Here is a 101,706-nt window from a genome sequence, read left to right on the forward strand (position 1 = left end):
CGTGTTGCGCAGTCCCAACCTTATCAGGAGTCAGGATTATTTAATGAAAGTAGACACAAACCGACGCCATCTTGCTTACCACTTTGCTGCATTGCTAAATTAGTTATTAAATCTACTACACACCATGAGATTCGTGAATAGTTGTTATGCTTTACTTACGGTGCTCTTCGATGCTCCACATTAATCGTTATTCATTAGCACAGTTGGCAGTAACAGGGGCTTACCCCGGTGCAAATCAACTGCTTAGCCATGAGATATAAATCGTACTGCAGGTTAGAAAAACACCCATATCTCACAGTTTCCGCAGAATCGCGCTCTAACAAGGATAATAGTGGGAGTAAAACAGAGTAGGACACTGTTCCGCGTGCCTGTGCCTAGTGAACGAGCCCTGCATACATACCGACATGAACTTATGTACATTCAAGTCTATAAAAAGGATAAACATGTCGCATGAATTCATTTATATATGACGTCCTAAAGTTCCTTGCAGGAATTACAGCGGCGAGGTATTTATCGAGTAAAACACAAAGTTTGGTTCTGCATATGAAAAGACACGGCCGTTCCAAAATTCCTTGTCCATGAATTTCTCTCCCCCAAGCCTTTCATTCTATTTCCAGCTTGTCTCGGCTTCAAAAGAACTGTAAAGCCAGCGCTCGTGTGTTGATATGCCAGGCTCCATGCCCTAAATTTTTGTACCCCTTCGTAGCAACAGGTAAAACGCTTTGACACTTGCACACGAAGAAAGACGTTTAGTGTAGCCGAGACATACCATCGTATAAGCGTGCCGATTCATCGGACGCCAGCTAACCATGAGCAGTGTGCCCGCCTGGTCGCACCCCTACGATTGCGAATGCGCAGCCAGCATCCGGCAAACCGGTATACATCTACGCTGATACGGCACCATCACGCCAAAATTATCGAGTAGGAGACTTTTCACACCATTGCCCATTTTAAGTTCTGCAAAACAGCGACCCTTTCGACTTCATTCCATTGTTAGGTTTAACTACTAAGCTTGTATGTATCATCTACAGCACGGTCTTCAAAGTGAAGCATTGCAGCATGGAGCGCGACTTGATTTTGCGACTTACCGTCGTCGTGAACTGAATTAAACGGATATATTTCATTTCCCTTCTATGTCGGGGCGGATTTATGGGTCACTATTTGAGTGGCGGTGTCATTGATTATGCGAAAGCGTTTGACTGCGTAGATCACAGCAGATTGTGGCAAGCTCTCCAAGAGATGGGAGTTCCAATTCACCTCATCTGTCTCCTCAGGAACCTGTATGAAGGACAAGAGGCCACAGTCAGAACTGGGCATGGTCTTACTGATTGGTTTCCGATTGAGAAAGGAGTGAGGCAAGGCTGCATACTGTCGCCCTGCCTATTTAACCTATATGCTGAGTGGATCACGAGGAAGGCCTACTGGACGAGTCTTCAGCTGGAGTGAAGCAGGGTGGAAAACGTATCAACAACCTTAGATATTCGGATGATACCACTTTAATGGCAGAAAGTGAAGTGGAACTCAAGAGCCTTTTGATGCGCGTACAAGAAGAGAGTGAGAAGTTTGGGCTTAAACTGAACATTAAAAAGACAAAGATCATGGCGTCTTGCCCTATCAAGTCCTGGAGCATCAATGGACAAGAAGTGGAAGCTGTGACAGATTTTCTCTTCTTGGGCTCCAAGATTACCTCGGAAGGAGACTGCAGCCATAAAATTAGGAGACGCCTGCTTCTGGGAAAAAGAGCAATGGTTAGCCTTGACCGCCTAGTAAAGAGCAGAGACATTAGTCTGCCAACCAAGATCCGTATAACTCGTGCTATGGTCTTTCCAGTTGTGATGTATGGATGCGAGAGTTGGACTGTGAAAAAGGCTGACCGCCGAAGAATTGACGAGTTTGAATTGCGGTGCTGGTGAAGACGCTTGAGATTTTCTTGGACTGCCAGAAGATCAAATCAGTCGATATTGTCGACCATAAACCCTGACTGCTCATAGGAAGGTCAAATTTTAAAGTTAAAGCTCAGCTACTTTGGTCATCTGATGAGAAGAGAGGAGTCGCTGGAGAAAGGTTTGACGTTGAGAAAGGTTGAGGGTCGCCGGAGAAGGGGTAGGCAGCGAACGCGATGGTTAGATGGCATCCTCGAGGCACTGCAGATGAAGTTATGTGATGTTAGGAAGATAGTGAGAGACTGGAAAGCGTGGCGTGACATGGTCTATAGGGTCACGAAGAGTCAGATACGACTGAACTGAACTGTCATTTGAATCATGCATTTCTTATGAATTTTTGATCGAGAAATGGGCTTTGAATTTCGTATATAAAATTTCTCGCTTGGGAAAAAGCCCCCCCCCCCCCCCCCCCCCCCTTTTCATTTAGCATCTGCCTCTACTACTATTGCAATTATTATTACTGTTTCTGAAGCATAGGTCTCTTTCGGTATAGCTCTTTGAAGCATGATTTATTAAGTACTTTTTCACTCGCTCTTTTTAGTGTTGCTTTTTCTTGAGGTCCCCGGCCACCTGATCAGTGTACCCTATAGTTTGTATGGCTTTCTATAGATTACTTTTCTCCGTGTTTTGTTAAAGTGACTTCAACACAAATAGCGCAATGTTACCTACGGGTCTAAATAGGACTGGGTCTGTTTGATCATTTCAATGCTGTCTGTTGCCTTCTGCATTTATTTCTAGCGCATCTGCAGATATATTGCAGAGCGCGTCCATGGGCGATCGGAGCTGCAAAGAACTGCCGCTGCAGTACAGATATTTTGTGGCCCGGGGCTGAGTGTATGTTCTCAAAACGAGAGAGGGCGCATCGCTTCTAATAACTCCCACCTTACTTTTTATTTTAGTTTCACTGCACCATTAGAAAAAGAACAAACATATCGATGAAGCGAATTATATTGAAAAATAGAAAAATAAAAATAAGTGATACGTAGGTAAACGATGGACGAATGCTGTTCGTCAGGGTAATGGTGTGCATTCCAAGGAAAGGTAAGCGTAGAAATGGCGTCGAAGAGGGCGTTGAGATGGTGAGATCACGAGTTGTTTTGGGTAGACTTACGTCTGTGGGTGCAGGACAGGATTTTTATGACATCAGGGGGGGGGGCTGCCATGCAGTGGTCGATGATGCTGCTTACTATAATCATGATGACGACGGAAGCGGGGATAAATTCAGTGGTCGTTTTCCTCATGCTCCCTCTAAAATAACGTAATCCAACTTGCCTAACCTTGGGCGCAGGTAAAGTAACGCGAATAAATGCGCGTAGATTACAAAAGCAAAGTAGGAAGCGTGCAGCCCGTCACTCAGGGGCTCTCCTAAATAAAGGAACGTCCTTTATCACTGGGCTCGGATTTCAGCGGCGCAGTCTTTCCGAGCGGAAAGGATGGAGGGGGAACGGAGTCATGCGCGCAACAAACGATCCCGGCTTCCGAGAAACAGCGCGAGGTATGTCACGTTTCTTACGCGGCGGAGCACAGCGGACTCGCGGCTCGACACCGGTCGAGGGTCCTGCGACGAGGGAAGGGAGAGCCCGCACAAAAGCCGCTCAGCGACACGCGGCCGCAAAAGAGGCGCGATTCGCGGGAAGCCTCGTCGTCGCCAGGCGCGTCGCTGAATCAACAGAACGGCGGTCGCGGACGGCAAAGGCAGGTGTTCTTCGGTCTCTGCAGAGACATAGGAGAGACAAAAAAAAAAAAAAAAATAAAAATAAAAGCAAGTGGAGAAGGGAAGGGAGAAGAATCCAAATCACGTGCGGTGGAGTTGCGAAATGCTTTGCGTGCGGCGAGTGATTTCGTCCCTTTTCTTTGCCCTCCACTGCCTCGGCGTCGATTAGAGGCACTAGTGGCTCTAGTTGTTGCTGGGATAGCTATGGCGGCAATCTTGACACTCGATATATATTAATAGTATCGCAATATTGATTCGTCGACCAAGTGATAAAAATAATTTAATGAAAGTAAATATCAATCAGTCACTGAGCCCATTGAGGCGATCGCAAGACGTCTAAGGCTCTAGGCAGGACGTGATTGACGCAAACTCTCAACTGAAGTTTAGTCGAGGGCAGGGACTCCATAACTATCATTGAGGAGGTGGTGGGGGGAAGGGAGAGATATCGAGTTTCTTCATTTACTTTCTTATTTATAAGAATGTTTAGAAAATTCTTTTTATCTTTGTATTTTTCTTAACTTGAATTGTTGAGATGTGTTTTTTTAATGGATACAAAACTTAAATTTCAATGGTCTGCTTTATGTCGATGGAGAAATGTAACATGTATTTTGCATAAATAACGGCCTGGGAGTGAGCGTTAGAAGGAAATCTGAATGCAAGCCTTTGGAGCCCAGGGTTGCGCTGGCATCTCGGGAGAAATGTTGAAGGGATGTATGGCGAACGCTCCTTTCCCCCTCTTCTGGAGTCCCTGGTCAAGGCATATAAAAAACGTACTGAGTTTGCCTGACTGGGGTGGGCGCTATTGGCTAACCAACCTGCCCCGATGCGACCTAATGACCCTTAATTTAGTGCAAAATAAAGTGTTTCTCTCTCTCCGGAGTACACATCCGAGAAGTGGTCTCCCCCCATCTCCCCCCCCCCCCCACACACACACACACGTACACCGATCGATAATATCCACAGAGGAACGCTTGTATACGCGTGGACTCTGTCAACAAAGCATCCTTTTGAGTCACTTAGTTGTCACTAATGTTTCTGACTACGTCGTAGCTCTTCAGCCTATACCACCACCAGCGAGATTAGCACTCAGTGAGATGCCAGTCAGTTAATGTACACGTTTTGTGGAACAAAGCCTTCAACGCTCTGTGAGAGCTCGAATGAACGGTCTTCTACAGACTAGAAAGGCAAATACGGATACTGTTTGGAGCGCGATTGGATGATCCTGGTCAAGGGACTTGGCACGGAAAGAACGGCCGCATCTTGGTTTCAATGTTCCATTCAGAGGCGAAATTACATTCCTGGAGAGATCGGCAAATAAAAAAATGAATTCGCCAATTTGATTACTGTGAGTGGGCTCTCATGAGGCTCCCGCCACTAAAGAAAAAATACATAATAGGCAGTTGTACACTCGATGAGCTGCCAATCCTGCCTGTCCTGTTCTGTCCTGTTCTGCCTGCCTGCCGCGCCCGTGCCGTGCCTACCTGTATGTCCCTGCATGTGCCGCAGGCAGGGAGATTACATGACTCAGAGTCATCTAATTGACGATATCTTCAGGAATGGGATTTCGCCGCATGCAAAGCTTTTCGCAACTCCGCCGCAACTGCCTGCCTCTGCCTACCTGAACCTGCCTGCTTTGATTTCCTGCCTATGCCTGCCTGTGCTTGTGGTTGTCTGCCTGTGCCTGCCTGCATATGCCTGCCTGCCTGTTTCTGAATATGCCTTCCTGTCTATGCTTGCCTGCCTCGGCCTGCCTGTGCCTTCCTTCCCCTGCCTGACTGTGCCACCTGTTTGTGCCTGCCTGTGCCTGCCTGCCTGTGCCTGCCTGCCTGTGCCTGCCTGCCTGTGCCTGTGCCTACCTGTGCCTGCCTGTACCTTCCTGCCTATGCCTGTTTGTGCCTGCCTGCCTGTACCTGGTTGCCTGTGCCTTCTTGCCTATGCCTGCCTATGCCTGACTGTGCCACCTGTCTGTGTCTACCTGCCTGTGCCTACCTGTTCTTACCTGTGCCTGCCTGTCTGTGCCTTGCCTATGCCTGCCTGTGCCTTCCTGCCTGTGCCTACCTGTGCCTGCTTCCTATGCCTTCCTTCCTATGCCTGCCTGCCTGTGCCTACCTGTGCTTACCTGCCCGTTCCTTCCCGCCTATGCTTGCCTGTGCCTTCCTGCGCATGCCTGCCCGCCTATGCCTGCCCGCCTACGCCTGCCCGCCTATACCTGCCCGCCTATACCTGCCCGCCTATACCTGCCCGCCTATACCTGCCCGCCTATACCTGCCCGCCTATGCCTGCCTGCCTGTCTGTGCCTGCCTGTACCTTCCTGCCTATACCTGCCTGTGCCTTCTTGCTATGCTTGCTTTTGCCTACTGCCTGTGCCTGCCTTTGCCTACCTGTGCCTGCTTTATGTGCCTTTCTGCCTATGCCTACCTACCTGTGTCTACCTGCGCCTGTCTGTACCTATCTGCGCCTTCCTACCTATGCCTGCCTGTACCTTACTGCTTATTCCTGCCTGCCTGTGTCTGTCTACCTGTGCCTTCCTGCCTATGCGTGTCTGTGCCTACCTGTGTCTGCGTGTACCTGCTTGAGTCTAACTGTGCCTGCCTACATGTGCCTTCCAGCCTATGCCTGCCTGTGCCTACCCGTGCCTGTCGGTACCTACCTTTGCCTTACTGCCTATGCCTGTCTGTGCCTGTCTGTGCCTGCCCGTGCCTACCTGTACCTACCTGTGCCTGTCTTCCTATGCCTTCCTGCCTGTGCCTGCCTGTGCCTACCTGTACCTGCCTACCTGTACCTTCCTGTTTGTGTCTGCCTGCTTGTGCCTGCTTGAGCCTACCTGTGCCTGCCTAACTGCGCCTTCCTGCCTATGCCTGCCTGCGCCTACCTGTAACTGCCTACTGTGCCTTCCTGCTTGTGCCTGCCTGGGCCTACCTGCCTGTGTCTGTCTCTCTGTCTGTCAAATTGCACAAGACTCCAGGAGAGACGATGTCATGACATAAGCAATGTACGGAGCCACGTGGGAGAATTTACCGCATTAAGAACCGATACTGTCTTGAACCCTTCGACCTGCGAAGGCTCGCTTTCAAGATGCGTTCAATAGCGCTCGCTAAGCGGGCGACTTCCGGCAGATGAATATGACGCGGTTGGCGAGGTAAAAATAAATAAATGATAAATAAATAAAACTCTCACAGAGTTTGCACACGTTGAAATGCAGGGACAACAGTGTCATTTAATCGCACTTTGTTCCTTTACTATTGTCAGGTTTGGCACACAGGTGTTCTGAATTAGTTTTTTTTTTTTTCAGAAATAAAAAGTACTGTAATGTTGCCGAAGCCCAAGAAACTACTGCAGTCATTGTTTTTTCTTGAGGAAGCATATATTTTGGTTATAGATAAAAAGGGCTGGGAAGAAACTGCAGCAGATTTAAAAAAAAATTCAGTTTTCCCATTTTCACATGCAGCTGCACTCTCATCTGGGACAGAACATCGCGACATATTTTCTTTGTTTCCCTTACGAGCTGGAAAACAATCATCACAAAATAGTCTGGAACTGAAATCTAAAACTAAATAAAACACGCTTGTTTGGTCCACATGCTCGATGATGACTGGAATAGTTACTTACTAGCTTGTTTTGGAGGCCCCGGAAACCGTGCCTGTCTTTTGAAATGTTTTTTATCCAACCTAAAGAAATCACTAAAATCTTTTTTTTTTTTTTCAAGCTTTCCACACTACTGTGACTCCACCATCTCAACTCAACACATGACATGTGCGAGTACAGGCTCATTCAGCAGCGGTACTAGAGGAAAAGAAACAAAATTATCGTGAGAAATATTTTTAAAAATGAATTAAGAACGCGAAGACGGCGAGAAAGAACGGATAGCGTGAGCCCAGCGCGAAAAGAGAGTCACGCGACACGCGCTATCACTGGATGGTACGGCTTGATGCGTGGGCTCGTACATGGCCCGCTTGAGGGCGCATCAGTGCGCAAAGCGCTTTTTATACTGCGCCTTTCACGAAACGCGAAACCTGCGCCCAGTGCATAAATCAATCACTTCTTTTGTCCCCGCTTGAAATTCTTCGAAGGAGGCGCGGCGTGACGCTTGTCACGTCATTTCAAAGACCACCCAACCCAGTAAGTTCATCAGTTCATAGGCGAGATGCAGAAGCAGCGACATGGGAGGACACACGACTATCACGAAACCTTTCTTATATTCTCTTACATATGCGCTCATAGCCTGGTGAAAGCAGATTCTATTCTATTCCACTCAACATGGATCTGTAGCCGAACAGTAGGAGTGAGAGAACTATTGCGGTATTTTGCTACAGTACTCGGCCCACCAAATATTCGGATACAATTTCGGATACAGTAGCTGTTCCTAGTGTTCGTTCATCTTGCAAGCCCCTGCTAACTGAACTGCCATCCGCTCCTCGATTACTGGCTCTATACTTTTCCATGATTTTGTTCGGTAGCTTCCTTATTTTTGAAATCTATTTTATTTTAATTCGTATTAACATCTGTGCTGAATATGCTAGTCAGTTTTGTTATCTGACTTTTTTTTTCTTTGCACCACTTCTTCCTGCAATGCTTTTGCCATCGACGTTAAATGAAATGAAATAAGTAGCGCGATTGTCCGCCTTCACATTTCTCTGCATGCTTGCACTGCCGTCTCAATAAGCTTCTAAATGTACCGTCTTTGCCAAAAGTAACCAGGCTGCAGGATCTGCTTTTCAGCCCTGTGGTAGCGGATTCATACTACTTCTAAAGCTCAAAATCTCTGAAATGTAAAGGTGAGCACCTGTCCTCACTTCTTAACTAGTTGCGACAAAGTGGGAATCCTTATCGGCTTTATAATGCAAGTGAGACGCAAAACATGCAGCCTGGTTACTTTTGGCAAAGACGGTACATGTACGTACATCTGCTAGGGCAGCGAAAATGAATAGTATATGACATACCATGAAGGTTTAAGTTACCACAGCGACCTATAGGCTACATGAGGGACGTCGTAGTGACAGACTCCGCGTTAATTTCGACCACCTGGGGCTCTTTAACGTGCACCTACATCACAAAGCACCCGGCAGTCTTGCGTTTCGCCTCTATCGACAAGTGATCGCCTCTCCACCCCATCGAAAACGCTATGTGAAAGCTATGAGATATCAGTAAACTCATACAAGTCTCGTATAATCTCACACAAATATCATTCACCGCATTAGAAACATATGAGATTGTATGACGTCTGTATGAGTTTGGCATGAGGAAACCTGCATGACATTAGTGTGACTAGTAGATTTCTTTTTTTCGCCAAAGCAAGGGTCAAACCCGTGTCCTTAACGTGGTGGGCACCAAATGGAAATCTCAGCTCGACTTAACAATCATCTTCTTGTCGCAGGACTACGATATAGCGTAAATCAGACATGGCAGTAATTGAATTACAGTAATGGAATTACTGTAATTCAATTATTTTTTCGGCAATTTCTAATGTAATGAATTACTTTTTCAGTTTGGTAATTTAGTAATGTAGTGAATTACTTTTTGGTAGTAAAATTTCGCAGCAAAGTAATTAATTCCTCTCGAAATTACTTTTACTAAAGTGCGCCATCACTCCTTCAATAGACAACAAAGTAGAGTGCGCGAAAGCAGGAATGACGTGCTGCAATCCGAAGCCAGCGTAACGGATTGGCAAAAGGAGACAGAATTGAGCAGAACTGTAGTCAACTAGAATATTCTGGAGAACAAGTTGTTGTTTTGTTTAATAGCTTTACTTAGTTTTTGCATTTATCGAAACTAGAAAGTAATTTCAAAGTAATTGAATTACTCAGTAGAAGTAAATGTAATGTAATTTCATTACTTTTAGGGAGCAATAATGAGTAATGCAATTTAATTACTTTTCTGAAATTTTAAACAAAGTAATTAGTAACGTAATTTAATTCATTTTAAAATAATTTTGCCATGTATGGTGTAAATGCTCTCGTCGCCTTCGACGCTGCTACCACACCATCATCGTCAGTTAAGCTTAGCCCCAGGGGACAGCCTGCAGCGGACAGAGCTCCATGTCCTACAGCAACCGCAATATATTCACTTTAAGAACCTATCTGTTATTCGACGAGTACATTGGTAGTTTATTGCAGTTTCCACTAGGGTCCAGCGACGCAAGAAAGTCTGGCGCAGTGCAACTCCATATTCGAGACGCCCTGTGCTTGGCTATGCGGCGGGCCAGTTAATCGTCTACATGAAGGAGTATGGTCCACTCGTATGAAAAATTAAGTGGGGGAGGTCTCGTCGCCTGCATGCAGTCATTAGTCGGAGTTCGCAGCGGAGGCGGCACAGACGCGTCTCGGCGACTACGTGATCGGGTAACGTAATCACTGCTTACCCCCTCCACGGCTTCGTCTGCAGCCGGCAACAGCTGTCAGCCGGACGCCGCTCGTTCTGCCGTCGCGGCAGGCGCGGCCATGAGGCTGACGCCGTACTGGGCGCAAGCGCCGGATTTGTGTTGTTAATTGCAGTGGACGCAGAATCTTGTGGATGGCTAAGTCAGGAGGCGACTCGTTTAGACAGGTCTGTATTTCAGGCACGAGACATCTGCACCGAATCTACAGATCCAAAGACACTGAGTGGCGGTGTCTTTGGGATCAGTGCTCACAAACTCGTACAGTTAACTATGCTTCAATAGTAATCTTCCGAAGCATCCAGCCCGATGTGTGTAATGTCTGCCGTGATACCTTCTGAGTTTACCAAGCTTCTTGAGTTACTTTCTAATTCACCGATATTTTTTTATTTGCTTGCATAGCTGTGTGCGCTTGGAAAATAACGGGCCGCGCCATAACATGGAAGGCTGAGAATTAATCCGAACTGCAAGCAATCATTTCTTTGTTGTCTGACCCTCGGGAACGAATATCAACAGAATCAGTTCGCCGCTCCTCTGCGCTGATTTTCGAGTGCCACATTACAATAAAAAAGGCACAAGAGATGCAGTTTTCTCCACCTGGCGAATGTTCTTAGAAAGCTCTGGGGCTTTCCATCGCCATATGGCTGCACTCGGAGTTATTGCTAAGAAATTGTATCCCTCTAGATATCTATGCGGCACATATTTCAGGGGATTCCCCGAAATGTGTCGGGGCTATCTTCTTATCATCGTGAGACCTGCTTCAGAGGCAAGAAGAAATGGGCGAAAGCGTTCCAACGATAATTCCAGAGAAAAAAAAGAGCAGAAGGTTATTCGGAGACAAGAAAATCCAGTCACGAGTAATGCTCTAACGAACGAATATTACTAGTGACCGGCAATCAATAAAGGAGGGCGCAAATGAATGAAATAAAAGGCAAAAAAAAATGTCTAAATGCAAAATAATGGTCTACGGGCGAAAGGGGCAGCTGAAAGAATACTGGTTAAAGAATGCTGACAGAAAAAAACCCACTTTCCATCTGCCGCTGCCTTGCTAAGCGATTCTGCTTCTGCCGTTTGCATATAGTGGCGAATGCTTCTATTCTAAGCTGCAGCCAGCTAAGGCCATCCACTGATTAGTTCTGGAAGTGTGATAGTGGCCAAGCCTTGAGGATTATCCATCTGGACGTGGTTTTGTACACGCAGATGATATGGTAAAACGAAATAGTTAGGAACATAGCACTTCATTGATCGCTTTTTGCTATATCTACAGTTCAATCCTCCTGTGACAAAGTTCGAACAACTGAGAAGCCATGCTGCGCCGGATATACCGCAACGAAAAAGAACTAAAGATATGCGATCATGCGCTGGCGCTTGGGACCTGCACGTATGGCGGACATACGATTTTCTTTTTTTTTTTTTGCTAAAGCGCCAGGGGTGTTAGCGAATACCGATTGATTTTACAACAGATTAACCCTAAAACACATTGGCTTCCCAAGCACAACGCACTGTGAAATCACTGAATCGTGGCCGCCTTTTTTAAGGATGCACAGCTTTCTCCAAAAACGGAGAGAAGACGCCAGGTCCGCGAAAACTCGTCGGGAATAAATTGTCGCTTTTGCAGCGAAACGACCGCTTCCTTCGACAAGTGTACGACTGTCTTCCTTGTAGCGACAACTTAGCACCTGATACGAATGAAACCGATCGTACCACTTCTTTCTGTCGGCGTGCTGTTTTAGAGGACCTTTAAAGACGGTGCTTTTTCTTTCCCGCGCATTTATTGCGTAATGGGAGCTTGTTAAGTGCTTCAGTACGCCACACACCCACTTCACGGCTCGACCACGGTATAGAAGCGCATTATACACCAGATAGGCTACCACGTGTGCTCTCAGCTGTGTTGCGAATTTTAATACGTCCACACGGACATACAGTGGTGCAATCAATGGATATACGTAGATAAAGAAAATAAGGTAACGCCCCAGGGTTTCCCAACCAGTGGATGCGCACTTGGAAGAGTCACTTGCAGCACTAACGCGGCTCTTAAGGTGTATATAGGTTAACTTCGTTATACTTCTCGTTTAATATTACGAACACCTAAAAAACAAATTAAAACACGTACGTTCGTTTACGTCACTCATCATTTCATCGGATGGGAGTTTCTCGCTTTACGCCCCATACAGCCCCTTCACCCCCCCCCCCCCCCCCCCCTCCTTCCCCGCCCCCTCCGCCTATAGGTTTAGAGGCAATAACGGCTTCCTTGTGTGCACTGTTTCTTTTTATATTGTTTCCGTCGGGCGTCGTTTTGCTAGACGGCCTCGTCTATCAATCTTGTCATTCTTTTTTCGCTTCTTGGGCAGTCCATATGTCTCGCACCAGCGCACGCGTTCTGCCGTGGAAGCAAAGAGAATGCGTTGCATCACCTGCAGCCAAAGACAGCTCTTAAATTTCCTCTCCTCAAGGACGACACAGAAGGACAAGCGAGGGAGAAACAAGACGAATTAAACGAGGCGTTTCCTGCACACTTCGATCTTGCACGATGTTCTTCCCCCTTAGCCTACACTCGGTGCCGCGAGACGTGCGGTGAAAACACAATCCTTCAAGTCCTAATATTGGAGTCATGTAAGTGGTGCTAAATCTCTTACTTAGCGGACCAGCTGCCTTCTGTATACAGCGAGTAGGTTAGAGGATGTGCAAGGAAGCAGAGGGCCAGACGACGGCGGGCAGCTAGAGCATTACTTAGACGGGGCTGTACGCTGACACACAGTCCGAAGAGGGATCGAATTACTTATCCCTCAATCACCTCCTCTCGCAATACTCGATTCAATGTTGCGAAACAATTTGCCGGACAAAACAGAACGTTTCTTTCTTTCTTTCTTTCTTTCTTTCTTTCTTTCTTTCTTTCTTTCTTTCTTTCTTTCTTTCTTTCTTTCTTTCTTTCTTTCTTTCTTTCTTTCTTTCTTTCTTTCTTTCTTTCTTTCTCCATCCGGTGCATGCGCGCACCTAGGACCCTTATAAAAAACTTACACTTGGTGTAAGTTGGTGTAAGGCTCTTGATCTGGCCAGGTCTACCAGGTGACCCAACACTGTCGATGTTCCGAAGCGGTGAAAGTAAAACGAAGCGAAGATGTGGTACGGGAGAAGAGTCTTTCGTTGCGGCGAAAGCTAGCAGCGAGCATAAGGAAGTCTAGAAACAAGCAAAATGCGCTAAGGGTACGTGTCGGGTAGTACACAGTCCAGATACATTATCGCCGTCAGCGGTCGCGAGCAAACGTGGCGCGTGTTTACATCTGGCTTCTTGCGCGCGCGCCTTGTGCAAGGAGGGAGTTAGTGCTGCTCAATTACTGCGTAATCGCTACTGCCTCGCTCTCGGGGAAACATTTCCCCGGCGTTGTAATTTAACCCAAAGCGATTAAGAGTAAGCAAGTTGCTGAGAGTTATGGAAGCGACTCGGTGTAAAAAGGCATCGTTCATTCGTTGATATAGTTATTGTTGTTGTTAGATATTGCTGTTATTGTTGAAAGAAACACGCTCTCATCACGTTTCCCGCAAATGATCGCGCAAATGCGACATAATTACTAACAGAATTATTGGCTTCCCCAGATTCGTTGCTCGTAACCGAAATTACTTATGTGTTTCTGAGGAATTCTAGCAGAGTGAATGCGTAGTCACGAATCTGTCCGCTTTATAAATTATTCGTCGCGTTAATTGCTGTGCTAAGCACTTCGGAATTATATAGCTTCCGCATTTTTTTTATTTTATTTTCAGCGAAAAAGTGTTGACCATAAAACACTTCAGCTCTAAACATCGACGGCCCTGCAGACCCCAGTTCCAGAAAAAAAAAAAAAGAAGTTGGTTTTTATTCGAGTCAATGCGATAATACAAGAAATTGAGGGAAGGGAGCTTAACTTGCGCCGGGTAGTGTAACGGGGAAAAAAAAAAAGTAATGGCAAGACGGTAATATCTTGCACTCTCTTGCGTCAAAAAAAAGTGCAGAGATAATCAAGAAATACCATATTAAAAATAAATAAAATGACATCAGGAGGAGACAGCAGGAATGGGTTTTTGGAATGCTGCTTCGCCAGCGGCGAACCACTTGAGCGACGCACACGTTACTTAATTCGGGTTCTCTCCGATGCGGATGCCTAGGTCGTAAACTCGACTGGCAAGTTCGCGGTGCATTTTCCCCGGCGAGTGACGCCCCAAGATACGGGTTTCAATTTTCTGGTCGTAGTTAGTGCAAGACATCGCCGAGAGCAACTCGTTAACAGGGCGCCACTTCTCCCATGATTGCTATCAATAAACAACAACAAAAAGAAGTGGTAGAAAGAAAGAGTGAGAGAGCTCAGTGAACTGAACTGAACTCACTTATAGCCAGGCGTAGGAGCAAAAGGCTAATGTCAGTTAACACAGCGAAGGGGAAAGCCCGATGAAAGTAATTGCAAAGCGCTACCTGAATGTGCTGCTTCACTGTCAAAGGCTCATCTATCGCGATACCGCGTAACCAAGTGTCCATTTCGGATTGGCGCCAAACTGACGAGATTCTTAGTTAAATGAGTACAGTATGACGTAAATTCTTTTATAAGGTAGAAAACCGGCACTCCAATATGCTGGTATTATATTTTCCCTTCATTTTTCTATTCAGGCGCAGTTTCCACGTGTGCTGCGTTGTCATCAGCAAGCACAGGAGCATGCACTTTTACATACAGGCAACGCTAATTTCGCGTTCAGGTGCACACCGACGATACCATACTCGTTTCTTAGCATTCGTAACGCAATGACCGCCTAAGCATACGGTGTGAATGCGTGTAAGCCTTGTAAATGTGTGCAGGAGTCGAAGGGTACGCCTTAGCCAAACACGGGGGCGCTGCATTAATGCCGCATTCGCTTTATTCGCCATATTCGAGACATTCGTATCGCTTGGAACATGAGCCGAGCACACAGACTGCATGTTCCACCTACGCGCTGTTTGTCGCCTTACTTGACGTGCCTGTAATATATGTTATATACTCCGCTCTTGTGTTTTATGGTGCCATCAATCGAGGCATCGGCTGCAGAGAGGGAAGCCTCAGTTGTTAGGGAGCTTGACAACTGAACCTATAGAGTGTGCAGGGTTCAATCTCGACTAAGGCGGCTCCCTTTCAAAGGAGTCGAAAAGCAAGGCGCCCTTGTACTGCGCGATCCTTAATGCACGTTAAAGAACCCCAGATGGTCGAAATTCTCGGAGCCCTCCACTAAAGCTTTCGTAGATCGCATTGGGACGTTATACACTATGAAATAAGCCAAACCAAGAAAGGAAATGAGGCCAAAATTCATAACACGCGCTTTATAACTGCAAAAAGAACCGAGATAAAACAGTTCCAAGAGTTTCCGCTGTCTGATGAGATCAAGAAGTGACAGTTATTGCATTCTTCTACTAGACCACTATAGTATGCCTATTTAAAGCCCTCCTGCCAGCAATGAATTAGTGCCCGGTACCATTTGCTCCAGGTTCACGTGGCCACAGTTGGCAGGGCATTCTCGAGAACACTAGAGTTCTTTAATACCCACGCCTCTCTGTTTGAGAGCACCCTCTCCCCAGCCCATGGACCGTTTTCTTATTGAGCAGCATATAAAAGGGATATGCTTCACTACGACATACCGCGCCGACAGCTACGGCGATGAAGGGGATATTGCTAGCGCGGTTGTTATTGTAAAACATGCGGCGAACTTAGCTGAGGAAGTTAAATTGTGAAGATTTAAAACAACGAGGTTTCAAAACAACAGTAACAATTTGTGGTCATGAAAAGAAAGGCAGTAATTGTTACATCGAGGATGGTCGCCTGAACCGTGCCGACAGGGAATGGAAATAATCAGCTTACATATTATTTATTTTCTTCAGTAAAAATTGATTTCTTGACTCTTTCTAACTATCTTGATGTTTTTGAGGCCACATCATCTATACAGGCAAACTTCTATCCCTTTGGCATGAACTGTCATATCGCACAGAAACAAGCTGTCTTTTGTATTTCGCCTCCGACGAAATACGGCCGTCGCGGCAAGGATTAGATTCCGTGACCTCGGGAGTATAGCAGCCTATCCGCACAGCAACTGAACCACCATTGCGGGTATATTCTCAGGGTGATTGCTAAAGTGATATTCAAAGGACGTCCCGTAGTCAGCGTCAGCTTGGGGGCCTCTTTCTCCATTCTTTTTTTTCCTACGTCCTCGTATGCCCCTCAACAGCACAAGTTCATGAATAACGAAATGACGCAAGAAACGAGGTCGATGTCCATCGACGCGGCCTCCTCGATCGCCGAGGTCGATAAGGAAGGCCACCGGTGTAACTCAGTCGACTGGGAAACCAGATTAATGGCGACCAATCAGACAGTGTTTGCCAGCATCCAAATCAGTTATGATTCAGTGCAGTGGCAAGCTGCAGGGCCAGGTCGAACAACATTGCTGACTGCGATGAATTGATAACATCTATCTCTATTACCGCTTACATAGCGTCCATGAAAAGCGATCAAAGGGAGCCGGCGAAACTGGTCTTGCGTTCAGGATGTATTACTCTTGAAGGACAAGATAATTAAGGATTAAAAATGCGTTTTTAATGCTTTTATTGCTTTATTGAGCTGGTGATCCTTTATTAATGCTCCGAAACAACCTCTCTCGCACTTGGGCCACATTAGTCAATGACGAACCTGTTTTTCTGCTCAACGATTAATTATTTGTGGACGTTCTTTCAACGTAAACACTGTGATATTGTTGGCATTTCCTCCCTCAATGTTGGATGCTCAATTCTGTAGACGTAGGGTAACCACTAACCAGTGACTGAATTCGAGTGAGGTGTCTTACTGTTTCACCTACCCTCAGTTTATAATAAAATATACTATTTTTTTTTTTTTACTAGAAAGTATTCTCAGAAAAACACAGTCGTCACTTATTTGAGCGTGCCGAAAAACGAATTGCAGGCGTCTGTTTTGGGGAGCTATCTTGGCTGTTTTGTCCCCGAAGGACACAAACGGACAAAAGAAGAAGGGAAAAAGGCGTGCAACACTCGCGTAGGAGCCAAGAACAAAAAAGGACCGATTTCGAAGAACCTACAAGCACATCAGGAATCAGTTAACTGTGACAAGCGCGACACCTCGGCCATGGTGACTCAGATATATAGTGTTCAGGGCGCTCGACTGCTGAATCAATAGACGCGGGTCGTTTTGCAATGGGGGAGAAAAGCAAGGCACTGGTGTACTGTGTGATGCGAATGCACGTCAAATAACTCCAGGTGATCGAAATTCCCGGAGACTTCCACGGTGTACCTCATAGCCTGAGCCGCTTTGGGATGTTAAACACTCTAAACCAAACCGGACCAAACCAAGAGCAATACATTACCTATTAAGACGAAATGCTTTCTTGTCTCATGATTGTGTAGACAAAGAGTGTCCACCGAAAGGGTCAGTAATCGGTGTCAGCTAAAAAATAAGTGCGCGTGAACTTTATGGTCAGACATACGTGCCGATTAAAGGACTAAAAGTAATGATAGATGTTGATTAAGTTATGAAAGTGATATCCATTAAAGTTTGTAATGAAAATAGTGATAACTAAGTACTAGATTAGAGAGTGATACTTACGACGGAGATAGCAAAATAATATAATGGTAGTAATGGTACTTAATAGCATCCCTATAGGTATATATAGTAGGTGTGATACCGGTGACAGCTAGTAATATTGCAGATATAGAACGTAATAGTGATGATGATAGTTAATTATAGGGACAGGCAGCGATACTGATGTCAGTGATGGTAGGTATAGTGATATGGTGACAGCTAGTGATTGTGATGAGGATAGTAGTAGTACATTTAGAGTGATGATAGTGATCGTCAGTCCTAGTGTGATAGAACCAGGAAAGTAGTGATAGGTGATGATATAGTGATAGTAATAGCGATGATGATGACGACCCGCCTCTCATTCAACGCTACATTTAATACCAACAGTTGTACCCGTTAGACGACAAACCAACCAACTTACGAGTATCAACCACAGCCAATCAAAAGAAATAATTCCAAATGTCCGGAAGATGACGAGGACGGAGAAGTCAAAAACATTCATTTCTTAACTGCACATGGATCACCCGAAGAAATGTGTAGAAAAAATAAAGTTTCAGAGTCACCATTGCTCTCACGGCGCATAATAAGAGCACACTGTAATCAATGGAAGGATACAAAAAAAAAAAAAAAGAAAGATAACACAAAGAGAGAGAAAAAAAGAGACAAGAAAAATGGAGAAGAAAAGAAAAGAAAGCGAAAGATAGAAACGTAGAGAAAAAAAAAAAGAGAGAGGAAGAAAAGAGGTCAGTAAAATAAAGCAGTCGTTTGTTTTGTTCATTTGAAAGTTTTCACGGTTTTCCTTTGAAAACCCGATTTTTAATGCTATCGACGCCATGCTGCTTCAGCGTCGCGATCACTTCGAAGGAGAACTCGCTTCGACATACTAGCGCTGCGTGCTTCTGGGGCTGAGTAGCAAGCAACAGAACTTTGGGTTATCGTTCCGGGAGCGTCGTAGAGAAAAGAGAGCTCGGTAGCACTGATTTCTGACCATATGTACGTAAACGAGATGGAAGATACAGGATGTATCGTTTCATTGCTTTCACAACGCCCGCACCCCGAAGGAGGCACTTTTTGATGCAGAAATTGCGGAGTGTCACGCAAGTCACAGCGTTCGATACTATCGCATGTTCACGACATTTTCAGGAAGGCGATCTCTTTCTGCGAGGTAAGAACTCAGAGCTGAAGAGACCAGATAGTCAGCAGCATTTGATAAAGTTGCAGCCGGCGGAGAAGAAAAGAAATAAAACGAAAGAGCAGGTCGAGATAAATCGTGACACGTTCGACCCGGTCGATAAATTTCACTGCACCAGTTTTATGCCTGGGATAAGAAAGAACAGAACAGCTGCGAAAGCTCCTGGCTTACTACCTACTGTCTCACAACTGGATGGCATCCAGTTCACGGAGCAACCGAGAGGCGTGAGCAGGCTCGTCTCGGAGCGCTCGGGCAACCCTGTAGTACAAACGAAGCGAATATTTAGAGCAGGTACTGTGTTTAACGGTCAGTGTTGGCGCTGAAGCAAAGCCGCACAAAAATTAAAGAAAGGAACGAGCACACTGCCTTTAACACAGAAGTTTCAAAGTACGATTTGTTTCGCAGCACACCGCTCCAACGCTGTAATCATTGACAGGGTTCAGCTTCCTGAACAGAAATTCAAGCAGATGACTGCCTGAAGCGAAAACATCGTATACACAGTTTACCCTTTCAGCGTTATGCAATGATTTAGCAAAGCCTCGCTTACATGTAACAAGGCAGCATTAAACCTGAGACGAGTTCACATTTTTCCAAGTTTCCAGCCTTCTTGCAGGAACTCTCAGCACTATGGCGATCTTGACATCGCCAGAGGCTTCTTGGAGAAAGGTGACAATCATTTGCGGTTCCGCGAGCATAACGGAAGTTTACACCCACAGGCCAACGACCTCCGGTTTTCCTTCGGCTTTTCTTTTACACCTACTAAAGCATAGTGTTCATCTAAATCAGGGTGATCCCTTTCAACGGAACAACGCGATCCGTTCATGCGATTGAGGAAAATTGTTATTGTGCGTAAGTAGATCAAAGACGGACCAGAACGGAGTCCTTCTTCCGCTATCTTAGCTGGACTGCTGCTTTTACTCGCTGGTCCAGGACTGTTCAACGCGGCGGTCTAAAGCGTTACGTACTCTATACTTTATGCCCATGCTTTTTCTTTCTCCATCAATAATACGCCCAGCCTCGCTCCCTGCATTGCGTCACACAACACGCCTTATCTCAAGCAACGCCGAAATTTCTCCAATCAAAACATGAAACCTGGACAAATAAAATCTTGCGGCTCATTGGAATTCACAGGTTGTTTCGGGTCATCGTCTGGCCGGGACAAATGGAAAGTGATCGAAAAGTTGTAATCGACTTGCTGCGCGTTATCGTCGTGAACCTGAAGCTATCCGATGACAAACAAGTCTCGCCAATCGCAAAAAAAAAAAAAAAAAAAAAAAAAAACTAAGGAGAACGGAAAAAAAAAAGGGGGGGGGGGGGGCGAATTCGCTCCGGCTTCGTTTTTCTCGGTGGCATAAAATGATTTATGATCGAATGAGAGTTTCTGAAAGCATCGCTCCCGTATACCATTAAACCAGGACCCACCGTCCAGCCTAATTCTTTCAACGTTGCACACGAGACTTCCTTGTACGCTTTAGCAACTGCAATGACCTCAAAGTCTGCTGCTTGCGCCGATTAATTAGCCGATAAAAACGGAACCGATTAAGCGAATAGTATACTGCAAACTGGCCCGTAGTCCTTCCTGTCGTGTTTACAGTCGGGCTCAGCGAGTCTCGTAGGAATGTTGATAAGATTGTTTCGTTTTGTCCACGCCAGCCAACTGGCACCGCTGTTTCTCTTTCGAAACGGGACACGGCGAGCGCAGACTGGCCTCCGAGTTCGTCGAACACATGAATGCGGCGTCGTAAAGATAAATAGACGGTCTCCGCGCGGCCCGAGTGATCGATTACGCCCGATCGTTTCCGGACAATCAAGACGGGAGAAGGAGCGGTTATAAGCTGTCATACGTGTCGGTGCAACTTTATTGTTCACCGCCTTTTTGTTTGTTATTGTTGTTCTTATTTCCAGGCTGGCGTCTCGCTGCTTCCTCAGTGTCCTAATAGCTCTGATTAGATTCAAAATGCGCGCGCTCGACATTTTCGCTCGCCGCCCGCCCGTGTCGTTCGTTAATGCGTGGACTGACCCACTTCGGCGGCCGCCACTGCGGGCCGCCTGGTAATTCAGGCGACCTCGCCACACGAGCAATCGCATACGTACCCGCGATGGCTGTTGCACGCGAACAATCGCATTGTTGGACAATGTAATCTGCCACGCGTCACTGTAATGCGCTAGCCTTTCCATGCAGTGCTCATTTTTACAGCGTGTGTCCAGCAGGCATTCAGTAATTTGCCTTAACGTCCATTGCTCGTGACGCATCTTGCAGCCGATACTTGTCGGCGCCATGTTTTCCCATTGATAACGCATTTTACCTCTCCTGTAGACATGTATAATTATGCACGTGGGGTAACCTCTCCAACGTTTTCTTCACGTTAGTTCACGCGTTAGTTCACGTTAGTTCACGCGTTAGTTCTAGAACGCATTTTTTTTTTTTCGGCGAATATTATTTGCCGTGGCAGAAACGCCGGTTTGTTTCGTTTACATATACGACGTACACAACAGTGCGCTCAAAGGTCACGTATATCTTCCTCCTTATCCTGACACTGACTGACTCGTTTGTTAGCAAGGGCAGTTTTTGTAGAAGTAGATAATGCAAGGACGTACGAATACCATCGCCATGAAAAGAAATAACAGCGTGAAAAGGAAGTGATCGGGTCATAGGAAGAAAAAACAAAAAACAAAACAACAACCAGAAGCTTATTTCTAGAAGCTGAGTTGCGAAGAGACCCGAATAAACGGGAACAAGAAACAAAAGCAACAGGGAGAAATACATACACGCGCATCGCCTTGAACCGGGCCTTTCGGGTAGTCGCCTTTATGTCGATGTAGCTTAAGGTGGTTGTGGATAAATGCAAGTGTGTTTGTTCTCGTATACACCATGGACTTCTTTGGCCACTGAGGCAACCGTGAAAACAGCAAATGTGTCAGAATGACCAAGTTTCTGTTTAAAAAACAGGGAAGAAAAATGTAACAGCGGACTAAAGAGGCAAGCACACAGTGGCCTTCTGAATAGGTAACCACGGTGACAGCGATGGAAGTACTGCTGAACCGTCAGGACTGTGGCGGAAGCCAAAACACGCAATTATTCGTCAAAATTGTGCACATTTTGAAGACAGTCTCATCAACGGTACCAGAACCATGGAAGAACGCAAACGCTATCTTTATTAATAAGAAAGGGGATGCTAAGGACTTGAAAAATTACAGAACAATCAGCTTACTGTCTGTTACGTATAAGGTACGTATTTACCAAGGTAATCGCTAATAGAATCAACACAACTTTAGACTACAATCAAGCAAAAGATCAAGCAGGTTTTCGGAAAGGGTACTCTACTATCGATCATATCTATACCATCAACCAGGTGATAAAAAATTTCTCGGAATATAACCTGCCCTTATACATAGCATTCATTGATTACGAAAAAGCATTTGACTCAGTAGAAACCTCTGCGGTCATGCAGATATTGCGAAATCAGGGTGTAGACCAGCTGTACGTGAAAGTACATGGAAGATATATATAGTGGCTACACAGCAAGCATAGTTCTGCATTAAGTAAATAACAAATTTCATATAATGAAAGGTGTTAGTCAAGGAGGCACGATCTCCCCAGTACTATTCACAGCTTGCTTAGAGGAAGTATGCAGAGACTTGGAATGGGAGCAGTTAGGGATAAGGGTAGATGGAGAATACCTCAGTAATCTGCGATTTGCTGATGACATTGCCTTGCTAAGTAACTCAGGGGATTAACTGCAAATAATGATTGATGACCTAGACAGGAAAAGTATAAGGCAGGCTTGAAAATCAATATGTGGAAGACTAAGGTAATGTTCAACAGCCTAGGGAAGGAACAGCTGTTTACGTTAGGTAGCTAAGCACTGGAAGTAGTAGGCGAACATGTCTATATTTAGGACAGGTAGTAACCGCAGATCCGGACCATGAAAGGGAAATAACAAGGAGAATAAGATTGGGATGGAGTGCATTTGGCATGCACTCGCAGATTATCACTAGCAGCTTACCGGTATCGCTTAAGAGGAAAGTATACAACAGTTGCATCTTACCTGTACTTCCCTAGGGGGCTGAAACGTGGAGGCTAACAAAGAGGGTTCTATATTTAAGCTGGGGACAACGCACAGAGGTATGAAACGCAAAACGATAGGTGTAACGTTAAGAGATGGGAAGCGTGCAGAGTGGATCAGAGAAATAACTCGAGTTAATGACATTCTAGTGGAAATCAAGAAGAAAAAATGGGCATGGGCAAAGTATGTAGTGTGAAGACAGTATAAGCGATGGTCACTTAGGGTAACAAAATGGATTCCAAGAGAAGGAAAGCGTAGCAGGGGCGACAGAAAGTTAGGTGGGCGGATGAGGTTAAAAGTTCACAGGGAGCTAGCACAGGACCGGGTTAATTGGAGGAATATGGTAGAGACTTTCGCCCTGCAGTGGGCATAGTCAGGCTGATGATGATGATGGTAACGAACGTCCCAAAGCGACTCAGTTCATGAGAGACATCGTAGTGTAGGGCTCTGGAAATTTCGACCACCTGGTGTTCTTTGATGTGCCCTGACATCGCGCAGTAGCAGAGCCACTTATAGACTAGTCTAGGTGGTTCTGGCAGTACACAGGCGCGTCGCCTTTCGCCTCTGTGGAAAAGCGGCAGCCGCGGCCGGGATTCGATCCCGCATCCTTGGAAACAAATATCGAGCGCCCTATAACTACTGAGTCACCGCTTCGGGGCCAAGGAGGCTGTCTTTGGCGATTTCGCGAGAATACTCTGAATTTTTAAACGGTACAATTTGCCTTCCGTTTTATCGCGATAACGCATTGAGTTCGTTACACCGAAAATCCAGAGGCCAGTGATCGCGTCCGTCGGAATTAATAATTTAAGAACGCGAAAATGAAGTTATAAATGAGGGTCCAGCTATAGAAGTCAAACTTGGTGAGGAAGGCCCTGTGATAAAGGTAATGCAGAAAACAGAAACAGTTCTATCAAATAAAGTGATGCCTTCTTTGCTGTTGGAGATCGAACCCATGTTACTGCGCGCCATACTGGCGCTCAAAATATAGACCATAAGCGTTTTGTTTTTGTGAACAAATACTTTTATCACCTGTGATATATGAAGTGCAGGGGTAAAAAGACAGAATAGGACGTAAATTTCTAACATTATTGTTTGCACATATAGGCACACAGGGGAAAAGTAAAGGGGAAAGTAGCAGAGCAAGACAACATACAGGTAGTTATGACGGAGTGTAAAAGATCAGAAACTTTGGGAAAGAGGTGGTGCAACTAGGAGGGCGCTAGAGAGGGGCTTAGTGAATGCTTTGTGCTGTGTGATGTAGTAGCATGAGTACAAACATTGTAATGGCGTAGAATGACATGCACTATCGTTCGTGTGTGGGTACTGCAGAAGCGTAGATGACGTGTAGTGTAAGAGGCGTAGATGTAGTGTAATTCGTGTAGGAGTACTGCAGTGGAGTAGTGTTTCGTGTAGTGTACTTCGCGCATGGGTACTGCAGTGAAGTAGCACGCCCAGAATGCAATTCGTCTACGAGTATGCAAGGGCGTAGTCCCGTATGGTAATTTGTGTACGGGGATTGCAGTGGCGTAGTACGCTGTGTAGTGTAATTTGTTGCTTTCTGTAAATGTTTGCTTGAAAGGGCAAATCTGGATTTCGGGGGGGGGGGGGGGGGGGGAGGCGGGGGGAGGGTCATTTGAGTTTTTAAACACATCACATTCCTTAGCACTCGCTCCTTTCAGAATAAAATTTGTTTTTCAAATGATCAAGTTGGCCTATTTGAAAAAAGCAAAAGCTGGAAAACCGAAAATTAAAATTGTTTTCGACCAGTCTGCAACATCCTGGATTTGTCCTAAAAACTTATCGTTTGAGAGTTCATTGGCTAAATCGACAACTATGACGGCTGGTGTAACTGTTTGGATGAAATGAGAAAAGTTAGCTGAACCTTTTATCCTGCAGCAAAAGTCGAGAGAACATATAGCGCCGCGCATACTGTGACGTCACACACACAAGCTTGCTCGTAGAAATCTCCCCGATCGAGGTCACGAATTGGGAAATTTTAAACTTAACTTGTGCTGCAACAAAACATCGAATCGTTGCGAAATTGAAATCACCAGAAAACAGCGAAGGGTCCAGTAGAATCCGAGGATGTCGAAAAAACGCCGGACTTTTCTGTAAAACTTGAGCATGTTTGCATTATCGTTCCCTCCCGTTCTCAGTGCGCGTTCACTAAATCCCCATTTATCCATTTTGAACTAACAATATGGCTTCATGCCCCCCCCCCTTTTCCGTGCCCTCCTTTGTAAAAAATAGAAAGAAAACCTTCGTGGTATGTCGGTAGCGTGTCCGCCTCGCTACTCGGCTTGAGCCCGATTTCTGCCCTGTCCAAATTAACCAATTTTTTTTTTCAGTTACTTGCTTTTAGTTACCTAACTTTCCCGAGAAATTTGGCGTAAATCGAAGCATTGTTTCATCTGTTTTTATTTAGAAGACGCTGGGTTGACTTACTCCTCTCCTCGCGTTGAGGACGGATGAACGGACAAAGCAAGCTAAAAGTGTAGCCGTTAAATGCATCCCCTGCAAAAATTTACATTATTAGTAACTTGCTCATGCAGCAACAGAGCGGATAAATGACCGGTACGTCTAATCTCGACTTACCAAAAGCTACATAGCAGTAGCCCTGCAGTAACTGAAAGCTATGTGAAGATATCTTGAGCGCAGAACGGCACTTTCACTAGTTGTGCAGAAAGGCGCGGTACACCTTCTGCACTGTCCAGTACCCGTAAACAAGCGATGAACGAATTAGGCCGCGCATTTCTCTCTGATCGTCTTATGCGTGCACAAGCACATCTGTCATTGCGGTTATTCAGGTGGTGCTCGCCCTATGCCGCCATCCTTCCGTAATATACAAGTCGTACTAATGTGCGCTGAGTGCAAGTGGGCTCGGTCTTTCGTTTAATGACAAACAAACGGGTGCTCTGTATGCGATACAGGGCCATGTGCGGCTCGCACGCAGGCGCGCGCATGCATGGCGCGATTTCGAACGTTTGCCCGTTCACGCACGCAGGCGGCAATCAAGCGCGATCGAGATGGCCGATACGTGCGTTGGCAGGCGGGGTACACGCGGAAGCCGTCGCTGCAGGCGCCGATGCATGCGGTGACCGCATCGGACAACACGGCGATCGGGAACGAATTAAAGCGCGGCGGTACGACGTGGGGGAGCCGACGGTAGCGCGGCTCGGCTTGGCGGAGGTCTCAACTTTCGCCCTGCGGCCGCTCAGCGCTAATTAGAAGCAACACGCATAACGTCGATTATCGCGCTTCGGAAAGGCGGTCGCGTACAGCGAAGAGGTGGTAAGAGAACGGAGGGAACGTACGAGACAGAAACACTTCTGAGGCTGCTGTGTTCCCTCCTCCAGTTTTTCTTTCGCCATTTCTCGCCTGCCAGCAAAGTATTGAATGCATACCTGTCAATATATCGCCTCGGCTTATGTGCCACAAAGTTATGTGCAGCGCTGTCTACGGCTCTGTTCTAGCATGCGTAATGGAGTCATTTCAACATCCATAATAGAGTGACAAATACGCGAGACACAATTATTGATGGGATATATACAACGTTCTCTTCGCGCTATAGCTGATACGAATTTTTTATGCTTACGCTCAAGACGTATGCGTACGATGAGACATGGAGTCATCTAAATGAAACTGATTTGAGTGCCCTGGATACGGCACCTACTCGTGGTGAGGTTTTTTTCTCGGACGGTCGCTCGCATTAGGCTGTACAGCCATTTTGGCAAATTTAAAGAATGCTGTGTAGTAACGCTACATTAGAGCGCATTCCAGAATTGTTACATATTTATTGCGAACTTCCTGCGGCAGCGCAAGCAATGAAGCGGCACTCTTTGCTTAGCCACTACTTAGGTACATGCTAATGGTACGTTGAAGAATTATAATGAATACCTGAGTCGCTTTGAGACGTTAACCGCCACAAACCAAACCAATAAATACCCATGTCAAAACGGTTTGCGTGGGTGCGATGAAGTACAAACTATTGCAACAGCTTGTTATAGGTCGAGCAGTACGTGATAAATTCTTTCAATTATTTACACAGCTTCAAACGCCCACTGTCAGTGCAAAGGAGCTGATAACGCCTGCGTATTTAACCGGACGAGCGTGCAGTCGCCGCATTAACAAAGCTATTAGTGTGCAACAAGCATCCACCTAGGATGTAAAAGTGGCCCATTGCAGAGGCGGCAACCCCTGCACGCTATCACCGAGACGAAGACAAGACAAGACAGCACAGCGCGCATGGGCGTCCTATGGAAACGTGCCGATATGCGCTGCGTGACAAATTCTCCAAGGACGTCCGACCGCGCCGCCGACGCGTTCGCACAATGCCTGCTAGAAGACCTCCCCTCACTTCCTTCTCACCATCTCTTTCCCTCATTGGGAACCAGCTGCGCTCACGGACGCCAGAGTTAAAAGAAAGAGTCGGAAAGTAAATGAAATAGAAACGGCAAGCGGCGTACGACCGACATTGCGTGCGGCGGACACTGCTGCAATTACGCTTCCGGCGGCCCCCTTTTCTGCAGCTCTCCTGTCTCCCTTTGTGTCTTTTTCACCAGGAGGCGGGGAAGTACATTTGTCTGTGTACCGAGGCTCGAAAGACTCGTTTGTAAATTGAAAATAAAAAGAAAAAAAGGAAGGCGAAAGAAAGATACAAAGGAAACATGCGAGGCAAACCGATCCACTACACGGCACAGGTCGTCGTTGGCGTCGCCGCCGCAGCTTTGGACACAGGAGTGGGAGATAGATATTGTTTCGTGCACCGGAGAGGGTGAACGAGCAGTGAGCGTTGCGACCCATTTCAATTCCATTGTAATTGTTTGCGTGTTCTTCGCCCCTTTCTCGATTCGTTATCACGCGCGGCTTGCACGCCGACAAAAGGCAAACAGCGCCATACATGGGACGCGTAATGGAAGTGCAGGACGGTTGAGGAAGGGAAAAGGTGAGCGAAGAGATTTGTTGATATTTTTTGTTGTATAGTTCCTGCGTAAACCCGTACCAAAGAGGGCGGAGGGGGGAACTTGATAGCTCTGCTCCACCTCCCCGGCCACCGCGCAAACAGACAATTTCGTGCACAACAGAGGAGCGGGCGCACTCGCGCATGTCGTTTGTACGCTTCGCGCATTAAAAGCGAAGAGCACGCCTGAATCAACACGGCTTCCGTGTGGTTTTGATTGCCGTTACTCAATATACGAGCGTTTGTTTTATGCCGTCTCGTTGTCTTCGGCGATTGTTTTCCGATATATAGTTGCGAGGAGTGCAGGAACATGCGTGACGCCGAGACCGTTTATTTCCTCATTTCGTCGCTCTGCGCTGTTTATCGTGACTTTTGCAAGGCCTGCCATGAAGCTGCGCGAGACAAGCGCACGCGTGGCATATGCTTTCGGTTGAAGCCTTTTACGTAACTGCTAAGCTCTTTCAGCGACTTTTGACGGGCGCTCTTCTGGCTTTTGGTTTTCGCCAAGACGCTTAGCAGCCGTTAGCCGGAGTAATACAACACCTGCGTATGATTATCGTAATAATAAGATCGACAGTCAGGAAAGAAAAAGGGCAGGGACTGTCTCGCTCGCGGGAAAATGAAAAACTAGCGAAACATGATGTGATAGTGGCCTGTGCTCTTCTTTAATTACGCACATACACATTAGCATGCACTCGTAAAACGCTTCTTTAAGTGAAAGACCACTCCACATACATATGGACTTTTCCTTGTTCACAAACCCGTAAAAGGTGAGCCTTGCGAGGCTTAGTCGGTAACGTATCTGCCTCGCAACCCAAGAGCCGTACTTTCATATATCCTCTGAAATATGAAATTCTTAAATTTTCACTCCAGCGAAATCAATTTCTCCATAAAGTTAGACTATTGGAGGCACGCGGAAGCCTTTCACTCGCGTGGCATGTGTTTTCATTTCATTCATATCACGCGTGACGTCACTTTTGACTTGAGCGTTTAGGGTGCTTGAAATTCCTGCACTAGGTCGCGTACATGTGACGTCATGACCCTGTCAACCAATCAAGATTTTCACGACACGAAGCCAGGTTTTTTCTCGAATGAGAGCCTTGAAGCTCTAGTTTTGAAAGGGAATGTGATCCAAGGTGAAATGAAGACTGCGTCTGTAGCAGATAAATCTTACCTCTACTGAGTGGCCCCATTGCAACTGCTCCAGTCTTGAAATATGGGGAGAGAACTGCAGCGGCCGGCAACAACGAATGCTTTCCTCCTTATTTTTATCGGGGCGGGGGGGGGGGGGGGGGGGGGTGCAAAGCGTCACAGCCTTATTAAACATGTTGCACCTGTTACATGCCTTTTCGTCAATAAAGGACGATGCACTGCGATTAACGCCGTCGCTGTATTCCGTTGACGGCAGCTCTTTCCGTCGACTGAACGCATGAAGCTAAGTGATCATAGGGACATGTAAACACATCATCATCATAGTCTCTCGCCTTCCTCAAACCAGTACGAAATGAAGCTCACGCATAGAGCACTATTAAGGAGAAAGCCTTTATTGGCTCATGCTGTCGTGGAGAAAATGTGTCCCGCTTTTGCGGCGCGTTCTGAATGGACGAGGTGGGATGACGTCATAGAGGTCTCGACCAATCACAGAACAGCACCACAGTATGCGCGAATGCGTGCTTTATTGGCCATATGTCAATCAATGGTCAATTACTAATAATAACTAATTATCAATTGATTAACGCTTGAGTAATTCATTATTCACTAATCAATGATTAATTAATTGCTTAATTAATTAATTACTGTTTAGTGCCAGTTGCTAAGCAGAATGCCACACTCAGGCTTTCGCCTTTCACTACTTTAGTCGCTAAAGTCCCTCATAATTTATCGCTAGCGAGTGCATAGCAACCGGACGATGTTATGAGCTAGCAACCTTGGGACCAAAGTGCTGCATGCATCGAACACTAAAGTTGCGAGTGGCAGTGGCCCTCTGTGCCTTCTTTTTGTTCAGAAAATTTCCTCGCTCATTTTTCCTTCAGTACGAGAGAGAGAGGAGGCTGACCGAACGTAGGGCGCTCGCAGTGCCGCCTCATTGCGGCGTATCTATGACAGTAATTGCGCCCTTCGGTCTGTTGCACATTGTTTGTCCACGGTGCACAATTAGTCGCTGTGATTGCTGCTTGTGAGCCAGACCCTACTGCACGCTCCTTGGATAAGGACGTGGGCTCGAACAGCATCAATTACCAGCTGTATGGTTGCTGGCCGAATGGGCACTTGACCTCTCGTAACTCTTTTCCGGACGCTGTGATGCTTATAAGTATGCATATTCAGATCGCTGAATGGGCCGCTATAAGCAGTTACCAATATATAAAATTAGCTGCGGTTAGTTTCTCGGAGCAGGTAGCAATTTGTACGGTGGTGTCGGGGAAGGAAATGTACAGGTGCGCACCATGTTTCATGCCATGGCCACACACGCTTGCGGGGTGCGATGTACATTTTCTTCTTAATTTTCGAACCTAAGTGTGGAACCTTGGACTGAAGTTAATAACCCACGCCGAGGAAATTACGCAAGCAAGTATACGACGACACGATAGCACCGCTGTTTTCAAGTGAATATGACTTAGTAAATAAGATTATTAAGGTAAATGCGCTATTATCTTTCTAACCAAGCTCCCTTTTCCCTTTTATAAGTGTTCTAACTCTTCCCATTGTCATCATCGTCATCATTAATTATCCCTTAATGGCTCCTATGTGTTCAGTTGCATAATGAAGGAGAGAGTAATAAAATAAGTGCACAATCAATATGAACATATGGAATATACAGAAAGGATGGCGCACATAAGCTTGAACAAGGCTTTCTTCGTAATACCAGGAAAAGAAAAACGGGCACACTGTATCAGATCTGGGTTTTTCGGGACGGATATTCTACTACGACAGTCCAAAAACCCCAGTTTCTATCCATGCAAACTGTGCTTTGTATTTTCTTGGTAATTCTAACTAATTTTAGGATTTTCGGACTTGGTGACCTGTTTGGCGAGAAAATGTCGTATGTGCTAGTGTCCCGTCTGTAGCCTCAATGTATAGCTCTTCAGCCGTCTTTGAAGTGGCGGCTGTCCCAAACCTCGGTAGAAGAGGTTCTCAATACTTAGGTTTAGTTTAAAACTCAAAACAAGCAAATAACGCTCCGCGAGTTGGCTCTATCTTTTTTCAAGTGGCTCTAGCACATTCGAGTATCTGTAATCGAGCGAAAGTTTGCGAGTGGAAAAAAAGAAAGAAAGAAAAAAAAAAGCGTTGTGCACTGGCCTAAGAATTGTTTCTTTAAAGGTCGACGTTTCTCCTAGAGCTTAGCTCCTTTGGTTTGTATACACAAATGAGATCTTAACGCTAACTTTCTGGGTTTCTTTCACCTCTTATACCTGAAACCAGAAACACCATGACGAAAGAAAATCCTAAACCGGTATGGAAACATTTAAGCAAGCTTTGCATTTCGTAAGGCTTGACTTACAACTCGCATCTACCTTTCTATTCTTTTGTGTGTTTGTTTCGTTTCACACAACAGCAACACGCTACATATCAGTTCCAAATCTAGCCTCTGTGCCGTTGCTCAGTCTCAAACGTTCACTCGCACGGCGGCTGCAAAGTTTACCAAGAATGGCAACGACACGCGGGGACGGCCGGTCGGTCGACGGCCGGATATATAACGCGTTTGCGGAATAGCTTTGCAAAACATGGCTAATTACACGAGGGTAAGCGGGAAAGCGTCTCTCCCCGTACCCAGCAGGGCTGCACAAGCAGCGCACATTGTATGCAAAGAAGCAACAACGCCTGCCCGCCCTTGCCAAGAGCCCGGGTGCCGCTTGAGAGCGGGGAAGGCAGCTCGCAAAACACGCGGAACGAGAAGAGGGGGAGCGGAGTGCGGAAAGAGTAAGAGCGAAGGTTGTCGGAACGAGAGTGAGCGGCACGATCAAATTAGCAAACAGGAACAGGCAGCGTGAGCAATGGCAGGAAGGCTGGAGGAAAGAGCCATCGGCCGGAGCCCTCCGAGAACTCCCGAGGGTCCAGAATAAAGTCGCTGCCCGGTTCGGGCAACGGTCCAAGAGTCACTGAGGTGCAGACCAAGATGCTGTCCTCCCTGCTTCAAGAAACGGCTAGGGGTTCTGCTCAGTGCGCCGCCCTCTTTTTCCTGAGCTGACGACGGCAGAACAACGCCTGCGTACGCTAGGGGCGCTTCCCTTGTCCGGGCCGGGACTACATGTGTCTGAGTGCCGATTGGCTGAGAGCAATTACACGGGCTCAGAAACGGTGCAGGTGCGTTGCAGAAAATCCTGACTGCGCTATGACTTGAAATTTTTATTAGGAGATGCAACGATTATATTTTGTGTTTGATTTAGGATCAGGAAAGCACAGACTGATTTACTCACTAAAAAAATCGAAAGCGAATGTTGGTTTTGGTTAAACTGACTTCATACTAAACGTTAGCAGAGTAATCATGAGACTCCTATCAAGGAGCACATTTACCATAACAGAATAATATACGGACAAACAGAAATAAAAAGGAAAGAACCCGAAGAGCTGTCCTCACTGATGACCACAGCTGTCAAATCCAGAAAAGCGACAGCGCCGTAATGACGTGGGTAAAGTGATCGAACATTGCCGATGTTCGAGCGAACAGGACAGACCTGATGGCTAAGTTGGGAGAAATGAAATCACTGGGCATTGGTTATTGTTGCTCATTACACGTTGCTCATTACAAACGACGGATGGCTTGTATCGCTTCTCAGGTTGCGTATATAATACTGCGTGCTGTGTACACTATGCGCCAGGCGTGCAGGAAGCACCTTTGCGCATACAGGAAATTGCTGGGCCGAACGTGATGAACTACATGATTAGTTTTCCTAACACCTACCCACATCGCAGCAGAGTAATTGTCGGAATCGCTTTACGCGTTGCATTAGATATTCCATTAGTGTAAATAATCAATGTGGCGATGCATAATTAAAGGCAGCAGCGGCATCGAATTTAACGTAGCCGAGTATAAAAGAAAACCTAGGCACTTTCAGACTTTTCCTCTCCCTGGTGTCATATTTGTATTTAACTTTTCCTGCTTAATCCATCCCTTTAACTGCAAAAAGAAGAAAACAAAGACTATTAGCCCCTTAAACAAGAATATATCGCTAAGGCCAAGCTCTGTATGCTTCTCATTCGTATACACTGTACCACCTAAGAATGTTTAATTGTCATCTTTCAACGTGAGAAATTAACTACTCGTCCGTAGTCATCACTAAAACATGCCGAAGGAGACGAGCTTCTCTGCAAGGCATTGGACCAAAAACAGCGGCTCGTGCCGAGGTCTGCTCGCACTGCCGTGTTTCTGCTGCGTTGGCGGTGTGATTCCAAACCACGGCTTTCTCTCCTCCTCCTTCTCACCTCTCCTACTCCATCACCCTCGCGCGCTTACGCACACAAGCGGCTGCCGGTTGAGACAGACAGGGCAGAATGCCGCGCATTCTTAGGCAGATGCGACGGGCGTTCCAAAATACGACACACGTCTCGGGTACGTGTTTCGACAGCGAGCGGCAACTGCTTCTCTCTGAGACTCCCACTCACACATGTCTTGGCTCTTCGTGAAACCGCCGCGGCCGCCGTCTCTTTTCTTAGCATCTGAACGAGGCGCGTTGAGCTGCGGGTGTCGAACGGGGGAAACAGGGGGAAAAGTGATGGCTCCAACGAATGAGTCGACGACACACCACACTTCCCAGAAGATGACACAAAGCGGAGCAAGACGAAGACAGAGGAAAGGCTCTCTCACGAAATAGTGGGAAGAAAAAAGTATAGCGAGTACACGAAACTGCCGCGCTCGAGACAACTAAAGATTTTCGTTTTTGCGTTTTGTCCGAACGGCGGTTGAGGAATTTGCAGGTCTAGTTTGGGATGCGAGCAGACGAAAGCCGTAAAACCGGAATTGCTGAAAACAGGTTAAAAAAAAAAAAAAAAAGCTCAGCATTGTGACACATTTTCTAACGAACTTCTCGGTGTAACGCAACATGTCTTCACAGGCGGTTTTGCAGCTCAGACAGTGTAATAATTTACCTTCCGGTTGTTTCATTGTTGCGAATTTGGTTGCGCTTTGCTCACAGTTACAACGATCCCACTACTGTCAAAACCACGTACTATGAATCTTTGTTTCTGTTCTGTTTAATGCGGAGCAAAGCAAAGGGATTGTACGGCATAACAGAGAACGTAGGGAGGAAGGGGAAGGTAGCAAGTTTCTTACTCACAGTTTTCCGTAACAAACAGACATCAAAGCAAAAGGAGGACTAAATATACCCTACATTGTATTCCTGTGACAGATGCGTTTCTATATTCATGCCTGTCCCGCAGCGGCGGCCCAGTGGTTACGGCGCTCGACGGTACTGAGAACGCGGAATTGAATCCTGGCTGCGGCGGCCCTTTTTGCGAAACAGAGAGGCACCCGTGTACTGTGCGATGTAAGTGCACTTTAAACCCCACGCAATTGAAATTTCCGGAGCCTTCCACTACGGAGTCCCTATAGCCTGAATGGCTTCGGGACGAATAAACCCTCTAAACCAAAGCATCTGTTCATGACTATCAGCCTAAGCTCACTTCGGCACCCCATATCCCTCTAGTTAACCGTGTCCTGTGCCAGCTGCATCCAACCTCCCAACGCCATCTGCTCATCTCTTTCTGTACTAACACATTGCAACGTTTAATTTCTTCGAAATCTACTCAGTCAGCGTAAATGACTCTACAAAATTTCTCCATCTCATTACACGTCCTGCCAACACCCATTTTTTTTTACTGATTCCAAGCACTCCTTCATTAACTCGTTTTTTGCCCCACTCCGACTCATGCTTTCTTTCTCTGATGTGAAACGCATCTGCGGAGCAACCAGTATCTTTCGTTCGGGATTTTCATTGTCGCAACCGTGTCTCGAAAACAGCGGTGTGATAGCAAATACAAAAGCCGGCTCCCTATACCCAGGAGCCTCCTAAATTTCTTAGTTTCTGCTTATCACCACAAAATTCATGTCAACATTCATGCCGTGCCTGTTAGAGAACTAAATGACCTCCTTACAGGCGGGCCAATGATTGAGGTGCTTGTTTGTGATACAGCTCCTTTTCATAATGCTATTTTTTTTCCTCGTCATTGCTTGGAAGAGGGTGAAAAACACAAGCGTACATATTCAACTGATTTTATTTTAGAAACGGCTGCACCTGAAATGCTGCCACCTCAGCAGGCTCTGAACCGCATTATTGCAAATAAGAAAACCAAAGGACCAAAAAAAAGAAAGTCTGCTAAAAACCACTCGTACACACGCGCGCGCGGAACCAGAACGTGTGAATAAAATTACCGCCTTACACGAATAAGTCGTCTAACTTAACGACCACGACCTGCCCACATATATATTCGCCCAAACCTGCACGCGCTTTATTTTTTTGTTCTCCATTCATTTTACAACATTCCAAAAAATCATTAAATTTCTCCGACGTTTAAGCATGTAAACACGCCATTGGATTTATTTGCGAAAGACTCGTTTGAGATACAAAAAGCATAAGATAACTTTCAATACCTTTCGGCCTTTGGTGTTGGACTGCTTCTAAGATTTCACAACACGGCTTAAAAGCAAACGCAGTGGTCGGAAGACTTCCGACCAAGGGTGCGCCTGTCATTAATATTATAAAACAACCACCAACAAAATAAGATCCACAGCAGCAGTTGTGACAGTTTGTTATTAGTGAATTGTTTCGGTTACATCGGGTCCCCTTTCAAAACAGAAATGAGTACATAAATCTTCTCTTGCGAGGTCATGACTTGAGAAGAAATCCTTCATAGTCCTCTGCAACTCAGTGGGAACGTCGATCAGAAAAGGCGCACGCACAATAAAAGCAAGTTTGCTAAACAGAGGTAAAACTGAAAATTGGAATCGACGTAAACAAGTCTACTCACGAGACAGTGCCCCTGTGTTTCCGTTGTCCTGACGGGGTCTTCGGGCCGGATGACAGAAAAGACCCTTTTTCTGCTTGCAGTCGACTTTGGTCCTTTGAAAAGAAAGTCGGATGATCCAACAGGAACCTCTAATGCCGAAAGTCCTGAATGCCTGACAAGATGGAATGATTTTAACCATGGGGCATCCAGTTAGGGTGGACTGGGTGTTGAGTGCAGTTTTTATTTCCCATGCTACAGTACGGATAGGTTGTACCAAAACAGCTGCATCCGACAGGACTGCGGCTACTTCCGCTTTCAGGATTGTGAGGAGTCCATCACCAACTTAGTAGGAAACGAATAAAAGGACCTGATTTGCGGTCCCAGTGGTTCTAGTTGACAGATCGTTCGCTCAGTAACCATCCGCGTGACTAATTAGTCACCCATATATGTGGCCAACCAGAAAACGCACAGGAGTACGCAACACACCCACGGTTCTACACTCTTGCCTTTCACAGCTGTTACATTTTCAACTAGGACTAGACTGGTGGTAACAGCTAAAAGGAGCTAAAAGTAGGTTCGCACTATCTGAGCAGGCACCAAAACGGAACTGGACAGTTAAACAACAAAACATTCTCACTTGTGCCTCTGGTGTGCCTCTTGAAGAGTAGGCACACCATTTAAACTTGGCTCCACGACATCGAGACCCTCATTGAGCCAACATCACTAGTCATAAGGGGCGTTGATTGTAGACGGGGCTCAATTCCAGGCAACTAAGCATTTGAACACTTGGCACGTATAGTTTGCTGACTGCAGACCGCAGCGGGACCGACGGCTCAGACGTCTAGCACGTGGTTGAGGTATGAGATGTAGCAGATGGCCAGGCGCAGGATCTCGATCTTGGACAGCTTCTTGTCGGGCGGCAGCGTGGGTAGCAATCTTCGCAACTGGGCGAACGCCACGTTGAAGGCCTCGACGCGGATGCGCTCGCGGGTGGCGTGCGCCAGCCGATACTTCTGGGTGGCCCTGCGTCTGCGGCGTCGGTCCTCGCGACTCAGCGATGCCAGTGGCTGGTGGCCCTCTGGGCAGCCGGGGCTGGCCGAGCCGCAGCACCGCCGGTTGGGACACGGCTGCTGGGCGCACACGAACATGGCCCCCGCCAGCCGGCGGAGCAGCCGCGGCTCCGGCCCGCCTCGCTGCGAAAGCGGAAATGGACACATTAAAGAGCTGCCTTTCACGCGACATCACGGGCGCGGTGATGGTGAATAAAATAGATTTTACTCTGTAGGTCAGAGGTGGTGAGAACAAATGGATGCTTGGCTGTGCACAGCTTGAGAACGGCCTATCTGAGAAAAAAAAAAAAAAAAAAAAAAAAGAAAAAAGAAAAAAAAAAGGACACACAAAAGAATCAAAGCAAGGCATGCACGTTCCTGTAATCAGTTGCTCATTAAGATCGAAGTCTCCTTCTTCAGTGCGCAAACAGGCTCTCTCTCTCTCTTTCTCATCTACACAACATGATGCTTCACCCTGGCTTAATAACGTTGGTGTAGCCCGCTGAAGACATTTTCAGTGCATATCACTGCAGAAGTTGGTGGTGGTGAAAGATTTATTATACCAAGGTGTTCAGCCTTAAACATCCTGGGAGCCGGCAGGCCCCACTCGTGATCAATCGTTGATGCGATCGTTTCATGATATTAATTGTCCTGCCGGTGGTGAACTTCTGCCCAGCAGGGTTCTGAAGGTCTTCCCCATCTATTGTTCTGTGTGCCTTTTTTGTCTTGTTGGCCCCTCTGTGGAAGGGTATGGTATGGTATGTAGATAGATAGATGGATTTATTGAAAGGAAAAGGCAGAGAGGTTGGCCGGAATAATTTAAATCTGGCCTGCTACTCTGCATGCACTGGGGAAGGGATATGGTATGGTATGGTATGGTATGGTATGGTATGGTATGGTATGGTATGGTATGGTATGGTATGGTTTAGTGTCGTACGGTATGGGTATACGGTGTGGTGTATTATGGTATAGTATGTTATGATATATTAAATTGAAATATTAAACTCCATGGTATGAATATGGAGTTTAATATCTCAAAGCGACTTCAGCTATGAGGGAGGCCCTATAGTGGCGGTTATCGGTAGTTTTGACTACGTGGGATACTTTAACGTAAGCTGATGTCACAAAGCACACGGGCGCCTTACTTCGCCTCCATCGAAATGCGGCCTCTGCTGTCGGAAATGAACCCGCGTCCTCTGACAGGAAAGTCGAGCGCCCTAACAATTGAGCCACCTTGGCGTGGTTTAGGTCATTTTGTGACGTATCGAGTTTTCTGTGTGTTTTTTTTTTTATATACCGAAAGCAGCATGATCCTCAGTACACCACTTCTACATCTCTCACGACCGCTGAAGTTTCTGAAACAGCCCGAGGACGAGGAACTCAAAAGTGGTACACAGAGAGGAAGCGGTCTTCGAGCTTATTTTCACTTCCGCGTCTTTGCTTTATTCCAGTGATGTCAGAATAGCTTGCCCAAGCCTAAACTTTGTCGTTTGCAAAATGCGTTTTGCCAATGCCTGATAGCCCTTCAGACTACCCCACAATGTGCGTTGTTATTTGCTTCTCACACCTTGCCTGTGCTTAACTGGCTCTCACTTTGTTGTTGCATGCTACCGTTCACTGTAATATAACCGGATACACTTAATAAACGTGCGAATGCTCTACCTATCTGGTTTCTTAATTACGATTATACGATTGTTTAATGGGTGATTAAAAAGATGTTATTAAGGCTAAATCCTTGCTAGGCTATACTGTGCCCGCAAAACCTTCCTCAAAATATCTGTCACCAAAATGTGTCGCCAGATGTGACGCCATCATCTGGTGATGTCATATCGAGTCATTGGTCATTAATAGTAGTGATGAATAATATAAATACGATAAGCTTATGATTTCTAGTGATGACAATTAATGATCAAGATAATTAATGATAAGCAGTTAGTGATAAGATAATTAGTGATATGTAGTTAGTAAAAATGTCGCAGCAGTGCTAATGCTTTAGCATTCTCCAAATAACGTTTCTGCAGTGACTTCTAAGTTTTTTTTTCTTTTTTTTTTTTTTTTTTAAGTGGCTACGCTGGCCCTTCGTTTTCAGGTAAAATACGGTTTACTCGATTCTCCCACCACGAATATATTTGATAAAACTCAGGTTAAGCCCTATTTATACCCAAATATGTGCTTTCTACGGAACGTGGTTCGAGGTGTACGCACAAAACTGAAGACGTTGCATGAACACTATCCACTGCATTGTGCTTACTTCCCTGAGGAGTTTTCACTTAACTCGCATTTCAAAGCTCGTTATTCATGACGCGGCTTAATTTGAGGACAATTTTGATAATTTGTTCCGGAAGCGAGAGATCAGAACTCTGGTATTGACTAGATGTCTTATTGCAATCAATCTATCAACTAGCAAGCGCTTTTACACTAACGACGTCTTAAAGGAACTTATGGTCGGTGTGATGTTAAAACGTTTTCCGAGCGTACAGATACAAGTAGGCCTGACACTTGCACGCTCGTGCTACGGAAGACAGGTGAATGTGCGCGAGAAAGGATATTTATAAATATAAGTAAGTATTTATTTTATTTACAGTACTTTCTGTTTCCGAATTCTTTGCAAAATACATTTGAACAAACTCAAAGCAACTGTATACAACGCCTTATTTTTTACCAGAACTTCATTATTGCCATCTTGATTGGGCTACCACGTCTCAAGCAAACCTTCATAAACTACCAGTTTGTCAAAAACGCGCCGTTAGAGCTATTGCGAATATTTCGTATCGAATCATACTTCCGACCACTTTTCATCTTGTGGCAGGCTTCCGATAGTATCGATGTATTGCCAATACAAGGCTTCAGTTCGCACCCGGAATGCTTATTTTATTACACTGTTCATCCATGTAGCTCGACGTCGCATCCATAACACTAGGCGAAATTCTTCTTGGACCGAGCTTTCGTGCCGTGCAACATACGGAAATCAATCTTTATCATTTTCGCATCGCCGCCCCCCTGAACGCTCATGTCCGGGTGGATGCCGACGCACAATCTGCACGATCACTTTTCAGTGAATTCTATTGTTATGCATCAATTTCCCGGTAGTTTCCGAAGCAATGCCTCAATTTTTCGTTCTCTATCTTTGTATAATCATGCAGGCCATATCATTCTCCGTTTTTATGCTTTCCATGTGTTTTTATTTCTTCTGTATATATAGTTTGTAGTGATAGCGTGTTGCCTCTTGTATACCTTATATTGTTGCCCACTAGTTGTGTCCCCTGTGTAAACTTTGGCATTGCAGTTGTATGAAATGTTTTTGTACAAACGTGACCTCAATGTGTGTTTTCATATATTTTTTTAAAGCTGCTGAACTGCACAAGGGGGGCGGGCTTCGTCAAGCTGCTTTTTGCAGAATTTTCTCGTTGCCCCCTTTCTTCTTTTTCAGAAGATACATGAAATTTTAATGATTGATTTCAAAGATATGCATTCCTCCAAGAAGAATCCAAATATTATTTTTAACTCGAGTTTTGCGGACCGGCACATGGTGGTTATTCAGTCACTTAACATGGTCAACGAAACATAATATTTTGCGGGTGTGTGCTGTACTCCCCGAGGGGAGTTATAGACAGCAGTCGGCCGAGTTGGACCAACTGATTCGCGGGAAGAAGAGGCAAGACTTTAAAATTTCGTGAAATAGTTTATTCTTGGTACGAATTGTTTCCTAGTTTTATAGTGTCCACAACCTAAACATTTACTGAGTACATAAGGGTCCGGTAACCGTATGCAGGAGCCTAGACCCGCATAATTGGGCGCTGATAAAGAACAAACACGAGCAACCGTTGCGAACAAAACTTATGCACGCATCAGAGACGAGCGGCAAGCAGTGCCTGCTGCGAGGCACAATCACACGCACGCGCGAGCGGCTTCCAATGGACGTTTTGTCTCTTCACGCACGACTTACACGAGTAGCGGAACACGTGACCCAAGCAACCGGCATGCGCGCAAAACAGCGGGAGCAGAACAGCAGAAAACAAAAAAAGAAATTTCGAAACCTGTCACGCCTGGCTCTGAAGCACGCGCCGGCGGCGGCGTCGCTTTAGCGCCTCGCAGATGCGTATAAGCTGTCTAAAGCCGAGCCAGGCGACACACTGCATTCAACCCATCTACTCCTCCCTCCCATACTCCTCCTCCCTGCACGGCTTATTTGAAGCCAACCTCTCCTCTTTTCCTCCTCCGTGCCACTGTCGACGAGGCGGAAAAAACCAGCAGGCCGCCAAAGCAGCTAAAGCCGTCCTCAAAGCGGGCGACATTAAGTGAATAGCGACGCTACTTCAGAAACACGTCATGCGGTGGTAACAAGCCACCAGGCGCTTCTCCGCTTTCATTGCTTCTTTTCGTCTGTCGGGCCGCATCGCATGCTGTCGCGCATGCTCGGACGGAGGGTACGAGACAGACAAGAAAGAGATCACCCTGCTACTGCTGTTGGAACAAGTGCCAGCGAAGGCGTGGGCGACGTCGAACGAACCGAGAAGCAAAAGGATGAGAGAGGGAAAATGAGGCGGAGGAGGTGGGTCGAACTTAAGCCTAAACGTAAACGTTTGCCGGGCGCCCCATAAAAAGCCCATTTATATCCTCGAGGTCGTGGCGGTCTTGCGCATGCCAGCCAGAGCAAGCAACCGAGAGCTGGCCCGCCAGAAGCGTGCTAGCGGCGCCACCCCTCGGACAACACAGCAAGCGCCGCTTCGTCAGGGCGGTAAAACAAAAGCATGGAGGGGCATTCCCCAACCCCGGTTTGTCCCTAGGGTCTTCGGCGCCCGCCAGACAACCGCTCATGGCGAGCCGATCCGGGATAAAGAAGGGAAGGATCCGGGAAAAGCCGACGGCGCTCGCGCGGAACCACTCCATCTTCAATGGGGATTAGGGCTGTTGAACCTGATTTCCCGCGGCTACGCCTGAGAACGGGAGGAGCCCACTCTTCTTTCCTTTTCTGGCACCTAGTTTCCCTCGTTCGCCGAGCCTCTTTCTCTCTGTCGTTGCCTACATAGGCCTCGTGCCTTCCCTTCTTCCCTGCAGCATTGTCGGTGCGGCTGTTGCGGCTCTTCCGATCAATTTGACCAAATTGAATCACGCGGCTTTGGCGGGGAAAACTTTCTCTATCCCTGCGCTGGTGGCGGGGTAGTACACAGATGACCCCAGGGGGACAGCGAGGTGGCAGCGGGGATGCTTCTTTCCCCATCTGCCTGCACGTGTGAGCGACGGTGATCCCTTTTCTTCGGACCTCCGCTTGGCCACCTACAGTCATTCTGTCCCTTGTCTCCCGGGTACTGTTATATCTTGTCCGTTCTTTTCTAATTTTCCTTTTGTTCTAACGTGCTTTGTTCAGGATAAAAACAAAGTAAAACAGGGAGAAAGCAGTTTGAAAATACGAAATTTACCTCTTTCTCTGGCCGTCGCGCCCGATTCATTTAACGCTCCACTGAACTTTCCACGCTGGCACCTTAATCACACAGGTGTGAATAGAAAAAGGAGGAGATTCATGGGGTCAGAGGTAACATTTGTGTTTTCTAGAAATTATAGTAAACAACCAAGGACTGACACAAAAATAGAAGGGAACAAACAGCTAGATTGCATTATAAGAGTAAAGCAAGAGCTCGAAGCCGACTCCACTGCCCTTCGCGACATGACAGCCTTGTCTCTCTCCATAGAATTTATTGCCACAAGCCGGATGTGTCCTAGAACAAACAATGCTTGTCCAAGACAGGCCTAGCCGCCCGCAACCATCAAACACTCGTGCCAGCCTGTTTTCGTTTCACTTTCTTAGTTCGTTCTGGGCCAGCTCTTATTTTAGTTTTCAGTCGACGCGGTACTTAACAAATAGCGACAGCCGACTGTCAAGCGTTGGAAGTGTGGCATAATGGATGGTGTTGGTGAAGCCCCTGACAAGTGGAAGGCAACAGTAACGAAGAATCGACGAAGCTTTGTGGCGTAACGTATGCTAATCGTAATGACAGCATGCATTTACGGATTAATTGTGTTTCGGATGACATGAACGAAAAAAGACAAGTATAGTAAACGGATGAGTTGGAAAATAACCACTCTGCATTCAGTGCACGGTCAATGCGTTCACAATGGGCACACTAGTGAAAATTGGGGCTGTAAAGGGAAAAAAACGTCTAGGCCGATCCGATCGTTACGGCTCTTTTTGGGTCAGTTTCGGACTTAAACGCAGACAGTTCGCCGATTAAGGCATATGAGCCCATCTGTGCGCTCATGTGCAGTTAGGGGAAGCAAATACGGTTGACGGGAATTGCAAGGAGTGTTCATCCCTAAAGGAAACGTAGACTTCGGAGCGAAAAAAAAAATGGAGGTGATGAGTGGCACGCATAGCATGAAGAGGATGAATAGATAAAAGGAATGAAAGTAGGGAGAAAGAGCGAGATAGTCGGTACATATTGCTCAGGATTAATTTGGGCTCCTCATGGTTCCTCAACGTGCACTGATACCGCACAATGTGGTCACTGTTCTAGCAATATACGTTTCACGATTATTTTTAACGACTTATCTTTGGGCTTGGTGATAGGCTTGAGGTGCTAACCCCGAGGTGAAAGCGGCCCAGCAGGCAGTGCGGAGGTTTCCTGGGCGCCCTTTGCAAATGTCTGTAGATGTAAGTTGCGTTTTAATTTCGGCGCGCAGAAGTAGCATTTACGATCTTTAACGAAGCACTAGATCGGTCACAAATTCTTGGCCCGAGATGTCTTGTCATTGGATGCGAGTCAAGGCATATGCAACTGGCCTGCAAGGCCATTTACACGTAGTATCTTTCTTATGTATATAGTCCCTTAGGGCAAAGAAGCAGATTCCACGAGGAGCCGCAACCATTGCAGAGGGTAGCAGAGTTAGAAAGTTCGCATGGGCATGGCAACACAGCGCATGGAGAAGGGACAAGAAAGAGATGTCACTCAGGGTATTGGTATCCCCAATTTTCACAGGAGAGGGTTAATTGGTGGGATATGGGATGATGAAGTCTTTTTAACCTGCAGGGGACATAATTAGGGCGATGATGACGACAGTGACTAAAATGAGTTTCAAAATTTTGACTTCAGCAGTTTTACGCAGTTTCAGCACATTTTCCATCAAGTTCTCAAAAATAAGGAAGCGCTTCTGGTACTGTGCCTTAAAGAATAGTATAACTTTCTATTTTTTTTTATTTCACGAACAGGTTCAAGAAGGGAAAGAAGAGGGCAGGGTGTGTGTGAGGAGGGGGGGGGGGGGGGGGGGGAGTGAGCGTTAGACGAAAGATAAAGTGTGTGTGCGTGTGTGAGAGAGAGAGAGAGAGAAATAAAGAGAGATTTGATGGCAACAGGACTCAAATAGTCCTCTTTGATCTCGGTTCTAATTTTCTTCTACACATGTACACAGGCTGTTCAGAGCCCGCCCCACGTATACCTGCGCAGAGCAGACACGTGAGTATGGATTTCCGAGAAGAGACGAAGCAGTAGTAAGAATCCATACAGCTGCTGCTGCGAAAGCTGCGATGCAAGCGGCTCCTACAAAGGGAGATCCGTACACGCCGATAGCATTATTTCTCGGGCAGTGCCAAAAGGAATCGAGAAACAGAGAAGCAAACATGAATGCAAGAATATCGAGCATGATTGGGCAGCAGGAGAAAAAAAGAAGAAAAATAAGGGACAAGAAGTGGGCGAAATGGGAGCTCAAAGAAGCATCTGTCCGTTCCGGGGCGTGAACGAGTCTGCCTGAGTCAACTCGACGGGGCGAGAAAGGAGCCAAATTGGATCTGCGTTACGCGGTGAATACATTAGCGTGGCGGTACTGGAGGCGGCTCGACAGAAAGCGAGCCAGGAGGCGGACGCCTAGGGTGAACAGAGGAGTGTGCTTAACAGTGGCGCGGGTCGTTCCAAATGAGTGGGCGCTGAGTGCGTCGATTGCGGAATGGGACTTCAAATTTGCTAGATCCGCTCGGTGTGTGCCCCCATTCGTGAACTGTGGAAGGCTGTACCCGGCCGCTCTCGTATTTCAAATGCAACCGTTAAAGTTTTCTAGTGCGGGATAACGCGTAAGGGTTTGTTCTAACCCCCCTCCCCTCTTCCGTCGTTTCACGTTTCTTTCAGGCAACTTGCCGACAGCGTCCATAGCAGTACGTAAGTTTCATTTATTCTGAGTGCTGCGCTTCTTCCTCAAATATAATTCACGAAAGGGGAGGTCTGGGTAAGTCGACACTTTTTTCAAGCTCAGAAGAAAAAAAAAAATCGGTGCCACATATTTTCACATCCTGGTCGTGCGAAGGCTGCGGGAGCATTACGTGCGTACCGAACACCTTTCGAAAACGTCTACTGCGAAAGCCAAGCCTCCTATCGCATGACCACATATGGTGAAGCCTTTGCCAAAAGCTCAAAGGGTTTGCTTCCGAGATGTCGCCATGAAATGCTCACCATTCAAAACAACCAACGCAGCGAGTCTCAGGTGGAAATTCGGTGACATATATTTTTTCAACAGAGGTTGCAAACCCAAAGGAAAGCCCTCACGCCCACCCCAGTCCACATGTGTCTTGTGGCCGAGGCTCACTAAGAAACAATCGTATTTCCGAGCAGCCAGTAAGCGACAACGCGCGGTTACAAAATGTAAAGCTACGAAGTTTAATATTATTGTAGAAGGATAACAAGATCTCTCAGACAAAACGAGTTAGGTAATATGTGAGGAGAGAGGGAAGTTAGTGCAATATTTTTCCCTTTCTTGCCCGTTTTGTCCTCTCAGTCTCTTCACGTTAGACCTTAGCGTTGAATGTGTAGGACATTCATGCTCTGATGTGCTGGGTCCCTTAAAGAGAGAGGGTATTTGGGAGGCCAGTGGGCGACCAGCTCGGAGGGACCAAACGCATCCGCCGTGTCAGCTCGTGCTTACTACTCGCGCCAAGATCAGATACGTGGAGCAGTGCCAGAGCGTCGACGAATTATTATCATTCGGCAGCAGAGGTAGGCCGTACGCATAGGATACAGTGGTGAAAAGAGATAGTTAAGTATTTACTAGGGCCTGATTTACACTCTGCTTCATAGAACAGTAACGATGAAGTAGTTAGTACTTAGTAAATTCCCCGAATAAATTATAGGGGGATCTTCATACATGGAAAACGGCAACGTCCACATGCATTAAAATGGTATTTGTGTTTTATCTGTGCCGAACTAAGCACTAAGGAAATATTTTCTTCCCAAAGGGAAAGCTCGAGGCGATAGGTTGGAGACCAGTTTGATTGGCTGCTGAATGCGTGCGAAAAATTTCCTTTCGTTTCGTCTCAAGAAAGCACCGAAACATTACTATGCTGCTTCTTTGCTTCGGTCAAAAGATGACTTAATGCTCTTAACCCATTATGATGATGATGATGATGATGATGATGATGATGACAGTTTACTTATGCACTTCCATCAAGCTGGGCTTTCCATCTGTTAACTTGTGTGCCAATTCGTATATGTAAGTGAATGGCGCAGTCTAATCTAGAAACATGAATTGCGAATATTGCACGCAGCGCCACGATGATAGCCGAGTGAACTTTGGTACTTTCATAAATGTATCATTCGGATCCAGAAGAGAGGGTCTAATCGCCGCCCATTCGAATGCTGCGGAGCCTAAACATAATGCGGACGGGCCGCTATAAGGTGAGGATACTAGTGTATTGACAGCAGTAACCGCAGTATTTAGCAATAGCGGTGACAGCAGTGGTAATGTCAGCAAACATAGTAGTGGCTGTATTAACAGTTGTAGAAAATAAAGCTGAACTGAGTGACGACAGTGATACGGTATGTGGGATTTAACGTACCGAAGCGATGTATGGGCTAATATAGGCACCGTAGCAGAGGGCTCTGGATCGATTTAGATCATCTTCAACGTATACCTGCGTTTACGTCGTCCAGTACACAAGTGCTCTTCATTCGCCTGCTTCGAAATAGCACCGGGATTCGATTCCGCGACTTTGGGGATAGCAGACAAACGCAGAGCCACCACGCTCGATCTGGTGACGGTGATGATCCAAAAGCAGCGCTTTAATTAGGAAAACGCTGCTCCGCAATTGGCCACTGAAAACTTCATATTGTCACGGACAACAGGGCTAGACGTGACTAAGACGACGGGACGAAGCTGAACCAGCAGGCAAAGTTCCGCGCACAGCACGCGAGACAACTTCGGCGTCCTTTTCTTCCAGGTGCCACCTAAGAACATCAGGGACACCAGGTGGCAATATTGTAAACTTGGACAATACATCGTGTAGCTTAATTCGAGCGATCATATATTTTTCACCACCACTATGAGACCGGAGTAGACTTCCAACCCATGTATCTAACTTTTGGATGGACCTACACTTTATTAGGTCAAGGTCATTTCACCTTCTCAGTCCACATTTTTTGTTTAACATCCTGTGCTTGTTGTTTTTTGAGAAGATAATTCAGGGACCTAGCGAGGTGAAATCCAACCCTGAAAGAGCTTACGCTATACAATCCTGAGGTGTGGTGCATGAGTTTCTCTGACAAGCCCGATTCTACCGCAAACAACCAGATGTACGACTGCATGAAGAAGCACCACCGGACTGAGCTAAACGCCATCTTCACGAATACCTTCGTCTATAGCTGACCAGACAACCGAGCTCATTTGGCAGAAGAAACTCAAACACGTCCGATCTCGACTGCGCACAAGGCCTCCAGCTCGAAGAGAACAAGTCCCGAAATAAATCGTCTTGCCCGAGAACAGAGCGGACGTCCTAACTAACGCTCGGTACAGGGTTCGTCGTGGAGGCAAGGGAGTCGAACCGGAAGCTGCTGACCCTGGTAAGGGATGTGTCCCGGCTCACACCTGCACAAATAGCGGCCGGCTTCGTAGCGGGTAGGAATAGAAATCCTGACCCGTTGTAAGCAGCCAACAAGGAAGATTTCTGCGCATAAGGTTGCTAGTTAGAGAAAGCGTTGTTCACTTTTGTCCCTATCATTGAAGCGTTGCATTATCCATCAAGTAAATACTTTTTGTTAAGCTGCTGCAGTATTTCTAGTTCCTAGTGTTTAATGACGATACTTTGCCTGCAACAGCACACATGAAGTCAGTACGCGCAGCTCTGTATTAGTATTGTTGTTGCTCACTGTGTCCACCCCTGCTTTGATCAAAGTTAACGTGAATAGTGTTTACAAGCAAACGAAGAAAAAACCAAAACCACGAAATTACGAACTAGCCAGCGAATAATCGGACAAACAATGAAATGAACCAATAAAAAAAAAAAAAACTAGCATGCGAGATGAAACTAAAAAGAGCAGCAAACAAACAAACAAACAAACAAACAAACAAACAAACAAAACAAACAAACAAACAAACAAACAAACAAACAAACAAACAAACGGAAGTTATAAACGTTCGCGACACTCAGATGCACACCTATAAACTCTGCGCTGTGTCTTCCAAGCAAGTTCGAGAAAAAAATGAATGCCGAAGAGGTAGAGGGGAAAGGGATTAATGCGCTTTCCGAACACAAACAGCCAGCTGTACGCGAAAAATTAATAAACAAAGAAACTATGAGCCGACACCGGTGGCGCATCGGCGGGTCTTCCGGTTGAGTGACCCCGACCCGCACGCGTGCAGCCCGCCAGTCAGCACGACGGGAACCACAACGCGTACGTACGTACGCGCTCGTGCGCGCGTGCGAGGGCGAGCTGCGTGAGTTCCGCATGACGCGGCAGAGACAGCAAGCAGCCAGAAGCAGCAGCGGCCGCTATTTTGAATACACGGCGGTGTGTGCGAGGGGTGGATGCGCACTATGCCATATAAGGGCGCGAAAAACAACGTTCGGCGGCAGGCGGCGATCCACTCGTGCCGAGTCCGGCGCGACACCCGGTTCGGAGCGGCTGGTCACGATCGGGCACGCGACAATCGGTCCATCTGCCTCCGCGAACCGCCTCTTTCTTTCCGCTCGTTCTTCATTCTCTCTGAGCTGCTTCGGAAGGAGTGCCGCTAGCCGCCGCTGCTGCTGCGCACCTCACGACCACCGGGCGGCTGCTCTTGATTCTTCACCTTTTTAGCTCTTTTGTGCTTTATTTAATGCACTACTCGGGGCGGGGGGGGGGGGGGGGGGGGGGGGGGATGGTTGGAAGCTGCACGTTTCCGGCAGCAACGGCCCCGCCTCACAGCCCGTGTTGTTCTGTGCGAGTTTCGGATTACTTCACTGACCTGCTGGGTGAGCGTGTTCGGAAGAAAAAAAGAAAAAAAAATATGATGACTAAGAAAGAGGTATTGCAGGGCAGAATACGCGATGGTATGGTCATTTCTCACAGCATGGTCACGTTTGAGGATGGGTGAGACGTGCGCTAAGAGGGAGAAATAGAAAGAAGTGGAAGAAAGGGCAGGAAGGTTAAGCAGTCGCAATCCGGTTGCCTGCTTTGCACCGGGGGAAAAGGATAAGAAAAAAAAAAAACAGATGCAAAATATGGAGAAAAAGAGATTATAGGTATGCGGGGCTCTAGCCAGCGCACTGGCTACGAGGAACGCTGAGCGGAAGCTTACAAATTCAACCCCCCCGCCCACACCCCCATTACCATCACCACCACAAAGTTATATAACGCGCACTAGAAGCTTGGGAAGGAGGGAGAGGGGCGAGTGATTCCCCAGTAGAATTGAAGACAGGTACGCATATTTTCTCTCATATTTTTCACAGCTACTCAGGAGACATGGATGGGTTACTCAGGTACTTAGAAGACAGGAACCTACATGAACATGTAGTTAAAAACGCAGAATGATAAAAACTCAGAAGAGCAGACGATGCAGAAAAACACATAGAGACAAGGACGATGTGCGCGCGAGTGTTCTCTCGTGTGTCGTTGTCAGCTCTCTGCATTTTTGTCATGCTTGACGAACTTGCTCAACGATTCACTGTATTAGCTTGCCTCCACTGCCTTATCCTTATAAAGAGACGTGCGCACGCCTATGCCGCGCACTGAGTTACATCACGATGCTAAGTCACCCGGAAATGCTGCTCCTGCGGCGACCGGTGAGCTTATATGTCTGTCGGACTAAAGCAGACGAGGAGGAGACGAGGAGACTGAAATGATCGGGGAAAGGGAGGCTGGGTGGTTGTGGCTCTGGGTGGCAGTCCCTATAGTGAGACACGATTGGCTGCCGCCGCTGCCCGAGCTTTCGGGACCAAGGCCCGCCGGGCGTACAGGTTCTAGCTGGACAGGGCCGCCACCCAGCCCTCCCTAGTTGGTTGACTTATAATTTGTATATTTGTGTTATGGCAGTAGGCCCACACCATGTGGTATGGGTTAGCATATTGCCCGCAGAATTCGCACCCACCTGTGAATGTTGGGTAGGTAAGTGATTTAATTAGCTGATGGCGCTTACTGCTGTCCATGCATGTTTTGTGTCGCCTTCTTCGTGCATTGTGTTATCGCGTTGCAGTTTATTTGTATCCTGCCATGCCAACTAGGAACCACAGTCATTCACCTCGATGGATGCTTTCGCAGCGTCGGTTTAGCAACAGTTACCTCAGCGTGTGCTTTTTAGGTTTGTGCATCTGGTGTAAGTAAACGTTCCACGCATTCTGTGTTTTTTCTTGACTTGTCCGACTTCAAAAGCTATAACCTCGCGCCTGCAGAGCGTCCTATCAGTCGTTATTTCGTGCAGCCCACGCCAGCCCCGCTCGTCCAATGAGCGCGACATCTTCGCGCGCCTGTTCTCGGACCCAAGAGGACCGTTACCGTACGGCTGGTTTATAAGAACCGCCACGCACTAGTTGCTTGACTCTATGCATGGTGACCGGGTACTTTTTACGACGTAAAAGCTATGGCAACCGTGTAAACATCGACCCTACATTTCCGTCTAAACTTCGACCTTGCAAACAAGACACCCTCATTAGAACGTGTAGTTATGCCACGTATTTGCAGAGTTAAAGAGTATTAGTGTTTTCATGAAAAAGATTGACAAAACTATCACGTGATGAAAAGTGGGCTTGTGGTGCCCTCATGACCGGAAAAGTAAATAACAATAAAAGTCACGAAGCACACAAATGAAAACAAGACGACTGTACTGTTATGTTGAGTGCATCTGTATCTGCTCAGTGTCTTTTTTTTTTTTTTTTTTTTTTTTTTTTTTTTGCAGAATACCCGCGATACCCTATTTTTGCTGTACATACCAAACTATACATGTCGTCTTCTCGACTGCAGATCGAGGAAACAGCAAAGAAACAAAAGGCAGGTAGGAACTTCGACGGCGCTGCAGAACTGGCCGTGATCCAGAGAGGTAAAGATAGTATAGACGCAATCGGGAGAAGAAATACCCATGCACCTCCTCTCCACCGGCGTGTATACGCTGGCACTGGCGCACTACATATCTAAATGCCATGGTGACTTCGGCCCATTCTCTCTCCTCTTCACATCCTGAATGGGCTCTAGGCTCTCCTTAGTAACATTTTCACTGACCACTATGCTCACGCTCGAATTTTCGGCACGATATACCACGATGTACCATATATCCATAGAAAGCCCAGCTGTAACTCAACAAAAGCTTCATGCGGTGAGCGTGGGGACCAAGCTAACCGCTGCGGCTAGCCATCCAATATACACTCTTTGTTTGCAACACCAAGAGGCGCACAGAAAGGTTTTCCTTTGTGCTGCTTCACGTAGCCTTTGAGTAAGAAGGTGAGGAAAGCCGGCAAAACAAACAGGTTCCACACCGCGCTGGCACGAAACGGGACACGGCATCTTGTGAAGGCCGCCGCCGTTGCCGCACAGGTGCCACGACTCCCCACGACGCTAAACGGTTGCCGCCGACGCCGCCGACGCTACTGCTGCTGCTGCTGCTGCTCATTATACGCTTGCGGTGATTCGCATGCTGTCGATGCCGACGGCGTAGACAGGGTGCGAGCAGTGTGGCTTGGCTGCCGCTGGCGTGCATGGCGCAACCAGGCTCCCTTTCATTACACCCACTGAAGGAAACCGCCAGATAAAGCGCTCGTCTTCCTTGTGAGATAAGTTAACTGTCTGGTCGTTAGCGGAGAAAGTATCGCCGCCGTTTTATTCATACGCAGCGATCAAACGCACGTATGCTTGCGCCGCATTTTTTTCTTATTTGATGTGCCTTCATTACTCGATCTTTTGATCGCTGTTAAAGAACTGCACACGGCAGGGCGAACTGTCATCTTTTGCGGTTATGTCAGGCACATGGTATAGGTTGAATTGCGTTTTTCTTTTCTGCGACCGAAAGCAATCGGCCGTACGCATAGGCTGCTGCGCGAGTCCTCGGAGTAGTTACCCGAGATATGTAACTTCGTATTTTTGTCTTGCGGGCATCTTGAGCTGGCGTAAGTTTTATGTTCTCAGTGAGGGTACATGAAATGTTAACGTAACCCAAAGGCCGGGTTTTTTACTTTATTTTTTCTTTTGCATTGCGAAACTACAGAGTTGCCCGCCTCCGATCTACTGCGGGGTATCGGAGCTCGCTGCCGTTGAGAAGTTATTCCCAGTGTCCACTTCCGTAAGTCTCGATCAGTCGCTGGCCCCTCCGGTCGGGCTCCTACAGCCCTTCTCGCGCCCGAAGGCTTTAACTACGCGGTTCATTGGGCGTGTGCTTGCGTTGCGGTGGTGGCGGTAACGATTCGATTTCTAGGTTAGCTGAAAGGCCGATCGGTCGAAAAGCCTTCGCCGTACCCCAGCTTCGGCTCGGGAGTTGTCGCAAGTGTTTGGAATATGGCGGGAAAAATGGAGGCATGCTGTTGATCGACAAGTACTAGGTAATAGATGGCAAGTGTGGTGAGTGATTGCCAGTTAATGCTAAAGCCATAACTGCATGATTGATTTATCGTCAATGATTAAAAACAGATAAATATTTAAATAAACAAATACAGTTGAAATTAAAACTAAAAAGTGCTGAGTCATTGCGTCGTAGATGAAAAGCGGTACGCCAGTTACTCTCAAGGCGAAGCATGAGCGTCCCCTCGATTTCTGAGGGATTTCGCCTCAGAGAGCCGAGCACCAGGCCGGGGTTTACATGAGTATCAGTCCTGATGGAGAGGTGATATGTCGCCTTTGTAAAGAGAGGCTGATACTAGCGCCTAAATGTCGATCAGCAGATATGCGCTTCATCCTTCGATATAACTAATCAATCGATAGTGAATTTTGAGCAGTAGGCATAGCCGCACAAATGTTTTTTTTCTTTATAGCAATTTCACCTCTTCACCGACAGGAATCCCCCAGTTGTCGCTTTTGTGCAGCTACGGACTTGTCCTTCACTGCAGACCGGATTCCACGGCTTCGATCGCTCTCTCACTCACTCCTTGACCCCACTGCCTGCGCAAACTGTTTTGCGTGCGAGGCACACGTCGTATATGTACAGCCCTTAGCCATTAAAGACCCTTACTTTGCTTGGCAAGGTTAAGTCATGTTATACGACCACCGCGCGTAATCATGAATGCTTAGAAGAGTAAGGTTTCGTAACTGCGACTACTTAACACTCGCTTCGCTTTCCTGAGTCCGAGCCGATGATCATGAGCGCCCGTGCAACGCGGAAGCGCCTTATCACCTTCGTGGCCTGTGCTTGGCTCAGCCCTCTGCAGAGGTGGGCAGCAATTAGCTACATTAAGTTACGTATGCTGCGCCCTTGGCACCGTCTGCACGGAGTGCAAGTTGCTCTTTTTCTGTATCCTCGTTTGGCGCGAGCGTCGCTCGAGTCACTCGATCATGAAGTTATCTCGCTCGATGCGCGCAGTGAGTGAGGAGTTAAGCGCTCTTTTTACTTTATTATTATAGCTGGTGCGAAATGGGGGCATAGTGGCGTCGTCCGCGTGTATGCACAGACGTATATGCCGAATGGAAGCCCCACATTCTGGATCACTGCCGAAACCGTGACCTGCTTTGTCAACGCGGCCGCAGCTCGTAAGTGGGTCGTGCGCGGGAGCCACCCGCGGTGCGAGCGGCGGGCTATTTTAAGGGTCCATTGCACACACGCCTTATCCTCGTGGTGCCGCCCTGAAACGTCAAGAACATTACACGCCCGCGTTTTTCTGTTTTTACGACGGCAGCTGAAAATCCATTGTAGCATACACAGAGCGAAGCACTCACATATATCGTCACCATCGTTATTGTGCATACCCTTAGTCACCAAAGGATAATTCTTAAGGAATTATGTACAACACTAAATATGGATATCACAAGTCACATAAAAGCTTTAACACGTTAATATAACAAAAAAGGCAGTGTAAGCGCCGAGCTGAAAGTGTCTATTGGCGTCTCACTATATTACACAGTGAGATGCTTCACAGACACATTACATATATGTATATATTGAGAAGCCCGTTTTATGTAGTGACTGAGCTGAGGCAGAAACTATTTCCTTCTTTGAGGCTCCTCAAGAGAATAGCGTACTTCACTGTTATAATTACGCCCTATGTATTGTATACAGACCTCTAATCACGTATAGTGGTACTTCACAGGCATTTACGCTTGTCTGTATATAAAAAGACTCGAATCGACGAGAAAATAATTTCGTTGCCTGTTTACGGTCTCCAAATATGGTATATAAATTCAGAACAATATAAAAGTTTGCTCATTTTCTCTTGTCGACGCAAATTAAGAGGATATTTTATTTTAAGCCTCCGATAAAGGACTTCCCGGATATCGCCATATTGCTCGATGCGTTGTTGTGTGCACTTTGAGCTAGCACAGTGCAAGAGGCAGAACTGCTTCGCACCAGCACTAAGAGTAGGCGTTTCGGCACCTCGATCCCTCGCCCGATGGGAGCGTTTGTACCCTCGTAGATGGATTAGCTCGGGGGAATGTTTTCATAGTATACACATATTCCAGAGATAAAAGTGTACTAAAATGCGCGGTCATATATCCACAGATTGTCTGCAGACAGTAACAACTATAGACACGGCTTACAAATGGTTTGTAAACTGCAAAGAGAAATTCGACGGACAGCCAAGAAAAGTTTAGGCAGTAATCGTCCAGCCAAGGAGCAAAAGCGAAAGGGCAAGATGCAAGCGCGAGATTCATGGTCACTCTTTTCAAATGGGCGCGAGATGTGTACGACCGTTCATATACAGGGTGTCCAAGGGTTAAATAGTTTAAGGTAAGCCAGAGAAATCACTTGTATACTGATCTCAAATCTTTCATTTTTTAACCTTTGGCAAAATTTAGCTTGGACACCCGGTAGAAAGTCCTCAAAACGCGTAGTCTATTACATTCTAAGGACATCACTATCACGCCTACCCCGAAATCACATTGAAGTCGTTATCTTTGCCTTGCTTCGGTTATAGCCAGTGATCTCAATCCTGTGTATCATTTTTTTTTTTTAATTTCCGAGTTACTATGGCTGTTTCTTGACTCCTGAACCCTTTCAAAAACATTCTACGAAGGAAACAGCGACAACGCGCAAGGCAGCAAAGAAGACGTGAGTTCTTTTGTGGGGTTTTTGTGTAGCGAGAGCACCGGTGCTCTTCATACTGCACCTGCTTTCATTTGCAAAGGTCGGCATGAGAGGGGTTTTAGGAGTTCCCCGCAAGGGGTCAAGATCCCCGAAGGGCCCGCGCAGGTCGAGCGGCGCCTGAGAAAGGGGCGTGCCGTTCCTTGCTGAGACAGCCGCATCGCTCTACGAAGATGGGGGAATGGGCACTCAATAAAGACGTCACGTCTCGGCAGAACCTGTCGGGCAGGCGACAGAAAGGGTGGACAGAATTTCCTCAGGTTTTTATGCCTGTTTTTTTTTTTTTTCGTTTTATTTTTCCTTCTTTTTTTTTTTTTTTTTTTTTTTTTTGCGACGCGACAAAAATAGTGCCGCCAAAAGGCCATTTCACGCTCTATACACGGAGAAAAGCAGATAGGCTCACCGATACAACTTGTTTATGGCCTTCTGAACTTGTTCCCGGAGCTAAATGTCGAGGAAAACTAATAAATATCTGAGTAGGATGAAGAAAAGCGCGTGCAAGTGAGCGTCCGAGAAAGTATGTTCTGCGGGTGCTCCCAACTGTTCACTCTACAAGGGGATACGTATCTTGCGTTGCCCACGCATAAACGCAAGTATACATGAACGAATGCTGAAATGAGTGTAGCAGCATTAGATAACACGCTACTTGCTACCGAAAACGAAAAAACAAAAACAAAACGAAACGCATTATCAAAGGTTGGTCTTTGGAGAAAACTCTCGGATATTTTGCCTTGCTTAGCCGAGCACTTTGTGATATCGCCCACTCGAAGGTAGGGGCGCAATAGTGGGAAACTCTTTGAACGAACGACGGAAAGTGGTGTCATATGCACTATGTATCTTATCTAGAGTTTTATTAAACACAAAAAAATTGTATCCACCCTTCCCACCACTCCTGCTTTCTGGCCGACGTAGACCAGCATGCGCCTTGGTCGCACATACATACATACATACATACATACATACATACATACATACATACATACATACATACATACATACATACATACATACATACATACATACATACATACATACATACATACATACATACATACATACATACATACATACATACATACATACATACATACATACAGTGCCCACCTGAATATTGTTCTCGTTAGCGAGATGAACGCCAGAGCTTTTATTCTCGACGCATTATCACACTATTCCCTCCGCGGAGTTCTTTTATTCAGATCTATCTGCAAAACGAGCCCATATAAGCGGCGGCGCTCGTGCAAGACGTCAATATAGAAACTAGGCGTATGCCATTAATTTACAATGAAAGCACGGCATCGGAAGGAAACATTGATTTCCATATGCTCATTTCATACAGTGACAAGAAAAATATAAGTGACCATAACGTCAGAAAAATATATCTTAGCGCCTTCCTAGCAAAAAAAAAAAAAAAGAAAAAAAAAAGAAAGTAAAAAAAATTCAGCAGCCGATCTTAATGCAGTATTCGATATCAGACAACTTTAGCATAGCGTTCAACGTATACCGTTACCTCTTATCGCAACAGTCAGTAGCCAACGTGCATGATGGGAACATGGGAACCATCTGTACATGAGCATTGGTGGCAGGAGACCAGCGGGATCTGAACCTATGTGGCGAAATTCCGAGGTCGTGGGGAGTGAAATAAGGAGTACACAAAGAAGAAAAAACTTGCAGCACACGTAAGTCATCAGCTGCGACAATGCGATAGCGTAAGAACATAGTTGCGAGAAGCCATACGCACGATTAAGCATATACCACGCAGTACCGCACACACATAACATGACTGCACACATAATGCATCAACATACAAGCCTTATAAATTGATTAGAATCTTGCCCGCGGCATCCACCTTCAGACCTCTTTTCTCTCTCCCCTAAAATAACAACGGCTGATTTTTATCTGAAATCGTCCATCTTCCAACCGTGCCAGGCCGCAGCTGACTCTTGTAATAACTGCGGAAGGTGACAGGTCCATGTACCGTTGGCTCTTCGTGTCCAAATATAGGGCTTTATAAAAGAGAAATGGGTGTCGTAATGCGGTGACATTGGACAGAACACGGGTATCTTCGCATTTCGGCTCTGTCGAAACGTGACCACCGCCGCCGGGACTTGATGCCGCCTTCTCTCGCTCAGGAGTCGAGCGCCGAACCGTATGTGCATTCTGTGCAAATGCTCGCGCCATTTCCTCCTCTTCGGCATGTTGTGCGTGCTGGCCACTCTGGTCGCCATGTGAAAAAAAAAAAGAGAAAAAAAAAGTGACGAAGGTAGCCTACAGCGCCATGACTCGTAAAGAAAGAAAACAAAAAAAGTGACCGATGCCGGAGACATGAGCCATCCTGCATACGGCGCGCCTTTCCTGCACACTACCATTGATTTCATGCTTGCATCTGTTCTTGAGAACGCTATACTGGGTTTTTGTTTTCTTGTTTTAAAAAAGAGCAGAGTGGGCACAAACGCAAAACACGATGGGAATTCGACAGGGCAAGATGATGAGGTAACCGTGCAATTATTATTATAATAACATCGGCCTCGCATTGTAGAGGTGTTAGGATCGATTTCCAGTGTCACCGGGCACTGACCGTTTTTTTTTTTTTTTTATATAGGTGCAAGAGTTCCCCGGCCTTGATATTGGCTCTTCTTGGGAGAAATGTTAGAGAAATGTTGGAGAAATCTTGTAGAATGCTTGAAAAGCTTGCGGGGTGATCGTCTTAACTTCTGCTCTTCAAGTATTTTCATTTTATAGGGCTAGTTATTATACTTGCTGTGAACCTCTGTAAGTTACGAGAACGTCACCAGGTGCCGCAGAACACAGAGAGTGAAGCGTTTCAAAGGGAACTGCACTTTGACGCATGACATCTCTCTGTCAACCCTGAAATAAGAGGTTCTCGCGGCAAGGTGGCAGCCATTACGAGCACGGAGAGGCGCACGCATGCGCACCTGCCCGCTGCACGAAGTTACGTTCGTCTCACGCCGCGCTAAATCAAGGGCGCCTCCCGCTTCGCCGTCTCCTCCCGTTTTCGATGCCTCTGCGTCCAGCTCGTAATTCCCCACAGACCAGCCACGCTCCATCAGTTTAACGGCCTGTCTCCTGTACGTGGGTTTCTTTCGGCGGCAGTTGGAGTCGTAGCCAGTCAGCGCTGAGATGATTATCGAACAAATGCATGCTATGAGGACTTGCTACTGAGTTTGTTGATGCCAGCATAGGAAAAAGAACATGAGTAAAGACAACGTGATGGACAAACACGCACGACTATTTTTATAGTATATACAAGATGACGCGAATATGTAATGTGGGGGTCATAAGTCTCGAATATGCACTAAAAGCGACATTAACACATCATAGATGACACTTATCAGGGCATTGTTTGCGATATATTAAAGCACGAATGTCCAAATGAGTTTCGCCTCCACAAGTATAATATCGAGCTGCAGGCCAATAATAGATACCGGGCTCAGATTTTGCTCAAGTGTCCTGGAAACCTTTGTCTACGCCACGGAGAGCAATAGATCAGGATGGCGAGCAATCATTCGTACTATTATGGCAATGCTCGGCAGAAGTAGATCACGAAATCCTTGGTGCTAGTGGGATGTTTATTTGTAAAAAAAATAAAAAAAAATAAGGTAGTTTGTGAGTGAATTTTCACGCAGTGTGAATGCATAATGCAACCGAGAACGAGAAGACATTACTGAAGAAGCAAGTCTAATGGTACCCTGCTAAAACGCCACTCTGGTCGCCGAATGCCCCCGCAGCGGCAGCGCCAGCCAACTCCCTACCACACAAAGCCCAGACTCGTCTTTCGTCCCTTCGTCTTCGAGTTTTGCAAGCGACTGGCGCCAGTAATTAACTACACATCTGAAGCCTTCTTGGAGTCGTATGCTTTAATTAAAGCGCAAATGCGTTCGCTGCTTGGCTCCTGCGAAAGTGTGTGCCAACTGCAGCGCTCAAAATGCGGCTCATTCTGGTGTGCACCCTTCGCTAATTCTGCATGCTCAAGTTAAGAGTTCATCTCTCTCTCTCTCTCTCTCTCTCTCTCTCTCTCTCTCTCTCTCTCTCTCTCTCTCTCTCTCTCTCTCTCTCTCTCTCTCTCTCTCTCTCTCTCTCTCTCTCTCTCTCTCTCTTTTTTTTTTTACACCAGGGACAAACTTTCGTCTGCGCACGATCAATATTGAAGGCTGCGCCAGCATGTATTACATTCGTTGTCAAAAGTTTTTAGTTCTTGAAGGGAAATGCTTCAGCACTCCGACGACATCTAGCACTACGTCGTCATTAATACTTCACGTAGACTCCACATCGCAATTTCGAATAATAGTGCCTTAAATGCATCCTACTCGTTCAATTTACAGGCGCACCTCGAGTACGAATAACGACACGCTGTATGAACACGGCTTCGGAATTCTTATTTCACGGCAGCTGTCGAAGTTTATTGTCAACTTAAGATCCTGGAACGCGCACCGATCCCTGAAGACAAATGGATGCAGCGACCCCGCGCAGCACGGAAAGGCCACTCCGAGGGTTCAAGGACACAGAGTCCGGGCGCCTTCTGACGACTACAGCACTTTGTGGGTCGCCGCCGCCCCGGCCAAGTGTCCGACGAGACAAAGGAACCGGTCCGTGATCCTGGACAGAAAAAAAAAAAAAAAAAACGGCCAGCTATCAAAAGGCGTCGCCGATGCCGCAGAACAACGCCAGATCCTGAGCGTCGTCGCCGGATCCAGCCGTACCGTTGCTGCTGCTGTTGTTGCTTGCTGCTTTGGGACGAGGGACGCGCCGTAAATCACGCCACGCGCGTGAAAGCGAAACGTGCCAGCCAGCCGCGGTGCGCGAAAGAGTAGAAGTGGAGGGGCAACGTTCGATAAACATGCCAACAGCTGCCACAAGCCGCGCAGAACTGCGCGGTCTGTTTCAGAGCATCATAAGATGCCGCCTCTGCCGCTCACAGCTCGTGCACGAGCGGAATGCGAGGAATCTCCACCAGGGAATGGACTCGGAGGAGCAAAGCGGTGGTCTGGTCAGGCCCACTTAGGTTAGCTTTAGACCATGGATCCTTGGGTACGGACATTTTGCATGCTATTTCTTGATCGACCCATAATACGCTCATTACTAATGAACCTAATCATGTCCCCGGTCTTAAGAGGTAATTTGCCACTAGCTTCCTTTTCTTCTAAGTACCTCGCCAATATATACACATTAGTTCCCCCGCTGCGGTGACTCAGATTGTTCGACTAGTGATTCAGGGGACTTGGGTTCATCACCGGCTGAAGCGTTTCGGTGAAGGCGAAATGCAAGGCGTCCATGTGCGATATTGGTGTGTTTTAAGGAACCCCATGCGATATAAGTCATCCGCGGCCATCCATTGCGACATCCCTCATAGCCTGCGCAGCTTTGACGCGTTAAATACCATAACCAAACCAAACGACAAACTATTAAATAGTTCATCCAAACCCGGAAACGTTTACGCATTGCAGGACTTCCACATTTCTTATTTTATAAAGCACTAGAATCATGATGTACGAAGTTCTGAAGTTATATTTATCTACTGATATTATTATTGTCCAAGTGTCGCATCTATAAACCTATGGTGGATAACATTCCTGACCTACACGCAACCTGAGCTGAAGTTTGCGGTGTCGTCCACATCACCGCAACACACAGCCTAGCGCGAAAAAGCAAGAAGTGTTTGATGCACCTGCGATGCTGATTTATCCCTCCACCGGCCTCCGCCTATAGCTTGAGCCTGCTCGCCATGTCTAAGCAACAGGTGGTGTTCGTCAACTAAATGGGCTACCTCGAGAACAGTTTTCTAAGAACTTTGTCAGTCAAACGTTTCCCTGGTTAAGGATGTGACAGTCGCATTTGTGGCTGCCCAAGCTGCTGACGGGAACTATTTTTAGTTGCTCAGAACAGTTCAACGCTGCCTCGGCCGCGCAGGATGCCTCTTTCGCAAATTTTATCACTCATCCTTGCAGGCACGAATGAATGAATAAAGCCTTTCTGGGATGGGCGTGATGATTGTCGGCCGCTGTTTAGGGAATTGGGGATGTAGGAGGGATGGGATGGAACTTCTCGGTTCTTCAGACCTGTTTTTTTTTTTTTTTTTTTTTTACGATTGTTGTTGGTTCTGCACATCCTGTTGACCAGCGCGTTATTAGTCGAGCACCACTCTCACTGCCATATGGCTCAATGGCGTGTTGTGTTACAGAGTTTGATCATGTCTGGTGCGCTAGGGGGGACATGTAATGTGAAATAGCTGAATTCTCTGTCTTCCTCGTGGAAAAGCTCACTCGACTATATAAGGGCTTCCTAAACAAAGTAATGGCGAACACGGCCTACACACTGCACATACCTTGTAAGTGATTTCTCGGCAGACACGACACACTCAAACAAAGCAGATGCACGTACTGTCAGGAAGAGTGTACATTAGATCTACGACGTGCTTTGCGGCACTGCTTGCAGGTATAAAACCGGCTCATCGTGTTCCCCATCGCACCAGTCAGATTAAAGCATTTGCCTTTTTGTGAATGTGCTGCACATTTGCATTTCTCATATTTTTTGTCCAGAGAGCAGTCGATGGAATGGGCTGCATGCCAATGTCGTTACTGCTAAAGAAGCTGAAATGCATCGAATATATTGGAACGGGTCATATGGCAACTCGCAAAGGTGACTCTGAAGACCTCTGGCGCTGCATAGACACACACACACACACACACACACACACACACACACACACACACACACACACACACACACACACACACACACACACACACACACACACACACACACACACACACACACACACACACACACACACACACACACACACACACACACACACACACACACACACACACACACACACACACACACACACACACACACACACACACACACACACGCACGCACGCACGCACGCACACACACACACACACACACACACACACACACACACACACACACACACACACACACACACACACACACACACACACACACACACACACACACACACACACACACACACACACACACACACACACACGAGATTAAAGCAAGACGTTCACACCGATGATGCGCTCACTACCAACTGGCTGTTATTTGTGATACGAAGAAGAAGAAAGCATCACAAAAAACGTAAGGGTACAATAAGAAGAAGAAAACTGAATATTCAAAAAAAAAATGCGAAGAAAAATTTTGAAGGAAAAATAAAGTAGAAATAATGGCAAATTGCGTCTATCTTCTTGTCATATTGTCCGAAAGAAGCAATATCCCTTCCTTCCTGCTGAGCGCCACAGACGGAACACTTACGCATTCCCCTACTTCACCCGAAATCATCTTGAATGCTTCGATAATCTGTCTTTTCAAACTGTCTTTTGCGCCAGCCAGCACCTTAGTTTCGGATAACCTTGCTACACAATGGTTACCCCTCGAGTCCTGTACAGCGTTTTCCGTTCTACAACGAGAGCAATGGGTCGCCAGGTTTCCTGGAGCCGACAATGCGGCATACGAATTTCTGCGTTTCCTTAGCCTCTCATTGAGGCATCGGCATGTCTGCCCCACATAGGCCTTTCCACATGTCAGGGGAATCTTGTTCACAACACCTTTGCGGCAGTTGACAAAGCGTTCCCTGTGCAGCAAGCCGCATCCTTCCTTGCTCTCACTGGTTCCGTTCAACTTCCTGCACATACTTTTTAATTTGTTCGGTGCAGACAGCACGACCCTAATTTCAAATCGGCTCGCGATCTTCTTAAGACAATGTGAGATGCCATGTACGTAGAGCAGGACAACAACCTATCTCCTCTTTTCACTCTCTTTACGCTCTCTTGTTTGGGGTCGCACATTCCAGCCGAAGATATCAGTATGCTCCTCGGATATCCACTTCGTTTCATCCTCTCAATCTGTAGGTAGACACTGTTGCCCATCAAGTGCGGACAGGATTTGATCAATGCCTGCCGTAAACACGAGACAGCTAGCCCCCTCTTGATCAACTTTGTATGACCGGAGTCGTAAGAAAGAAGGCCTTTTGCCCCTCGTTTCCCAAAAAATCAACACGTATGGTCTTCGCGATGCACAAGTCTGATATCCAAGTGCTGGATCTGTGCATTCTCTGGTTGCTCAAACGTGAACTGAAGCCCTGGATGTGCTTTAGGGAATAGTGCCACAATGCTCTCAACTTTGCTCTCTAACCAACTAGCCCGCACGCAAGTACTACTGCGCAAAGGTGAGTGGTCTGTATCCAGTGACGTCACGTCTGACAGCGTAATTTGTCTCCTTCGTAACTTCTACAATTGCTTTGAAGCCCTCACGACACATATGCACAGACATGGTCTTTCAGAATCAAGCATGGATTAAAAACCTTTGTTATATTCAAGGACTAGCTGGGAGATAAGTTCTGCTTGAAGAACGAGTGAACGTACCTGAAAAATATATCGGCTGGTATATATAACTGTATCTATATGCATGTCGCTCTTAAGTTCTTTACGTCGAAACATCGTGAAGTGATAACGCTGACACTTACCGCTGTGTATCGCATTACACAGTGGTAACTGCCATGCGAGTTTGTCTTACGGTCACATTGAAAAGAATCATCCAACCAAATATTTTTGTTCATACACTATTAAAAAATACTTTCAGCGAATCATCACTGCTTAAACTATATTTTCTGCTCTTCGCAATTTAGCGTTGTTTTCCGGGTTTCATTGAATTGTCTTTCTTATCTGTATTGTGAACATGTGACTCTTCCTTATTGAAACCTACACCCCCTATACGTAATGCTATTTGTACCCCCTAGGGCATCTAAACAAAGGAAATATTATTTCAGTCGAGTGTGATCGATTGAACTTTATATAGAGCATCTCCTCTCGTGCATTACACGTAATAGGGGCATAAAACAAACAAAGAAAGGAAAACGCGGAACCGATGGGTTGGGTATCATGGCACATGCAGTTCCGAGCAGGTTGTTTCTGCGATGGGACACTGCAGCCAATAAAAGAAGCTGATGCCAGTATGCATTGTGCATATATCTACGTCGTCCATGTCCATCTGCTCAAACTGACCTACCCATTGACTTTGTTTAAGAGCTACAGGCGTAATGCGCACACAAAAGTTCCTTATGCACTTTTATGTCCTCATACTGAAACAACAGAATGTATCGTGGACTTTCTTCAGAGGAAGCATCATTATTATATGTCGTGAGAAAAAATTACTCATAGCCATCTGCTACTCAAGAAGAGTGCCGCCTCATAACTATAGGTTGTCCTAAGCCGAGATGGGGAGACGTGAGGGCGGGTAAATAAATATGTGACCCAGATGGAGACCTTGAAGTGGGGTGGGGATGTTGAGGCAAAGTTACAGTTGTCGCTTTTTCACTTCGAAGGCACAGTAAGACTGCCCGCGAGAGCATGCAACTCAAATCCTCCTTTAGCTGCATGCTTAGTGTCGAATCCCAATCAGCATGCATCTACAGATGCTGTAATCAGTATAGCAGCCGTGTGGGCTGCTATAATGCACGAGCGTTGGACAGGAATAACTAGAGGAGGATCCAGAAGGATTTCGCTATAAAATGGTTGGGTACCGTTTCTCTGAAGAGTCTTTTTTTATTGCGAAAGCAATACTACGACAGCCAAAGCGAGACTTCGGGTGGCCGCAGCTACGCCGTGAAGAGGCGCCGTGAAGAGGCGCATTGAAGAGGCGCCGTGAAGAGGAGCCTTGAAGAGCGCCGTAAGAGGCGTGAAGAGGCGTAGCTATGGTCTCTTCATAAAAAAAATCAGCCTGCCATGACATTTGAATTCACGTTACCCCTATGCCACGGGCAGGAGCTGCCAACTCGGGTCGCTCCTTTCATATGGGAGGGTGATATCAGAATCAGCCTGCCAAAACCGTTTGCATTCTCGTTACCTCTACGACTCGCAGGCACGTCGATAAGGCTTGGTTGAAGCGTGGCTTCATATGTGGGCTGGTAGCTTACGCTCTCGCGTCATACCCTTAAATGATGAGCTTAAGTGTCCTGTCGTGACGCTGGGGCTATGTCGACCCGGCCTTCACTTGGTAGCGTGCAGAGACTCGGGGTTGAAGTAGGATTGAATCTTCGAAGTTGGTGAAATATGTACAAGCAGGTTTAATGGCACTTTGAGAAACTTATTTACAAGATTATTTACACGAAAAAGAAGGGTACATCAGCAAAATGGCAAGCGTTAAGAGTTCATAGCGAGAAGCGACTGGATGAGCCGTTTACCCAGGGCCCAGAGCGACATTTCGTGCTCTGCAGCGTCCTTAAAACCCCCTATGTCCAGCCCCTCTCTGAAGATGCTGACCAACCAAATCCAGGGCACACCCCTCAGGTATCGGCATCCAATCGAACACATCACTGCACTGATGGTCTGAAGCACTGACTGGTCCGGCATTCATTCGTTGGGCGTGATCACTTGTTGGCGGGAAAAGCTTGGGAACGGCGAGGAGAGGAGGTACATTTCTATTCTTCAGCAAAGAAACCACAGGCTGGTTCTGACAAGTGGTTTTACTTCTCAGAAACCCGAGTGCACGTGGCGCCGCATCCGCTCCCAGCATTGTCCGTTTTCGACAATTGCAAATCTTTCCTGCATTCCTGGGAAATCACTTAATGGCTGTATGCGTCATGCTCCTTTCTTGTCCTGCACGTCAGCGGACATGTCACTCTGTCGTCTCCTTTGGAAAGTAGGCATTCCTCACTGGACGATAGGGCTTATCGACTGGAAGGGTGAACAAAAGAAAGAAAGCACTTCCTGCATTTCCCGCAGGGGGACGTTTCTTTGTGTTTTTCCAGACGTTCTCTTGGCAGGGTCAATTTGGCATTTGCAGAGTGTCCACAAAGCAAAACAGGCTTACAAAACAGGATTCCTGGAAACAGGCTCACTTAGAGCCATTGGACCATCACCACATATTCACAGCACTTATCCATGCCCACAGGCGAACAATAGAGCGCGCAAATGCGGATGCTTGGTCGTAACAGCCTCCTCCCCCGCCAGAAGAGTCTCGGAGGGCAGCAGTCCCAGCTGCTGCATGAAGAGACGACTTAATGGCCTGCACGTGAACGCTTGAAGCTCGCTGTTGCTTGTCGCGTTGTCTTGATTGTTGTAGGCCAAATTGCTCGAGCTGTCTGAAACTCAACCACATGTCGAAGCAAGCACTCGGCTCCCGTCTGAAGAGACCAGGTTAAAAGAAAACTGCCATTGTTGTTCGAGAAAAGCCCACTCTCAAGACGTTCAGGACCCACGTATTCCTAGAAAACCAAACGTGCTGCTTTACATAGCCACACATATTCAAGCGCACGAAAAAAAAAAAAAAAGAACCTGATTATCAATTTGGATACATGGTGAGGAACACCTCGGACCGCTTAGAAACAGCGGCTAAGCGCGTCCGCATTCCCATTTAATTTCCCCTTTTTGTATCTTATTTCAAAATTGTACTGCTGTAAAATCAAGCTCCACCTAAGAAGGCGTCTGTTCTTCGATGTCGCAGTTTGCAGCCAAGCCAGGGGACAATGGTCCGTCTCTACGGTGAATTTGGCCCCTCCAAGATAGCACTGCAATTTTTGAATGGCCCATACAATGCAAGCGCACTCTTTCTCTGACGCGCAATAAGCCCTCTCTCTAGAACTCAGTTTTCTGCTCAGGTAGAGCACGGGGTGCTCATTACCGTCGTCATCTCTCTGGCAGAGAACAGCACCTAGCCCTCGATCACTGGCATCACACTGGACCGTGAATTCCCGGTCATAGTCTGGAGCTCGCAATACCGGACGGCTAATCAGCACAGCCTTCAGGTTTACGAAGGAGGCTTCCTTTTGTTCGTCCCAGACTACATTTGTCGGTTCTGTCTTGCGGAGAGCGTCGGTCAGAGGGCTGGCCAAAGCTGAATAGTTAGGGATGTAGTGATTGTAGTATCCAGTCAGACCTAGGAATGCTCGAATTTCCGTCTTCGTGCTCGGCCGCGGGTAGTCTGCTACCGCAGAAATCTTAATCTCGCTGGGTTTCCTGAAACCTTGACCTACATTGTGACCCAAGTAGTCCACGGTCGCCCTTGCCAGGCAACATTTCTCGGCCTTTACGGTTAGTCCAGCTTGACGCAAAAGGCTCAGTACAGCTCTTAGATGTATCATATGGTCCGCCCATGAGTCGGAAAAAACCGCAATGTCATCTAAATAAGGCACTGCGAATGTTTCACACCCCTTTAAAACCCTATCCATGAGTCGGGAAAAACAAAATGGAGCATTTTTGAGCCCGAAACTCATCATTGTTGGCTGGTAGCTGCCCGTCGGAGTGACGAAAGCCGCGTATCTGCTGGCGCGTTCAGTGAGCGGTACTTGCCAGTATCCTCGAGTAAGGTCCAGCGTAGTCACATATGCCGCTCTACTGACCTGTTCTACTCTCTCCTCAATATTCGGAATAGGATACACTTGATCCCTGGTGACAGAATTTAGCTTTCGGTAGTCTACCACAGGCCTAGGGTCTTTACCTGGAGCTTCTATTAAGATCATAGGCGAAGCATAATCGCTTTCCGAGGGTTTTATTACTCCTAATTCCAGCATGCGAGTTACTTCCCTATCCAGAATTTCTCTTTGCCTTGGAGAAAATCGGTAGCACCTTGATCGCACTGGCACGTCTGAAGTCAGCTCATTATCGTGCTCAGTCAAATCAGTCCTGCCTGGCCTGTCCACGAAGCAGGCCTCAAACTCTGTTATTATTTCGCCCAGATCGGACAGCTGGGATTTCTTTAGTTCTCCTCTCTGCTCCGTCTTTCTGAGAAGCTCCTGAGCGTTGCTTCCCTTTCCGCTGAGGCAAATCAAGTTGTCCCCCATCTCCTCGGGAAGGTTTAACGTTAGATTTACCACGGCTTCCCTCTGCACATAAGGCTTCATAAGATTGCAATGATAAATGCGCACTGCTTTACGCCTATCGGGGATTTTCACTGCGTAGGTAGTGTCAGAAAGCTCTGCAACGACTTTAGCAGGTCCTTCCCACTGTACTTCGGGCTTATTCTTGGGATCATTGGCTTGCTCCATAGCTAAGTCCTCTCGGGTTCCACTTAGAAGTCTCGTGAGATTACTAGACACCGGCGGCAAGAGGTTAATCTCTAGAACGTCCTCATTCCGTGTCTTATCAAGCTCACTTTCTAGTTGACTTATCTGAGATGCCTCGCTCTCAAAGTTTTCTGACCTGCTATCTTCCGCATCTACCACTGTTTTAACTGCCGTTTCCTCCGCTGTGGATTCTTCTGGAATGAGCAGTGTAGCTAGTTCTCGCGCCTTTGAACGTGTTAAGGCTTGCACAACTCTGTCTCCGAAAAGGATGCCCCTCTTTCGCAGTAGCATGTCCGATTTGTTGGAGAACAAATACGGATAGCACTTAGGAAGCTTTCCTGAAACGGCAGCCTCGGTTATTAATTCGCCGAAAGGGCCCTCGATGACCACGTTCGCGATCGGCAAGCACACACTCTGTTCCTCAACTACCTGTCGGATCCATGCACACTGTCCTGTATAGTCGGAAGGCGACACATACGCCGGATGGACAACATCCATCGTTGCGGCCGAATCGCGCAGTACCTTGCAAGGCTTCCCGTTGACTACTAGGTCATGCAGGTAGGGTTCTAAAAGCTGCATATTTTCATCGCAGTCCCTGACATACGAGAAAGCAATCTTTTCTTTCCGGCAGTTGACGGCAATGTGACCCTGCTCATTACACCTAAAGCATGTGAGCGGCTTCCTAGCCTCAAGCTTATTCCTTGTGTTCTGCGCGTTGGTCACTTCCCCACTTTTCTCACTGCCGTCCTTTCTAGGGCGTTTGCTTGAAGAAGCCTTCCTTTCTTCGTTTGCAAATCTAGCAAAGTGCCTTTTCTGACGGTTATTTACACTGAACTTGGGATTGCGGGGCCTATCCACTGCTGGGTTGCTGAATTGTCGGCGCGAAGCGTACTCCTCAATGAGTTCGGCAGCTTCAGTTGCCGACTTAATGTCGCCTCGGTCCTGCAACCAATTTCTTTCTTTTTCTGGGAGGCAGCTATAAAACTGCTCCAAAAGAATTCGCTCGACTACAGCGTCCCTATCACTGTAGGAATCAGTGCTCTTTAGCCACTCGCCCAAATTAACTCTTAAATTGTACAGGAATTCAGGGTAACTCTCGTCCCTGGACTTAGTAGCTTTCCGAAAACGTTGTCTGAACGCCTCGGCGCTAAGCCTATACTTTCTCAGAAGGCAAGCTTTGACCTTCTCGTAGTTGTCCGCGTCCTCCTTGCTTAGCCGCGCGACAACCTCCGCTGCCTCGCAGGGCAGAACCGTCAATAATCTCTGAGACCAAGTGTCTCGCTGGAAGGACAGTTTTTCGCAGGTTCGCTCAAAGTTAGCCAGATACAGACCGATATCCCCTGATATCACATATGGCTGCATGTACTTTGACATCTTGAAATCTGCCTCCTTGTTGAGACGAGGTACCGCTAGCTGGGGACAATCGCCCGACCTCTTGCTCAACTCTAGTTCTAATTTCCGGAGCTCAATTTCTTGGTCCAGCTTTTTTGCTTCTCTTTCAAGCTTCTCACGTTCGTGCTCCCTTTCCTCTTTTTCCCTCTCAAGTTCACGCTCCCTTTCCTCTTTTTCCCTCTGACGTTCGCGCTCCCTTTCCTCTTTTTCCCTCTGACGTTCGCGCTCCCTTTCCTCTTTTTCCCTTTGACGTTCGCGCTCCCTTTCCTCTTTTTCCCTCTCAAGTTCACGCTCACGCCTCTTTTCCTCTTTTTCCCGCTCTTTCTGCTGTCTGAGCTGCTCCTCCTTTTTTTGGGCGATGAGGTTCCATGCTTCACTGAGCTCCTCATCATCGGCTCCCAAATCTGTGATTGCCTTTATAATCAAAGGTTTTCGTGCCAAACCACTTGTATCAATTCCCAATTCCTCACACAATTGCAACAGTTCCGGTTTCTGCAGCTTTTGTAGGTCCATGATCGCTCCGAGTGTCGGCTACTTCCAAAACAACAGTGCAAACTACCAAACCTAAAGGCGTTTCAACACTTTTTACCAGTTCTAAAATCTAACCCTGTTCTAGAACCTGGTCCACATCAGAAGAAAAGCCAAGCACTCACCCACACATGCGATCGATGTTCCGAGCTGCTCTCTTGTTGGCCGATTGTTGCTCCTGCTTGTTGCTTGAGATGCCACCTCCGATCACCAGATGTTGTGGCTTGCAGATTCTGATCCACCTCCAATCACCAGATGTTGTGGCTTGTAGATTCAGATGCCACCTCCGATCATTAGATGTTGTGGCTTGTAGATTCAGATCCCAACGCTGGTCACCAGTGTTGGGGCTTTATCCCACCGCTGCCTCCAGTTGTCGTGACGCTGGGGCTATGTCGACCCGGCCTTCACTTGGTAGCGTGCAGAGACTCGGGGTTGAAGTAGGATTGAATCTTCGAAGTTGGTGAAATATGTACAAGCAGGTTTAATGGCACTTTGAGAAACTTATTTACAAGATTATTTACACGAAAAAGAAGGGTACATCAGCAAAATGGCAAGCGTTAAGAGTTGCCGTTGTCAGATAGGAAGGGGACTTGGCACCCGAGGGTGCCGCGTCCCAGGATCGCACATAATCCATCAGCCCATCATCATTCATCCGACGCCCCCGGCAAGGCCCCCTCCCCCTCCAAGAATGGGGGGGAGAGTTTTTTGTTTTGGGGCGAAGGTCCTACCCGGACAAGGGCCGCAACGCGCCAGGAAGGCGGTTACGGTCACGGGGCATCTGCCCCCTCCTCTGACGAGGAGCTCAGTTCCACGCAGTCGCATTGGCCTGGAAAGGCCCCACCACATAACACACATGGCGCAACAATCACGCCTTCGGTCGCGTACAGCGGCGACGGAGATCGTTCATTGCGCCGCTTCGCCTGAGTGGCAGCTCCCGATGTAGCCGAGCTGCTTGCGGAAGGGGTTCGGTGTCGAATGCGCGGCAGCGGTCTGCCTCGTTTCCTCCGGGTGACGGGAGTAAACTCGTCGTCATCGGACTGGACGAGGCTGCCGCTTGTCTGGCTCTCCAGTTGATCGGCTGCCTGCTGCGTAACGGCCACGTGCTCCAAACTCTCGGCCAATGGTGGCGCTTGCTGGTCGATGGAATCAGCAGGGCCGCTGTGAGCGTGGTCGCTCCGAGGAGCGAGGCGGTTCTGCACGGCCTGCGAGGACAGTTCGGACGCGGTAAGAGAAACGTCACTCACCGCGACTGGGGTGTCAGTTGTCTCCTCGTAGTCCTCGGTGCCTTCCGGCGGTTGTTCAGAAGACAACGCGTCGGTCGGCTCTTTGGCAGCAGGCTGGGTAGGTTGTGGCACAGCTGCGGCTGCAGCGGCCACTACCATGGCGTGTTTGGCCACGGACGCGAACGTCCTAGCACCACACTTGATCAGCGCGTGATCCGCGCCGCACTGGGGGCAGGGGAGGGTGCACGAAGCATGGCCGAAGGCCCCGCAGCGCGCGCACAAGGGGACATCGCACGCAGCGCGCACGTGGCCACTAGCGCCGCAGCGCCGGCAAACACGTGCGACCCCCTCGTACTCGCACTGCAGGGTGAATTCGGCCACCTGCAGGAAGTTCGGCAGCGGTCGTCGCAAGTCCATCCTCACGCGGCGGTTGCCGCTCGGTATTCCCTCGAACTCCGGCACGAACTCGGTGGTGATGGACTCCACCGGTCCGTACCGCTCCAAGGCCTCTCGCAGCTCTCTCACGTCGAGGTCGTTGGGAAAGCCAAACACGCGCACGGTTGTGCTCAGCTTACCGCGGTACGCGAAGCGTACAGCGGTTCCCTTCACAGTGATGACTGGGTCCGCAAGAAAGGCTTGGACCACCTTCTTGTTCTTGAGACAAATCTCGAATCGTCCAGCCTGAAAGTCCTGGACGCCTCCAATTTCAGCTCTCGTAAATCGCTTTACCAACTCTTTGCAGATGTCGGTGCTGTTTACCCCCTTCGGCACGCGGCCGAAGAAGGTAAACGGACGCAACCTAGGCTGCGGCGGCGCCATCGCAACGACTTAGCTAGACAGCTAGCGCAATGCCTAACCCCTCCTAAGCCTTCACGGCTTTTCCGGACGGCTGAGGCGGCATGATGCGTTCTACGAGACGTTCTACGAGCCGTTTACCCAGGGCCCAGAGCGACATTTCGTGCTCTGCAGCGTCCTTAAAACCCCCTATGTCCAGCCCCTCTCTGAAGATGCTGACCAACCAAATCCAGGGCACACCCCTCAGGTATCGGCATCCAATCGAACACATCACTGCACTGATGGTCTGAAGCACTGACTGGTCCGGCATTCATTCGTTGGGCGTGATCACTTGTTGGCGGGAAAAGCTTGGGAACGGCGAGGAGAGGAGGTACATTTCTATTCTTCAGCAAAGAAACCACAGGCTGGTTCTGACAAGTGGTTTTACTTCTCAGAAACCCGAGTGCACGTGGCGCCGCATCCGCTCCCAGCATTGTCCGTTTTCGACAATTGCAAATCTTTCCTGCATTCCTGGGAAATCACTTAATGGCTGTATGCGTCATGCTCCTTTCTTGTCCTGCACGTCAGCGGACATGTCACTCTGTCGTCTCCTTTGGAAAGTAGGCATTCCTCACTGGACGATAGGGCTTATCGACTGGAAGGGTGAACAAAAGAAAGAAAGCACTTCCTGCATTTCCCGCAGGGGGACGTTTCTTTGTGTTTTTCCAGACGTTCTCTTGGCAGGGTCAATTTGGCATTTGCAGAGTGTCCACAAAGCAAAACAGGCTTACAAAACAGGATTCCTGGAAACAGGCTCACTTAGAGCCATTGGACCATCACCACATATTCACAGCACTTATCCATGCCCACAGGCGAACAATAGAGCGCGCAAATGCGGATGCTTGGTCGTAACAGTCCCCAATAATGTAGCACCTTACACAGATAGGGCGTGATAGGGAAACAATGTAGCAGGCAAAAGAAGTAGGCGAGAAGAACCAGAGCTAAACCACAACTAATTTTTCCGATAAACCTGGTTGCGACTGGGTGCGGATTCATGTCTCGAGCCGTGGATGCGTGCCACACGCATGGATATTTCGTGGAACGCGCGAGGCACAACATTACCGCAGAAACAAAGTTTGCAGCGCTGTATGCCATACTGTAGTGGCAAAACCAGGTCGCCGCTGTGTGACGGAAGGGGATTCGAGGCGCGGCCCATGCAGTCTAACAGCGTTAAGAAAAATTTCCTAATGAATTCAGTATCAGGACACCGCGGTGTTCGCATCTGTCGACCGGATGTATACCGCGAGCGTGCATAATGAGGATCATATCTAGAAGTCGGCATCTCCATTCCCCGTCAGTCTGCCCGCACGAGTAGTCATACACGTGCAGGCTGCGTGCTTCGCGTATAGCGGTACATAACGGAACTCCGTGGATATACATACTCGCTCTATGGGCTTTCGTTGACACGAAGCGAGCGCCGACGCGCGGCGCGTCATGAATGAATAATTCGGTACTATATCGCCGTGGATCTGTACCGATGGTGCGGTACGTCTAGAAGGAATAAAATCGGGTTAATGATCAAGAATCTGCTCCGCAGTTGCGTACTGACTCTTGAGTGCGATAAGTCCGCGCTCTCTGTAACGTCGTGTCGACGCACGTGCGACGGAGAACGCGGGATGCAGAGTATTTTGCACAGGAGAGTGGATGAAGAAAACAGCCTTCGGTTGGAAGCTTGCCTTTTCTTCTTCAGTGGCTTCCGACGCAAAGGCGAATGAGTATAAGCGATAAAGTATATGTATTTAATTTAATTCATGTAGGTACACATAATACATTAAAAGCTTTTAATCTCAACTGCCTACTTCAAGTTTTTGGTTTGTTCGAAATGAGGCTTTGTACAGTCAACATTTCGCACATATGAAAATGCTCCATTTATCACAGATTTTATATACTAAAAAAAAAAAAAAAAGGAACCTCCTGATTCTACTTCGAATTCTGGAAGCAGGTCTATTTTGACACGCGAAAGCCGATAGACCAAACACCGTTTGGTGCACTCCATGTTAATGAAGATTAGATCCATTTCACAACTATAAGAGCATTGGGAGGCGGTACTTTCCAGTGCAGATCCCGACATCCGGATGAGGCTAATCCAGGTTGTATGCAAGGCAGTTATCGTTGTGAGGCCTTGGAATAGAGGCTTCACCCATATTTCTCATCTGACCCATCTAACCATTTCCTTACTTCTGATCAATCAATCAATCAATCAATCAATCAATCAATCAATCAATCAATCAATCAATCAATCAATCAATCAATCAATCAATCAATCAGTTCGTTACGTCGCGAATAGGATCGCAGTCGCGAATAGGATCAGGGCAACCTTAGATTTCAATCAACCAAAGGATTTCGGAAAGGGGTACTCTATCTACAATCGATCATATCTATACTATCAACCAGGTGATAGAAAAACCTCGGAATATAACCAGCCTCTATACATACATTCATTCATTACGAAAAAGCATTTGATTCAGTCGAAACTTCGGCAGTCATTCAGGCATTGTGAAATCAGGGCGTAGATGAGGTGAAAGTACTGGAAGACGTCTATAGCAGCTGTACAGCAACCACAGCTTTGCGCAAAGAAAGTAATAAAATTCCCATAAAGAAAGGTGTTAGGCCCGAGGAAACCGGATCTCCCCTGTACTTTTCATAGCTTGCTTAGAGGAAGTATTCAGACATGAAATGGGAGCAGTTAGGGACAAGGATTGAGGAAGAACACCTCACTAATCTGCGATTCGCTAATGACATTGCCTTGCTAAGTAACTCAGGGGACGTACTGCAAATAATGATTGATGACCTAGGCAGGAAAAGCAAAAACGTAGGCCTAAAATTAATATGCACAAGACCCTGGCAATGTTCAAGAGCCGCGGGAAGGAACAGCAGTTTACAATAATTAGAGAAACACTGGACGTGGTAGGCGGATATGCATACTTAAGGCAGGTAGAGATCGGGACCACGAAATGAAAATAGCCCGAAGAATAAGATTAGGATGGAGCGCATTTGGCAAGCACTCACAGATTATGACTAGCAGCTTACCGGTATCGCTCAAGAGGAAAGTATACAACAGTTGCATCTTACCTGTACTCACCTATGGCGCTGAAACGTGGAGGCTAACCAAGAGGGTTCTACTTAAGTTGAGGACAACCCAGAGGGCTATGGAACGAAAAATGGTAGGGGTAACATTAAGAGATAGAAAGCGTGCAGAGCGGGTCAGAGAAATGACTCGAGTTAATGACGTTCTATAGTGGAAATCAAGAGGAAGAAATGGGCATGGACAAGACATGTAGTGCGAAGAGAGGATAACATATCGTCATTTAGGGTAACCAAGTGGATTCCAATGGAAGGAAAGCGTAGCAGGGGGCGGCAAAAAATTAGGTGGGCGGATGAGGTTAAGGAGTTCGCAGGGGTCAAGTGGATGCAGCTAGCACAGGACCGGGTATGTGCTAGCTGCGTCCTCAATCGCACAATATTTGTAGCTCACCCGAACAGCAGTGAAACAGGAGAAAAAAAACAAAAAACAATACAAGTTTCCTAGTCGTGCCAGCGGAGCTTGCATTGCATGGAGCGATGCATGCTGGGTAATCCGCCATGTTGTCGTTGGCAGCAGACGACATGCAGTGCAGCCAGGCTTCAGTGAGTTGACTGAGTGCCTTAATTGTCGTCTTCGATGGTCCATCAAGGAAACACTCGGCTACTCGTGCGCTGCCAAGCGTACGATTGTACATGCATACGAAATTTTGTACATGCGTACAAAATTTCGGCAGATTGCTGAGAAACGTATGCGTTGACGTTGTGCCCGAAAGATCGGGCGCGCTATGAAGAAAAGGGGCGTGGACCTGTTCACGCTACGCGCGAATGACTGCACTATGCATGGGTCTGGACTCTGGCTACTAATCTGCTGCTTGCCTGGATTGGCGTCGATTTCTCGTCTGTTGGTCCGTGCGAGCGATATGCGTCGGCAAAGCAGCTTTCTGAGCAACGCCTTCTCGCACTTGTGCAGGCATATTTTTGGAATCGTGAAGAACTCGCAGTCGCCCTGTCCAATCGCGCCAGCATCGTCTACGGGCCTTTTACGCGACCGTGTGTAGCTGCGTCGTCTGATGAACGACGACAGCATGGCGGATTACCCAGCATGCATCGCTTCATGCAAGCTCCATATTTGTAGCACAGCCGCGTATCCGTGGTCGCGTAAAATGCCCGTAGACGATGCTGGCGCCAGTGGACAGGGCGACTGCGAGTTCTTCACGATTCCAAAAATATGCCGGAATAATGAAGCATATTGCATTGTGGGTGGGGATACAACAGGTATGAGGTTTTGAGGGGTATTTGGAAAGGAATTATGGTGCCAGGACTTACTTTCGGAAATGCGGTTTTGTGCCTAAAATCAGAGGTACAGTCGACATTAGAAATAAATCAGAGAGCCGTTGGACGATTAGCACTAGGTGCCCACGGCAAAACCACAAATGAGGCGGTACAGGGAGATATGGGCTGGGCATCTTTCGAAGTACGGGAAGCTCAGAGTAAAATATTATATGAAGAACGCCTGAGGAAATTGGGCAGTAACAGATGGGCAGCTAAAGTATTTAGATATCTATACTTAAAAAGCGTTGACTCACAATGGAGGAAAAGAACTAGGAAACTAACTAGTAAGTATGCTAGTCACAAAGACGGAGAAATAAAGAGCGTTAATCAACAGGTGAAAAACACAGAAGGTAAAAATTGGATAAATTCGATGGAAAAGAAACAGAGTGTGGAATTATGCCGAAAGTGGAAAAGGCAGATCAGGAAGGAAGCTTTCTTTGATAACTCGAGAGGCAGTGCCCTACTTTTTGAAGCTAGATCAGGGTGCCTTAGAACACGCAGCTACAAAAAGAAATTTGGTTATGAAGATGACGCATGTGCTGTATGTGGTAATTCCAGTGAAACAATTGACCATATTATACTCGAATGTAATGGTATCCACCCGGAAGTTGATGCAGGCGCAGTCACTGTTCCTGAAGCTCTGGGGTTTACAGATACCAGTGGCCGGGTGAATAAACGGCGGTGGAAGCTAGCAAAAAACGACTGGAAGATTGGTGGCTTAAAAGCACAGAAGTGAAATAATGGTAGTAATGTAGAAAAAAAATTAATAAATAGAATGATGGTATAGTTAGCCAATATAAAACAATAATTAAGATATAGGGAGAAAAATGAGCATGATAGCTACTGCTCCGTTTCAAAGGGGACGCTCCTATAGTCCGTCCGTCCGTCCATCCATACGAAACGCGTCGGCGGTTCCGGTTTTTTGATGTCTTAAAATCGCGACCATTGCTGAAGCCGTTCGAACGAACCACCCAAATATTATACAGTGACACCTCGACGCTGGCGGCAAAGGTGCCTACGGGATGAAATGATGCTTAACAGACGAAACAGCTAAATATCGACAACGACTGCCGCTTGTGGCTTGGGAAACGGTGCCTGTAAACGGAAACTTAATTTCAGAAAGAGTCGCTGCCGAAGAAGCACAAGCAGCGGTTGAACAAATAGTTTCCAATATCTTAGCTTAAAAAACAAAAGCAGCGAAGATAGATTTTGCGTGCAGATTCTGAAAGTGCTCCTGGATTGAGTCATGCACGCAGGCATCGGGCAAAAGTCTTCGGGACACATCCCTTGCTTTTCAGCTGCGCAGAGTAACAAAGGCGGCACTCGCTGATACCGAAAGAGCATGGAAGGTCACTACGAGGGCTTGCCTCACGCAGCTTACAGTGATACTTCCTTTTGCGGGCCAAAGTTATAAAACTGCTAAATTCAGATAGGCAGACGCATGTTGTATGTGGCAGCGTGCTGAGGCAAACAGCGCATGCGGACTGGAAAGCGGAAAATGAGGCAAGCACGCTCCGCGTCCGCCATCAGGTGCCGATGGGAGCCATTTCTCGGTCGCGTTGAAAAGTGGGCACCGCAGCACCACAGGCACCGCCCTTTCAGCGCGCCGTACCGCACCTCGTTCGCCCCTTTTACAAACGAAGCTGTGCCACTGCTGTGACGAGACAACGCCTTCAGTCGGCAACACGATGCCGGTCAAACGGGTGCCGCACGGGGTGTCGACCGTGTTTCGCCAGAAATCACTCGCTGTGATGGCAATTCGCACACTGTCCGCGACTAGGGTCGTGTTTTTTTTTTTCTTCTTTCTCGTTTCCATTAGTCTGGCGCTCATGGTAATGCGCGCCCATTATTTTTGAGGTCAGCTGCGCGCACGGCAGGAACAGAAGCGGTCGAGCGAATCGAGTGTCACGCGCAGGTCGTGCCGCGCAGTTTGCAGAACTTTCATCTTGCTTCTTTACCCTGGGTTTATAACTGGATCAAGAAGTAGCAGTTGACAACCGAAAGCAGTTCAATCAACTTTTATTGCAGTGTCAGCATTATCGAATACACGAGCCAGTTTAGCTCATGGTACGTGCGCGATTTCCTATGACGTCACAGGCCGATGTGACCAAACGCATCTGCTGCTCAAGGTAGGGTTTGTTCTAAGTTTGCATTCCATTTTTTTTTAAGGAGAAAACCTTACTTGGTTCATGAGTGGCGTGAATAGAAATTGTCCGCAATAAGCGGTGAAAAATCATTGCTGTTTAACCCTGGTATATATGCATGATTCATGTTTCCGAATTCTACTTATCGAAACCTTCTAGAGGATATAATGACTTGAAATTGTCATGTAATGTTCAATTTTTAATCACAGTTACCTATTTAATGGTAATTAAGTCTTGTAGTTAGTGTCGAGTAATCGTACTCGATGTAAGCTATCCAACAATATATGACGAAAATATAGCTTAAGTCCAAATTTCAATCACCATTAAATAATTAACGGTAATTAATAACGAAATACAATTAGCCGATGCAATTATGCTCGGCGTTAACTATCCAACGATATATGACTTGATGCAGCAGCGGGATGTCCAATTATTCATCGCAATTAACAAACTATCTGTAACTAATAATACGCGTAATTAGTAACGTAGTCAGTCATGTAGTCACGCACCAGTTCGCCATACTTCACTGCATTAAGCCAGGCTTGTCACTTGGCAGGCTAAGTCCCGGTTTGACCTTACTCGAGCATGACGGTCAAACACACACACTGAAGCGGTCCTTAGGTTGGTACTTGGAGTAGTAGAGCTACCGCTCTAAGGGTCTCTTCGTATATCGCTGCTCACTGCCGTCACATTTGCGACAGGCAGCCACTATCGAGCCTCCGAATCGGAGTGTGGAACGATGCCAAGGAACCCCTGCAGTGGGCCTTTCCGCCTTGGTCTCCTATGGCGCGCCATTTGCCCCTTCGGCATCACTAATGTACTTCCACACGGTGTCATATTTCTTCCTTGCAGAAAATGTGACGCAATTGTTTTTCATATAGCGTCCTGTGGTGTGATATCTTACCGCCATTTTTTTAAACATATACCAGATGCATCAGTGTTGAAAAACTCCAATACTTCCAAATGTGTTTTGCTAAACTAGTATAGCTGGTGTAGGTTAAAAAAGAATGGCCGTATCATTGACGTGTATCTTCTAGTATAGTTTGCAATAGGGATTCGAACCGACATATGTGCCTACAATTGTATGGCCTAATCACCTCGTTACGCCACGTGATATACTGCAGCGGGAGTTGCCAGATGAGGAGTTGAGTGGGCGCCGTCAGAGAAGCAGGAAGAATACAGAGGGCATACTTCGCCAAAGCAGCCTATGACAACGGGGCCCGCCACCCCAGTCACTAGTGACTCCATACCTCAAGAATTCTCAAGGCTTTTCTTGAGAAAGGCAGTGAGGCCCCTCCATTCTTACCGCCGCATTACCGCGGGAAAACACCTTCAGCGGTTATCAGGCAAACTCCCCCGTCGGGAAAGAGCAGGAGGAAGGCTCTTTCCCGACGGGGGAGTTTGTCTGATAAACGCTGAAGGGCACACGATGTACATGACCTCCATCTCGCACGTACGCATGCGGCCGAGCGCCCTCCCCATTCCTGTCTTTCGTGCGGTGACACTGACACGCTGGGACATAGCATGCCCAGACTCTGCCCGTCACCGCCAACGACTTTAAGCTGGCTATTGGACCCTCGGTCTCCCTGCCGACACGGAAACGCATTTACTCTTCCCCGCTCGGAACCAACTATAAGCCTACAGTGGCTCCTCCTTATCTTTCTGGAAGTGCCAGGCATAAAGTCCGCTCTTTAGGCCTGCATCAAACCGACCGGGCCATGTGTACACCGATGGCGGCGACTTGGAGTCGTGGATGTCGCTCTGCCCTACTTACCCTCAACGCCACTTCCCTGGTCGCCAACGAAGAGCGATGCCACACATAATGGCCAACGTAAGTCGCGAACAGTATCCCCTCTCCAAAATACTCCATAGCATAAATCCACCACCAACCACCTATGGTCGTGGGAATCGGTTAGCGCGGAAGCACACTAAGCGAGTGAGCTTTCGCCTTCAATACGCATACGATCCTAAGTGTCTCTTCTGAATTTTTTCCCGCGCCTACTGCGTACAAGGCTTCTCTCAATGGTTATTGATATTTCAAAGGTAATTCACGAATCCCTACTCGTCGATCGCTATTGAGTTCAACAGTAATTAGGAACCATCGTGTGGCACTGGCCGATCACCGCTGAGTTTGATGTTCATTGACTCAATGGGCATTCAAACTGCTCGTGTTACAGGGAACTGAATTGCCCTGTTTATTTTGGTGCTGGTTCGAGTCAATTTGGGCTAAAGTTCTTTTTCTGCTCGTAAACATTCGGATGGAATTTTTTGGATTGCTTCAAAAATGTACGGCATCGAATTCGACACCTGATTCATTTCCATCGTAAGGCTCACAATCATGTTCGGCTTAGGCTCACCGTAGTTTCCGGACCACGTTCGTCTGAATTCGCCAAGAATACGGACTAAAAATATTCCAAGTACGGGATAGCTTCTGGCTGGTTTGCATGGAGGCCCCCGGAGAGCCCTGCTGATATTGCTGTACACGTAACGGTACGTTCTGAGGACGTACGAAAACTCGCATGCGCTGACGTCATCAGCGGTTGAATGCGCAATACACAGACGGCGCAACCAACAGCGGTTCACTAAAGTATCTTTACTGAGCATAACTGCCCATGGTGCAAGGGCTAATTAGTGAGCTTGCATAATTGGAGTGATGATAGCAGGTTCCACGATTAGAGGCGCCGTGATTTAAAGGATGAGCAAACTTGAGTCAAACAAAAGTATTGAATGAGGTTTCGATAAATTTATAACTGGTTATTAGAGAGACGTACTAGCGTGGATGTATACAGGTTTACCGAACGCATCTTACGCCCGCGCAGTGGCCACACGTTGCTCCACCTCTGCCGTGCGTGTGCCCAGCAGATTCCGGTAAACCGGTATACTTCTACGTGTACGTTACGCTAAAGGACTCAATGCAGTTCTCTGGAGGCACACAGCTGCTTGTGTGGTTGATTTATACTGCACCTACTTTCCCATTTCCACTGATTATTATATTTTTTAACCACCCAGTCATCCAAATTAGTTACCTTTAATTTTGCTCTAACATTTTCCTTAAACCTCCCTGCTCTAGTTATTTCCGCAACAACAATGGAAAGAAAGAAGTGATGAAATATTAGAAGTGGCAAAATTTATCCGTTGTTTTCGGTGCATGAGCATGACAGAGTTAATATGCGACTCTATCGCATGCATCGCTCATTGTGAGGATAGCATACATTTCCAAACAATTTGAAGCCGTCGAGGTGACAGCGTGAAAATGTGCAGAGAGCAAGGGTTTAAACCGTGTGACACGTAGTCGATTTTATTATGACAGACGCCGTGTAATCTTGAGTAAGGACATGGGTAACGTTAAGCAACATATAAGCAGAAATTTCACCCTTTCGTTCGAGTCATATTTAGCGACTAAAGCTTTCATTTATTCGTCCCCTGCAGTACAATATAGCCCATCGGACATCAGCTGAGTGCACAATCAGAAAATGCATAGAGAAATGCATACACGTTGTATTGCTTGAAACGCACTTTATTATTTACCTGTGAATACACAGATAAATAATCTGTCGTATTTTCTTCTTTACCATAGTCATTCTCTGCAGCATACCTTCACGTTTAGTTTAGCGTCTTCTGCCGATCTACGCGAATGCCATTTACTATGAATATTTGAATTTCTGCAAATTTGTAGTACGCATGCCCGCAGTAGTACTTGCATGATAACGTAGAGATACAATATAGTAAGAATCAAATGGGACGCGTCAGGAGGTATACATGACTTTACTCGTATGGAAGGAAAACAAGAGGTTCACGGCAAGTTATTTTTCTCGCGTACATAGTGTGTCAAAGCAGCGGCGCGTATTTAATTATCGCTGCGCTTAAGATAGCGATCGCCTCACACTGGGTAACGTCATCGAGCTGCTTAATAAAGTAGTAGACAACGTTTTTGCTAGCATGCTTTCTTCTTTGTAGTGACGTTAGCATAAATAGATAAAGTGGTGTTCGTCTGCCATCTATATATGCATTACCACTGACTTCATCTTCGTTTGTTGCTTTGATTCTCGTTCCAACAGGCGACCGATGGCTGCGACGCAAATGTACGTGGTAAGTAACGTGAGGCATTAAGAACTACAAACAATCGCTGCTTCTTCATTTGACGTCATTCCAGCTTTAGGGCTGTCTTGCAGTGAATTCGAACGACAAAGCAGTTATTATATCGCCATCTTTTGATGCCTGACAGGATCAAGATCAAGCCCTGACGTCACAGCCATCGCTCGGCTATTGAATGAAAGAATGAAAAAAAAAATTTAATTCACTCTTAGGCGAATACAACATGGCGATCCGTCCCATGCATCATTACAAAGAAGAATACGCGCATCCAAAATCTGGCTTCCATAATCCTTCAGGACAGACATACTGTACAGCTGTACAGCTCCGTACTCAGCTGATGATCTCAAGGTCAGGGGTTTGATGCCGGCCATGGCAGGCGATATTGATGGAGACAAAACGCGAAAACATCCGTGCGCTGGGCGATTTCAGCTTAAGTTAAAAACACCAGTTGGTATAAATTAACCCGGAGCACCCAACATGTGGCGCCCCTGATAGACCACCTGTCGTTTCGAGACGTTCAAGCCTACATAATTTACGCAATGTACGAGTTATAACAGCGCCATCAGCTCAGAAAAGCTGCGTTGTGCAGCTGCCGCGGCAAAGGTGGACAGAGAGAGGTCAAGCCTCTCCGGGCGGTAGCACAAGATTGAGATGATGCGACAAGAGAAAATGTATGCACTGTCGACCGAGCAGGTTACAAATGCGGGTAGTGCTGGATGATAGTCCTTGCGTGGGGCCCCACATCGATTTGTAACCGGCTGATGAAAGTGTACGTCTATAGACCCTTCAAGTGGAAAAAGGAAAAAGATTGTGTATCATTTCCAGGTGGTGCTCAGGTCAGATTTCAGCCTGATAGTATACCTGCAGCTTCTTCCTTTTCTCACATTCTTTTTAAAGTATGCTTTTCAAATTAAACATCGTGTATAGTATGCAATATACATGTATGCCACCGTATGCAGGAGCCGAGCGTTCAATTCTCCAAGTTCATGGGGTGTTCGGTTCCGGTTGGGCGACATTCGCGAATGCCAGGCACGATCGGCGACGGCAGCCAAACATCGCACCAGGCGCGCGGCGCTAAGCGAGCCGATCGCCACCGCTCGATTGCGGGCGCGTCGCCCGAGGGAGGCTTGCATGGCTCTTTCCTGTCGACACGGACGGCGAGTACGCGCCTGTGTGCGTACGTGGACGTTAAGGGTGAGCGTTAACGCTGAGTGAGCAGAACGTGACCCGAAAACGTAACGCGCGAGATGTGAGTGCGCGTGAAGGGAAGACAAAAGCGAGGCACGTCGAAGCCGATTGAGGTTCTCTTTCTGGTTTTAATTGTGCCGCTCTTTAGCGCGTCGTCAGGCTTCATTTGTTGCGCCCAAGGCCGACATGTCGTGGGCGGTGGCTAGAGCACCGAAGTCAAAGACGACAAAGCGCATGCACAAAGGAGGAGAACAAGGAAAGGGTGCGCGATCAGTATTGAGGCAATGAGACCGACTGCGGTTGGCGCTTCGGCTATCGACTCCACCCGTCTACACGCGCCCAGTTACACAGATCGAAACTGAAAATTGTCCCATTGGCGTGGAAATTTTTGCGGGCGCGATTATTGGGGAGGCAGCATCAACTAATCGACTAAGAAGCTAGGCGAGTTTAGCTCGTAAAGAGACAAAGCAGTGATGTTATTCGCAGCCGTTCTATCATTAACTGGCATACTATACAGGCGCGGCCACTCAGTGGAAGCGCACCTTTATTAAGCGGCCGTGCTATAGGTCCGAACAAGTACTTAAGGAGCTGTTATCGTATATTTCGGAATCTTTCTTTTAAGTTCTGAGTACGGCCATCACTAACCTGGATCAGGCCAGCGAACTGACGGATGCCTGAAGTTCGGGTTACCATAGCAGCTACGGGTACGGGGGCGACCACTGTATAGATAGTTCCGCTTTTGATATTAGCTTATAGCGATTCCCAGACATTCAAAGTATCAAATAAACATCAGACTGCAGAATTTTATCACTTACAGTCCCTTATATGCCGAAATGTTAGAAAAAGTGTGATATTTATTAAGAAAAATTATGGTAAAACAAAACCGAACTCAATAATTTTGATGATTTTAGAATGCCTGAGGATAATAACACTGTGAGGAAAAACGCGGGTGCGCTCAGTAAATCAAGAGTGAAAATCAAAGCTGCTCCATGACGTGCCAGAAATTTCAGGCTGTTTGACGGCTATAAAGTCGTATCTTGTTTTGGTTTATTTTTGGTTTGGTTTGTTCTGTGGTGCTTAACGTCCCAAGCAACTCAGGCTATGAAAGGTGCCGTAGTGAAGGGCTCCGAAAATTTTGACCACCTGGAGATCTTTAACGTGCACTGACATCGCACAACACACGGGCACCTTAATTGCTTTTCGCCTGCATCGAAAAGCAGCCGCCGCAACCAGGATTCGAACCCGCATCCTTGAGCACAGCAGTCGAACGCTCTAACCACTGCATCACTGGCCACGACTGGGCTGATATACTCTTCAGTGGGTCTCCTATATATCTGAAAATTCATTTTCCTGAATTAAGATAGCAGTCCACGAAGTTTTGCGAGCGAAAAAAAAACAAACAAAATCGCGTTTTACACTCTGAGGTGATACGCCGGATATTACAAGCTTAAAGTTACAGATTATATCAATTTGCAGCCTTTCCCTTTCTTTATATATTTAACCAAGATGGAAATTCACAGTATGGGGACGAGTGGAGTGGCATATATAACAGGTTCTTGCGCTACTGATCAGCATCAGAGACGTACGTAGCGTCGCACTATCTTCCAGTGCTGCCAGATTTTATATACGTGAAGCGTTTTGTCACTTTTCCTCTGGATATTGACCTTATGTACACGTCTCCCTTTTCAGCCTTTCAAGTTCGGTGACGAGGCAAAACCTTTTTTTTATTTCTGGGAGAGTGAGCTCTCTCTTCCATGCAATGCTACTTGCATTTGTGCTCGCCAGAACAGATGCTTGGGAAACTACTTTACGGTGCGATGGAATTTTCGAACAAAGCTTGTCATCAGCTTCATCAGTTCATGAGCGCATCCAGAATTGCTGCTTGAAGTCCGAAGGCTATACGCAGCTCCATTCTCGCGCGGTGGCTGCTCGCGATGTCGCCGCCCAGCATCGCAATATCTCCCCGAGGGTGGTATTTCGATGCTGAGAACGACAAAGCAAAAGCTTTGACTAAAGGCAGGAAAGAGGAGGAAGAAAAGGAATACAAAATGTAAGCGGTAAAACAGAAGCATGTATTTGCGTAGTCCTAATTTCGCAGCCTTTGAGCGTCTTTTTCCGCATTTTTTCTTGCCTTGGCGAAGGCCAACTAGTCGTGGGTGGAACGGCGAAAAAGAAAAAGAAAGAGGAGATGAGCAATACTTGATTTGTAAGACACGCATGCCCTCTGTGGTGCTCAGTGGCGGCTCCGTAGCATCGTCAAACGACACCTGTATGAGCGCGGAAAATAGCGAAACCAGTTTCCAAAGAGTATTTCTGGCAAATGTACTGAGTCGATTCCGAAATCTAACCCTGCTAAAATTGAGGAAAATAGAACGAAATAATGGCGAACGAAAAAAAGAAATGATCGAAAGCTGCTACGGACATGCCCTTTTAGAGAATGAGGAAGAAAGGTCAAACGAGAAGGAGGAACAGGTCAGAGCAGACAAAGGGTTCGCGAGCCGCAACAGGCGCGTATACAAGCGCGCGACTCTCTTGTATGCATCACATGATCATTCGACGCAACTGACTGGTTGAAATACGTGTGCTTCGGTTGGCAGCAGGGATGAAATAAGAACTTAAATAAGAATTTAAATAAGAATATGTGAAAAGAGCTTCGAGAGTGCAACTGCTATATAGGGTGGCTCAGTCGGTTGAATCTTACTTGAGTATTTTTAGTCTGACTTGTACTGACCGTGCAATGCTTTCATGTCGACAAAGTTATTCGGATGATAATAGCGGTAAGGTTTTAACATTAGCTATAAAGAACGGGGATATGTGGCGGTTGTTTTTCAACTGCGAGTTGGAGTACGAAAGCCGGGAAGAGTACGCTTCGTATTTGGCTTAGTTACTGGCTGGAGAGATTCAGTCCTTGCAACACAAATGTTTCTAAGAAAGGACCTCAGATATATACCAAGATGATGTACAAATTTGCCTATAACGCCATTTACTTCAGTGTATTATAATTACAACATCTAAAATAAATGTATTATTAAAGAAATTGAATCTGCCCACAGCGGAGACCACCGCAGCGCTGCTGCTATTTCCCAGCTGAATTCATATGCTTGGCCAAACACTGCACCAAATGCGAAGTGTCTATTGTGCATTACCTAGAAGAATAAGCGGCCTTAAATAAACTCGCAGAAATGATGGCGTCGCTTTTCTGTCCAGGTGCTTTGAAGAAAACAACTTTGGAAAACAGAACTAAAGGTGAGACCTAATACCAGCGTTTTGTTCAGTAGAATGAAGTCACACTGGCATTCAGCGGCCCGTTGGTGTGGCCACGTGATGATGAGAGATGAAACATATATCGGAAGAAGGGCTATAGAAATGATCATTGATAGGATGAGAGTGGTGTAACAACGAAAGATGAGGTGCAGAGAGATATCTTCGGGAAAAGTTGCAGGTTTGATATACCGTTGTAGGTCTTTGCAGGTTGTTGTTGTTGTCGTAGTGGGGTTTAACATCCCAAAGAGACTCAGGCTATGAGAGAAGCCGTAGTGGAGGACTCCGGAAATTTCAGCCACCTGGGGTTCTTGAACGTGCACTGACTACGCACAGCACACGGACGTCTTGCTTTTCGCCTCTATCGAAAAGCGGCCGGCGAGGCCGGGATTCGATTCCGCGCCCTTGGGAACAGTGGTCGAGCACCGTAACCACTGCGCCACCCCGGTGGGTGTTTTAGGTTTAATATACCGGCATCGCAATGTGCTACCTCGCAAAGTAATAATGTTAATTTACAATGCGCTTTTTCTTTTCCGATTTACCTATTGCCATTTGGTATGGGTAACTACGAGAAAAGAAAATTTACAAAAGCTACATGTATTACAGAAAAAGTTCCTCCGAGCTGTGCAAAATGTGCACAGTCGTTACAACACTCACGAGCTATTTAATAAATACAAAGTAATGGCAATATGAAGGATTTATGACTACATGTTGTGTAGAACCATTAAACAAGGATGAAAAAGAGCAACTCCTTTTATGCGATCTCGATATCAAACCTGGGAAAAAAATGTGAAGGCACACAACCTGCGTCATAACGAGGAATGGAAAGTAAATACATACAGAATGTACAGAATACAGGCACTTCATAACCAACTACCTATACTGAACACAGGATGACGAAATATCCCCCCCAAAAATCACCTTCAAAGACTTAAAACCACATTTTATGATCTGACACTTATCTTCTTAGTGTTTTCTGTTTGTTTACTTGCATCGTGCCCAAGTGACAGCAGTGCATAAGGTCTTCCTTCTTACTTGTGGATTTCAGTTTTGTGTCAGATTTTGTGTGGCCTTGATCCTTGCATAAAGTTTCTTTTGTTGTTGCTGTTGTTGTGTGGCTTTGATTTTGTATATTGATTGATGTGTGATTGATGTGCAGCTTACCACTTTTTTGATGAGTTTTCTTTGTATGCTTCAGTGTTTATTATTGTGGCTTTAGAATCTTTTGTGGCCATCTGTTTTGGCGGCGCTGTGAAATGACCAGTTTTTCTGCAGACCTGCTGCATCCTGTCCTGTGTGTTGTACTTGATGCAAATAAACATTATTATTATTATTATTATTATTATTATTATTATTATTATTATTATTATTATTATTATTATTATTATTATTATTATTATTATTATTATTATTATTATTATTATTGTATGCGTAAGCGTTGTAAGCGTAAGTGTAAGCGTTGTATTCTAAATAGTACTTTATCATATATAACTCCCACTTTCTAGCCTTAATATTGTATTTACTTCACTTTTTGCTTTTTCTCCTGTTCAATGCTGTCTGTATCTTGAACTACTTCTTATCCGTTTCTTACTTATATTTCAACTTTAAACTTTATATTCGAATCTTACTGTCCCTTGTTCAATTCTACTTCTTTATTGTATTATTCTGTATTTCTAGCCTGTGTTTTAAGTACCATGCACTTGTTGCGCCTGGAATGGTTGTTTATTTTATGTATATTTCTATATTACTATAATCAATGTCAGTTATTTGTTGTTGTTGTTTTTTTTCTCATCTATCTACAGTTCTCTTTTTTTTTTCTTTCCTGATGTGCTCAAAAATTCTCTCACTGTGTATATAAGTGATGCTACTCATTGATTGCTTACTTTCCGTGATAATTTTCGTCTGTTTAATTTCATGTATTATTTATTTCTTCTTTTGTGTTCTCTCTGTGTGTGTAAACATGTTTGTGCATTTTCATTTTTGTTTCTTTTTTTTATTTGTGCTGCAGCACGAAGACCACATGGTTGTTCCTGCACACATTAATTAAATATTGATTGACTGATTGATTGATTGATTGATTATTATTATTATTATTATTAAAGTTGTTAGCGCACCTAGCTCATTGTTGGAAGATGTGAGCAGCACATTGTAAACATTGCAAAGATGAAGAAGAAGGAGGCACTTGGTCGCAGTTTACCGATGCCATATATTTTCTTACTACTATCTAGAAGCAAAGCTAGCCGAGCTGCAGTTCAGCCGCTATGGACGCTACCTGATGTGAAACAGTCGAACTCTTTCGAGTGCATAGAGTGGCATTACTGAAATGGCCTATTCCCAAAACGCTCCTTTCTGTATGTGCACATAAACAGTGCCAGTGAAAAGCGAAAATATGAGCTGCTTTCGGGGATCCAATTGTTTAGAAATTTCTCGCTTGGTAAGCGCAAGTCCGCCGTTGACTTCTGACTCCGTTATCGTCAGGTTCCATTCAACCTGGACCAAAAATGTTCATGCTTCAGTGGTGGTCTTCACGCTGTCGTCTTTGATGGTGGGTAAAGCGAATATAACTTTAGAAGCGTAAGTTTCTTCAGAAATCGACAATTATGTTACCGGCAGAGTTCGAAGCCAGGCAGTGGCCAGGCATTGCAGACAGAAGCGACTTCATGAATTTGTTCACAGAAATATCTGCATGTTGCGCCTGTCAGTACGCGAGCACGCTCGTCACTCATTTGTGGCAGGAAATATTTTCTTTTCTCATTTCAGGTTTTCTTCGCACAGTCCGTATGCGCTGCGCAGCGTCCGGATATGGTAAGAGCCGACACTTGACGCGCGCAGATGACTTTCTCGAGGCGCGGACATAGTCCGCAAAAACTGAATTGGAGAAAACGCAATAGCGTACGATAACAGTGCAATGTCTTTGTTTTCCGGAATGCCCGAGAAAGGTTCCTAAAGTGCTTGAAACTTTAAATATTTTTATGAAAAGCGCCTGTTGAGAGCTATAGTCCATAGATTGATATAATAAAGGCAGGAAAAGATTTGTGCTAGCCACCACACCTGCTGACATATACGTGTAGAAACTGAGCTGGATGGTGCAAATAAAGGAACAGCATGTGCATATTAAGAGAAAGTAATAAAATAATAAGATAATAATAATTTTTCTATTCAGCACAAAAAAGAAATAAGTGGTTGAAACGGTGCTCTATATTTGGCCAATAAGATAAAAGGCCATCTGTCACTTCGGGCAAACTTTTCTCTTACGTGTTTTTATTGCGATAGCAATACTGCGCAATAGCAATAGCAATACTGGCGGAGGCCACGCTTGACCCTGAACATTCGAGGAGGAGGAGGAGGAGGAGGAGAAGAAGAAGAAGAAGAAGAAGAGGAAAAGGAAAAGAAGAAGAAGGAGAAGAAGGCTGGTAACTTACGCTCTCGCATCCTTTCTCGCGTCATACTCTTAAAGGGTGAGCTTAAGTGTCCCCAATAATGTAGCACTTTACACTGATAGGCCGTGATAGGGGAATAATGTAGCAGGCAAAAGAAGCTTCCGCCGTTGCTACCGCAATTCAACTAGGGTTAAGCAGAGTTAAACCGCAACAAAAATTTTTTTTGCTCGTTTATCGCAATTTATAGGCAACATATGGAATCTCAGGACATTTTTTGTTGTAATATATTCTTTACTTTACCAATAGCTTTTGCCGAAGTTTATAATTCTGCAGCCGGTAACGGTATGCCCCGCTTCAAGCTACTATGGTGGCGCCGCAGCTTTCCTCTAGTTGATATTAAGAAACGCTTCGGGGGCTAATGCCCATCGATAAATAACATATCGAAGAACGAATTAATGGAATAATCTTGCATTTCTCAATGCTTGAAAAAACAAGGCTATTTGCAACACCAGATCGTTTTTCGCCACTTACCGGCTTCCTCAAGAAACCGGCGAAACAGGATCGGCGCAGTGTTGCGCGATAAATATCAGTTACTCGGGCTTTGTGAAACGGCATCTGATTCTGATTCGTCGTAATGACACCAAGGGAAGGAATAAGAAAACTAAAAAAAGAGTCGAAGGAGTTCTGCTCCGTTCCGTTTTACGCGTCTTCTCGGTGGAAAGTAAGTACAGTGTATTTTATTGGTTTCCTTGGCAAGAAGACGACGAGCCTTGGAGTATGATGTGGATAAAAAAAAAAGGGGCCCTTGAAAAAAATAAAAGTATGTTATTTGTTCGAATCTTTTCAGTCAGGACGACTTCATCCTTGTCGGCGCTTGTCAATTTATCTAGTCGCTAATTCAATGTCACATGATCTTGCTGTAATCACGCTGTTTCGTTTTGTAGGCGTGCTCTCATTGACAAACAGGATTTCTCCTACACATTACAGTATTATCTTGAACTGGTTTTACGCTGCTGTAATTGATGGCTGCTCCCGACCACTAAGCCGTGCCGCTAACATTTCAGTGATCTCGACTCTCGAGTGGCTGAGAGTCTTTCGCTAGGGGTGACCGTATGTCGAAGCGACGGCGCGCAGCAGGGAAAGTAGAGGGTGGACTGTTTAGAGGGGAAGACTTGGACTGCGCAGCACTAGCTAATATTTCCAGTATCTACCTTTGCCAATCGTTTTCTCGACTTTTAGATGCCCTAAAGCTACATGCTTTGGACTCCGCTTACTGAACAAGGCTTCCATAAGGAAGTGGCAACATAATAGTCTTTTTAACAACAACCTTTTTTGGGCAAAATCTTGATTAATTTTTAGGTGAATTTACTGCTCGGGTATATGAGATATCGTCAAACCACATGTAGGACGTGCTCAGCGACTTGTAGTCCCCCCCCCCCCCCCCAAAAAAAAAAGAAAAAAAAAAGAAAAAAAAAACCGCCAGAGAGACCTTTCTTCACATCACCACTCAGCCTCTGTTTCCCTCGGTTACACCATTCGAAGCGCTTACGTTCAGCTAGCTTCGTATAAAGTCCATTTTCGCGGCAGGCGTCGCGCCGCGCCAACTTATCGAGTGGAACGTGCAACAAGTCGGTGAACCTAGGCACGTTCAAACTGCCCGAGTCAGCGCAGCCATATCCGGCAATACTGGAAAGAAAGCAAACACACGCACCACTGTTGCGTACCGCGAAGCCCGATTCCGGCTCGTTCTCGGTTCTTTTTTCTTCTGTCGTTCCTGCTTTCTACCCACCCGCATCGTGCACCGCGAGGATGCCGGAGCCCTGCGGGCGTCCTCTCCGAGATAAGCGCTGCAGTTCGTGTTAACGAACGCCACGACAGGTTTCGGGTTCGACACTCCCGCGCTGGCGGCCGCGGCAGCGCAAACAGGGCGACATCGAAACGCCAACACGTCCCTATCGCTTGCTCGATCGTGCGCCCGCGCACCGAGAGAGAGACGAGAAGGGCTGGCGCCATTTTCTGTCCTCTCTTACGCGGAGAAGCAACGGCTTACCACAGTTTTGGCGAACGCCGAGAGTCAGTATTATTGGGAGATTCTTATCTTCCTACATTTATTTTTTGTCATACGCGGTAGTTAGTGGTGCGCAGGCACATGCAGCGGCAAGCAAAAGGCCCTGCAGCTTCCACGCATCACAATGTGCTGCTCCTGGAGGAAGCTGAAGAACAGGGAAGAATCCAATGCGTAGAAGAGCAAATACTTGGCGCTCCACAGTGGAGAAGATAAATGGAAAAAGACAGAGAGAGAGAAATAGAGAGAGAGATATATTATGAGAACTGGTGATGTCGCAACAGAATGGCGTACACGAGATGGCAAGGCTTTATTGCACATGTTGACGAACACACATGATCTAGTTCTCTCGCGAACCCCGGGAGAGCCCAGACATGTGCACTAAGGCTCTCAGTTGTCACTCTCGCAGTGATGCTGTGCTAAGGTGTTAGTCTAATTTGCATGAAAGAATCTAGGTTGTGGCTGTACTTTGACGAGGGCGATATGCCATAAAGTTATACCTGTTGTGCGTTGTCAGCATTAAATTATGGTTGAAACTGGTCTGTAGCCCGCTGCTAATGCGTATCTGACAGCTTTGAAACAGTCGTTAAGCCCTGCATACCACACCAAATCACACCACACACCCATACCATACCATACCATACCATACCATACCATACCATACCATACCATACCATACCATACCATACCATACCATACCATACCATACCATACCATACCATACCAACCAAAAGTGCTTCCCTCATCACGTGACCTCGATTTCACGAATCGGGTGACTAAGACCCCTAGCGTCCAATGTACACTGGATGCGCAGTCCTGGTCACCCGCCGATATACCCCGCCGGACTGACAGAGGTGCCCGCAGCAGGGGGCCCGACCCCCTTCCTCTCTTCCAGCAAGCGTCTCTCTTGTCGGGCTGCATATCTGCACGCCCCATTAGAAGGCGATCGTGAGACGCATATCCGTGAAAACCAACTAGCCATGCGCACTTGCCTCGCTACTACCATGCAGCACTATCGAAGGCACTCAGAGAGGATATCTTGCTGTGGGGCCAGCACACGATGGAAAGTGAAGCCTTGCGACCACAGCGCATCCACTGCGTAACAACGCACGCTTCAAAACCAGCCAATTTCGGAAGGTCCCAGGGATTGTAGGGACGGCAGCGATTCGTTCTTCTAAATTGTTTTTGTTGCAGTATCGAAATACATTGCACGACTTGCATGAGAAGTTTTAAGCGGAACCACTTATGCCTCCACATCGCAGTTCATCCGAATAACAGCTCAGGTCTATCTAAGCACACTTGTTCAATAATCATTATGCTGCACACAAAGCAGCGCATGCAGATAGTTGCAGTAGTTGCCCTCATCATAAAGGTGAGCTCGAAAGATGAGGATGAAGAAAAAGGTTGTGGATTGTGGTTTGTGAGGTTTAACGTCCCAAAGCGACTCAGGCTATGATAGACACCGTATAGGAGGACTCCGAAAAATTTGACCACCTGGGGTTCTTTCACGTGCACTGACATCGCACAGCACACGAACTCCTTGCTTTCGTCTCCATGGAAAAGCGGCCGCCGAGGCCGCGATTCGATCCTGCATCCTTGGGAACAGTAGTCGAGCGCCGTTACCACTCCACCAGACTTTGATAGGAGCTGCAGGCTGTGTGGAGCGACCTTCTCGGACGTTTTCCACATGGTCTGGGCCTGTCCATTCAATCCCCACCGTTCCCAATCCTTCATTAGCCACCCTTCTAGGGAGGCCTGGGAGGCGGCGCTGCTCAGCCGCCATGACCTACAGTCCCAGCGGACCTTGGTCGCCAGGGCGCGAGCGGCGTTAGACGCCATTGGGGCTCCGGAATAGGAGCTCCATCTAGATTTGTGAGGGCCTGGACCAATAGGGCCTCAGTCCAAACACCTCCTTGTACAAATAAATGTTTGTCACCACCACCACCCTGGCGGGGCTGAGGATGAAGAAAAAGAAGGTTAGATGAGTAGAAACATTGCCTTAGTAAAATACATGCACTTTTATGGGAGCTGCTTTAGCTAGGGTACAGGAAAGTCTCGTTGGTCTGCCATCTATATATCGCAAGCGCAATCGCTGGGAACGCACTTCTACAGCAATATATGCTCAGCGCTTCGCCAGAGCACCTGGAAACATTTTGCCAAAGCTCCGTTGACTGTCTACTGCAGCTCGCGATGCCACTGCACTGCACTGAAGCTTCGCCGGCCCTTTGCTGCATCTCACGAACTCTCTTAGTAGTTCGGTGCTTCCACGGTCGGCTCTATAGCGCAGCATGAGTGGCGCGTATGTGTAGCCGCGCTGCAAGTGTCGATACGTTATCTCCCTCGATGCACGCAGCGTTGAATTTCAAGTAGGGCGTTTAGCGCAACGGCGGCACCTCCGAAGGCTGAGTCGAAGATCGGTAGCGCCTGCGGAGCCGATCGGTACGCCACGCCACCGCGGAGCTTTGCTCGTTCGCTCGCTCGGCGATGTCGAAATTTGTGGAAACTAACGAAACACAAAGACACGGCGAGGACGCTGTGAACGTCCTGTACGGATTATAATAGCTCGAGCGGCGGACACGACGACTAGACGAGAGAATTAATGGATCGGGCACACTGGTTTGTGAGGCCTATGAAAAGAGAGAGAGAGAGAAACAGTCTTGATGGACGGTTCTTATCATTCGAGGTATCTTTAAGATGTGCGTTGAGCTGATACGGGATATATTGGTTGGCAGAGCTGGCATCTGCCGTTTCCCACAGGTTACCCGATATAACTTCTTTTCTAGGGGGGGAAGTGGGAGGGGGGGACCTGTTTCACGAATTTTCAGGGATTTCGAACTACTTTTGTTTAATATTGTTGCGGGGCGGCAAGCCTATGAACACAGGAGAAAGAGAACTGAGAGATGACCGATGACGGTTGGTTGTTTGGTTCAGAGGAAGGGAAAGGCGCTGTAACTGTCACACTTGCTCTGTGGACACCTGAACCGCGCCGTAAGGGAAGGGAGGAAGGTGGGAGTGAAAGTGGAAAGAGAGAAAGGGGAGCCGTAGTGGAGGGCTACGGAGTAATTTCGACCACCTGGGGATCTTGAACGTGCGCTGACATCGCACAGCACACGTTAAAGATCCCCAGCGAGATAATTTTTTCTGAAACACGCGAGTGCCCCTGCCCGCGCCACTGCTCGCTTCTTCCTCGTCCGCAACATTATACCCGGGGCCACCAAGCGATCGTCCCGATCGTGGACGAGGGAGGTTGTCGATGTGGATGAGACCCATGGCATGACGATGGACGTGACTGGATAGATGGAGATAGTACAGGAAGAAGGAAGAAGTCAACGGCTTGCCGCCACGATGATTCACTGATAAAACCTGGCCCGTGACGCTTTCGGGCCACAGGTCGCCAATATCCGATGGTCGAGGCCCAGGCCGCACCGCATGGCATGGGCGGAGATCGTGTCTCCATATGTGGTGGCGTCTTGGGTCGTTGGGGTCTTTGGTCGGCAAATCGGGCCAGTGGGGCCACACAGTGGTCATCGGTTCATTATAAGTTAAAGGCGCCAAAAGAACACGCACACATACAAGAAAAGAAGAACGGGTGCGTGTTGTTTTGGCGCCTTTAACTTATAATGAATAGACACCAACTAGCCTATCAAAAAATTCTCTTAAGTGGTCATCGCCTTTCTCGTTGTGCCTTTTGGTCGTGTGAGTAGCGTCTCGGATCAGTCTCTCCGTGGTGTCTTCGGGGGGTCGGGGCTGAGGAAGGACAAGGTCGCCTCGGGTCTTGTAGGCCGGAGAACAGCCAGGCGATGCGGTCCATGGAACCCGCTGTCGACGGCGCAAGCAGGCACAGGGTGCCGAAGCTCTGGGCCAGGATGACGACGGGTAATGATGACGTACCCAGCGCCTCCAACCAAAATTTTACGGGGCGGCAAGCGGATGAACACAGGAGAAAGAGAACTGAAAGATGACCGACGACGGCGAGATGATTTTTAATGAAACATGGCGGGCCTAACGCAAGCGCTCCTGCCCGCGCCACTGCCCGTTTTTTTTTTCCGCGTCCGTAACAATATGTACCGATTTCACAGCATGTACACACACCTGGGTAGTGTCATGTGCGAGTCAAGGGTAAAAAATTGGGGGCACAGGGCCGAGTGTCTGGCCCAAAATTCAAGGGACCTTCGAGGTTCGACTCCTACCTCCTCCTCTCATCCCAAAGGTGCTATGCTAAAATTGGCAGGTGCCTCGATGGCCAGAAGTATCGAGTCACCCTAGTTTGCAGCTTCTACTAACTCGGTAATGTCACGTGATCTTGTGACGTCACACCACCCTATTAGCAATAATTAATGCCAACTACCAGATGCCAGAGATATGCACATAAATTTTCACTCACAACGACAACGCCGGATTTTTGGAGAGCGGCGCCTTTAAAGCTGTCGTGTTAAAAATTACATGAAAAGGATAACTGTAGTACAGCAGAACATCTTAAAAAAGATGTTTATGGGGGGGGGGGGGGGGGGGGAGGGGGGGGGGGCTGGCATATTTAAGCTCCGCCTTGAAGGCTGTAAAAAAATTTAGTATACCGTGATCCACCAGCCGTCACCGTGACCCTCTAATGAGTGTGGGCGGCGCGCACGCGCTGATTGGTACCGACGTCTAGCACGTGGCGCCATCTATCGGTGTCAAGGAAATCTGGGCATGCGCAGTGGAACGCGCAGGGGTGGATCACGGTAGCGGATCGCGGTAAACTAAATCCCTCTAATGGCTTCCGTCTGACGGCTCTCCTGAATAAATCCTCGCTCGCGTACATGGTTTCGGCTACTGGCCTAATTACTAATTTCTTAATTTGTGCCTGCGGTAACCCACACATAATCACTATTCACTAGTAAACAGTCAACTACCACGTTATATGAAAGGCTACCCGACATTGGTTTAAAGCCTCGCTTTAACCAAGCCGTACGCGTGTCGGGCTCGGGGTGCAAGCGACCCGGTGATTTCGATTCCCGTCTCGCCTTCACATCCCAGAGGAGAAACACGAGTTGGCCACAGCATGTAAATTCAGCCATGCCATGTGAACTTGGGATATCTCGCTGTATTCTGAGTATTTGTGAAATGACCTCACTACGCGTATCGTCGCCAAAATCAAGTTAACTTTTGCCACACCGTGCACGCCGTTTTTCTAGACTTCCCCATAGCCTTCGACAAGGTTCCGCACACTAAACTCATAGAAAAGCTTTATATTCCCGGAATTAATCCTAACTTTTACAAGGTCGATTTGAATACGCTCATGTTTATGATGGGTACGCCTATGCACTTCTGGTTTTATCTGGTGTTCCGCAGGGATCTGTTCTGGGGTCAATATTATTTTTGATCTATGTAAATGACATAATGAATACGGTTGATTGCGAAGTTAGTTAAACTACTTGCAGACAACTGCGTTCTACACCGGACATTTAACTCCACAGCGGATATCAGGCTAAGCTTAACAGTAATCTGTAAAAGATATCTACTTGGTGCAACAAATGGGACTTAACATTAATACATGATTGGTCCTCAGAATTCGTAAACATAATTTTTTTTCTGATGCATATATATTGTACAGCTGGCAAAGAACTCCCAAAATCTGGGTCTGTAAAATATCTTAGCGTCTAGATAAGTAATAGCCTAAATTGGAATGAGCACATGATATTGTTTGTGGGACAGCTCAGAAGACCCTCTGGTGTTTGAGGCGTAAACTGACCAGGGCCCCAAGACAAGTGAAAAGCTTTGGTACGTCCTCGTCTCGAATATGCATGTTGTCCATGGGACCCAATCGCAGCCAGGAATAGTTCAAAGTTAGGTGGGTGAAAAGGATCCCAGCCCGTTTCATTTGCAACAGATTCAAGTGCACGGGTAGTGTAACAGATATGATCAATTCTGTTGGTATAGAACCTCTTCAGGCAAGGCGCTCTAAAGCGCGGTTGAAATTGTTGTACTTAATATACAGCAGTTTATTTGAAATCAATACACATGACTATATTAGTAGTGTTTAACGTACAAATACACTTTTCAACAATGGGAGAATGCTACAAGAATTACGAGCATACTCCAATGCAGTTAAACACTCATTCTTTGTTAGGATGATTACAGAGTGGAATGAATTGCCGATGTGTGTAGTTAACAGCCAGAGTGCAGACATGTTTATCGATAACTTTTGAGCCTTTCGATTGTGAAAACCTTATCTCTTTTCTGCATCACCTATTTCTTGCACAAAATGTATGTGTAAATTCTCTAGATCATTTTTTACTTGCTTTTGCTCACCCCTGCTCGGAGTCAAAATACTCCGCCATGTAAATAAATAAATAAATAAATAAATAAATAAATAAATAAATAAATAAATAAATAAATAAATAAATAAATAAATAAATAAATAAATAAATAAATAAATAAATAAATAAATAAATAAATAAATAAATAAATAAATACACATATTGCTCCTGCATTCCATATATAAGAAAGTGAATGACGATCGCTTTATAGCTATGCAATGCGGGAATATCAACACGACGTGATTCAGATGCGTATTTTTAACGTCGTATATTCTGAACCACATTACGACTAATAAATTTAAAAACTTTCGATCTTGACGACCTTCAATTCTGCTATAAGTCTTCCCTCATAAAATAAAAATAGAAATTTAATTAGTTATTTCATGTTAATTATTCGCCTAGTTGTTGGTAATATAAAAAGTTACGATGGCTTTGCTGTACGCTGCCCAGACATATTTCGCCTAGACATATTTAAAATATCATCCTGCATATACGCCAGGCATTGGAAAAAAATGCCTTAAAGTACTGCTGCCTCAAATATATGTGTATATTGATATCAACAGCTACTGACGCTTCTTGCTCTTTGCGCGAGGCATCATGCATGCTACTCAGTACCGAAGCATTAGGCTTTCTGGCTGTGCCGTAGGCTAATGTAATTATCAGGTTAACGCAAATGCTAGCCGAGCCGACTGGACCGGAAGAGGCACATTTCAAGAGCGTAGAAAACTATTTCAGCTGATCGGGAAGGAGGAGAATTGGAGACAGAAAACGATTCTCCGCAATTAGTACGTTGCGCAATGCAGTGCATCATTATTCGCCTGTTTAATTGTTTTATAATAACGGCTTCGAACGACATCGTATGAAAATGGTTGAGCGTCAGCTGCTCGAAATGGCGACAGCTCGTGGCGTGTAAGAACAATAAAACAAAATAAAGATACACAACACGACTACTAGCTGTACGTGCCGGCATGTCATGGGAGCTTGCAGCGCTGCCAATGCGAAATCTTCCCAATACAATAAACTTTCGAAACTGAGCGAAAAGGGGTAAACAATGTGTGTAACACACACACACACACACACACACACACACACACACACACACACACACACACACACACACACACACACACACACACACACACACACACACACACACACACACACACACACACACACACACACACACACACACACACACACACACACACACACACACACACACACACACACACACACACACACACACACACACACACACACACACACACACACACACACACACACACACACACACACACACACACACACACACACACACACACACACACACACACACACACACACACACACACACACACACACACACACACACACACACACACACACACACACACACACACACACACACACACACACACACACACACACACACACACACACACACACACACACACACACACACACGACGTACAGTCTGTTAAAAGTAGCCCACGGTGTCCGCTTCTGAGCCACTTCCTAGATTTTGCTTATGCATTTACAGTGCTCCGAATCCCTTGAGGATAAAATATATTTTTTTTGTCCTACCCTCTCCGATGAGACGGACTTCCACTAATGCTAAATCAACGCCACTACTCGGCTCAGAAGCAGACCTGGGCTCTATAGTCTTGAGAAAGGTTGTACATCACAGTGCTCAAGGAAGCTGCTCTAATTGTTTTAGTGAGGTAGGCAATCCAGAAGCGTTTTGTTATGTTCGCAACGCTAACACTCGGCTCCTTTCACTTGCCCCCAGCAACTGCAGCAGCCCGCCCAGAACACCGCAAAGAAAGTTAAGTAAGCAATTGCAGCGAATGACTTAATCATTAGGTGCCGACACGGTCTCGCCCCCTTTATGGTGTTGAGCAGCATTACTGCCTTCCATAAAGTGACAGCAACGCGCCGCACGTTGCGTTCCTGATCGCGCTGTCTGGCCTGTTCTGTAGGTGTGTCGAGAGAAAGCCCTCGAGAAACACCATCACATATTCCGCACAGGACTTTCATTGAGCTATACGATCGAAAAGGTGTTGTATAAGCAATCTGTAAAGTACCCAAGCGCCGTCAGCGTGAGCGCAGCCAGCCCAGGTACGCCTCGCGAATACATGGGCAAGCCCTTAGCATTCAGGACACGGTAACGTTGTTTGTTTGGGGCGACCAGGCGCGAGCGCGTGCGTGGAGGCGCGCTCACTCTTCGACACCTGCGGAGAAGACACTTGCGTTCGCATTTTGACCACTGTGCGAGCCGGCGTCGCCGCTTAACGTGCAAATGAGAAGCAACGTGATGGAAGATCTATCGCGCGCAAGGTTTGGCGCAACGCGGAGTGGGACGCGTACACGGCGGGTTGTCTGATTGCGATTCGACTCCGAGGCTGGGAAAGTGGCACAACGTATACACTTTGCGTTCAATTACCAGCGGCATCTTTCCTTGCTGACCTCCGCACGGCTTATATGCCAAGCGAGGGAGAGATTTTAAATGTGACAAGGACTGTCTACTCGGAACGAATCTGAAGGCAGTAACGTCCGTGGTCTGTTCCAGGAATTTTGATGCTTTTCTAATTTTTGAGACCACTCCTTGCGCGTCGTTTTGAAGAAGCAATCCG

General features: G+C 46.8%; 1 protein-coding gene and 1 long non-coding RNA gene across 2 annotated transcripts; one reads left to right on the forward strand and one right to left on the reverse strand.

Moving 5' to 3' along the window:
- The first annotated feature begins 27,755 nt into the window (after nucleotides 1–27,755).
- Nucleotides 27,756–87,375, forward strand: LOC146185693 (uncharacterized). Its single transcript, XR_014707812.1, has 3 exons — nucleotides 27,756–27,811; nucleotides 82,844–82,874; nucleotides 87,276–87,375. It is a non-coding gene; the product is annotated as an uncharacterized LOC146185693 (long non-coding RNA).
- Nucleotides 36,351–37,481, reverse strand: LOC146185694 (helix-loop-helix protein 15-like). Its single transcript, XM_084605573.1, has one exon. It carries the CDS (start codon nucleotides 36,982–36,984, stop codon nucleotides 36,601–36,603), a length of 384 nt encoding a protein of 127 aa, XP_084461699.1. The 5' UTR covers nucleotides 36,985–37,481; the 3' UTR covers nucleotides 36,351–36,600.
- Nucleotides 87,376–101,706: the final 14,331 nt, after the last annotated feature.

Source organism: Amblyomma maculatum, chromosome 6 (genome assembly GCF_055883805.1).
Source record: "Amblyomma maculatum isolate TAMU_Amacu chromosome 6, ASM5588380v1, whole genome shotgun sequence".
NCBI classification, from domain to species: domain Eukaryota; kingdom Metazoa; phylum Arthropoda; class Arachnida; order Ixodida; family Ixodidae; genus Amblyomma; species Amblyomma maculatum.

Coding starts and splice junctions, on each gene's coding strand:
- LOC146185694 (XM_084605573.1), bottom strand. CDS start 36,984: ATGTGTCCATTTCCGCTTTCGCAGCGAGGCGGGCCGGAGCCGCGGCTG.